General features: G+C 41.3%; 1 protein-coding gene across 1 annotated transcript; it reads left to right on the plus strand.

Annotated features, from left to right (window-relative positions):
- Positions 1-24,671: 24,671 nt before the first annotated feature.
- Positions 24,672-86,042, plus strand: ROR2 (receptor tyrosine kinase like orphan receptor 2). Its single transcript, XM_077816368.1, has 8 exons — positions 24,672-24,744; positions 42,911-43,198; positions 44,391-44,421; positions 67,667-67,794; positions 79,538-79,852; positions 81,108-81,353; positions 83,231-83,433; positions 84,600-86,042. The coding sequence occupies exons 1-8, from the start codon at positions 24,672-24,674 to the stop codon at positions 86,040-86,042; spliced, it is 2,727 nt and encodes a 908-aa protein (XP_077672494.1).
- The last annotated feature ends 58,137 nt before the right edge of the window (positions 86,043-144,179 follow it).

Here is a 144,179-nt window from a genome sequence, read left to right on the forward strand (position 1 = left end):
ATTTATCGAACCCATGCTATGAAGCTAAGAGACACTAATGGACAAACACATAATTGAGCAGAGCACTTCTTAATTTATTAGAAATACAATGCTTATTCTGTCAAGCAAATCAGGTTAGCTATTTCAAATTAATCTACACTAAAGGGGCACAGAAACAGAACAGAGAAGAACAGAGCCAGCAAAAGAATAAAACAAGGTCAGAGGAGAATATATCCATCTTTTGAGTTTCTGGGTCATAGTTTAAATATTTGAGAACCCATTTTAGGAGTAGTACAGAGTTCTTGGTGTTAGATCTTTGACCGGATCTTATCTACATCCATACAGCAGTATTGTAAATCACAAAGTCTCTTTCATGTCAGCTGCTTTGTAGAAAAACTGAGAACCATCATGTAATGGAAAGTCTAGAGGAGCTTTTCTAGTGCATCGTAACTTCTTATCTCATGGCGGAAAGTGCAGTGCAGACAAATGGTCATTCTGATCTTTTCAGACACGCATTTCTTCAGTCCCATAACACTGATTAACATGGTATGTTTTTGTTTAATGCTTTGAACAGAATTTTTAAAATATTTCCCCAAAGTACACAAATTACATGGCAGCAATGCCTTCATATTTTATTACAATGCCAGCAAATACCCAGTGCAACAAATTATAGTCCCTCCCACCAAAAAGATCTTCACAATTTGGCTGTGGTTTATTATTTAGATCAGAATGTAAACATTTGCCTCTGTCTATCTCCCAATTAGGGACAATGAAATAGTTTGTAAGTTCACAAAATGAATGAAAGTAACATCATTTAAAAAAAAACCCTTGGTGCTGAGAAATTCAAGTATGACAGCCTTGGAGACAACTTTTGTGTTAATAAAAGTTACTTTTTGGGTGCCAGGTATTGTAAACCTCCCTCACCCCTTCTGCCTTGACAGTATAATTGAACCCTGCATGTCTCTGAGGGATCATTTCTGACTGCTAAATGTTGGCACCTCTACGAGACTGCTAACGAGTGCCAGTTATTGCTAGTTTTGATGGTAGTCTTTTGTGATGCAAATGCTCATTTACCAGGAAGCAGCCATAGCAGCCATCAGCTGCCTACTTTTTATTCCCAACTTCAGCTAGTGAACAGGTTTTTAAGATGAGAAACCTATTACTGGAGTGTTGATGGTGATGGGTGATGTGAGTTGCAAAGTTTTCTGACATTGGAGGAAGAGTCCATTGCTTTTCAGCCTCCCTTGTCAGCCAGCTACCCCCCCACTCTCTTATGACCCACCCTTTCCTCTACCTTTATGGAGCCTGGGTGCTGCTGCTATGATCTCCTCCTTCATGTTCCTTATCTGAGCCTCAGCTGTATGCTAACCCCAACGTGTCACCTTTCTGCCTTCTGGCAAACTCCTCACTGATTATGCTGCACTGTCACACTATGGATTATGGAACTCACTTGGGAAAGCACCATAATTCACAATCCGATAGGTACAGGTACAGCTGGGCTCGAGACCACTCACGAAGCACAGAGAAGGTGACCAGGTGAGATGTACAAACCAGAACAAACCCCTAGTTTCACAGAATTGACTTGAACAGCCCTGGTGATGTCTGGCCACCCTAACTAGAAGTGATAGTCTGTTGTATTTTATTAATACCCTGAGCTATCCAGTAATCTCCTCCCATGACATCACTCTCCCAAGAAAGGCTTTGAAATGTTTAGTTAATTGAATAACCTGACTGGATTCATATTCCTAGGTGTTTTATAAGAACTGAGATAATTTGCTGTTGAAACCTTTGCTGCATCCTTACCCCCTAAGCTTTCTCACTTTCCATTGCACAAGATAACCATGCTGCTTCTACAAATATCAGATACATGGAGTGCGCCAATCCACATGAAGCCTCATTACCGCATCTCCTCTGAGGGCCTACAGTCACATAATCTGTTAACACTGTTCTGTTTAGTGCCTGGATATAAAGAAGCGCTATTGGTTCTTGTGTGCTTTCCTGTATATTAGATCTACCAACCTGTACCCTTTTCTATATCCTAAACTTTAAAAGATACCTATAACTAATGTAAAGGAACTTGATTGCTTACATGCTTGGAACAATTCCTTTGGCAGTTGCCCCTAGCTGTTATAAAGTATTCGTTTTCAAGAGAAGTGGGTTGGTGTTTTTTTTACTCTTACTTGCGTAACTTTATTGTAATGTATCACACAAATAAGTATTACTTGTGCAAATATTTGCTTAAGGATAATGAAAACCACACCTGTCCTTTTTGATTAGGTAAACATTGGTTGTAAGTAAATGGATCAAATCTAAAAGTGACAGTTAAGGTGTGTACATAAATACCTGTGGGATTGTAAAGCGCCTATAATATATATATCATCTATATTTTGAAGTGTAGACATTTTATTTAAATGCATTAAGATGAAATGCATATCTTTGCTCACTTTGTATTCTCACTGTGGATAGTATTCTGTTTCACAAATGTCTTGAAAACAAAATCCCATTCAAATGCCAAAGATAAGTGAAACTGTGTCATATTTCAGAACTGTTAGGAGTACTGTTGGGTGTATCTGACAGTTGCTTGGCCCTGGTGTCTACTTTTGTGGACTTCATAATTTAAGGGTGGAACCAATCAATTTTACATGAGTAAATACTGCTGGGGTATAATAGAGCACAGCTTGTTCCACTTCTGCGTATGAATATGTTTAGAACACTTTTTTCCATGGACGTCAGTTTTTGTTGCATGTGTTGAAATTAAGTGGCCTTAATTAAACTACAGTAATACAATGGAAATGAGTGTAAAAACATGCATGTGGTGTTCTGTGTTTGAATGTGACTGACTTCAAGATCAAATTTACTCAGTTTATTAGATGTGGGTTGTTTTTTTTTTTCTTTGATTTTCAGTTCTCACCTTGGAATCTAAAGGTCAAGATGTGTTTCTGGCTTATGTATCAACAACAATGGAAATTCTGTGATCAAAACTTCATAAATTATTTTATGAAGCTCACTATCCTAAAATTGTGTTGGCTTTACAGTGGTAATAGGAATTTAAAATAGTAAAGCATGTTTTACACAGTAAAGGAAGCAGATACAAGTATGCACAGGGAACAAACCTTTTGAGTAAGAAAGTGCCAGTTTTACAATCATTTTCTGAGTTGAACTGCATTTTCAGTAGCTGTCACTTTCTGGATAGCCATTTACTTTGCCAATTCATTAATGTGACAGTGTGGCGACTTCCTTAAATGATGCTATTAAGAGTAGATCATCATAATGTGATTACAGATGAACTGCTTGTGATTAACATGAGTTGCAGTCATGTAACTGGATAATGAGTTATAGGAGTTCCCTGCCTGACTTAGAGAAAATGTCGCAGTTCAGCTCAAACTGCCAACGCTTTTGAAAACCCACCCACAAGTGCGTGTGCCTGCATGTGCATGTGCCCACATGCTGATTTAGGAAACTGTGCCCTTTGCATTCAGGCAAGCTCAGCAGAAGACATTTTCTGTACATCAGTGTATTGTTGAGAATGAGCTTGTTGGCTAGAATCTGTGGAACTGTGACCAGATTTTAGTTTTGGTTGCATGCTGTCCACCCGCTGAAAGCTGCAAGTGTTTCCAGCTGGGTATACTCCCACCATTCAGTTACTTGCTTTAGTGTTTTATTTTGAGGAAAGAATAAAGCTCAGTAAATTTTGTCTTTTTGTAGCGTAAAAAAGTTTTTTATTATAGCTCTACCAATTAAAATAAATATATTAAGAGTAACTGGCAGCAGCTCTGTTTTAGGTTGCTGAGCTATGAATCATTCCTGTAGCTTTTAAGGGAGGCTTGAGAAGGAGGAGAAACAGGAATTTCTCATGTGGAGATTGTTTATCCTTTCTCAGTTTTAATCAGAGAGCTCAGACAGGCTCTTCAGTGGGAGAAGGAAGCACTTGTCCTGCCTAGAACAGTTAAACAGCATGTGAACCTGAGCTCAGTGCTGAAAGTAGGCTGAGCTGTGTTGAGTTTAAAAACTCATCCCCCTGTAGCTCCCCAGAAAACACAGAGGTGGTTTGGTTGCTTGAGAAAGTGGTGCAGTGTGGCAGTTTCCGAAGCAGCACTCAAAGACTGGCAAATAGGAAATGCAGCACTGACTATGCCTGAACAGGGAGTGTACCTGCAAGGTCCTTGTTCTTATTTTCTAAAGATAATACCACTAGCCCTGGTGCCCCAATATGTATGTGCAGGACTGTGGGATGTGCACTAAGAATAGTTTTGGTGTGCATTTTTGGATTGGAAAGAAAGCCCATTCAAAAGAGAATGTAATTGCCATCAAAATATAGTAATTTGGGTGCAGTGAACCCAAACATTAGAAGAAGCTGACTGAAAAACCGATATAAATAATGTTCATGATTTTTTTTTTCTGATTTTGTTAAAATTTTTATTTATGTTTTTAAAAATTGAAGAATTTTGACGAGCTCTACTCCTGAATCCTCCCTACCTGGGAATTCAGATTCCATACACTAAACACACTTTAGTTTTGTTTTTATTTTTTATTTTTTTAAAAACCATCCATGACTGCTTGTGAAAGTTCAGATTGACTGCATGCAGACTGAGAAATTCTCTGTCCACAACGCAGTTACAGCACAGAATAGTACTGCAAGCTTACCTGCTCATGCACCTCTATCCCAGCCCTGAGTCTCTGTGCTAACACAGCCTTTGGGCCGCACTGAAACGGTCAACAGTGATGCCAGTTAACATCAATTGCAATAGTACTTCAGTTTTTGTGATGAGAATACATATGCTGTAGGAACTAGAACAGTTTGTTTCACCTAGACCACACAAATCCACCAAAATGGTAATGACTTTCAGATGTTGCTTACCTGAATTCTGTTCAGACTGGTGGCATGTTTCACAGAGACTCTATCCCATTTTCCAGAGCCATCCAGTTTCATTCATCTCTGTACAGTTATCCCTAGCAAGGGAGAGAGGTGGCCACCTTTTGTATATGTAGAAACTATAAGCAATAGTTGTATTTAAAAGCTTCTCTTCGCTAGAAAATTGTCTTGTTAGAACATCACCTTGAGGAGTCATATTAACTAATGCAGTGTTATACACAACTTTGCAATCTACAAATCCAGAAACGTTATGTTTAACCATCACGTCAGCTGGTCATGAGTAAACCTATGGCTGAAGTAAGGTTGATCTGCGATCAGCTGACATGAAGTTTTAAACACAATGGTCACAATCCCATTGTGTTTGTTAACATGACTTTGCAAAGTTGTGTTCTAAAATGACCTAATTTTCTAGTGAAGACAAGCCCAAACATGGTGGTAATAATGCACATCTGCCTGTTTGTCTGCATGGAATTTGTCTAGCATTGCCATGTCAGCTGATTTCAAAGAAAATAATTCTAAGGATCCACTAAACTACTTGGGAATAAATATTGTACTACAGTGCATTAGGAAGTTTTGAGTACGCTGCACCTCTGAAAAATCACGTTTTATTTAGGTGCTTACATTACTTCAATTAATATTTAACTTTAGGCTCACAGGTTTAAAAATTTTAGTGCTAATTTGTCTCTATTTCAAATTCTGTATTGGTAAGATAGAGATGGTAAGTGCTTACCCACGAATATTTTACCATTTTTAAAAAAGCTTTTCGTTTCTTGAGTACTGTATAATACTTTGCACTTGCTATTTGTAGGAGAGTAGATTGGCTAGCACTCAAGCCACCCCTTCTTTTCAGACTGATGTAATTTTTTTTATTTTTGGAAGATAGTTACAAGATGTTGATATTAGGGCAGACAAGCGATTAAAAAAATTAATCATGATTAATCAAGCTGTTAAATAATAGTAAAATACCATTTATTTAAATATTTTTGGATGTTTTCTACATGTTCAAATATATTGATTTCAATTACAATACAGAATACAAAGTGTACAGTGCTCACTTTATATTTATTTTTTAGTACAAATATTTGCACTGTAAAAAACAAAGGAAATAGTATTTTTCAATTCACCTAATACAAGTATTGTAGTTCAATCTCTTTATCATGAAAGTGCAACTTACAAATGTAGAATCAAGTACAAAAAAAACCTACATTCAAAAATAAAACAATGTAAGATTTTAGCGCCTATAACTCCAATCAGTCCTATTTCCTGTTCAGCCAATTGCTCAGACAAACAAGTTTGTTTACATTTGCAGAAGATAATGCTGCCTGCTTCTTGTTTACAATGTCACCTTTAAGTGAGAACAGTCGATCACATGGCACTGCTGTAGCTGGCCTCGCAAGATATTTACATGTCAGATGCACTAAAGATTCAATGTCCCTTGATGCTTCAACCTCCATTCTAGAGGACATATGTCCGTGCTGATGATGGGTTCTGCTCGACAACGATCCAAAGCAGTGCATGTTCATTTCCATCATCCGAATCAGATGCCACCAGCAGACTTTTTTTTTTTTTTTTTTTTTTTTTTTGGTGGTTCAGGTTCTCTAGTATCTGTATCAGAGTGTTGCTCTTTTAAGACTTCTGAAAGCATGCTCCACTCCTCACCCTATCAGATTTTGGAAGGCATTTCAGATTCTTAAATCTTGGGTCAAGTGCTGTAGCTATCTTTAGAAATCTCACATTGGTATCTTTGCGTTTTGTCAGATTTGTGGTGAAAGTTTTCTTAAAATGAACAACATTTGCTGGGTCATCATCTGCGACTGCTGTAACATGAAATATATGGCAGAATGCAGGTAAAACAGAGTAGGAGACATACAATTCTCCCCCAAGGAGTTCAGTCACAAATATAATTAACACCTTCTTTTTTAACGAGTGTCATCATCATGGAAGCATGTCATCTGGAGCAATGGCCAAAGCATGAAGGGGACATATGAATCTCTAGCGCATCTGACATGTAAATATCTTGCGACGCTGGTTACAAAAGTGCCATGCAAATGCCTGTTCTTACTTTCCGGTGACATTCTAAACAAGAATCAGGAAGCATTATTTCCTGCAAATGTAAACAAACTTGTTTGTCTGAGCGATTGGCTGAGCAAGAAGTAGGACTGAGTGGACTTGTAGCCTTTAAAGTTTTACATTGTTTTATTTTTGAGTGCAGTTATGTAACAAAAAAACCCTACATTTGTAAATTGCACTTTCATGATAAAGAGATTGCACTATCGTACTTGTATGAGGTGAATTGAAAAATACTATTTCTTTTATCATTTTTACAGTGCAAATATTTGTAATAAAAATATAAAGTGAGTATTGTATACTTTGTATTCTGTGTTGTAAAATATATTTGAAAATGTAGAAAAACATCCAAAAATACTTAATAAATTTCTATTGTTTAACAGTGCAATTAATCACGATTATTTTTTTTTAGTTAACTGCAATTAATCGACAGCCCTAGTTGATAGCCTTCTAAAAGTTTAACGTTATTGCAGCATCATAATTTATGGTAATCAACCATCAAAATGTGAAAATGACTTTTAGGATAAAATATTTTTTCTTTGTCAGACTCAACTGTGACCTATATTCTTTTCAGCCTACTTCCTATAACAGAGGGTCTAATGTTATTACTTTGGCCCTAATACAGGAAATTACTTAAGCATGTGCTGAGAGTTAAGCCCATGCTTAAGTGTCTTCCTTGAATAGGGGTGTTTTCCTCATCTGGGGTCTTTAAAGATTTCAGCCCAAGGCTGCACACAGGACTTGTATTTTTGGATTTTAAATGATTTTTTAGAAACTGAGAAACTGAGAAACTATGAAAATTGTTTTCTCCTAATGGTGGAGTGTTATACTCGTAAATTATGATTATTTTTAGTCTTTTGGTTGAGACTGTTTTATTTTCACAGCCAGAAGCAGTAAAATAATGAATCATGTGATAACGTCATGAATAATTGTCTTGTTAACTTGAGGTTCTTTGAGCTGCAGGTGTGTTTAGTGCTGCTGTTGAGTGCTTTTAAGTTAAGATTTTACAGCTGAGGTGGAGAAGAGCTTTGGAATGTGTCCATGTTTTCCAAAAGGTTTTATTTAGTAGAACACTTAACCAATAATTACTGTCTGTTATGAAAGCTAGCTTGAGTTCCATGTCTTTCCCTTTATAAAAAAAAAAAACAAAAACAAAAAACCCCACAAAGTTTAAGGGTTTTTACATGTTCCTAAATGTATTGACTTAGCGGTGTGTGTTTTTGCTTCAGAGCTGTTTAACATAGATATGGTTTCTACGTATGACATGGTGTGTATTTGTGATAGCTAGTCAATTTAGGGGTTCATAAGTTGCAAAAATCACATATGACTTTGACGTGTCTTCATGGCTTAAATGACTCAAGTGTTTTATGTCATAAATACCACAGAGTTTTATTATTAACTATCTTGAAACACAGTTTTATTTGGCCCTGGCCATCTCTTTATTAATATTCACAAAGCCTGTTTTCCTTGCCCCTTTTTATTATGAGTACATAGACAATATAGTTTCTCCATTTAGTATAGAAAAATATGGCCTCTATTTGTAGATAAAGTTTATGGACTCTTGATGGGGTCCCCTGCTGTCCTATGCTCTAGCAAGTGTGTTTTCACCTTCATTCACGTCCTTCTCTTTGCTTTTATAGCTTCATTGTTTCTAAACGAAACTCCTTTAAATGTTTCATTGAGGAGTTTCAGAGTAGCAGCCGTGTTAGTATGTATTCGCAAAAAGAAAAGGAGTACTTGTGGCACCTTAAGGACTAACAAATTTATTTGAGCGTGAGCTTTCATGAGCTACAGCTCACTTCAATGCATCCGATGAAGTGAGCTGTAGCTCACGAAAGCTTATGCTCAAATAAATTTGTTAGTCCCTAAGGTGCCACAAGTACTCCTTTTCACTGAGGAGTAAGTCCCTGGCAAATCAGGACTTGTTTTACAGTTAGAACTCTGAAAATTATGTTAACTGCTGAACCCTCCCCTATTTTCATGCCTAGATCTTTCTAGCTGTCTTGTTTTAGGTGCTTATATGTCCCCTCCCCCCCATCATATCTGAGCACCTCACAATTTGTATCATATTGTATTATATGTAGCCTCACAATTCCCTATGAGGAAAGGAAATACTACTATTTCTATTTTACAGACGGGGAACAAAGAGGTTAAGGGACAGATTTTGAAGTCAGCGGGAGTTAGGTACCTACACACTTTTGAAAATCCCACAAGGTGCCTATCTGCATCTCTAGGTGCTTAAATACCTGTGAAAATCTGGTAATTTGATCAGGGCCAGTCAGGAAATCTGTGGCAAAGCAGAGAATTGAACTCAGGTCTTCTATTACCTTCTGCTTCTCTCTCTCAATCTAACAAAACCAGACAAGTTGGATTATACCCTATCCTTTTTTAAAGATCTTTTTGACTGACAATTTTATACCATAGATCAGCTTTTTCAGAAATAATGTGTATTTGAAAATGGGGACTTAAAAATGAAACCATAACTAGTTGCTAGCACAGTGTTGTTGTTATTTCTCAATGACGTTTTTATTCTGAAGGAGATCGGAATAAATATTTATTCCATGTGTGTCTCTAAGGTTTATATAGCATTTGATCTTTCACTTTTAAGATGCAACTATGATATGCAGAGGGAAGAATTTTAAGTCATTTTAACAGCTTAACTCACAAAATGTGAGCTGTGTAAATGGAAGGCAAAAGATTGATAGGGAGTTGGAAATGCTGTGTGGTATAGAATATGCATAAATGATATGAGGAGTCTGAATGAATCAGATGATTCGCTGAACTCTGTGTATGAATCTCTGGTATTGTTATTTTAGATGGCTGGACTGGTTCTGCATTTAACATTGACCTGATGCTACACGTAGGGACACCTGGAGAATGAGTAAAAAGTAGATATACTACAAATCTTCATTGTAAGGTTTTTCTTTTTGGAAGTGGGGGTAAGGTTTCCTGTGGAGATCAAGATCATTCCAGCTTTATGTAGATTCAGCTTTTTTTTTTAATGCTACACTGAATAAGGTGTTTTATCTCTTTTTGGGGACATGCATTTGATATTGGAGGATCAATTTTCAAACATAGGCAAATTAATATATCATAATAAGCATATGAGCACAAACATTCAGATTAGTACATGTATGCAAATTCCGTTTTTGAGTGCCTAAGTGCCAACTGAGTCTCTGATTATGCGATTTTGAAGTCCTATTAAGATGCAATCATTTGAAGATTGGGCACCCTCTATACAAAAGTCCATCCTGGAAATCTTGTTTGTAGATAATACAGGAGAGGGTTGTATGAAGGTGATATAGCATGCATTGCTTAAAAACTTATTTTAATTTTATGCAAAAATTTCTGACCAAAAAGTGAATGCATTAGCCACTGTCAAGGTTGATTGGCCCCAAATGTGAGCTAGCCCTCTAGTTCATATATATTTTGTTTCAATGTATTTTTTTCTTATTTTTCTAAAAATGAACCATTTCAGGCTAGCAGTCATGAAAAACAGAACAAATTTATGTTAAGGAAACAAGTTTCATGATTCCAAGAGAGATGCTTATAAATAATGAGAACAACGTATATATATCTCTCTGACCCCTAGTAAAATGGCTTCTTATTTAGATGTGTGTTGTGCCGACTTGAGTTTTAGTTACTTGTAAGGTTGGCATTTCTCTTAGGTTCAACATTCTTGTATCATGTGAATTTGCTGGTTAGCTCTTGTTGAAGTTAGAGCAGATGTAGAAAGGCTGACTCAAATTCTAACATTTTAACAGTGAAAGCTCCTATTGCTGTCAGTTTAGCTTGAGATCATGTTAAAGGATGCTTTCCCTGAGGAATCAAAAAAATCAACTTTTACACTGAAATAATTGTTTAGATAACTTCACAGTGTGTTGTGTATGTTCTAAGAACTGTATGTCATGCCTCTGGCACCAAACAACTGAATCAAAAAGTATAGACATTTTCCCTCTTTTGTATTTTTATGTGAAAGGACAACTGTCACAGAAAAAGTAGAACTCCTAAATCTTCTGTAACTATAAAAGCAGTGTACTGATCATGTAGTACTAACTGCATCTTTTGTGGACTGTTCACCGCCCTTTACAGGTTTGCCAAGCTCACTTTGCAATTGGTTGCCAGGGCTGAAGATGTTGGAAAAGGAATTTCAATTAAAGGCCCTGATTCAGCAACCTAAATAGCCTGCTTCCCAAATCCAAAGTAATCAGATTGGCAGCTGAATCAAAGCCGACAGTGGGCCCTTTGTTTGGGGAGTTCTAGAGGTTAGTAATTGACAGAAGGTCAACAAAGTTTTATGAAGAAAAGAACAGAATATTAGAGGGTATTAAACTGAAGTTTTTTTTCTTTTGGGAGTTTTATATTATTGAAATAAAGTTAGAACCTAAGTCAAAGGTTGACATAGTGAGTGGTAAAGGGGGTGTGTTACTATTTTAATTCTAGAAAATTAATTCAGCTCCTGGATTAATATATATTGATAAGTGAAAGGATTGGACAGAACTAAGACCTAAGGTTTGCTCCTCAGCTATAATTTACAAATAATTCTTTTAAAATATAAAAATGGTTAGTGTTTAAGCAGTGGGAGCTTACATGTAATCTGTTTTGGGGGGTTTTTTTGTATGGCTGATAAACATGCCGCGTAATATTTTAATAGCGTTACATCCATAAACATTATCAACTCTATTTATTACAACTGATTTGCATATACTGAGATGATCCCTGAACTAAAGAAATAGTTAAATTCTGAAATGAGTATTTAACTATTATTTTACCAGTTGTGTATGCCCTGTGATTAGACTTTTTGTTCAACTGAGAAATCACGAATTCTGTGTTGGTACATGTGCTAGGACAATCTTGCCTCTGCCTTACAGGATGTTTACTTCTATGCCAGTTCATGAGAAGGAGTCCCAAGAATTTTTATAAAAGGTGGCCTAAACTGTCTACCCCCCAAATCCCTATCAAGTTGACCACTTTTCCTCATGTTCTATCACAAAAGAGTACATTCTGAAAGGGATGGAATTGACAGAGGAAGGGATAATACCGTGCTTAGTGTAGAGGGTTGGTTTTTAAATCCAAATTGGGCAAGGACCTTGATTTTTACACTACTGTTTTTCTTTCTGAAATTTGCAAGCATGGCTGCATCCTTGCAAAGTATGTGCAAAAACACAGGCTGTTCTCTTATGTTTCCTTTTATTGAATAATGAATAGACTTTTTAAAAAATAAAATCTTCATAACTAGCTTATGGCATACAAGCTCTTACGAACTAAGAGATTTCTTATCTATGCAAACAACAAATATAGCACACACAATGAACTAACAAAACCGCTAGAACCTAGTGATGAGACTTACTGCTCTTTACTGATAAAATCTGATACTTTAATTGCTTAGTACCAAAAGGTTAGGAGTTCAGTTCACAGACCTGTCTCTGTAGTCTTACTCTTTATGACCAATGTATAATTCAACCAATCCAAAGAAAGAGCAGTACTATCCGATGCTGCTGTCTTTCAGATAAAGCATTAAAGATGAAATTACGTCAATCTCTTTCTTCTATTTATGGTTTCTTAAGGATCTGTTCTGTTGGCCTGAGCAATTAATAGCTCCTTTTTCTGTCGGTCAGTATTTTCAAAGGGGACTATTGACACTCTGGTTACTGAGTGCTCCACAGTAGCCATGGTGGTTTGTCTGACTTCAGTTAACTACATATTTACATACCAGCATGCTACTCAGCTAATATTTTAGCAATGTGAGTTGATACTATCGCAGCTAGGCTTCAGATCATGCGCATTTCTCTCCAAGTCAATTATTTAATAATAGCTGTTTGCATACAGTTAATGTGATGGCAGTTCATCCTCCACCTATTCTTTCATACCTGTAATCCTGGTTGCTCACTTGCGTATCCATTCTTTGCTAGTTGACGTACTTAAGTTTTGATGCGGACACAGCGGCAAAATGAGGACAGTCACATTCATGGAATAAACAGCAGGTCACAACTTTTAATACATTTTAACACAGTAGAGGGGAACTACCTGTCCATCACCCATACTGTTTTATACCAAGTATTTAATAGGTTACATTGAGGGGGTTACATGCTCCTTACCATATAACCCGTAATTCAGGATTGGTTCTCCTCAGCCTACCTACCAGGATTCAACTCGCTCTGAGTTCTGCCATCCTCCTCCCTGTGAGGGGGACAGAGAGTGCAGGAGGTGCTGGCGGGGGACCATGGCCCACAAGGGCCACAAGGTCTTACTTTATCCTATGAGCCCCAGGCCCAGCATCTGTCAGGTCCATTCCTAGGTCAGTATGGGTAGAGCAGGGCTTCTGGAATGGAGCTGAAAGAGGCTCCACATGGCCCCTGTACTAGGTTAAATCCTGGGAGCTGGGGCATGCTGGCCAATCAGCATCCTTCTCCCCCCAGTTGGCCAGTGGGAGATCAAGACTCCCGTAGGGGAGGGGAGAGCTATCTGGTATCCCACAGTGAGTATCTTCCTTCCTCGCTGGACGGGACTTTTCCCTCTTCAGTGCCAGCCCTGTCAAGTGCTCCACCCATTGAAGTGAATGGGTGGCATTTTTTGGTAAGGTTGAACAGCACCGCTGGAACTGTATACTACATGAAGTCTGGTGTTTTTGTCACATCTGAAATTAACGTAATAATATGCAATTAGGTCTTATCTACCAAAAGTTATCTACTTGTAAAGACACTGTAGCACAAACATAAAAGTCATGCATCTGAAAAGATCCAGTAGGTCTGCTCCTCTATCGCTACCAATTAAAGTATTGGGTAACATGGCAGCCAACCAGTTCTCCCCCCAGTTGTAATAGCAGGAATATCTAAACCATGGCCTTAAATGCATAATATTTTAAATTCTATATACAATATGAGGAACAGCTTGAGCCTTTAAGTTTTAAAACCTTTTATTCTCCAGACTCCCAACCAAATTAATGTTTAAGAACACAGATACGATATACCATTATTACTGTTACTTTTATTTTTATTTGTAATTATTATTCATATGCTTAGTAATAAATATACTGTTCACTCTGCAAGAAATCAGTGAAGACCGTAGCCGCCTCAAGGAATTTACAGTCTAGAATGGTCAAACAGGATGCCCTGGAAGGAAATAAACTGGAGGTTTTTTGTTCAGTCCATGTGTGCATGATGGTGTGAAAAATGCATGGGAAGAAAGGAAAAAATGGGAGAGTAGCCGCCAGGAAGGGGCAAATTGGGAAATCAGATTTGGGATCTTGACACAGCGGAGTGGAGAAGAGATGCAATGACAGACAAGGTCTCAGATGTAGGCTGGAGAAGAGATGTGTGAGGTCTCAAAGGACTAGCAGCAGTGTAGACTTCATGCAGAGATCACAAGGAACGTGGCTCCCTCTGCCATAGCAATCCAGGGAGTGAATGGGTGGGGGATACATCAAGGATCATTTTCTGTTTTAGCTCAGCACTGTGGATCCAGTTCTAGCAGAGGAGAATGTATTAAGAAGTCAGGAATGTAAAATTATGAAAAATTGAGAGAAGCAGTCAACAGGAATGGAGAAGTGGGTGCATGAACCCTTCCTCTGAGCGGCTCTTGGCACTTTTGAATCTGTGGTTCTCTCATATTGTTTAATTTAAAGGGAAAAAGCTTTCCATGTGCAAAATGACTCATTGGCAGGTCTGATTCAGAGGCAGGTACAATGTAAAATCTTTGGAATATTTCATGTTGAATACAGCTCTGTGTTGCTTTAACTGTTAGTTCAGAAATGTCAGGGTTAGAATTAGGGCAGTCAATTAACACATTCTTAATAGTAAAATACCAATTTAAATTTATTATAAATATTTTGGGATGTTTTTCTACATTTTCAAATATATTGATTTCAATTACAACAGAATACAAAGTGTACTGTGCTCACTTTATGTTATTTTTATTACAAATATTTGCACTGTAAGAAACAAAAGAAATAATATTTTTCATCTCACCTCATGTGAGTACTGTAGTGAAATCTCTTTATCATGAAAGAGCAACTTTAAAAATGTAGAATTATTTTTTTACATAACTGCACTCAAAAACAAAACAATGTAAAACTTTAGCGCCTACAAGTCCACTCAGTCCTCCTTGTTCAGCCAGTAGCTAAGGGTATGTCTATACTACCCACCGGATCAGCGGGCAGCGATTGATCCAGCGGGGGTCAATTTATCGTGTCTAGTGTAGACTCGATAAATCGACCGCCAAGTGCTCTCCCGTCGACTCCTGTACTCTACCTTAGCGAGAGGCACAGGCGGAGTTGACGGGGGAGCGTCAGCAGTCGACTCAATGCAGTGAAGACACCGCAGTGAGTAGAATTAAGTATGTCAACTTCATGTAGCTGAAGTTGCGTATCTTAGATCGATTTCTGCCCCTCCCACCCCCAGTGTAGACCAGGCCTAAGACAAACAAGTTTGTTTACATTTACAAGAGATAATGCTGCCCATTTCTTATGCTTCCGAGCTTCTCCATGTTGTCTGTCCTGGGCTCCCACCTCCGTGAAAGCCACAGAACACAATCATTTTCAGCCTTTGTTCAGCTACCATGAACCAAACAGCACAGCTTCCGCTGCCACTCTGCTCTCCTACATTTCGCGCCCTTTTTCCAGGATTACCCATGCAGGCACCATAGCCATGGAGCCCGATCAGATCTCTGCTGCAGTTTTGACCATTGTAAATACCTCGCGCATTATCCAGCAGTATGTGCAGTACCTGCAAAACCGAGCGAGGAAGCGACGACAGTGCGATTACTATAGTGATGAGGACATGGACACAGATGGCACGGCATGTGGTGATTGGGAGATCATGGTACTGTTGGGCCAGGTTCATGCTGTGGAACGCCAATTCTGGGCCCGGGAAACAAGCACAGACTGGTGGGACCGCATACTGTTGCAGGTATGGGATGATTCCCAGTGGCTGAGAAAATTTCGTATGCGTAGGGCCACTTTCATGGAACTTTGTGACTTGCTGTCCCCTGCCCTGAAGCGCAAAGACACCAAAATGAGAGCAGCCCTCACAGTTGAGAGGCGAGTGGCCATAGCCCTGTGGAAGCTTGCAACGCCCAACAGCTACCGGTCAGTCGGGAATCAATTTGGAGTTGGGAAATCTACTGTGGGGGCTGCTGTGCTGCAAGTAGCCAATGCAATCATTGACCAGCTGCTATCAAGGGTAGTGAGTTTGGGAAATGTGCAGACCATTGTGGATGGCTTTAATGGGCTGGGGTTCCCTAACTGCAGCGGGGCGATAGACGGAACACATATCCCTATCTTGGCCCCGGAACACCGGGGTGGCCAGTACATAAACCGCAAGGGGTACTTTTCCATGGTGCTGCAAGCACTGGTGGATCACAAGGGATGGCCAGGAAAGGTGCATGACACTCGCATCTTCAGGAACTCTGGTCTGTTTGAACAGCTGCAGGAAGGAACTTAGTTCCCAGACCAGAAAATTACTGCTGGGGATGTTGAAATGCCTATAGTTATCCTCGGGGACCCAGCATACCCCTTAATGCCATGGCTCATGAAGCTGTACACAGGCACCCTGGACAGTAGTAAGGAGCAGTTCAACTATAGGCTGGGCAAGTGCTGAATGGTGGTAGAATGTGCGTTTGGACGTTTGAAAGCGCGCTGGTGCAGCTTACTGACTCGGTTAGATCTCAGCACAACCAATATTCCAATTGTAATTGCTGCTTGTTGTGTGCTCCACAATATCTTTGAGAGTAAGGGGGAGACATTTATGGCGGGGTGGGAGGTTGAGGCAAATCGCCTGGTGGCCAGTTTCGCACAGCCAGACAACAGGGCAATTAGAAGAGTGCAGCAAGGCGCGCTGCACATCAGAGAAGCTTCTCTGATGACGCACATCAGAGAAGCTTCCATCCTCCCCGTGGCAGGAAAAGGCCTGGGTAGAGACCATCGAATCGTGGAAGTCAACGAATGGCTATGCAGGTGCTGTCGGAGAGAAGGCTTTGGATTCTTTGCCCATGGGATGGTGTTCCAAGAAGGAGGAGTGCTAGGTAGAGACAGGCTCCACCTTACGAAGAGAGGGAAGAGCATCTTTGTAAGCAGGCTGGCTAACCTAGTGAAGAGGGCTTTAAACTAGGTTAATCGGGGGAAGGAGAAGAAAGTCCTGAGGTAAGTGGGGAAGTGGGATACAGGGAGGAAGCACGAGCAGGAGCGCGCGAGAGAGGAGAGGGCTCCTGCCTCATACTGAGAAAGTGGGATGATCAGCGAGTTATCTCAACTGCTTATAAATAAATGCAAGAAGCCTGGGAAACAAGCAGGGAGAACTGGAAGTCCTAGTACAGTCAAGGAATTATGATGTGATTGGAATAACAGAGACTTGGTGGGATAACTCACATGACTGGAGTACTGTCATGGATGGATATAAACTGTTCAGGAAGGACAGGCAGGGCAGAAAAGGTTGGGGAGTTGCATAGTATGTAAGGGAGCAGTATGACTGCTCAGAGCTCAAGTATGAAACTTCAGGAAAAACCTGAGAATCTCTGGATTAAGTTCAGAAGCATGAGCAACAAGGGTGATGTCGTGGTGGGAGTCTGCTATAGACCACCGGACCAGGGGGATGAGGTGGACGAGGCTTTCTTCTGGCAACTCACGGAAGTTACTAGATTGCAGGCCCTGGTTCTCATGGGAGACTTCAGTCACCCTGATATCTGCTGGGAGAGCAATACAGCAGTGCACACACAATCCAGGAAGTTTTTGGAAAGTGTAGGGGACAATTTCCTGGTGCAAGTGCTGGAGGAACCAACTAGGGGCAGAGCTCTTCTTGACCTGCTGCTCACAAACCGGGAAGAATTAGTAGGGGAAGCAAAAGTGCATGGGAACCTGGGAGGCAGTGACCATGAGATGGTCGAGTTCAGGATCCTGACACAGGGAAGAAAGGAGAGCAGCAGAATACGGACCCTGGACTTCAGAAAAGCTTACTTTGTCTCCCTCAGGGAACTGATGGGCAGGATCCCCTGGGAGAATAACATGAGGGGGAAAAGAGTCCAGGAGAGCTGGCTGTATTTTAAAGAATCCTTATTGAGGTTACAGGAACAAACCATCCCAATGTGTAGAAAGAATGGTAAATGTGGCAGGCGACCAGCTTGGCTTAACAGTGAAATCATTGCTGATCTGAAAGACAAGGCATGCAGGAGTGAAATCAGGAAGGCCAAATCACACCTGGAGTTACAGCTAGCAAGAGATATTAAGAGTAACAAGAAGGGTTTCTTCAGGTATGTTAGCAACAAGAAGAAAGTCAAGGAAAGTGTGGTCCCCTTACTGAATGAGGGAGACAACCTAGTGACAGAGGATGTAGAAAAAGCTAATGTACTCAATGTTTTTTTTTGCCTCTGTCTTCACGAACGAGGTCAGCTCCCAGACTCCTGGAAGCAGGCACTGGGCGGCACAGCATAGGGAGGAGGTAACCAGCCCTCTGTGGAGAAAGAAGTGGTTCGGGACTATTTAGAAAAGCTGGACAAGCACAAGTCCATGGGGCTGGATGTGCTGCATCTGAGAGTGCTAAAGGAGTTGGCGGATGTGATTGCAGAGCCATTGGCCATTATCTTTGAAAACTCATGGCGATTGGGGGAAGTCCCGGACGACTGGAAAAAGGCTAATGTAGTGCCCATCTTTAAAAAAGGGAAGAAGGAGGATCCTGGAAACTGCAGGCCAGTCAGCCTCACCTCAGTCCCTGGAAAAATCATGGAACAGGTCCTCAGGAAATCAATTCTGAAGCACTTAGAGGAGAGGAAAGTGATCAGGAACAGTCAGCATGGATTCACCAAGGGCAAGTCATGCCTGACTAATCTAATTGCCTTCTATGACGAGATAACTGGCTCTGTGGATGAAGGGAAAGCAGTGGACATGTTGTTCCTTGACTTTAGCAAAGCTTTTGACACGGTCTCCCACAGTATTCTTGCCAGCAAGTTAAAGTAGTATGGGCTGGATGAATGGCCTGTAAGGTGGATAGAAAGTTGGCGAGATTGTCGGGTTCAACGGGTAGTGATCAATGGCTCCATGTCTAGTTGGCAGCTGGTATCAAGTGGAGTGCCCCAAGGGTCGGTCCTGGGGCCGGTTTTGTTTAATATCTTCATAAATGATCTGGAGGATGGTGTGGATTGCACCCTCAGCAAGTTTGCAGATGACACTACACTGGAAGGAGAGGTAGATATGCTGGAGGGTAGGGATAGGACACAGAGGGCCCTAGACAAATTAGAGGATTGGGCCAAAAGAAATCTGATGAGGTTCAACAAGGACAAGTGCAGAGTCCTGCACTTAGGACGGAAGAATCCCATGCACCGCTACAGACTAGGGACCGAATGGGTAGGCAGCAGTTCTGCAGAAAAGGACCTAGGGGTTACAGTGGACGAGAAGCTGGATATGAGTCAACAGTTGTTGCCAAGAAGGCCAATGGCATTTTGGGATGTATAAGTAGGGGCATTGCCAGCAGATCAAGGGACGTGATCGTTCCCCTCTGTTCAGCATTGGTGAGGCCTCATCTGGACTACTGTGTCCAGTTATGGGCCCCACTCTACAAGAAGGATGTGAAAAATTGGAAAATATCCAGCAGAGGGCAACAAAAATGATTAGGGGACTGGAACACATGACTTATGAGGCGAGGCTGAAGGAACTGGGATTGTTTAGTCTGCGGAAGAGAAGAATGAGGGGGGATTTGATAGATGCTTTCAACTACCTGAGAGGTGGTTCCAGAGAGGATGGTTCTAGACTATTCTCAGTGGTAGAAGAGGACAGGACAAGGAGTAATGGTCTCAAGTTGAAGTGGGGGAGGTTTAGGTTGGATATTAGGAAAAACTTTTTCACTAGGAAGGTGGTGAAACACTGGAATGCGTTACCTAGGGAGGTGGTGGAATCTCCTTCCTTAGAAGTTTTTAAGGTCAGGCTTGCCAAAGCCCTGGTTGGGATGATTTAGTTGGGGATTGGTCCTACTTTGAGCAGGGGATTGGACTAGATGACCTCCTGAGGTGCCTTCCAACCCTGATATTCTATGATTTGAAAGCCAGTTTCATGACTGGCCAGGGTACGGTGTGAAAGTTGTGTTTGTTTCTCTTAAAGTTACCCGCCCCCTATATATATATATAAAAGGAAATAAAGTCACAGTTGTTTAAAAAACGTTCTTTATAATTTGTTGCACAAAACATTGAGAGAAATCAGAAGCTAGACGGGGGAGGGGGGATATTGGGTTAGGGGGATGGAGGAGGAGGGAAGGACAAGTCCAGAAACCAAATCAAAATTTAGGATATGCCAGCTTTCTGCTGCTTGTGCAATCCTCTGGGGTTGACTCTGTGGGTCCCCATAGCCTGCCCCCCACCCCCGTGTTCTTGGGCGTCTGGATGAGGAGGCTATGGAACTTGGGGAGGAGGGAGGGCAGTTATTCAGGGGCTGCAGCGGCAGTCTGTGGTCTTGCTGCCTTTCCTGCATTAGATCCACCATACAGTGGAACATGTCAGTTTGCTCCCCCATGAGCTTGACCATAGCATCCTGCCTGATCTCATTGCGCATATCCCTCCTCTCTTCGTATTCATGTAACGCTTTACGCTACTCCGCAATTGTTTGCCTCCACGCATTCAACTGGGCCCTATCAGTGCAGGAGAACTGCATGAGCTCGGCAAACATGTCGTCCCGAGTTCTTTTTTTCTGCTTTCTAATCTGGACCAGCCTCTGGGATGGAGTAGATAGGGGCCACATTGAAACATTTGGACCTGCTGCAGGAGGAGAAAAAGGGAGGGTAGTATTTTAAAAGATACATTTTAGAGAACAAAGGGGACACTGTTTCTCAGTGAAACAGGCAATTCATAGTACACAGCACATGTTCTTTCTGTACAAGGTCTCATTTTGCCTCTTATACTGAAGTGCCTGCCACTTTGGTGTGAGTAAGCCATCACATGCGGCCAGGCAACAGAATTCAGCTTGCAGGCAGCCTGCAAGCTCTCTGGGATGATTGCTTCACACAACACCTTCCCCCCTATTCCCCCCCTCCCACACCCTGCAGGGCTCTGATGAGGCTCTGAGCAGGGATGAGCCCTTTAAACTAAATGCGAACAGCCCAGCACGACTAGGTTTCCCGCCATCCCCTGCGTGGCTCCGATCAAGCTTTCACTCGCCAGAAGTGCCTTCTCCAGGGTCATGGTCTGGGAGCATGCTTTGGGAGTAGGGGGAGGCTATTGGCTCCAGCGTTAAGAATAGTTCCTGGCTAGGGGGGAGAACAGATTTCCCGCTTGCCGCCTGTGCACTGTCCTCCTCCTCCTCTTTGTCCTCCAAAAACTCATCCTCCTCGCTCTGTGCTGCTCCCCCCTTGCAGGTGTCCACTGACAGTGGTGGGGTAGTGGTGTCATCACCCCCCATAATTTGCATGCAGCTCACGGTAGAAGCAGCATGTTTGGGGCTGTGACCCAGAGCGCTCGTTTGCCTCCCTGGCTTTTTGGTACGCTTGCCTGAGCTCCTTGATTTATGTACGACACAGCTTTGTGTCCCTGGAGTAGCCTCTTTCCGGCATGGCCCTGGAGACTTTAGCATACGTATTTGCGTTCCTTTTTTTGGAACATAGTTCTTCCATAACAGATTCATCTCCCCAACATGCAATGAGATCCAGTACCTCCCGTTCGGACCATGCTGGAGCTCGTCTGCGAATCCGGGACTGCGTGATTGCCTGTGATGGTGGACTCTGCATGGTCACCTGTGATGGTGTACTGTGCTGATAGTCACTTGTGCTGATAGTGACCAAACAGGAAATTCAAAAGTTCCTGGGGCTTTTACTGCCTACCTGGTTAGTGCATCAGAGTTCAGTGTGTTGTCCAGAGCGATCACAAGGGAGCATTCTGGGATAGCTCCCAGAGGCCAATATCGTCGAATTGCGTCCACAGTACCTGTAACCCGGAACTGTGATCTCGATTTTAGTGCTACTCCACTTGCCGAGGTGGAGTACAGAAATCGGAGTAAAGAGCCCTTTAAATCGAAAAAAACTGGTTTGGTCATGTGGACGGAACCAGTTTTATTTTGAGGTAACTCGGATAATTCCGAAATAACCGCGTACTGTAGACCAGGCCTAACAAATTTATTTGAGCATAAGCTTTCGTGTGCTCAAATAAATTTGTGAGTCTCTAAGGTGCCACAAGTACTCCTTTTCTTTTTGCGGATACAGACTAACATGGCTGCTACTCTGAAACCTTTGTATTCTCTGTTGTAATTGAAATCAATATATTTGAAAATGTAGAAAAACATTCAAAAATATTTATAATAAATTTAAATTGGCATTCTGTTGTTAGCACTGTGATTAAAACCATGATTAATTGCTACTATTTTTATCTTGTCATTAATTGTGATTATTTTTAATCGCTTGACAGCCCTAATTAAAATTAAGAGTTCATAATAAATATGGTTTAAAAAAGAAAACTTTCAGATTAGAATATTTAAAAGATAAAATGTTTCTTTCATTATAGTGACAGTTGAAAATGGCAGATCTGTTTCGGATTTATAATTTACAGCCCACACAGAGCATTTTTCAATTTAACATTGCTTAGTCATGGAGACTTTGCTGGTGTATACTGTCTGTGGTTTGCAGTTATTTTCTGATAAGGCACATCTGGAGACAAATGTTTTTGCCAGACGTAAACATACCAAGCACAAGGAGGAATTACATAAAACTATTATTAAAGCATTTTAAAATCAGCAGATGCTTTTGTCTCATTCCATTCTAATGTGAGAGTTAAAAAACACCAACTAGGGATGTGGGTGTGGGAAGAGAGAGACTGCTCTGTATAGGCTTCTCATGTTTGTCCCTTTTAAGAATCCCACTTAACTGATAAAGGAATGCAGAAAACACAGGAAATGAAGTTGAGCATAGATCAATAACATAAAAAAAATAGTCAAGGAACTTAAATCATTGTATGGGCATTGAACATTCCATAGAGGAGTGTGAGTGTAGGTCATCATGTATCATAACTGCGCCTGTCCAAAATTTTATTTGTAAAACTGTCCTGTTCTTTTGTAATTCCCAGTGTACTCCGATCACTTGAAGTCATCAGTTGAGAGCATAACATTGAGAACAGGCTGGGTTTATGCACATGTGACTCAAAGACCGCCTCTCCAGGATTGTCACACTCTGCGTTCCCCTCCAACTCTTGTTATGAGGCTTTGGCTTCACTGCCAAAAAAAAAAAAAAAAAAAAAGTGTTTTTACAGCAGAATAATTAACATGCATTAGCTGTCCCACTGTAACAATCCTAGTGGAGACAAGGCAGTGTAATTTTACCAGAGTAGCTAGGTGAAGTGAACCACAGGAAAGAATATAGGATTATGAAGTACTTTTGCCTGGATCCACAAAGGGACTTGGGCACATTGAAAGACACTGGAATCCTTAAAGCTTGTGTTAGGTGCTCCCGATACAATGTGTGGGGGGAGAGAGGTGCTTGAGAATGGGAGCCATAACAGCCAGCACACTAGCCAATGGGAGATGTCAGTGAGGGGTGTTCCCAAGCCCCACCTCTTCACAGAGTTCAGTGCCCAGCATCTGAGCTGCAGGGAGGCACCTATCTCTGCTTGAGCTGGGAACCCCTCTGGTGAAGTTAGTGGCTGAGCTGTTTCTTGCGAGAAGTAGGTTTAGTGAAAGCAGCTCTATAACTGTATGTCTTATAAATCTACCCCCTCCCTGTTGCTGAAAGAATGTTTTAAAACAAAAAAAGTCAAAACCCTGCAACAGTAGTCATAATTTTCCCAAAAACCATAAAAATAAAAATAAAAAACCCTCTGTATGCTGTCCCTACTGCTCTTCAGGAGCAGCCAACTAACCGTTTCCAGTGCTGTGCTGTGATATTGTATACTGGTGCGTAAACAAAAAGTTGAACAAAAAGATATTAATTTCAACACCATTTGGAATATTGGGGTGGGGAGGAAGAGAGTTCAGTGCGCTGGTTTGACCTAGAGTAAATGGTGGATTCTCTGTAAATCTTTAAATCAAGATTTGAGGACTTCAGTAACTAAGCCAGAGGTTATGGGTTTATTTCAGAAGTGGGCAGGTTTGTGGCCTGCAATGTGCGGGAGGTCAGACTAGATGATCATGATGGTCCCTTCTGGCCTTAGTCTGAGTGTGCGCTAATGGTAAAATGATAGAACTGGCTGGGGAAAATACCAGATTTTCAAGCCCCCAGTTCTAAGAGACTTTTACAAATAGCAAATAATGTGTAGTTATAAAACACTCTGATTTGAATTCTTTTGCTGTCTTTCAATGCCTTGGTGGGTGGTTAGATCATCATTCAAAAGGTGGTGTTGGGGCTGGGAAGCACAAGGCATCAGAGATGGGTCTAACCTGTGAAAATAGAATTTAAATGAATGTAATATTTTCTCGAAAGTAAATCTTATGCCATGTTTTGCTCAAGAATGTCAACAGAGTTTCACTACTGAGTAATCTGATATGACAAAGGCGGTTTGCAGAAAGTATTTGAATTTTATTTTTTATGTGTGGATAGAACTGTAACACACTTTTTAATGCTGTCACTATGTCAAGCACAATACCTTCAATTTGTTGTGCTGAATAGATCTTATAGTCAATAAGGGCTAATTCCTGATCCCCTTGAAGTCAATGGGAATTTTGCCACAGGCTTCAGTGGGACCAAGTTTTGGCCCCAAGTGAGTTTAAATACCCAATATTTTTATTCTGTTCAAGAAGAGAAAGATCAACTCAATCTCAACTGGTTTAAAATTTCAATGGTTTATTTTTCACTTAGGTGAAATGGAGATACCAGATTCCAATGATCCTGTGAGTCAAGTGGATGGACATGACAGGCAAATTCCAACACCTAAAGGTAAAAATAAGAATGATTTCAATTCTTTTCTTCTTTTGAGTAAAAGTGTACTTTAAAATGTACTATGCAAAGGAGTCATTTTTGTTATGTACTTCCTTTGTTTACCCAGGCATCAATATGTTGTGAGAAAGATAGGGCATGTCTACACAAACACTTACTGCCTGACAAGCCAGGGTTTAAATCTACAGTACTCCAGCATTCTGCACGCTAACTGTCCATGTGGACCCTACTGATGTGCACTAAAAGTTCCATAGTGTGTATTGACATACTGCTGTACCACAAGGCTTGCCCATGTTGTGTCCCAAATGTGACTTAATATTGGTATGGAAAATACTCACCCTCATCAGTGGTCTCATCTACATTCCAGGAGTCTCAGGATTAATTTTTGTTTAAACTTTCCTTCAGAAATGTGTTGGGTAATTTGATGACTGAACCCCAAAAAAACAAAAAATAGTAGTTTCTGTTACATACTCAATAAAACCATATCATTCTGTTACTCCATAGGGAGCATTAAAAGTGACATACCTATGAGATGCTACATTCCAGTTTGGATACAATCTCAGGAAATGCATGTTTGCATTACTTATCTGTATTTTGACATGACTGTTTTTGGTAATGTCTTTCTGCCAGCTCCCTTACCACACACAATACTAAAGCAAGGTCACAGTGGGGAAAGGAAAACAGTGACAAAGCCCCAGAACTGCCACTATATAAAGGATGCTATAAACAAGCAAAATACTATTAATTGACGAGAATAATGGTCATGATGTAGTATCATTAAACATCGTACTGCTGATAATATTACAGAGCAGGGATTTGAGGAGGAGATGGGAACAGAATCATATGGCCCTTTTGAAATTATTGCATCCTGGGGAGTAACAAGCATATTTTTCAGCAAACCTGCTATTTATCTTTTCTTTTTTCTCTTGTTGGTGGAGAGTCTTATTTCATATTTAGTGTTGAGTTTATGTATCTTCATTGGTTTAACAGTTTTCTTTGTGTGCAATAACTCCGTCTCTCTCTCCTTCTTGCTGTGGCAAGGTTTTCTTTCCCAATGGCTGGATTTTCTTGGTCATAGTTAATGTACATAGCTCTTAGTTAGAGTTAGTGTATATAGTAGTTGTCCCTGTCATCAAGGGACTGTTTGCTCCAAGGGCTGGACATGCCCTGTTCCCCAGGCTTCAAGCCATGTGCCTCTTGCTGCAAGCCGATGCCGTACACTAGCTGTCTAAAGTGGCTGGGGAGTCTCACGTTAGAGAGAAGGGCCAGATCTACAGGGACTTCAAACCCCATACCAGAAAGGACAGGGAAATTCAAATGAAAGCCGTTCTTATGGAGATGGCCCTCAGACCAGCCTTAGAACTAAGCCTCTCCGAATCAGCACCGAGCACTCCTCCAGTACAGTGTTCTTCCCAGCACCATTCTCCATTCCCTGTGCTGAATAGAGGCAAGCAGGAAGGAGCTGGCATAGTGAGACTTGCATCGGTCCACTTGTCCTCCCCCGAGCCACTGATGGCTCCACAGACTCCGCCTAGAGTACCTTCCACAGAATCCCATGAGCAGCCATGTAGCCAGATGGTTCCTGGCCCTCTTGACACCGGAGGCTTTTCAGGTTGCGAAGGATCTGCTGTCCCTCCTGGTCCCGCTGACTCCTAAGGACCCCTGCCGGCGAGGGCAACCAGGGTCAGAAGGGAAGAAGTCCATCAAGCTCTGTCCCAGTATGAGGCACCGTCCTGAGGCAAGCCCTCCATGGTATCAATGCATGGTCACTGTCCTGACACTGGTCCCCAGTCCCTCAGCACTGCCCAATGGTGGAAGCGAGTACTGCATCACCATGGTCTCCAAGGAAAGAATCCTCTTAGGAGTTGGAAGGAGTGAAGGATTCCCCTTCAAAGACCTGTCGATACCCAGCCTCCAGATTTCGGTACCGGCCCTCCCGCTGGCAGCTAGCCACCAGGCCACTGGCCAATGTACTGGAACCTCTGGGGGTTTCCACAGATACCAGGATCCCCTTCCCACCACTCGATTTGATGGTGTCAGAAAGGTGGGCCACTACCTCATCCACCCGGCACCGGATTCCAGCATCGATCCCAGTGCCGATGTTCAGCAGGTGGTTGCAATGGATGTATTCAAAGCAGAGGAAGAGGAGGGAGCCCCTCCTCCAGCACAGGCCGCCTCCTCCTCCTCCCCGGATGAGGCAGTTGCAGGCCCTAGTACCCTACTCCCTCAAGACGACTTCAGGGCCCACCAGGACCTCCTGAAAACGTTCATGGCGAACTTGGGTCTGGAGGTGGAAGAGCTTAAGGAGTTGGTGTACAGCCTGATGGACAATCTGGCTGCCGCTCCTCCCTCCAGCATGGCCTTACCCATAAATGAGGTAGTGTTGGGGCCCGTTAAGACACTGTGGCAGACCCCTTCTTCTCTGTCCCCCACCTCAAAGAAGGCAGAAAACAAATACTATGTCCCAGCAAGCGGGTTTGACGTCCTTTATTCGCACTTTCCCCTGGGATCCCTGGTAGTGTCGGTGGTGAATGAGCAGGAAAGACGGGGCAGTTGAGTGCTACCCCCAAAAATAAAGAAGCTAAGAGACTGGACTTCTTTGGACAGAAGGTTTATTCAATGGGCAGTTTCCAATGTAGTGGAAAATTAACCACTCGTCGTTTTAGGAGTCAGAATCGCCTGAGGCTTTTTATTTTATGCAAGCATATATGCAAGGATATATATATGCAGCATAGCCCCACGCAGGGTGGCAAGCTGCTCTATTTTCCATACACTTCAACAGACTTATATAGGGTTTTCAGTAGCATTCTCGAACAATACACTTCTGCATGGATACTTTTCCACAGACCCTTCCAATAATGCCTTATAAGGACAAGATCATACATATTGCAGCAATAAGCAACTTTTCCAGTTTAAGCAAGCTTTGAGGGTAAATCATAGGCCAAGTGCAGTTAACAGTAGGCCATAACAATATTGCGGTTAGGGGAATTTTAAGCGGAACTGGCTGGATAGTCGGGCTTTCAGAAACTCTTTTGCTGCCATATTTTCTCTTGGCCACCCACTAAGATGACCTTTACTCATCTTTCCTTAGCACATACTATTATCCTGCAATAGGGAGTTCTTAAAAAAATTGGAAAGGTCTTATTAGATTATTTTTCTTCCACACCAACTATGTATCTCCAACCAGTAGGCTCTACTGGGGAGGTACAGTTTTAATCTGTGGGACTCGCTGTCCAAATGTAAAGACTCCCTCCCACAGGAATCAAGGCAGGAATTTATGGCCATCTTGGAGGAGGACAAGACTGTGGCCAGAACTTCCCTTTAGGCAGTTCTGTATGTGGCCAACTCAGCAGACAGGACTATGGCTTCAGCTGTCACCATGAGGCACTGTTCGTGGCTTCAATTGTCTGGCCTTCCTCATGGGGTTTAGAAGACTGTCCAAGACCTCCCCTTTGAAGGCTCCTCCCTGTTTTCTGAGCAGACAGACTTGAAGCTCCACAACTGCAAGGACTCAAGAATTACACTTTGTTAATTAGGCTTTTATAAGCCACCAGCCTCCAGGAAGCTCTTTAGGCACCAGCAACCTTCCAGGTTCACGCACCTTCCAAGCAGGAGCCCTACAGAAGTAAGGAGAAGGATTATAAACGACAACAACCCCTCCCTTCTACCTCTGCCTCCCAGTCAGGCTCTCACAGATACTTTGGTGGGGCCAGCAGGCCTTTTGAAGGTATGCCCAAGGGCATTATACCAGTCTCAGCTCCAGATGCACCTCCTCTTTTGTTTTTGGACACCTGTCACCCTTCAGCCCAGCATGGTCCTATATAACATCAGACAGTTGGATATTGAGTACGGTAACAGCTGGTTATATCCTTCAGTTTTCATCCACCCCTCACAAGCAGCTTCTCATCTAGGAGGTGCAAGCCCTCCAATGCATGGAGCTGGTGGAGGAGGTTCCTCAAGCCCTGATCCCAAAGACCATGGGGGGACTACTGCCTATCCTGGACCTGCGTGGCCTCAACAAATATCTCGAGAAACTGAGGTTCTCCATGGACTCTCTGGCCTCCATCATTGCCTCCCTGGATCCAGGAGACTGATACTCCACCCTTGACTTAAAGGATGCCTATTTCCACATCTCTATATTCTGCAGCCACAGAAGATTCTTCAGGTTCATAGTGGGGTAACACCACTACCAATACACTACTCTTCCCTTCTGTCTGTCAGCAGCCCCATGGGTTTTGACTAAGTGTATGGTGGTGATGGCAGCCTTCCTCAGGCTTCGAAGCATGCAAGTCTATCCATACCTTGATGACAGGTTGATCATAGGTCGGTCATTGGCTCAGCTGCGGCACAGTATCAGCACAGTACAGGTCACCTTCCAGGCACTGGGTCTATTGATAAACGAGCAGAAGTCAACCCTGGTCCCGGTTCAGAGAATAGAGTTCATCGAGGCATTGCTCGATTCAGCCCAGGCCATGGCCTCCCTACCGGCTGCCCGTTTCCAAGTTATGTTGGACCAGATTTCCAAAGTCATGATCCACCCACTAACGACAGCTGGGGTCTGCCTCAAGCTGTTGGGTGACATGGCGGGTGACATGGCATGCACCTACATGGTGTAGCACACAAGGCTGTACCTCAGACACCTTTGGATATGGCTGGTGTCGGTCTACTCTCCTAGCAGACACCTTCTGGACTCGATACTCATGATTTCACCTCTGGTCCTTGCTTCACTGACCTGGTGGAGAGACCCAGGATCTGTAATGAAAGGGTGCATTTTGCTGCCCCTCATCCATCAGTAACCTTGGTCTCAGATGTGTCAGATCTGGGGTGTCAGACCTTGGCAGTGTCAGGAACCAGGGCCTCTAGTCCCAGGAAGAACTCTCCCTGCATCTAAATGTCTACGGTACGCTTGGCTTGCCAGGTACTCCTTCCCCAGATCTCAGGCAAAGTGGTGCAGGTCTTAACAGACAATACGGCATCAATGTTTTACACATTAGTGGTCACCAACCTGTAGATTGCGATAGATTGGTCGATCCTGGAGCCTCTGCCAGTTGATGGCAATCTCTGGCTGCTAAAAGTCCAGTGGTGCAATGGGGCTGCCGCTCAGGCAGGCTCCCTGCCTGCCCTGGCCTCAGGCCTCTCCTGGAAGCGGCCAGCATGCCTCAGCGGCCCTGGGGTGGGCGTGGGGGGCAGTGGTCTCCGCATACTGCTCCTGCCTGCAAGCACCACTGCTGCATCTCCCATTGCCTGGGAATGGGGAACTGCAGCCAATGGGAGCTGCAGGGGCTGTGCTTGCAGAGAGAGAAAATGCACAGAGCCATGTGCCTGCCCCTGGGGCCATAGGAGCACGCTGGCCCCTTCCAGGAGTGGTGTATGGGGCTGGGACAGGCAGGGAGCCTCCTGGGGGCTGTGGGAAGTGCCTGAGGGAAGTGCCGCCCAGTGGGAGCCCAGTCCTGAGCCCCCTCCCAAAGCCAGCACCCCATACCCCTCCTGCACCTCAGCACTCTGCCCCAATCTGGAGCCCCCTCCTGCACCCAAACTCCATCTCAGAGCTTGCTCCCCTCATCCCCTCCTGCATCCCAACTCCGTGCCCCAGGATCAGTCCAGAGGCGCCTCCCACACTCTGAACCCCTCGGTCCCAGCCCAGAGCCCACACCTCCAGCCCCAACCCAGTGAAAGTGGGGAGGGGGGGCTTCGGGGAAGTGGCGGGGACTCAGGAAAGGGGCAGGGTAGATCCTGGGTTGCACTTAAATTCAAAAAGTGATCTTGTGTGTAAAAAGGTTGGAGACCACTGTTTTACATCAACAAGCAGGGAGGGACTCAATCTTCAGCCCTGTGCCAAGAGGCCCACAGGCTGTGGGACTTCGGGCGTGAAATACTCTATTCATCTCGAGGCATCACATCTCCCAGGAGTCTGAAATATGATGGTGGATAGCCTCAGCAGATCCTTTTCCTCTCCCCACAAATGGTCTCTTCACCCAGTGCTAGTCAGTGTCATCTTCAAGAAGTGGGGGTCCCCCCAGGTGGACCTGTTTGCCACCAGACACAGCAGGAAATGCCATCAGTTCAGTTCACTGCACAGGCACAGCATGGGCTCCCTCTCCGATGCCTTCCTGCTCTTGTGGGCAGATTGCCTACTGTATGTCTTCCCACCTGTTCCCTTGGTTCACAAGGTCTTCCTAAAAATCAAACGGGACAAGGCGAAGGTTATCCTGATAACTCCTGCGCGGTCACGCCAGCATTGGTTCGTGTAACAGGGCGTAGCAGGGGTGCCCTCCCCCGCTTTGCTCCTGCTTCTACTCTGTTCCAAAAACCACTCAGAGACATTCTGGCTCAGCGATCACTTGTGCAGTTTATTTACAGCATGTAATCTCGCCACCTTCTCACCATCTACAGCTTCGGGGTTTCAGCCTTAAGGAATTCTCAATCTCTGCAGTCAGGAAGGAAGAGCTACCCCTCTTCTTCCACTCTCTGGCTTCCCCCTTTCTGTCTGCTGGCTCAGGGATTCCTGCCCAGCACCTTGTCACAGTTCGGTATTTTTCTGAACCTCTCAGTGGCAGTTCCACTCATGCTCCCACCCTGCCTCAACTTGATTTCACAAGACCATGGACGGTTGCTTGGCCTGAACCTCACCTCCCTGCACCTGATGGCATGGTTGCTGAACCCTGAAGAGTAGGCCTGCTTGGAACAGGTTCAACAGGTCTTGCTGGGTAGTAGAAAGCCTTCCACCAAGACTACTTACTTGGCCAAGTGGAGACATTTTATTTGTTGAATAGAATAGAATCTCTGAATAGAATCTCTCTCCATTCCAGTCCTCTCTGCAATCTATCTTGGATGATCTGCTCCACCCAAAGCATCAATGTCTGGCTCTCTCATCTATTAAAGTTCACTTGGCAGCCATTTCAGCCTTCCACCCTCCAGTTCATGGCAGATGAGTATTCTCCCATGAGATGACAGGTTTCTCAAGGGGCTGGAAAGACTCTACCCTCAGGTTCGTGAGCTGATCCCCTCATGGGACTTAAACCTGGTCCTGTTGAGGCTCACTGGGTCTCCCTTCAAGCCATTAGCGTCATGCCCCATACTGCTTCTCTCTTGGAAGGTCACCTTCCTGATGGCCATCACTTTGGCCAAAGGGTCTCTGAGATCAAAGTGCTGATGTCAGAATTCCCTTATATGGTGTTCTTCAAGGAACCCATCTGGCCTTCCTACCAAGGGTGGTGTCACAGTTCCACAACAACTAGGACCTTTTTCTTCCTGTCTTCCCAAATCCTCACAAGACGGCAGAGGAACATCATATTTTGTACACTGGATGTTAGGTGGGCCCTCACCTTCTATATTGAGAGTACCAAGCTCTTCCACAAGTCCACACAACTCGCTGTAGCAGTAACAGAAAGGATGAACGGGCTACCTGTGTCATCCCAAAGAATCTCATCCCGGATAACCTCCTGTATCCGAGCTTGCTATGGGCAGGCAAAGGTTCCACTTCTGGCCATCATGACTGCACTTTCCATGAGAGCCCAGGCTTCATCAGCAGCGTTCTTCACACAGGTACTAATCCACGATATCTGTAGAGCCGCCACATGGTCGTTGGTTCATACCTTTGCATCCTGCTACGCCATCACCCAACAGGCCCGTGACGATGCCAGTTTCAGGAGACCAGTGTTGCAGTCAGCATATCCATGAGCTGACGTCTGGAGTTATTGCTTGTGAGTCACTGAGCATGAAATGGACATGAGCAAGCACTTGAAAAAGGAAAAAATGGTTCCTAACCTTTCATAACTGTTGTTTTTTCGAGATGTGTTGCTCATATCCATTCCACGACCCACCCTCCTACCTCTCTGTTGGAGTTACTGGCAAAAAGTAACTGAGTGTGTATGGGGCCGGTGGCACCCCTTATACCGGCGCATACGCGTGTGACTCCAGAGCGTGCTAGAGCTGCCTTACTGATACCACTGAAGGAAAAATTTCCAGCAACTGTGCATGCGGCACGCACACATCTATCATGGAATGGACATGAGCAACGCATCTGGAAGAACAAACGTTATGAAAGGTTATTAACTGTTTTATGTTTTAGTTTGTTGGCAACTCTGAAAAATTGGAAAATAGAATTAATTTCAGGTCAAACTGAAAACAAATTTTGGGGAAATATTTAGCAAACAGAAAGGTTGGAAAAAAAATAGAAGAATGACCACCAAGATTTAAAAAAACAGAAGCCTAAAGTTTGGCTCCAAATTAATACTTAGACACGGGTTCTTCTGAAAATTCCACCATAAGGGAGTCATTTGTCCAAGACCCAGTGAAATTCTTTGGAATTTGAAGCATGTAACTCTTTTAGATGCCTTTGAAATTTCTGGCCAACTTTCAAAACCTTATAGCACCCAGGAGTTTCTGGGAGTTCAGCACTTTTGAAAATTGAGCCATCTATGTGTGTGCCTGAACATCTAAATTCACAAATGCTCCCACAATTGTGTGCCTACATTTACATGAAGCAACTACCCTATGTGTGTATACAAATATGCTTTCATGGTGATCACACACACAAATGTAAGCTATGGCATTGCACATGCATTTTTTATCATTGACCTGGGTAGGGCCTCTTTCCAGAATGTTGTTTTGAGATCTTTACCTAAAAGGTCTTCCTTTGTGAGTGAGGTTTTGCATGTAGCAGTGATTTCACTTCTTGCTGCAGTCAGCTATGTGTTCCAAGATGGATATTATTTAAACCATATATATTTTCTTCATTGGGAAGCCCAAAAGTATGATCAGTCTAGTGGTAGTTGTAGCCTTTGTTTTTTAACCTGTTTAATAACTGTTCTTGAGAATTTGGTAACAGTTTGATAATATTCCCATAATCTGTGAAAGAAGTTTCCTTATTTCTACCGTCTTTCCAACAGTCACAAGAATCACTGCTCCATCTTAATCTGTTTACTGTGAGATTCTGTTTGCTGTAATTTATATTATTTTCATTCCATTTTAAAAGATGAGGAACAGGCAATCTAACAGAGGCAATTCAATATATAAAAGAGTTCTGACTATATTGCAGTGTCAGTTGTTTCTGTAACTTAGTGTATATGTGGGATGCCAGGGCTATCATAATTTGATATGTAGACTAAAATTTGCTAACCTCTAAACTCTTGACAGAACAGTTTTTTGAATTTGTCCAGGCAAGATGGAATAGTAGAATTGATTGTAAGACATTTTATAAACCATAACAAGTGAGAAGTTTAATTTAAAACTACTGTGCCTATGGCAAATGCAGAAATATCCAGCAGATAGATTTTTCTGTCTGAATCTTTGGCATTCAGACAGCAGATCCAAAGCCTATTGAAGGCAATGGGAATTTTTCCTTTGATTTCAATGGGCTTTGGATCAAAGTCAGAGTAAAGCAAAGTTTCCATAACAATAACTTATATATAATGGAGCAAATTAGTGTGCAATATAATAGGACTTTTAAAAATAATAGTTTTCTACTTGAATATCTGTATCCCAAAGCAAATGTAGTTGTTGGAACATAACACATATTTATAACTGCAGTAATACTATTTGAACATAGTGAACCTTTGCCATTTTTGTAGGGGCTTTTCTTTCCTTGTTTCTTGACATATGCCACTGCTATAGCAGATTACGAAATCGGTTTAAGTTTACAAAGTCTCCAGTTGGCTGGCACGGTATTTGAAGTATTGCTCACAAGACACAATTTAAATACGTAAACATAAATTCAAGTTCTGTTACATTGCATTTCACTTTTTCATACATTTATGGGAAACAGAATATTTTTAAGGAGAGAGCACCAAATTTTTTAGGAATCATGAGATGCACAATTAATGAAAGAAATCAGTTTCTTACCCCAAATCATTGCATCTAAGTGGAATCCACACAATATTTGTGGCATACCATGCACCATAAAAAGTAACTGTTCATTATCACCACAGAAATTAAATAAAGAAAACATTCTTAACAATATAGTTGGTTAAATTTTCCACTTTGTTTGGAAGATTTGCAATTATAGGTTATCTGAAAAGAACTTCAAATAACAGGGCAGCGTAACAAATGGCTGGCTGCAATGTCATACAGTTACTTCAGATTTAGTAAATTCTGTAAACAGCAGGCTTCTGTATCATTTCTCAGAAGAAATGAAACTACCAAATAAAGAATGTGTGCTTCAGGGTACTGATACAGAAATGGGGTGGGTGTAGTACATTGTGCTTATGTTTTTAACTTTTTCTGTAGGATATTGGTAGGAAACATTGGTGACAGCGTAGTTCAGTAGGTCAAAATATTTATTACTTGATTTGTCATAACAAAGTAACTTAAAATATTATTGAACATGTTTGTAAAAATGGCAGGAGAAAAAAATGAATTTGAGTCAAAGACAGAGTTAGTGAAAGTGGATTTCATTTCATTGACTTCAGGGAAATAGCATCTGGTCACAGCAGATCTGAATTTGGCCATAGAATACTGGTGTTTCTTTCTCTGATAGCAGTTTTGTTCCTGTCACTTTTTGTATCTGGTTCTTAAGTTCAGATCACACATTCTGGATCACTTAAAAGATGTGGTGCAAATTCATTCTTAGAGTAACTGGTTTCACTGAAATTGCACAGAAATGAATTTGAGCCAATTTGTCTAGTAATCCTTTGTGGTTGAGGTTTTGATCTGTAATAATTACCTCTCGTGCATCCTATCTCGCTGAATTAAATACCATTCTATAGTTGAATAAATTTTAATTTACAAGGGAATGTCTGTGACTAGGCTGGTTTAGCCAAATTCACTCCAAGTCAAGATTTTTAAATAGCTGACAGTAAAAAGTATTGAAGCAGGTGGTGCCCAGCCTATGAGCTGGAGGCCAATTTGTGGCTCTCAAGGGTGATCATATTAAGAAGAAAAAGTTTTTAGTTATGAATTGAAAGAGTGCTTCCTGACTACACCCTTTGGTTTTCAAACAAAAGTGCTTAAAGCAGCCCCTTCACTAAAGAGAGGTGGTATGCAGCACGGTGACCCCAACTGCCTTCTGCCACTTGCCTAGTAGAACCAGAAGCAGCTCTGATATGACCTGGGAATGCTCTGAGTAGCAGCTGTTGTTTCCCGGCTACAACCGCAGAGCAGCTTCTGATCTGTCCATCTGCTATATCACAGGGAAGAGAGAAGAGAGTAACTGGGTAGTTCAAGGATGGGAATTCAACTGGTTCTGCCTGAGCCGAAGGAAGTACCTAGTAAAGGATAGCTCCTCTCCTCCATACAGCCATGCAGAACGCCCACGAGAGGAAGAAAAGGAGAAAAGCACCAGCAACCAGTTACAGCTCCCTGACTCCCTGACATGGTTCAGGTTATAACAGCCTGGGAACAGCCAGGGGTAGCAGAAAGAGAATATAGTAGCCAAATATGCTAGCCCCTCGAAAATCCCCCATGCCTGGGGAATCCAGACAAGTGACTTGTGGGTGGCTTTTTCTCCCTGATTGCTGTTTGGGTGGCACAAGTGTAGTGGAGGAAATGAGAAGAAATGACCCAAAGTATCAATTGTTGCCCCTTAACCCTTTTGGAATAAAGTTGGGCCCTGGGACTGAAAAGAGTAGGTACTACTATATTAGATCCTGCCCTATGTATGTGATAGAACTATGTGCTGTAATGATCGTGCCCAGGCTTTCACTGTCCTCAGGTAAAGACGCTGCTATGAAACCAACAAATTCAAAGAACATTCTCACTGATGACGTTAAGGATGGATAAATGATGTGAGCAGTCTCTGAAACTGAGCTCCAAACTTTTAATAATTTTGTATCGGGTGCCCTTTAATGGAGACTCAGATATTCCCTTACTGCCTCACCCCGTTTGCAAGTGCCTCTGCGTCTGAGGATCCCATTGTGGGATAAGACTGGCAAACTGCACGGGGTGCTGATGCATCCCAGTGTCTCTTACTCTTGTGTGCAAAACGTTCTCTGGCAGCCAAAACTCCCCCCCCCACCCCACCCCCCAAACAAACACACACGACGACACAGACCTCAGTCTCATCCACATCTTTTCTGCCGAACCTTCCTGCCCCATCACCTGTGATTAACGTATTACTCCTGGCCCACTCAGCTGCTAAACTTCCTGTTTAAACTTGTGCCCCCACCCGTAGTCACAAGAATTATGGTTCCACTCCTCTTCCATTTAGATAGCTACCACACTAGAGCTGTCAACTGTATGTCTTTACATACAAATGTCCCAAACTTAGGGCTTGATGATTTTGTCAGAATTGGAGAGCAGAACTTTATTTTTGTTTCTTTTCGTTAAATATTTTTTCTGACATAAGTGGTATCATTGGAAACCCATACTTTGACAAGTATATTGAATTATTGCAACCTGGCCATCTTCCTCCTCCCATCTCTGCCTTGACAACCCAAAGCGAAAGTAAACTATGTTGTTGTTACTGGCTTTGTAAAAGTGGCAATATCAGTTTTGGAATTTTTAAATACTATGTTAAGGATGAGATAGTCTTGGAAATTGCTATTCTAATTTGTGGTGGGATGGAAGTGCATTCTCTGTTGCGAATTGAAATACTGATGTGTGGGTGTGGGTGTTCTTCATAAATGTTAAATTCAAATAATAGTTAGAAATTAGTTACTTGTACCCCTCCCAATAAAGAAGGTATAAAAAGATACAGAAAGGTCAATTGGTGATTTTCTAAGAACATAAGATTATCACAGTGGGCATACTGTGTCAGACCAATGGTCCATCTAGCCCAGTATCTTGCCTTCCAAAACTGTCCAGTGCCAGATGATTCAGAGGCCATGAACAGAACAGGGCAATTCATCTGTTGTCCTGTCCCAGCTTCTGACAGAAGTTTAGGGACACCCAGAGAATGGGGTTGCATCCCTGACCATCTTGGCTAATAGCCATTGATGGACCTATTCCCCAAGAACTTATCTAATTCTTTTTTGAACCAATTATACTTTGGGCCTTCACATAGGTATGATTTCCCTTTACAAAAGTTTTTTGTTGACTCTTCCACCACATATCATGTTCATCTGTGTTTCTGATAATTCTGTTCTTTACTATAGTTGCAACCAATTTGCCTGGTAGTGAAGTTAGGTTTACCAGCCAGTAATTGCTAAGATCACCTCTGGAACCTTTTTAAAAAATTGGCATCACATTCCAGTAATCTGTCACAGAATGTGATTTAAGTGATAGATTACGTACTGCAGTTAGAAATTCTTTAATTTCATATCTGAGTTCCTTCAGAACTCTTGAATGAGTACCATCTGGTGACTTATTACTGTTTAATGTATCAGTTTGTTCCAAAACCTTCTCTATTGACACCTCAATCTGGGACAGTCCCTCAGATTTGTCACCTAAAAAGAATGGCTCAGGTGTGGGAATCTCCCTCAAATCCTCTGCAGTGAAGACTAATGCAATGAATTAATTTAGCTTCTCCACAATGGCCTTGTTTTCCTTGAGTGCTCCTTTAGCACCACAATTGTCCAGGGCTTCTGATGTACATTTTTTTTGCTGCTGTTAGTTTTTTGTCTTCTGCTAGTTGCTCTTCAAATTCTTTTTTGGCCTGATTAATCATACTTTTACACTTGACTTGCCAGTATTCATGCTCCTTTCTATTTTCCTAAGCAGGATTTGATTTCCAATTTTTAAATGATGTCTTTTTGTCTCTAACCACCTCTTTTCCTCTATTTAGCCATGGTGGTATTTTTTTCATCCTCTTAATTGTTTTTTGTTTTTTTTTTTTAATTTGGGTCATATATTTAATTTGAGCTTATATTTTGGTGTTTTTTAAAAGATTCCATGCAACTTGCTGGCATTTCACTCTTGTGATTTAATTTCTGGTTAAAGAGCCTCCTCATTTTTGTGTAGTTCTCCTTTTTGAAGTTAAATGCTACTGTGGTGGGTTTCTTTAGTATCCCCTTGCGCGCACGCACACACACACACACGTTAAATTTAATTACATTGTGGTGGTTGTTACCGAGTGGTTCAGTTATATTAATCTCTTGGACCAGATCCTGTACGCAATTTAGAACTAAATCAAGAATTGCCTCTCCCCTTGTGGGTTTCAGAACTAGCTGCTTCAAGAAGCAGTCATTAATGGTGTCTAGAAATTTCACCTCTGTATCCTGTTCTGAGGTGACATTTTCCCAGTCAATACAGGGATCGTTGAAATCCCCCATTATTATTGGGTGTTCTATTTTTGTAGCCTCTCTAATCTCAATCTGAGTATTGTACAACCCCTGTCATCATACTGGTGAAGGGAGTCAGTAGTGTGTTCCTACTGGTATATTGTTGTTGTTCAAGCATGAAATTCTATCCATAGCTATTCTGTGGTACAGTTTGATTCATTTAAGATTTTTACTATATTTCACTGTATGGTTTCTTTCACATATAGTGCCGCTTCTCCACCACTGTGACCTACTCTGCCATTCCTGTGTATTTTGTTCTCTTATTACCAGGCCCCATCAATTATCATCATTCCACCAAGTTTCTATGATGCTTATTATATCAGTATCCTCATTTAATACCAGGTACTCAAGTTAACCCATTTTAGCATTTAGACGTAGAATTTGTATAGAAGGACTTATGAAAATTGTCAATATTTGTCTGTCTTCATGTAATGTAACTGAATGGGCCTCTTTTTCATTTGATAGTTTTTCTTTAGTTCCTACCTGTACTTTTCAACTTCTGTCCTCTCCTCTTTATTAGGATATGGGGTATCCCTTTTAATAAATCCTTCCCTAAAGAATGTCTGTGTCTGAACCATGTGCTCCCCTGCACTTGTCAGCTTTCCCTTGGTTTAAAAACTCGCCTTCAACCTTTTTAATTTTACATTCCCACAGCCTGGTTCCATTTTGGTTTAGGTGCAGCCCATCCTTCCTGTATAGCTTCTTCCTTTCCCACAAGGTTCCCCAGTTCCTAATAAACCAAAATCCCTCCTTCAAACATGATCGGCTCATCTATGCCTTGAGGCCTTGCAGTTCTGCCTGTCTAACTGGCCCTGCACATGGAACTGGAAGCATTTCAGAGAATGTTATCATGGAGGTCCTGGATTTAATCTTTGACCTAGCAGCCTAGATTTGGCCTCCAGGACTCTCTCCTATCTTTCCCTATGTCATTGGTACCTACACGTACCACAACTACCAATGGCTCTGCAGTACTGCACGTAATTCTGTCTAGGTGACTCGAGAGGTCTGCAACCTTTGCATCCGACAAGCAATTCATCATGAGTTGTGACATGACATTGTCACCCAATTGCTATTGTCAAGGTTCCTTCCCTACTCTGAACGCTAGGGTACAGATGTGGGGACCTGCATGAAAAACCTCCTAAGCTTATCTTTACCAGCTTAGGTCAAAACTTCCCCAAGGTACAAAATATTCCACCCTTTGTCCTTGGATTGGCCGCTACCATCACCAAACAAATACTGGTTACTGGGGAAGAGCTGTTTGGAAACTTCTTTCCCCCCAAAATACTTCCCAAAACCTTGCACCCCACTTCCTGGACAAGGTTTGGTAAAAAGCCTCACCAATTTGCCTAGGTGAGTACAGACCCAGACCCTTGGATCTTAAGAGCAATGAACAATCCTCCCAACACTTGCACCCCCCTTTCCTGGGAAATGTTGGATAAAAGGCCTCACCAATTTGCATAGGTGACCACAGACCCAAACCCTTGGATCTGAGAACAATGAAAAAGCATTCAGTTTTCTTACAAGAAGACTTTTAATAGAAATAGAAGTAAAGAAATCACCTCTGTAAAATCAGGATGGTAGATACCTTACAGGGTAATTAGATTCAAAACATAGAGAATCCCTCTAGGCAAAAACTTAAGTTACAAAAAAGATACACAGACAGAAATAGTTATTCTATTCAGCACAATTCTTTTCTCAGCCATTTAAAGAAATCATAATCTAACACGTACCTAGCTAGATTACTTACTAAAAGTTCTAAGACTCCATTCCTGGTCTATCCCGGTCAGAAATAGCATATAGACAGTCAGAGACCCTTTATCTTGTCTCCTCATTGGTCATTTTGGTCAGGTGCCAGCGAGGTTACCTTTAGCTTCTTAACCCTTCACAGGTGAGAGGAGCTTTCCCCTGGCCAGGAGGGATTTCAAAGGGGTTTACCCTTCCCTTTATATTTATGACATCTATATTTCTAATAATTAAATCTTCCATTACTATTACTCGTCTCTTCCTAATAATGGGGTCCCCTCCCCTGGATACATATCCTCAGTGTGAGGATGTTCTGTCTACATGCAGGCATGTCATCCTTTTAGTTCAAACACTACAAAAATAAAATCTAACTAGAATTATATTACAACAAATGTAGCTTCATTTGTGCGTGATTGTGTAATCTCCTTCATACAGACAATTAAATAGAATTGCAAAGTATTGGGGAGAATTTTATTTTTGCAACTACCAATCCAATTTTATAATTTTACTTTCTGCCGCCTTGTATTTTTTGTTATTCTCTGATGCTCCATTTAATCATTGTCTCCCTCATTTCTATGTTCTTTCCCTTTTGAATTGCTCTTTGCTTCCCTCCTTCCCCTTCCCCTCTTATTTTTTTAAAAGAATCAAATTTTTGAAGAGGTTTTTCAGGATGTCTTATTTACCATCTTTAACTGCTTCCTTCAAAAAGGCCCTACATCAAGGTGACACTTCCACTTCTTTTGAAGAGGCTGGACATGTTTCCTTCTTAATGCTCCTCCTTCCAGGAGAGTGCCTTATTGATTTCTGGTAACCTGTTCTCTCTGTCTTCCCTATCTCTGCCCACCTGGCCAAAACCATGGGTCAGTATCCTATTTGTGCAGTGCTTCTACCCTTTGTGGCTTAGTGACTAAATTGCCAGTGAGCCAACAGCATAGCTTCTCCCACATCCACGTTTTTTGTCAGTCTTCTCTCCTTTGTCTTAGTTTGTCTTTCACAATCCTCTTTTATTTCCTCCCTTCATCTTTCCCTTATGTTTTTCTCTTGTTTCATTTTCTTCTCCTTCTGTCCCCACCTGTATTTCTCCTCCTCTTCTTTCCACTTCCCTCTTTTCATTCCCCTAAGGATCTCCTAGATTTCTGACCTTACCTCAGGTCATCCCGGTGCTGCTGCTTCTACATATACAACAGCCGTTCTTGAGCTCAAAACTGCTGATACTGATATGAATGTTAAACAGCCTGTGTTTATTTATTAAATACTGTTCAGTGATGATATCAACACATCTAAGTTATACCTTACATCATTGGTGAGATGTTTTTCCACAACACATTGAATACATATTCACTCCATTTTGCAAACCATTTGAAGAGGCTTGTGCCATCCAAGTGTGGAGACTTCTAAATAATATAGTAGTTCCTCACTAATTAGACGTTAGTATTAAAATAAATAAATTGGTCCATCTTTCTACAAATACAGTACATTTTATAGTACATTTTCTAGGATATGGTAGAGGTCTATGAAATCGTGAATGGCGTGGAGAAAGTGAATAAGGAAGTGTTACCTATTCCTTCACATAACACAAGAACTAGGGGTCACCCAATGAAATTAATAGGCAGCAGGCTTAAAACAAACATAAGGAAGCTTTTCACACAATGCACAGTCAAGGTGTGGAACTCATTGCCAGAGGATGTTGTGAAGGCCAAAAATATACTGTGTTCACAAAAGAATTAGATACATTCAAAGAGGATAGGTCCATTAGTGGCTATTATCCAAGATGGTCAGGGATGCAATCCCATGCTCTGGGTGTCCTTAAACCTCTGACTGTCAAAAATTGGGGATGGATCACTTGAAATTGCCCTGTTCTGTTCATTCCCTCTGAAGTATCTGGCACTGGCCATCACTGGAAGACAGGATACTGGACTAAATGGACCATTGGTCTGACCCAGTATGGCTATTCTTATGACACAAGCTAAATAGACGAGAAAAAATCTTATTCCAGAATTCCACACAGGCAGTTATAGTAGTATAAATTTATATTTTACCTTATCTCCGTGTAACTTGCCGTGTAGGTAAGCCCTCATTCATGAGACAGAAATTGGAGAATGATACTGTTCCAAATCCAGGGTGATGAGAATTGTGTTTCTGCCTAGCATATATTTAAAAGAAAACTGAAACCATTTTAAAGAGCTGTTCATAAAAATGAGCCCTTGGGCAGTCTCTTATGCAAATTTCACTGAAGTTTGATCTTTTCTGAACTTTCACTTTTACAGGTTACTTTCTGACCTTTCTGGAACCAGTCAACAATATCACCATAGTCCAGGGCCAGACAGCAATTCTCCATTGCAAGGTAGCAGGAAATCCTTCCCCCAATGTCAGATGGTTAAAAAATGATGCACCAGTGGTTCAGGAGCCAAGAAGGATCATCATAAGAAAAACAGATTATGGTTCACGGTTAAGAATCCAAGATCTCGACACTACTGACACTGGGTACTATCAGTGTGTAGCTACTAATGGAATGAAGACAATAACTGCAACAGGAGTTCTTTTTGTAAGGCTTGGTGAGTCATTTTGCATTAAAATGTGGCTTTTATGACTACTTTAATTAGTTTATAGCCTAGTGCTTAGTTTTCACAATAGCAAAATGAGAAATTAATTTGCTGTTTAAAAAACTCCCCTCAGCATTAAAAGAAATAAATAAAAGTTATTGCCTAAGACCTCTCTTGTTATGCACAAGAGCTCTTAGCTAAACCTGATACCCATTTACTTGCAATAAAAGAAAGGAAATACAGATGGAATGGTCTGTAAATATACATCTCAAAGAAAATCACAAATGTTAAAGAAGACCCAGTACAAGGTACAAAAACGGTATGTTTCATTGCTTTCAAATTATCACAATATTCATAGAATCATAGAATATCAGGGTTGGAAAGGACCTCAGGAGGTCATCTAGTCCAACCCCCTGCTCAAAGCAGGACCACTCCCTGAACTCACTCTGTAAAAAAGAGCTTTTGAAAGGAAAAGGGGAATGAATAACAGTTCAAAGTGTTCACTGGTGTTTGTAGTTTGGAGCCCAATCATTGTGAGAGACTGAATGCCCTCCAATGGGTGAAATTAATGGAAGTTGAGGGCACACAGTACCTGGTAGGAGGAGCTCATCCCTTTTGAGGGATTGGTCACTTAATCTGCAGCCAGGACTTCTTTTTATGTGTTTTTTAAAAGTCCCTGAGGTGGTGGCACAAAACTCTAGGGACGCTCCATTTCCTAGATACTGTTTAATATTGTTAAGGTAATGACTAACTCCGCTATTTGTTTAGACAGATGTATTAAATACTAGGGCATCATATCATGTTCCTTTTGTGACACAGGTTACAGGCATGCCCCTGACACATCCTAACAGCTCTTATATTAAGCCTAAAATGATTTTAATTGGGCTTAGTAAGAGAGAAGTGATATGCCAAGATAATGCTTTGTATTTTTGAGGGTGTATGTTTCTATACCATGAGATGCATTCTAACAAAAATGAAGTCCACTCAGGTTTCTGCCTGAGTAGACAGAAGATTCATGTGATTTTTATTTGTGGTTTTGAAAATAACCGTATTATGGGCAGGAACTCACAGCCTTTTATTTGATGCTTTGCAAACCTTCCTTAAAGAAATCTATGGAGTTCTATTTAGCCTGCTACTAGCTTTTCTTAATGCTACAGTCATGAGCTGAATTTGTCAATAATTTGTATTTGTTTTATGTTCATAGGTCCAACAAACAGCCCGAATCACAATTTTCAGTAAGTATTTTTTGGAAATCATTTACTGCATCCTTAATGATTTTGCTGTGAAAGAATTTGGGTCATAAATCCTGTAAACACTGCTGGCAGTCACCACATGTCTTTGCTAAAAATATTTAGCTTGATTGAAAACCCTCAGAATGGCTGAAGTCTTTTCAAACAAGGATAGCATTGTATTACAGTTAGTTTTGGTTTGACAGAATTTTCTTAAGCAACTTCTGCTTGCATATTTCGTATTTTAGAGATGCAAAATACTGCAAAACTGTGATTCTAGACAGTAACCATTTACAGGACAAGCATGAGCAACACTGGTGGTCAGAAATGAAGAGGTCAAATTTTAGGTCACTGTGGTTGTAACTTTACCCATGTTATGTTACTGTAACTTGAAAAATCAAGTAAAATTAGTTCAGGTATTTGTCTCTGAATAATTAGGAAACCCCTGTTCTGTAATGTAATGTAATTTATACATGAATGTTTCATGATGGCTTCCTTATTTCTGTCAGCTGCCTGGAGTTGGTGGGCTAACCAAATTACCAAAAAAAAAAAAAAAGAAAGAAGGAAGATTGGCTTTGTTTTGCCATTACTGTTGCATTTGTTTGAATAAATTTAAGTAAGCTTTATTGTATCATTTCTTCATGTAAATTCTGTGAAGCTAGTGTTCAGTAGTAGATTGTTCAGAGGCTTATAACTGGGTCAGTTTAGGCACATTTTCACAGGTATGGCAAAAGTCCTGACACCAGGCTGACTCACCCCAGCTTCCCACCTCCCCCTCCCCCCCAGTCCCTTGTCAAATTTTAAGTCTTTTCTCCAAAGCATGGAGGCACTAGAGCTTTTCAGAGAAATAGTTGTAAGATTTTTTTTTTAACATGGGCAAAACAACATATTTCCCCCTAACTTTATTTCTGGAAATGACTGAACCATTTTACCTGAAACTTTCCACAAAAAAAAGTGGCCATTGGCAGACACCTACCATAGACAATTTCAGCATGAAATGGTTTAAATTTAACAGTTGGCAACAGGATCTTATCATGGAAATTGTTGGGCAACTTGAAATACAGATTTCTTTGCACAAACCACCTACAATTGATGTTTAAAATCTGAATGTGGTAGGGAAATAGGGGGATCTGGAATGTGGGTAGGGAATAATGGATGTGGGTATGGAGAGAGATGTTGCGGAGTGGGGTTTTGGGGAGACATAGGGAAGAGAATACATGTCACCACTGATAGCTAACAATGTTGATAACTATTAGACTTCACTCCACTGATACAGACTTCATTAGAAACTCAGAAATTCCTTCTACATAGGTGCTCATTCAAGTGCATATACCACGAAAACAAGCATAAAAAAGCAAGAAAATCACTAGTTAGTCCTCACCCCACAGTTGCAACTTACAACTATGATTTTGCTTTCTCAGCATTACTGTAACTTGACTATATCCACCACCCAGAGCCACACGCCTCCTCTCTTCATCTTCACACACAAGGAGGAACTTTAACTTCAATACCAAATATCAGCTATTGAAAAACAGTGCACAGCATTGTACATCCTCATTACATCACCTAAATAACATTCCTGGGGAATGTTACCAACAATAACTTCACAAAGTGTTAAACGCCCCATAAACAATAATCTAGCACACCAGTCTTAAATGTCACCATCAACTAAATCCTCATCTGACTATACACACTAGCCTTCTCCTTCAACACAATAAGAGATCATCATCCCAAACAATTAGAAAGCATCCATCCCTGATGACTCTAGTGTCTGAACTGAAGACTGCACATTTTGTGTGGAAATGGGAAGACGTGTGTTCTTTGGCTGGTGGATATGGAAGAAGAAGTTGCAAGGGTTGGGTGAGCACTTTAATGTTTTCTTGCCTTTTATGTTTGGTGGTGGAATTATCACTTTAGCAACCTTTAAATGCCTTGGGATTAATTTTTTGTTTTCAGGAATTAATATGTGTATTTAAGAAGTATTTGAGACAGATTCAGGCTCCCGTTCCAGAAGCTTTGCATAGGGGACATGGCTGGGAAAAACAGGATGTGACTGGGGTGATCCAACTATTTATTCCTAGCAGTCAGAACAGTCCATCAAGAACATAAGCTGCTAGGCATAGGTTAAAGTAGCCTTGCTAGCCAGAGAATCCAGTTTTATTTAACATCTTTTGCCCCTCTCTGAGGTATGCTGAATGTAATTCTGACATGCACCAAGATTCTGGGCTTTCTTATTTGCTCGTCTTCTAGTTGAAAATATCTGGGGTTCTTTTTCAGGTATATCCGATCAATACTTCTGTCTTTTTCATTGTATTTTGGGGTCTTGTATTTTGTCAAGTATTAATTTTTGTTTTGGCTGCAAGTGATTATTTTTTTTAAATTATGCAACCAGTCATGTATGCATGGGTGGGTGGGAGGGAGCAGGGAGTGAGGGAAGAGGAGGAGAGAGATGGCCTTCTGAATTGCCAGCAGAACTAGACTACAGAAGGAATTGATGCGGAACAAAGGGCTCATTTTATTCATTAGCCATCCAATCCAGTTTCCATCTGAAGCACAAAGTTCCATGCCTCTTGATATTAATGTTTTTTAAAAAGATACACTTCAGTGAGAACACTGAAGTCAGTTGTACCTCAGTTTAAAACAATCCCTAAGTCTTAAAGAATATCAACCTTTATCTGTTTGATATAATCTATCATATAAATTTTCATTTAATCCATATGCTTATGTTGCGGCCATATGCTAAACCGGGCTTCTAGAAGACTGTGTAACAATCAAGGATTGCCAAACACATTAAGAGTCAGATTTGCCCATATAAAAAAGGACTGTAGACTTCAATAAGGATGAAGTCAATAGGGTTTCATAAAAGCCTAAGTAAGGTTGTATAACAATTACACTAAAGACATACAGATTTTAATTTTCTTTTAAAGACTTTCTAGAAGAGGTTGGTTTAAAATTTTTCCATAAAGGTTTATAATTATCTGTAAAGTTCTGGAGTATGTTTCCAGAAAGATGTAAAAATACAGATTTATCAAAATTACCACATTTGGTTTGTAAATCAATTCTAGTTTGGTGATTTGTATTATCCAACCATTAACTTTTAATTCCCTGGCTGATGGCCGCGGTAAAAGCACACTTTCAAATCTATAATGGAAAGTTGGTTTTTTTGTTTGTTTTTATTTTTTTTAAAGTGTCTGACCGTCCTTTGCTGTGGTATGAAGGTTGTCACATTTTCCGTTTCATAATACAGCAGTAGAGGAATGGTTAGACACAACAAAAACTCATTCCTTTTTGTTTTACTGTGTAATCCTGTTATCGTCTACGATCAACGTTACTCACTTCTGAAAAGGAATTGCAATTTGCCCTTCTATCAGAAAAGAAGGAGCCCTGGGGCCTTTAAATCACTCCGCTGCAGAGGCTGCTGGGAGCCCCAGGGCTCAGGGGGTGAATTAAAGGGCCCAGGGCTCCCGGCCACCGCAGAGCTCCGGGCATTTTAAATCCCTGCTAGAGCCCGGCTGCCAGAGCCCCGGGGCTCTGGCAGCTGGGCTCAGGCGGGGATTTAAAGGGCCCGGTGCTCCGGCCAATGCTGGGAGCCTCCACCCGAGTCCCACTGCCAGAGCTCTGGCAGCCGGGCTCCAGCGGTGCTTTAAAGGGCCCAGGGGTACTGCCACTGCGGGGAGCCCGTGGCCCTTTAAAGCACCGCCCAAGTCCAGCTGCCGAAATTCCGGAGGTGATTTAAAGGGCCTGGGGCTCCCTGCAGTGGCAGGAGCACTGGGCCGTTTAAATCACCGCCGGGGAAGCTGGTCCGGTCCGGCATGGTATACTGGCTCTTGCCGGTAAGCCGGACTGGACCGGCTTACTTTCACCTCTGGATAGAGGGAAGGGGAGTTTGAGGGGGTGGTCAGGGGCTGGGGTGTGGATAGGGATTGGGGCGGTCAGAGGGTGGGAAATGGAGGGGGTCCCTGAGGGGCAGTCAGGAATGAGAGGAGGGGTTGGACGGGGCAGTCAGGGAACAGAGAGCAGGGGGAGGTGGATGTGGCAGGAGTCCCGGGGAGTGGGGGCGGGGGGAGCGTCAGGGGCGAGAAGCAGGGGGTCAGATAGGGGTCGGAGCCAGGCCCCCCCTGGCTGTTTGAGGAGGCACAGCCTCCCCAAACCGGCCCTCCACACAATTTTGGAAACCCGAAGTGGCCCTCAGGCCAAAAAGTTTGCCTGTCCCTGCCCTAGAGCTATGTCTCCACCGTCAACTGGACGTGGGTCCAAGCAGGTGGTTGTATGAGAATCCCTCTGCGATCCACATCTAAACCTCAGAAATATGGGTTTGAAGGCATGTGTAGGGCAAGAACGCTAGCATACCTGAGCAGTGTGGGTATGAACATGCCTTGGGCAATGGCATAGCCCTCTACTTGTGCCAGTTTGTAGTGTGGACAGGGGCAAGGAGCATGTCCTGAGTCCCACGATCAAAAGTCTTCCAGCCCTGTTCTCACAATGCGCCGAACTCTTTGCTGCTTGACCCTTACCCAAATCTATAAAGGTCTCTGTCCCATCATTCTCACCCATAATAGCAAGCTGCACTGACCACTTAACAGTTTTCACTGCACTGGCACACGTGAACATGGAACATGCTCCGAGAGTAGCCATCTGGTCAGCCGAGCACACCTGGGTGCTCATCAATGTGTGGTCTGAGTTCACTGTACTCCAGGACTTCTCCCGCAGCATGAGGAACTTACACTTGTACTGGGAAGTTGGGGAGGGGCTGGCACCAGTCTCATTCACTGTACTCCAGCCCAGTGCCAGGGACAGATAAAGCATCCCAGGTTCCAGTACCACAGGGCAAAAGACTCCAGCAGTTGCGCTGGGAGGGGCCTCTAACATGACCATTCTCAAAGAGCTGGACTGGGTGCTCTCCAGCACTCCCAGTACTGAGCCTGAGGGACACATGACCCCTTTCCTCAAACCCACCAGCCTCATTGTCTGACAGGGTGCTGAAGAAGGCCAGGGTGTGGAAGCAGTGGGGACAGGGGAGGAGGAGGCCCCAGAGGAAGAAGAGGATGTTATCCTGCACCTCTGCGTGAAGGAGCTGGTTCTGCAAGTCCCTTCTGAAAAGGAGGGAGGCCCTGAGACTCAGCAGAAACCAGAACCCAAGACAAGTAAGCTAAAACTCCACCCTCCCCACCAACATCCCCTCCCTCGTTCTCTGGGTCTGCATGGAGGACTGGAAGGCCACCCACCCCTTCTGTCAACACATACAATGGTCCCCAACCAAAACGCAACTTAAATTCAACATTTTATTGAATTACCATGAACCACTATGCAGCTTTTGGCAGAAGCTATAGAACAGATTATCAGCTAACTATCATGTTACTCATGGGTCTGTGCGTTTGTTGGCCAACAGTCTGACAGCAAGGGTGGGGGTGGGGAGAAAGTTCAGGTTTGGGGACAGGACATTTGTATGTGATTAATGGTTCTCCAAAGTTACAGCTGTTTTCTGCTCCTTTCAAGATCACAGACTTTCAGTACAGTAATCCCCCACAGCTCTACAAATGGGAGCTATGCGAAAGGGAGGGTCGGTTTAGTATCAGGGCCGGGACGGAAAAGGAGAACCTTTGCTTCTGAGAGGAATGTGACAGTGGTCCTCTGTCACAGTATGAATGTTCTCAAGCATTGCCGGTCCCTAGTGTCCAGCGTCTTCCTGCTTGAAGCCAGGCTGCACAAGTCAGGAGAAAGGGGGATGGGTGAGGGATCCGCTCCCACAGCTGCACAGACACCCTGCAGTGTCCCTTTGCAATGGGGAGGTGAGTGGCTTGCAGTCTTGACTGGAAAGTTCACGGAACGTGACTCTTTATTCCTCCCTGTTCCTTTCTCCAGTCTTTGCTGGATAAAGGGACCAGGTTTCCTGACAGTGCAGGGGGAGGCTTGGGCGTGGGTGGGCATTTGCATTGGTTTGCGACTCCCTCTCCATGCAGGCTCCATCTGCTAGCTTGCAATATAGTCTATTTCCATGCAAATTGCTTACCAGTCCTGTAAGCATATGTCAGCAAATTTCTGGTACAGCAGAAACTCAAGCTGGTTCTTAAGGTTCAATGGCAGTGCCAATTTGCTTGGTCCACCTTCATAGCTCTCCAGACCCCTCCATTCAGCAATAAGTACAGGGGTGACAAGTAGCACAAATATCTCTCCTTTTCCAGTCTGGTACTTTCAAAATTGTATGTTCTCCAACTGATGACCAGCCTTCAAAGAAGAAATACATACACGTCAATGCATTAAAATTTTAAAACCATTAGTTCATGCACCCTTCCATTTTCAGCAGATGCTCCTTTCTGGGGGGCTGCAGAAGTTGTCTGTGATACTGAAGGATGCTGAACAACTGCATTCCTGAAATGCTGAAAAGTATCAATACTGAGACATAGGACCCAACCACCTACCCCATGACGATGACGTAGCCACAGGACTCCTTGCACAACATCCTGGACTGGCACCCAAAATCCCTCCTGGGGAGCCTTGTGACTATGCAGGAGGGGAACAATGAGCCTGAGACTGTGCCTGAAGACCAGCATTTATCTGGCCCCCAAACCCTGCTCAGGAGATGACCCATTTGTCCCCCAGAACATTCTGCCACCATGTCCCTCACCCCTTGTTTGGGGGATGGGGAGGTCAAGGTCAAGGAGACAGGGTCATAGGCAGCAAAGTTTTTAGGTTCTTTGGGGTGTCTGTTCCTTTATGGTTTCATTCACGGTTCCTTTTAAAAAAGTGTTCAGAGTTAATGCTACATGTACTAGTTTCAATAAATGTTAGTTTCTACACATGCAATTTGATCATTTGAGTAGCATTGGTAGCAGGACTGTAACAGATTGGATTTTTCCCTTCCTATAAAAAATGGTCTTGGATTTCATAAAGAAAGGGTTGACTGAGAAAAGTTGAAAAATAGACTAATAGAGGTTGTTGCTATTAATACATGTGGTTTGGATTCTCAAAACAAATACTAACCCAAATATAAAAATGAAGTCATACAATGGAACTTTACCTTCTTCCATGCCATTGTCTAAACATGATATTTTTATTGCACCACTAGCAGATCCTGGCCCTCAAAACAGCTATAGGAGGGTCATTTATTGTGAGATCTTACAGTAACATTGGGGATCCTATGCTCCCGCACCCTGTTGTTGACACAGAAAGAAGGGGCTCTGGTCAGAGCTTCCTTATGCTCTGCAGAGCTCCAGCTGTCAGATTGGCCCCTACTGGACATGGGTAGCTGGCATAATTTAAAGCATACTTCAGGCTGCGCTAAATTAATGTTACGGTGGACATACCTGACACATAGCTAATACAGGGTTGGGGGAAATGCAAAGGGTGCCTCTCCTCCCCTTCCTTAATTGTGCTGTGTTCTCATTGGCCACAGTTGAAGATCTGGGCCATTGTTCTTCCCTGTAACATGACTCTTCTAAATCTGTTTGTTGACTTTGGTCAGAAGATAGAACATCTGTCTCTGGCTTATTTATCCTTAAAAGTTGAATCTCTTCTGTCACATCTTGTGAAGTATGTATCTGTTTTTATTGCTATAAGCATAGCTAAATGGGAAAACTGCCATCTGTTTATAATACTTCAGAATTTTTAAGATTGTCTGAAGGGTTTGGACATATTACTTGCAACCTTGCTTCACATAGGCTACAACATACAGTCCTGTAATGTATTCAATGAAAGATAAAAGTATAAAAATGTGGTAAATGTTTGTTTTCCTGTAAATCCCATACTTTGAGTTTAAAATGTAAACTTGCCGACAGATATAAATGCACTGTCTAATGTCACCATGTGGGAGGTTTGACACACAACTTGTATGAGTGTTCCCCAGGTGCCTCCTTCATATGCAGTAGAGGTCAAATGTATCTTTTTGGCTAGAGAGCTGCAGTTTGTTTTTAGTAGTCAGCATGCTATCACATTGGTCAAGTGGGAAGCAGTAACTCAGGTGCACAGCGTATAGCTAAAGGCCAAATGCATCTCTGACCTCATAAAATTTGACTCCCAGATGCCCTCTCCCAGTGAACACAAGGGAGAGATGCCCTCTCCCAGGGAAGGGAGCTGATCGGTAACAGGTACTTATTTTTGGTGAGATCAAAGAAACAATTTGAATTATTCTGTCAAAGAAGTTACAAGTAGGGCTTGTTTGTGCATTTGTTATTTTTAAACAATGTGTATATGTAAATCGATATGCGAATTAGCGATAGCCCTAAGGCTTATTCCGCTACTGCAGCTGTTGGACATCCCTGATGATCTTTAGTTTGTTTTGAATTTACTTTTAACCCCAACTGTTCAGTAACTTAAATGGCTTTCAAAGTATTTATTGTGTCCCTACAAAAGGGCAGTTGTTTGTTCCTGTGACTTCCTGTGCAGCATTTTATGCCACATTGAGTTTAATTAGAGTGCCTTAGGATGCATACTGGCCTTAAAGTGGGTGAAAGGTATGCATGGGTGAGGGGAGGCAAGAAGATAGAGGGAACACTATTATCATAAAATCTAGTCAATTTCAAAAAATGAGTTAAAAGTAATTTCAGGTATTACACCTGCCCATAAGGCATCCTGCCTATTTTTATGGTTTCATAATCACGCTTTCCTATTTTTAAATGCTTTATTTTCCCCTTTTGTTCTTTGATAGAACCACACAGACAATATGTGAAATTTACCTAATTGTTTGAGAAAAAGTGAAACAGACAGTACAAAATAAACAAACTGAAAAAAGACAGCTTTTTACTTTTTAATTAAACTAAAATTATCTGAGATGGTGTCTGTAATAAAAATAGGTTAAAAATTCCAATAGAAGTGACTTTTTTTTAAAAAAAAAAGCTTCTAATTCCCCATTAAGTCTAAAATATGAGGTGACATAGGAAATATTTCTCTAAAAATTAAGTAATGTAAAACATTTACACCCTCCCCCCCCAAAATTACTAACCACAATGTCTTTTTTGACATTTTATTAAGTCTGATAGTAATATGAAAAAAAGGGGTAGTTACTTCAGAGCCACATTTTTGTCAGTTTTGGTTTATATAGCTGCAAGCATGAAAGAAGTAGTTTCAAACTTAGTTTTGTTTGGTTTACAAGTGAAATTTTTTTTTTGGTTTACAAGTGAAATTCACAAGCCTAAGCTATATCTCCCCCGCTTTAGAGTTGGAAAATCAGTATTTTCCAAATTCAGAATGGGAGGTAAACTTTCTCTTGTTGCATTTACAGCCCTTCTGTGTATTTGTGAAACTGTTCTCTCGATATGTTGAACTACAGAAATTTTGACATTTTCATCTACTTTATTCTACAAAATCAGTTTTGAAAAGTACCTCTTTTGACACTCTAAGTGTCAATAGAATGGCTCATTGTTTTGCAATACTCAAAGGGCTAAAAGAAGTGCATGAAATGTGTGTAATGTTACTACAGCAGGTTTCCCAGAAAGTGGGGAAAAACCTGCCTGAGCTGTCAATGGTATTAGGAAATTGTTTAATATGAAGGTAACTCCCTCTTTCTTTCTTTCTTTCTTTCTTTCTTTCTTTTTAAGATCAGAGTCTATCTTTCCATTCTCTCCTCTGTTGCAATGGACTGCAGTTTATTAAATGTTACACTAAATCATAATTATAACTGCCAAATCTGTTAAACCGGAATCTGAAATTAGAGAAAACATTCTTTGGAGGTTGTATTCTGTGTTTGCAGGGTTGAAATACTGTAGCTGCTTCTTAAATTTGATCCGAGATGGTCTGAAGTGGTTGTGGTGTGCTTAGTCGACTGTTTACAGCCCAGTGCTCCAGTGGCTCTCATACTCTCTCACAGTCTCTCTGATTGCTGTCAGCAGCATGTTTGAGATTAGTGTGTAAAAGCTTTAGGAGGTTACCAGGTGCTGCTATTAAAATGTGTTTTTCTGCCATTATTAGTTGGGTTGGGGTTTTTTTGGCGGGGGCGGGGGGGGGGAGATGAAAACAATGGTCATCGTACATTCATATCTCCATTACCCAAGCTGACAGAAATCTCAATACATGCAGGACATTAGTGTGAGGCATGAAAAGCTAAGTGCTTCCGTACTAAGTTTAGGAACAATATTTGTTTTCTTAATTGAATTTCTAAGTATTTTTATTGATTATTAACTTTATATATGATTAGGTGAATTTATGCAGCTGCCATGTACCATTGCTTATAACCAATAAATTGGCATAACTTGACGTGCATGGAGTCCCAAAGTAAATGACAATTGTGACTTTTGAACATAGGCCAGTTTGCTTTACCAGAGCTTTGTACGATAGTGTTCACTAATTTTTATAATATAGTAGCAGAGTTCAGACGAATAGATGTTGCACTGAAGTATGAATTCGAAGGAGGATGGAGAAAAAAAGAGAATGCTTTAGAAATAAATGATGATTGACACCCAGTAATTGGTTTTGAATTGAAAGGAACAAAAACTAAAAGAAAATGATCATTTAGGATTATGCATATTGCACCCTTTCAGGAAATGTATAGTAGTTGGGAGCTGTTTGATGTAAACTTCCCTTGAATTCCAGAGGCATTGGTTGAGATCGGTGTGTCATTCCAAGCGCTTTAAAATAGCAAACTGAAAAAATATCAGTCATGTGGAATTATATTGACATCTGCATGGCTCATCAGGGTTGGAAACTTTAGCTCCGCTACACTGATCTCTGCCTCTTAAGTGAGTAACTGATAGCCATAGCAGGTTTTCATCCTCTGTGTGGGCCAGCACTAGAGGGGATGAGAGATACAATTGGCCAGTGGGTTTCACAGATATTTGCTGACAGCGGAGGAATGGTGAGATTTAGGAATTTTGGGTTCCATTCCAGGTTCTGGAGGGGTGTGTTCTCTAGTAATTAGACACTTCTAACTCTGTCCAAGTACCATCTCGCTTCCCCATCCCCCAGCTTCTTGTCCCAGTCTGCCCCTTTCCATTCCCACCAAACTCCTTGTTGCAGTCCCAGTCTTCCCCCTCACTCCCAGGCTCCCTGTCCGAGGTTCCGCATCTATTCTCAGTCCTAGTCTCTCCTACCCCTCCCGCAGCCAGGTTCCTTGTCTCAGTCTGCTCCTTCCACCACGAGCAAGTCTGGTTCTTGTCCCTTCTGAATTTCAGTCAAGTGGCTTTCTCCATACTGCCTGGGTGCCAACAGGGGCAGTCATTGAGAGCACAGGAGAGACAGTCTCCCTGCTCTGAGTTCTAGGTCCCAGCACCCCAGCAGCTTGCAGTAGCCAGAAGTAGTAGCTGCAGGAAGAATCTTTGGAGAACTGACTGGCAAATTCTGTCAAGTCTCTACTCTGTGTGTGTGAACTGAGATTTTAGAAAGGCTTATAATTTGGCCAAATTTGGGCAGTTTTTCATGGGAACTGCAAAAGGCACATTCCTTACACCAAGCTTGTTCCCCCACCTAATTTCATGAAGCATGAGGATGCCAAAGCTTCTCAATGAAATGGTTGTAATTTTTTTTATCATGAGCAAAACATGTATTTTTCCCTAACCTCATTCTTAGAAATGACTGAGCCACTGTTGCTGAAACTTTCAAAAAAACCCCATCATCTGAAGGCAGAGTTGTCATAGAAAATTTAAGGGAATTTAAGCACAGATGCATGCTAGCTCTCGTCAAGCTAGCACCTAAAGGTAGCAGCGTGGCTGCAACAGCAGAGGTGGTGGCTAGGACTGAGCGCCCAAGTATAATCCCCAGCTGTCCAAGCCACCACAGCCACACTGCTATTTTTAGGCACCAGGTCCAGCAGAGCTAGCCTGTAAATGTCTTCCCAAGGAGGGAATCACATCTCCCAGCTGTTGTGTACCTGAAGAGCTCTGGGTAAGCTTGAAAGCTTGTCTCTCTCACTAACCAAAGTTGGTCCAATAAAAGATATTACCTCACCCACCTTCCATAGAACATTCCCTGAAATTTCAGAATTGATTGGATGCCGCACATTATCACGTTACAGATGTACAAACAGAGAAATGCGGTCAAATTGAGCGTAAGGCCTTCGCGAGCTCAGCCAATAAAATTTCAGTATAACCATTTCAACAAATAGGAATGCCATGAGCATGTTTGGGTGCATACTGAATACTTGGTTTAATACATTACATCACATGATCTAATTAACAGTAACAAATTAAACATGCCTGATGCTGTTTTGGAGGACAGTCTTTATTTTTTAGATATTTTTAGATATTAATTTTGGAGCTTCGACTAATAAAATGCCCCTTGCTTGAAGTCCCATTTTTTTCAGGGAATTCTTTCTAGATAACTTTTTCTTAACAAAATTAAATAAATGTTAATCGCCAACCAATAAAATGCCAGTGAAAGTCTGATAACATCCCATTTCACTTTATTTAGATTAAATAAAAACATTAAATATTGTAACAACTATATTCTGGGGTGCTCCAAAACTGAATGAGTGTGTGGTGCCAACATTCATGGGCCATATCCTCAGCTTATATAAATTGTCAAAGCACCATGGACTTTGCTTGAGCTGTGACTGTTTATACAAGTTGAAGATCTGGTCCCGTCTGTTTAGGTTTAGGCACTCTACTGAGCCTGGTGCACTAGCCAACTCTAGTCTTCCCAATATCTTTGCAACTCCACTCCTACTTGTCGTTAGGGATGGCTTAAATCTCCTCTTCCCACATTAAATAATTTTTAATTAAATAATATTTCTTATCTTGGAGTAGGTGAGGTCAGTAACATAGGGAGAGAGTCAGAAGCTGAGGTTTACATGCTTATTGTGGACATATGGATGGAAATTTTTAAAGGCACTTACCAGTTCCTTTCATGATATCCTTTCTACAGAATTTTTAAACTAACTATAGATATCTATTATATTCTATAGGTTGCTTTAAATCAAAGGTGGGCAAACTATGGCCCACGGACCAGATCTGGTCCATCAGGGCTTTGGATCTGGCCTGCAGGATTGCCACCACCATGGCGCCGCAGGCCCTGCGCCGCTCTCCGAAGTGGCCAGCACCACATCCCTGGGAGAGTGGGGGGTAGAGGGCTTGGTGCGCTGCCCTCGCGTGCGGGCATCGCCCCTCGCTGCTCCATTGGTCAGGAATGGGAACCGCAGCCAATGGGAGCTTCGGAGGAGATACCCGCAGGCGAGGGCAGCTCATGGAGCCCTGCACATCACATCTCAGGGGCCGCAGGGACGTGGTGCCGGCCGCTTCCGGGAGCAGCGCAGGGCCAGGGCAGGCAGGGAGCCTGTCTTAGCCTCGCTGTGCACTGCTGCCACCTCAGAGCCACTCCAGGTAAGTGGTGCCAGGCCAGAGCCTGCACCCCTCCTGTTCCCCAACCCCCTGCCCTGAGCCTCCTGCCGGACCCCTCCTGCTCCCCAACCCCTGCCCTGAGCCCTCTCACACATTCCGCATCCCCTCCTGCACCCTGAGCCCCCTCATACACTCCACACCCCTCCTCTGCCCCAACCCCTTGCCCTGAGCCCCTTCCTGCACACCACACCCCCCCCACACCCCACACTCTCTCCCACACCCCAACCCCCTGCCCCAACCCTACATTCATGGTCCTGCATGCAATTTCCCCACCCAGATGTGGCCCTCGGGCCAAAAAGTTCACCCACCTCTGCTCTTACATGGTTGTTAGAATATAATATGAGGGTTCCTCCTACTAATTTGATAACAATCATATGGGGCCATGAATCTATTTATCCATTTATTACATTAAAAGAGAAATCCCCCTCAAATTATTTTAAGTAATCCTTTTGTGTTACTTGCATATGGTACAATAGATTAATGGGATAGTTATTTTTAAAACTTAATTTTCTGAAATATATCTGTCCAGATCATCTTGATGTTTGGGTGCACGTAGTGGACAGTGACAATAGTAGATATTGCACAATAACCAGCCCAGATCTAACAATCCTGTAGACCAAATATTTGTACAATTACATTTTTATTTTGTGTATCGATCAGGGGAAATGCAAACTCCATCGGGCTCTTTACTATTTAATCTTTTAGGCTCTGATTCAGGAAAACACATGCGCTTTTGCCTCTGTGTTTTCCTGAATCGGCACAGATTTAAGCACATTCTTAAATGCTTTTTTGCATTAAGGTTTAATATCCTTCAAGTTGCTGAGTTCCATCAACTCCAGTTCACTCATCTGGCAGGATTGGGCTCCTAGTTACTTAATGTTCAGTCTGTTAATTGTTATAGGAGCAGAGAAATGAATCAACATTATTACTAAGAACACTTAAGAATCTCTCTATCTCATATTGTCACAGACATCTTTGATTTAAAGTAAAACACTAAATTATTCATGAACAATGCATAAATGCCATGATTTACTGATAGCAGTTGAACAGGATATAAACGAGTTCTGGATACCTACTTAATGGATAACAATTCATATCCTTAGTTTGCCTTAGCTAACAATTTGTTAGTCAATAGTAAAATGTTCAAGGTAGGAGAATTCCTGTTTATTGTTGACACACAGCTTTGCAGGAAAGAGTATGGTATCTTTAACTTCTTAAACAAAGTAATTTTAATGTATAAGTTTTCCTTATGTTCTAGCTTGAGTTTATGGGACCAAGACAGAAAGAAGAAAAGCTCTCATTAGCAAATATTAGGTCCCTCTTAGCAGTACCTGCTTTCAAAATGCGTTCAATGAACCCTTCTGTTTGATAGTTAAAAATCTCTAAATCATCGTGTTTCTGTGCACCATCTATGTAAAACCTGTGTGCCATCATATGTGTTCCTGTTGCCTGAAGTTCTGTCTGGGATTTTGTAACATGTATTAACATATGAAATATCATCTTTAACATCCAAATTTAAACTAGGAATATTCTACATTTTTCAACATAAGCCACTGGGTCTGATCCTCTTTATTGTCAAGGACACCAAGTGCATGCCCACTTTAGGCTCTTATTGGTTTATCTATTCCTATTTACCTCCAGGAAAGGAATTTAATATAGAATGACGTTTCCATGAGTCACTCTTCAGTTGTTTGGACATTTTCCTCTAATATGCCCTCCAGCCTGTTCAGCTGTGACAGTTGTGTACAATAGATTGTGTTACAGTTATCATGTGTTGCATTCTGTTCATATTTATTCTTTTCACTATTTCAGCTTTTCCATTAAGAAAGGCCCCTTTGTTTTGTAGGTCTTTTCTTTGATGTCTTTGTCTAGGTGGTGGAGTATCATCTATAAAGTTAAAGTAATATTTAGAGACTCTAGACGGTAAGAAGAGTTAGATAAGCAGTCAAAGCAGGGACTGCTGCACTGGGGGAAAAGGGTAAAAAGGGGGCCAGGTGGAGCTACCCCACCCCTTAGCACCTCTGGCTCCAGAACAGTGCAACAGAGACTCTCTCTTACCCCCACTTTGGGGGTACTAGAACCCAGATGATGCCTCCCCTCTCCTAAAAAACTGAAGAGGAGCCAGCCAGACACGCCAGCCCAGAAGAGCAGCTGCAGCCAAAGCAGGGATCTTTGGACATTCGGAGAACTTGCTGCAGTTTTAACTGGATTGTCTCTGCTCTATGCTCAGTGGCAGCATTAGGCACCTGCAACCCATGCAATTGCAGGGGGGTCTGAAGCAGTGAGTTGGGCTTCCGATAGGGTGACTCAGTTACTTGTCCCTGGTGACAAAGTGAAAGCCAAAGTGAATCACAAACACTGCCCAGCATGATGATGCAGGGACACAGACCCCTACTAACATGACTGGCAGCAATGCCGGTAGGGGCCCCCGAATTGCGCTTTGCAGGGGGCCGTGATGAGGAAAATGACGCCACTGCACTGTGCTGATTGGCTGTTTGCTGCAACCTTCTCCTTCCCCCTTACGCAGTCTCTTCACTCCACACCTGTCGCTCAGGCTCCCCTCTCCCCTGCCCTGTTCCCTCACCCGCCTTCCCTTCAGTGTCACCTCTCCCTTCCCTTTTCTGCCCATGTAGCTGATCCCCTCCTTACTAAACCCCCTTCTCCCCCCAAAAAAAGAAATTGTGGCACTAACCTGCTGTTTGCTGACATCACAGTGCGGTGTTTCCCTTCCTCCACCCTGCCTGTCTTGCTTAGTTAGATTGTGAGCTCATCAGGGCTCTGCTGCTCTGTGTTTGTACTGTCCCTAGCGCAATGGGCCCTATTCTTGATTTGGTTCTTAGGCACTACATAATAAACATGATTAATAATAGTAGTGTAAATAGTATGTATTAGTGGGTTCAGTATATTTATGCAATGCCTGTCGTACACAGCATTTTATATATTGTAAATATTTCAAATGAGATGTATGTTTGCATGAAGCTATATTGTTCTATAACCTTTAAGTACAGTTGACGTTACATGATTGCAAAGTGATTATTTATATGGAAATAATAAATGTTTAACAAAACACCAGTAATTGAAGATATTTTCAGTTCTGCATAACAAATTATTTCGAAAGATCTCTTATAACATTCCTGTTTCCAAAGCACACAAAAGGTTTATGGGGGCCTGAAATGCCACCTGAATGGGAAGATGGCACTCTAGTGTGTTTTGCGTTACAGAGAAAAGGAATCTAGGGCTTTGTTTGTTGTTTTGCTTTCCCCATATTGCATATATATTTCCTTCCTTTCACAGATTCAAAGTTGTAGGATAGCAGTTGGAGAGACTGTGTTTAACTAGGTTGTAATGTATGTGTGATAAGGAGCTAACTCCACCCCCCACACACACTCCCTTATCAATGCTGAGCCCTCTTTACTCTCTGACATGGGTCCTGTGAGCCTGGCATGAGTTGAACATCAGCTGCAAAAGTTAAAAAGACCATTTTCTTTTCTTATGAAGCATAAAGACAAACCTCGGTGTTTCTTGGCTTTTATTTCCCCTCCTCCCCCATCTTTTCCCCACAAAAGGTTGTTCTCCCTCTTTGATTTTACATTAGAAATATCAGTTCTTGACTTCTCTCTTTTGCTGGGGTACTCCTTGCAGTGCAGGAAGACCAGTGGGATTATCATCACAAGAGACTGAAATTGGGTGTTAAGAGAAATGGGAATGTTCAGTCAGATTGTTTGTTTAAAACTACTGACAAACACTTGGGAGAATAATTCTTTTTGAAGAAAAATTGCATTGCATCTCCCCTTTAATGAAACACTAAGGCCAAGTCTACGCTACAAAAATGTGTTGACCAAACTTACGTTGGTATACAGCCACTGCAGTTATTACATTGCTTGTGTGTGTGCACACTTGGCTCCTTGTGTCGGCAGTGTGTGTCCTCACCAGGAGTGCTTATGTCAATTGTATTGTCAGTGTCAGGCATAATAGGATGACTGTTGCTGGCGTTCAGGAGTCAACATAAGCAACTCAGCATCAACACTGACAGTGCGTTGACCTAATTACGTTGACCATGAGTCTACGTACCTCATGGAGGTGGCATTACTAAATTGTTGTAGAGAGGCACTTAATGTCGATGGGAACCAAATACAAATGAAAACACTTACACGGCTTAGGTTGATGCAAGGTAGCTTATGTTAACCTAACAATGTAGTGTAGAACAGCCCTAAGAAATTGCTGCTCTAGGTCTCCAGACTTTGAGAGTGTTCTTTAGCAAAAAAGCAAACAAACAAAGCAGGAAGTAAAGACTTTTAGTCTTCTTGATACCTCTCTGTTAAAAACAAGTAGAAAGCAAAAAAACAGCAACAATGACAAAATCCCAACAATAACAACCTGGGAAAAGTGAGGTAATCTTTAAACATACATAAATAATTAGTAAAAGACAAAAGCAAAGAAGTTTTTTTCCTTTGCAGTTCATCTTTAGGATCTCAGTAGCCTGGGACAGACTGAGCTGTCATGAGCTGCTGAGTTAAGTTTAAGATTTGTTCTTGTACCGTTGATCAGAGCAACCTTTTCAGCTCAAGCAGCAGAAAATTGAAGAGGCTGTGTTTCTGCCTATTTTCAGCCACTCTAACTTCTGCTCCATCTAGAAATTGAGTTACTGGCATCTAGTTTGGGACAAATATCAAAAGCTTCATGTGACTCCAAAGAACTCTGCTTGAATGGAGAATGAAGCCCCTCTCGTTTTCTTTCAACAATTCCCCCTGTACTTTTGCTCCATGTGTTATGCCCCATGCTGACTATATGCGCAGCTGAGTGAAATTAATTGAACATTAGTCATGGAGTGGGCTATCTGTGCCACCATTTCTGTAGCTTTGTTGAACATGACTACCTTTGTCAAAAGGATTAAATGTAGCATAGTACTCAAAGTCACTACTACTCATAGAGTCCAAGGCCAGAAAGGCCCTTTGTGATCATCAACACTGACTTCCTGTATAACACAGGTCAGAGAACTTCCCCAAAATAATTCCTAGAGCAGATCTTTTAGAAAAACATCCAGTTTTGATTTAAAAATTGTCAGTGATGAAAAATCCCTTGATTTAACCCTTGATAAATTGTTCCAATGGTTAATTACTCTCACTATTAAAAATATATGTCTTCTATCCAGTCTGAATTTGTCTAGCTTCAACTTCCAGCCATTGGATCATGTTACAGCTTTCTCTGCTAGACTGAAAAGCTCATTATGAATGTAGATTTTCCCTGTGTAGGTACTTATAGACTGATCAAATCACCCTTAACCTTCTCTTTGTTAAGCTAAATAGATTTTTGCTTGAGTCTATAAGGCATGTTTTCTAATCCTTTAATCATTCTTGTGGCTCTTTTCTAAATTCTCTCCGATGTATCAACATCCTTCTTGAATTGTGGACACCTGAACTGACACAGTACTCCAGCAACAGTCAAACCAGTGTCAAAATCAGAGGTAAAATATCTTCTGTACTCCTGCTCAAGATTCCCCTGTTTATGCATCCCAGGATTGCATTAGCTCTCTTGGCTGCAGCATCACAGTGAAAGCTCATGTTCAGCTGATTATCCCGCATGCGCGCCAGATCTTTTTTTCAGAATCACTACTTCCCAGAATTCCCATCCTGTAAGTGTGGCATACATTCTTTGTTCCTAGATGTATACGTTTATGTTTAAATGTATTAAAACACGTATTATTTGCTTGTGCCCAGTTTACTAAGCAATCCAGATCACTCTGTCTTCATTATTTACCACTCCCCCAAATTTTTATGTCATCTGCAAACTTTATCAGTGAAGATTTTATATTTTCTTTCAAGCCATTGATAAAAATGTTAAATACCATAGTGCCAAGAACCAGTCCCTGTCAGAACTGCACTAGAAACACACCCACTCAATGTCAGCCAGCTTTTAGTCCATTTAATGTGCCATGTTAACTTCTATATCATTGTAGTTTTTTAGTCAAAAAGTTGTGCAGTATCAAGTCTTACAGAAATCTAAGTATATTATATTAACATTATTACCTTTTTGAGCTAAACTGGTAATCTCATCAACCAAAGATAAACTAGTTTAACAGGATCTATTTTCCATAAACCCACCTTGATTGGTATTAATTATATTACACCTCCTTTAATTCTTTATTAATCAAGCCCCATAGTCTTGCTCTGGATCAGTGCTAGACTGACAGGCCTATAATTAGCCAGGTCATCCTGTTTTTATTCTTTTTAAATATGGGCACATATTAGCTTGCTTCCAGTCTTCTGGAACTTCCCATTGTTCCAAGGCTTATTGAAAGTCAGTATTAGCAGTCAAGTAAGCGCCTCAGCCAGCAATTTTAAAACTGTTGGATGCAAGTTATCTGGACCTGATGATTTTAAAATGTCTAACTTTAGTAGCTGCTGTTTAACATCCTCCTGAGATACTAGTGAAATGCAAAGTGTTATCCTCATATGATAAGACTATATCATCTGTTTTCCCCAAGTATAGAACAGAAATATTTATTGAACAATTCTGCCTTTTCTGCATTATTATTGATAATTCTATCTTTTCCATCTAGCAATGGACCAATACCCTCATTAGGATTCTTTTTGTTCCCAACATACTTTAAAAAATCCTTTTTTATTGACCTTAACTCTGCTGGCCATAGAGTTCTTCTTGTGTTCCTTTGCTTCCCTTATCAATGTTCTATAATTCCTAGCTTCTGATTTATATTCATTACATTCAACTTCCCCATTCTTCTATTTATTTTATGTATACGTACGTGTGTGTGTGCGTGTGTGTGTGTGCCGAGGGCCACATCTGGGTGGGGAAATTGTATGCAGGGCTAGGGCAGGGGGTTGGAGTGCGGAAGGGAGTGCGGGGTATGGGAGGGGGTGCGGTGTGCAGGAATGGGCTCAGGGCAAGGGATTGGGGCAGAGGAGGGGTGTCGGGTGTGGGAGGGGGCTCAGGGAAGGAGGTTGGGTTCAGGAGGGGTGCAGAATGCAGGAGGGAGCTCAGGGGATTGGGGTGCAGGGTGCGACGGGGGTCTCAGGGTAGAGAGTTGGGGTACACACACACAGAGCTATTGATTGATTTTCACCAGTATGGCCTTCTTCCTCGATTATGGGATTGTGGCTTCTTGGGTAAGTAGTAAAACGTTCTTAAACTATTCCCAATTATCTTCCACATTTTTCTGATTAAATTGTTCCTTGCAGCTGATATGGCTCAGAATTGTTTTCAGCTTTGTGAAATTGGCCCCTCTAAAGCACCAAATATATATTACTGGTTTGGATTTTATTCTGTTTGCACATTATAAATGTCATCAAGTCATGATCACTTGTACCTAAGCTACCATTAATTTTTAGTTCTGTGATCAGTACCTCTTTATCTGTCAAGATTAGGTCTATTATAGAATTCCTCTGTGTTGATTGTAACATGTTTTGAATTAGGAAAATGTCATGTATAATATATAGAAATTCCAATAATATTTTAGCACTGGAAACATGAGACTTCCAACATGTGTCACTCAAACTGAAGTCCCCTGTGATCATGCAGCTTTTTTTCCTTATACATTATAGGTAGGTGCATAAGGAGCCAATCATCCTGTTTCCCTAGTGTGATTTGGTGGTCTGTAGCAGACACCAGCTAATACTACACCTTACACTTTATCTCTTAGTATATTGACCCATAAGCATTTGAGACCGTTTTCTTTGAAGTTGTCAGCCAGACTTGCCAGACTCATTTTAGTGCTTTGCCTGGGCTATATTAGAGAGATATAAAGGATTCATTTGGAACATGGCATTTTAATAACAAGAGTCTTGCTTCTGTCAGAACCTCTGACATCTGATTGCTGTTAATTTTTGTGCCCATCCAAGATAATGGCCTTATTTCAGTTTAATCAGTAGTTGACTATAACATTCCACAGAGAAACTCTGTATTAACATGTGTATATACAACATATCTGAACGATATTTGCAAGTTCTGACAGAAATAAACAAACTGAACCTGAGTGATCATACTGCTCTTGTCACCAAAACCTTGTTAATTAGATTACTTATTCCTTCAAATTCTTTATGCTGGCAGAGAGGTGGAGCAGGAGGGTGAGATATGGTTACACATAGTTCTCTTAACTGACTTTGTTCCTCATGATCAGTGTTTGAACTTTGCCTTCATGAAAGAGGTCAAATGGGTTTCATATTCATGCGGTTCATTATGGAGATCGTTGACTTTCCTATTGGTGTGGTCTGGGCTGACTAAACTGTGCAGCTTGTGCAACACTTCAATTTTTTTGGACTCTGAGTATTTAGGAATTGTTAGAAAATGAGGTTTTAATACGATAATGAGTGTGCAGCTGAAAACTGTTCACTGTGGCAATTAACTTGTCCTGAAAGCTTCTGATTCCACCTGTCCTTTGTTCCCATTGGAGAAAAGTGAAATGTCTCTGTGGTGGTTAATCTTCATTCAGCATTTGTGGATGAATTCTTATTTTATTAATGTTTAATATGTATATTGTGGTAGAGTTTAGCACAGGGGTGGGCAAACTTTCTGGGCCGAGGGCCACATCTGGGTGGAGAAATTGTATGCAGGGCCAGAGGAGGGGGTTGGGGTGTGGGAGGGAGTGCGGGGGAAGGGGGTGCGGTGTGCAGGAACGGGCTCAGCGCAAGGGATTGGGGAAGAGGAGGGGTGTGAGGTGTATGAAGGGGCTCAGGGAAGGGGGTTGGGATTCAGGAGGGGTGCAGAGTGCAGGAGGGAACTCAGGGCAGGGGATTGGGGTGCGACAGGGGCTCAGGACAGAGAGTTGGGGTGCAGGAGGGGTGTGGAAGTGGCAGGGGGCTCAGGGCCGGGGGTTGGGGGCAGGGGGCAGGAGGGGTGCGAGCTCCGGCCTGGCACTGCTTACCTAAAGCAGCTCTCAGGTGGCAGCAGTGCGCACCGGGGCCAGGGCAGGCTCCGCTGCTCTGGGAAGCGGCCAGCACCACGTCCCTGCGCAGCTCTGGGGGAGGGGGAGGCACAGGGCTCCGCGGGCTGCCCTTGCCACCCCTCCAGGTACCTCCCCCAAAGCTCCCATTGGCTGTAGTTCCCGGTTCCTGGCCAATGGGAGCTGTGGCAGGTGGTGCCTGGAGGCAAGGGCAACGCACGGAGCCCTCTGCCTTCCCCTCCAGGGCCACACAGACATGGTGCCAGCCGCTTCTGAGAGTGGCGCAGGGCCTGCGGCACCACGGGGGGGGAAATCTCGCAGGCCGGATCCAAGGCCCTGAGGTGCCGGGGCTAGATCCGGCCCGTGGGCCATAGTTTGCCCACCCCTGGCTTAGCGGCTTCAACCAGGTCAGAGCTCCATTATGTTAGGCACTTGGCAAATATGTAATAAATGGCAGTCTATAATAAGGTGGCCCCTCCTATGGGAGACCACAGCGTGACAGGTTTGCTTCCCTCCGTTTCCCCTTTATTCACCCATGCAAAGGAGTGTCTGTCTCAAGAATCTAAACAAAGGGAGTAGAAAAGAAATTAATACCTAATTACTTTTCATTCTGTTTATCCAACTCTTGGTTCAGAATTATGCCGTATTTTAAATGAATCTTGGGCAAGTTCTATTTTGCTATTTGCTTAAGGAAATAAAGAATTGTAGGAGGTGGGAAACGAGAGCCAACTGCTTGCCTAATTGTATTCAATGCAGTCAGATGCCAGAAATACATGAGGATGTGTAACATGATCTATATTACTGTTTCAGTTTAACAGCTTTTTAATAGGTTCATATGTCAAATCCCATTACCATTAGCCTATGATTTAGAGATTATTCTTGGTTTTACCTTCTTTCTTGAATTAGATGTTTGCAGTGGTGCCCCCATAAATACTTCCAAAGTGGTGTGAAGGTAGGCATAGGGGAGGCAGTAGCACCTGGAGTATTGAGGAGTTTCAGATTTAAGTCATTTTAAGAATATATTTCTTAAAAATTCATTGGGGACAGCTGGACATCTGCAGATGCACTTATAGAATCCCCTTGTCTTTTGCAGAGAAGATTACCATGAAGACGGGTTCTGTCAGCCTTACAGGGGAATTGCATGTGCACGAATCATTGGAAACAGGACCATTTACGTGGACTCCCTCCAGATGCAAGGAGAAATTGAAAACCGAATTACTGGTAGGATTATATGCCTCTAGTGGGACAATAATCATTTATTCCAGTATTCAGTTCAAGCGCCAACATTACTAGTTTTATTACCACATAGACTTATCAATAAGTTACCCTTATAGTTAGGTTTGAACGAGCAATCCCCTTTCTCTCTCTTATATTTGAAAAACATTGTTTTACAGGCCAAAAATCTGCTATCATGTTAAAAACATTTTTCATCTTAAGTGAAGTGTCAAAGGCTTGACTCTTTAACAGCTTGTAATTTATATTGGTGTGTTTTACATGATAGATTCAAATGGAAGTACATTTTTAAAAGTCCAAGTGCATTGTAGAGTAATGAAAAACTGTTGTGGTGACTTTGTCCTTAGGCTTCCTCCCTTTTTCTGCAAAATCCCAGGAGAGTTCTGATTTAACACTGATCTATATAAACGAAGTAATGACCTTTCCATGCTCTACTCCTGATAATTCTTTCTGTGAACACCGTTTTGATACATGCTCAGAAACATTTGGTGTTCAAAAGTTTAATTATTTTTCCGGCACAGTAGATGAACATTCAGTTTCTTCACAGAACCACGCCAGAGTGATCAGTGATATTAGCAGCAGTTGATTGTAATGCCCCTCTGCTAGAGCAGTCAGATAAATCCATACACCTCTAAGGAGCAAAGCAAACCAAACATGATCCTATTTATTACCATTTAGCTCACCATCATCACTGTATATTTAAACTCTTAAGAAAAGGATTAACATGTTTGCTGCAGTGAGGTTTTCCAGAAAATGTAGCTACTTTTTGATCAAGTTAAATTTGTTCCCATATACATGTGGCCTTCTGCATGCTGATTGAGTAATATTGGTGTTTGTGGGGGTTGTGTGTTTGGTATGCAGGCCTGGGGTTCGAATTATGTTTTTTGTGGAGTTGATGTCAGTTTTCTTTATTAATAAAGTTTGATACAGCACTTACACCCAGATCCTGCAAATAGATCTGTGCAGGCATTAGCCCTGTGCCTGCCCAGAGTGCCACTGATTTCCATGTGGCCATGTGCAGGAACAGGGATCCACCATGCAGAGGCAACTGCAGGATTGGGGCCTTAGTGCATATATAGGTGGTAATGAGAAGGCATGACCAAATAGTATTTTAAAAGTATCTGAATTTTGAGAGATGTTTACCAAATGCCTTGTGGACTAATTGCTATAGATTTTGCAATATGCTCAGTTGTTGTGGAGATTCTTAAATGTAACCCTTCCGTGTATATTGAAAGCCTTTAAGCAAATATCTTCGTATTTGGGGGATTGAGCTTGTTAGCTGTTTCTCAACTAATAAGCAATCTCTTTTTTTAAAAAAAATCAAACCCAAACCTCTCCATTTGTACTTGCATAGAGGTATATACTGTATAGTGAAGACTGTGGCTCTTTGTGAATGGGTAGTAGGGACACCTACTGTCCAAAGCTAAAACTGACAGTTAAAATGTCATGTAGGTATGGGTTTTGTTCTGGGCCTGAAGAGTAAAATTTACCTATGGTGGTCTGACATTTTGTGGTGGTGTGAAGTATTCATTTCAGTGTTGCCAACTCTTGTAATTTAAACAAAAGCCAGCTGATATTTGGTATTTTTAATTAAAATCTTATCTCCTAAAGTCATGTGATATCTGAGAATCTCAGCTTTCATTTAAAAAAAACTTTCCAGCCTTTATGGCTCTGGAGAAAAGCTTGTAAACACGACCTCTAGAGACTCAAAAAGTCAGAAGGCAAATAAACAGAGACCCAAATTTATTATTTTTATGATTTTAAGCCAATCTCATGATTATTGGAGATCTGACTCATGATTTTTGGATGCTCAGGATTAGCAATATTGTTGTATCATTTAACACTGAAAAATCAGTTTTGTTTTTTCAGTGAAGTAAGCAATATGGTCTTTGCAGTCATTTTTACTTCACTGAAGAATAAAATACTCTTGTTCAGGAACTGAAGAGCAAATTTTACCTGTGGTAGCCTGACATTTTGTGGTGGTGTGAAGTATTCAGTTATTCACAGTGTTGCCAACTCTTGGAATTTAAAGAAAAGCCAGCTGACGTCTTGTGGTTTTTGTTTGTTTGTTTAATTTACCCTTCTTGACAGTTGCCATTTTCTTCACCTTTCTTTGGGTTTCTCTAGCTAAACAACCTCAGCCCTCAAGAACTCCAAACTTCCTTTGTGCATGTTGATTCACACGCATTCTGGCTCATTCTTTTTAGGTGACAAATCTGAGGAACTGTCCCAGATTGAGGTGTCAACAGGGGATCTTTGGGAACAAATTAATACATTAAACAGTAATAAGTCCTCAGGACCAGATGATATTTGCCCAAGAGTTCTGAAGGAACTCAAATACCAAACTGCAGAACTACTAACTATGGTATGTAAGTGTGATGATGGAATGGTGTGCTGTACCCACGTCCCTTCCATGAACACAGTGTTCTGAGACGTTCTTGCTTGTAAACTCCATCATGTATTTTATTTACAGTGTTTTAATCCTTCCACCAAAACACATCAGTGTTTCCACACTTTTACACTGTAGCTCAACTTTCTAACCCCTTCTCCAAAAGGAGGGGGTGGAGCATAAGGCGTCTCTACTCAGAGGATTCCATTTGTCAGGTTATCCTAGCTTTCTGTTTCTCTCCTTCTCTTCCCCTTGAGCCTTTGAGCCTTCTTCCTGTGCCCTTTTATACAGCTTCCCTGTTAATCAGCTCACTAGTGCCAATCTAGCCTGGTAACCAGGTACACACCACGGTCCAATTAAGTCTTCCCCAGGGAAACCTAATTAGTCCTAATAGTGACTAGAGTGATTGCTCAAGTGCTAGCCCTCAGTACTCTGTCACATACCTCCTCCCCTTTCCCAACAGAAGGGAGTTTACCTAATCTATTCATTCCCTGTGAAGCAGCTCACACTGGCCACTATCAGAAGACAGGATACTGGACTAGATGGACCTTTGGTCTGACCCAGTATGGCTGTTCTTATGTTCTTAGGAGTTTCTTCCCTCATACTCTTCCTCCTTTACAGGAGGATCTATCAGGCTTCTGCCCCTTCTAGTCCTCATGTTGTTCATTTTGGGTCCTATTATAGGGTCCATCCATTCTCCACCCACAAAAATTGCATTGGGTGGATGAGGGTTATCCTCATAATTATGTCTCTGCCCACATGTCATCATACCGAGGGCAGCCTGTTGAGCTGTTCTCCCTGCCTGTGTCCTCTTTGTTGTTGATGGGGTCCTAAGTTCCATGTAAACTGCGCGGCCATGTAGCAGCCTATTAAGCAACGCACAGGTGCTCAGGGAACCTCCCCAGGCCCCAGCCCAGCCCCTAACCTGCCATGGCTGGGGGAGGAGCAGCCCAGCTCCGGCAGCACCCTTCTCCCGGCCTCAACTCAGCCCCCAGACCTGCCGCAGCCAGGAGATGGGCAGCCCAAACCCAGGCCCGGCCCTGCCAGGGGAGGGGCGCCTATTCCGCAGCCCCAGCCCCGGAGCTATCGTGGCAAGGAGAGGCGCCTCTCCCTCCAAGCCCAGGTGCTGCTGCGGGGAGTCCTCTCTCCCCACTGTAGTCCTGAAGCAGCCTGCACCCCCAGCCACAGCCCTCTCACCTTGCACCCCAACCCTCTACCCCAGCCCAGAGCCCCTCATCCCCACCCCAGATCCACACCCCAACCCTCTGCCCCAACCCTGAGCTCCCTCCCACACTCCGAACCCTTTGGCCCCACCCCCACATCAGTGGGGGGACTTCTCTGTCCGTGGCTTATAATTTCATTTATTTCCTCTACGTTTTTTTTCCTTGCTCTGCAGGTTGTATTTCCTCCCTCCTGGGCCTCTGTGCCCACTACAAGGGAGTGGGGCAATCCATCCACTACCTCTATATGTTTCCACCTTCATGTCCCCTTGACTTCCAGGGACACCTGTGCCATGGGGCAGAATTTCATGTCCCCATGTACACATTCAGTTTTGACCCTACCTCCAGTATCCTCTGTGGTTTCATTAACTCCCACCTTATTAGCGAAAGGAATGAAGCCATGTCCACTGGATCCATTTGGCGCCTCCTCCGTATCTCGGTACCTCCTTCTTACCATTACTAAGATGGTAGGTACTGTACTTTCTTTTTTCTTCCCTGCCTGGGGGTCTCGGCCTACCCACAAAACAATGAAAGCCCACAGTCCATGTATATGTCTGTCACGTCCACATTGGAAATACACTGTGGCCCAAGCCCCTGCCAGAGCTTCATCGGGCTCCTCCTTCATCTTCTTGGTGTCCCAGTCCTCCTCCTCCTTCCCAGATCTAGTTCCATAACCCACCGACTTACTCTAGGAATGTCCACCTCTGCAAACTCCTCTGTAAAATTAACTGGTTGATGCACCTAACCCATACTCTGGTATTGTCAGGGCGACTCTGAAGAAACTGTTCCAGAATCAGAGCCCATAATCTCTCCTGCCTCCCGCTCCAGTTTGGGTATCAGGCCTTAACCAATGAGTGGCCCAGTCTGTTAATTTCTGTGCAAATGCACAGGGCTGTAACCCCCTAATCCATCTTGTGCGTCTCAATTTCTGGCAGTATTTTTCTGTGGACACACCCACCTGGTTCAGGGTGGCTCCCTTAACCACAGCAAAGACTCTACTGAGAGCCATATACGCAAACTGTGCTTCCCTGGTTAAACAGGGTGGCTGCTGAAGGGCCCACATTGTTCTGTCCCAACTGGCTCCTATGTCCACTTTTTCTAAAGTAAGCAAAACCACATCAGGGTCACCTGCAGGTCCCATCTTCCAGAGTCCTGTGCTCGGTTTCCCATCGCAGGACTCACCAAACTTTACAAGAGTTGCTGCTGAACCTGAGCTTGCTCCCTTATAAATTCCTGAAGGCTCTTTCACTGCTCAGCCTACCAGGCAAGCCAGGACAGTTTCCTTTCTTGTGGGATTGGAAAGTCAGGACAGTCTTCTGCATATCTCTTTGTGGCTCCACCACCATTGCAGTGTTCCCTCCGTCACCCAGACTGCCAGATCTCTACACCAGCTTCTCTGTTAAGTTCCCCATTCTCATGGATACAATCCTGGACAAGCCCTGAGTTGTGACAGGGCAGCGTGCAATACCTTTTGCCTCTTTTGCAAACTCAGACTGCCCTGAGACCTTAGTGCTTGTAAGCACCAACTTGTAGTTTATTTATGGTGCTTTAATCCCTCCACCAATACATGTCAGTTTGTCCACACTTTTACACTGTATCTCAGCTTCAACCTCTTCTCCAAAAGGGGTAGGTGGTGAGGGGCAAGGTGTCTCTAATCAGAGGACTCCATTTGTCAGGCTCTCCTAGCTTTCAGTTTGTCTCCTTCTCTTCCCCCTGAGTACTTTCTCTAGGGGAATCTTGTTAGGAGGCTTATTCCTTCACCCGCTCACTTCCCTGGTCCTTCTCGCATGAACAGAGAGCAACAATACCCGAAGTCTGTAATTAGTAGGGCTATCAAGCGATTAAAATTAATCTTGATTAATCGCACTATTAAACAATAATAGAGTACCATTTATTTAAATATTTTTGGATGTTTTCTACATTTTTAAATATATGGCTTTCAATTACAACACAGAATACAAAGTGTACAGTGCTCACTTTATATTTATATATGTGCATTGTAAAAAACAAAATAGTATTATTCAATTCACCAATTCAAGTACTTAGTGCAATCTCTTTATCATGAAAGTTGAACTTACAAATGTAGAATTATGTATAAAAAAACCTGCATTCAAAAATAAAATGTAGTATTTTAGGGCCTACTAGTCCACTCAGTCCTACTTCTTGTTCAGCCAATCGCTCAGACAAACAAGTTTGTATACATTTACAAGAGATAATTCTGCCCACTTCTTGTTAACAATGTCCCTGAAAGTGAGAACAGGCGTTCTCATAGTACTGTCATTGCCTGCATCACAAGATATTTGTGTCAGATGTGCTAAAGACTCATATGTCCCTTCATGCTTCAGCCACCATTCCATAGGACATGCATCCATGCTAATGATGGGTTCTGCTCGATAACAATCCAAAGCAGTGCAGACCGATGCATGTTCATTTTCATTATGTAGTCAGATGCCACCAGTAGAAGGTTGGGTTTTTTTTTTTGGTGGTTCGGATTCTGTAGTTTCCGCATTGGAGCACTGCTCTTTTCAGACATCTGAAAGCATGCTCCACACCTTGTCGCTCTTAGATTTTGGAAAGCACTTCAGATTCTTAAACCTTGGGTCGAGTGCTGTAGCTCTCTTCAGAAATCTCACATTGGTACCTTCTTCGCATTTTCTCAAATCTACAGTGAAAGTGTTCTTAAAATGAACAAGATGTGCTGGGTCATCATCCAAGACTGTTGTAACATGTAACATGCTGTAATATGGCAGAATGCAGGTAAAACAGAGCAGGGGGCATACAACTCTCCCACAAGGAGTTCAGTCACAAATTTAATTAAGACATTATTTTTTTTAACAAATGTCATCAGCATGGAAGCACGTCCTCTGGAATGGTGGCCGAAGCATGTAGGGGCATACAAATGTCTGGCATATCTCGCATGTACATATATTGCAATACTGGCTACAAAGGTGCCATGCGAATGCCTGTTCTCACTTACGGGTGACACTGTAAATAAGAAGAGGGCAGCATTATCTCCTGTAAATGTAAACAAACTTGTTTGTCTCAGCGATTGGCTGAACTAGAAGTAGGACTGTAGACTCTGAAGTGGACTTGTAGGCTCTGAAGTTTTACACTGTTTGAGTGCAGTTATATAACAAAAAGAAATCTACATTTGTAAGTTGCACTTTCATGACAAAGACATTGTACTACAGTACTTGTATGAAGTGAATTGAAAAATACTATTTCTTTTGTATATCATTTTTACAGTGCAAATATTTATAATAAAAAAAATACACTTTGATTTCAATTGCAGTACAGAATACAAAATACATGAAAATTCAGAAAAACATACCAATTGAAATTTATTAACTATTTTGGATTCTATTGTTTAACAGCACAATTAAAACTGCGATTAATCATGATCAATTTTTGAGTTAATTGCGTGAGTTAACTACGATTAATCGACAGCCCTAGTAATTAGTACTAACACTGACCAGAGTGCTGTCTCAAGGGCTAGCCCTCAGCTCTCTGCCACAGTAAATCACCCTCTGTACCAGATGACTGGAGGGTAGCTAAGGTAACACCTAGTTTTTAAAAAGCCCACAGAGGCAATCCTGGCAGTTACAGGCTGGTAAGCCTAACTTCAGTACCAGGCAAATTGGGTGCAACTATAGTAAAGAACAGAATTATCAGACATATATAGAAACACGATATGTTGGAGAAGAGCGTTTGTAAAGGAAAATTATGCCTCACCAATCTATTCGAATTCTTTGGCGTGGCAGTCTGCAAGTATGTGGACAAGGGTGTTCCAGTCGATACCGTGCACTTGAACTTTCAGAAAGCCTTTGACAAGATCCCTAATCAAAGTCTCTTAAGCAAAGTAGGCAGTCATGGGATAAGAGGGAAAGACCTCTCCTGGATCACTAAATAGTTAAAAGATAGGTAACAAAGAGTAGGAATAAACGGTCAGTTTCACAATGGAGAGGGGTGGCCCACCAGGGATCTGTACTGGGACCAGTGCTGTTCAACATATTTTCATAAATTATCTGGAAAAGAGTGTAAACAGTGAGGTGGCAAAATTTGCTGATCATACAAAATTACTCCAAATAGTTAAGTCCGAAGCTGACTGTGATGAGTCACAATGCGGTCTCACTAAACTGGGTGACTGGGCAAAAAAATGGCTGATGAAAATTCAGTGTTGATAATTGCAAAGTAATGCACATTGGAAAACATAATGCCAATTATACATACAAAATTATGGGGGTCTAAATTAGCTGTTACCACTCAAGAAAGAGGTCTTGGAGTCGTCTTAGATAATTTTCTGCAAACAGCCGCTCAATATGCAGCAACAGCCAAAAAAGTTAACAATGTTAGGAACCATTAGGAAAAGGATAGATAATCAGATAGAAAATATCATAACGTCACAATGGTATGCCCGCACCTTGAATACTGCATGCAGTTCTGGTTGCCCATCATTTCAAAAAGATATATTAGAATTGGAGAAAGTACGGAGAAGGGCAACAGAAATGTTTTGGGGTTTGGGCCAGCTTCTTTTTGAGGTGAGATTGAAAAGACTGGGGCTGCTCATCGTAGAAAAGAGAGACGACTAACGGGGGGATATACCGTATATCCTCATTCATAAGCAGAATTTTTTTAGTAAAAAAGGGAAGCACCAGAGAAGGGAGTTGGCTTATGAATGGGTATAAAGAGGAAGAGATGGGACACAGCCCCTCCCCACAACAGAGGGTGCAAGGAGAGCCAGCAGAGCCAGAAGGGAAGAGGCGGGGCCTGAGTCTCTCCGCTTCTGGCCATGCTGCTCTCCCCCCCAGCCTCTGAAGCAGCTGCAGCTCTGGGGCTGGTGGGCTGCAGCCAGGCCGCTCGGCCCCTCCCACCAGAGCAGGCTGTGGCCGCGCCGCCCGGCCCAGCCCGCTGGAACGCGCTGCGGCCACGCCGCCCGGTCTGGCCCGCTGGAGCAGCTCCGGTCAGGCCAGAGACATCCTCCCCAGATAAGGTGGGAAGGGATGAGATGGGGAGAGTGTGGGGGTCCCAGGCTAGGGGTGGGGTCATGTGGGGGCCACGTGGCCACAGGGATTACTCCCCCCGCAAAAAATTTCCCCACCAGTCTCTGTCCTGGCTCGTCAGGGTAAGCAGCTGGCGCGCTGGGACACTTTGTTTAATTAAGCTTACCTCCGTGCCTGCGGATGCTTGAGGTAAACAAACTATCTCGACCCACCAGCAGCTTATCCTGATGGCCCAGGAGCCAAAGTTTGCTGACCACTGAATTATAGGGTCATTTTATGAATGGGTCATAAAAATTTTCCATTTTTACTTATCCATCTTGGGGGGGGAGTCGGCTTATGATCGAGTATGTATGGTAATAGTCTATAAAGTTATGAATGGTGTGCAGAAAGTGAATAGGGAAGTGTTATTTACCTCTTCACATAACACAAGAACTGGGGATGGCCCGATGACATTAATAGGCAGCTGGTTGAAAATAAACGTAAGGAAGTACTTCACACAATGCATAAGTCAAGCTGTGGAACTCGTTTCCAGCGGATGTTGTGAAGGCCAAAAGTATAACTGAGTTCAAAGAAGAATTAGATAAGTATACCTGGTGAATAAGGGAAGCAAGCTAGAGGCTAGGGGATATGAGGATGGCTTCTAGGGAGACTTTGGGGGAGTAGGCAGATTGAGAAACATGAAGGGTTGAGTGGGTCTTTGGGGAGGTGAGGGATTATCAGGGATGTGCAGGGAGGGGATAGATCAGTGGTTTTCAAACTTTTTTTTTCTGGCGACCCAGTTGAAGAAAGTTGTTGATGCCCGTGACCCAATGGAGCTGGGGATGAGGGGTTTGGGGTGTGGGAGGGGGCTCCGGCAGGGGGATGGAATGCGGGAGGGGGCCAGGGCTCTGGAGTGGGGCCAGGAATGAGGGGTTTGGGGTACAGGAGGGGGCTCTGGGTTTGGGGGGGCCTCAGGGCTGGGGCAGGGGACTGCGGTGTGAGCTTACCTTAGGTGGCTCCCGGTTAGCGGCACAGCAGGAATGCTAAGGGAGGCTTCCTGGCACTGCGGGCCCTGCTGCGCCCCGGAAGCGGCCAGCAGCAGGTTCAGCTCCTAGGCGGAGGCATGCGGCTCTCGCCCACAGGCACTGTTCCCTCCTCCCCCCAGCTCCCATTGGCTGGTTCCTGGCCAATGGGAGTGCGGAGCCAGTGCTCGGGGAGGGGACAGCACTTGGAGCCCTGAGGCCCCCAACCTAGGAACTGTACCTGCTGCTGGCCGCTTCCAGGGCACAGCACGGAGCCAGGACAGGTAGGGACTAGCCTGCCTTAGCCGGGCAGCACCACTGATGGGACTTTTAACGGCCCAGTCAGCAGTGCTGACCAGAGCTGCCGTGACCCACTGCCTTACATTCTGCGACCCACAGTTTGCAAACCACTAAGATAGAGGGAAGAGCCTTTTTGTGCAGTAGTCCAGGAGTGGAGGGGCACCAGTGTCTCTGTGCCAAGGCATTAGGCCTTGAAGGTTGCCCCAGTGCACCAAGGCAGCAGTGCTGATAAGAAAGCCCTTCAAGAGCCAAGGCCCCTGTGCAGATACTCTGCTCCACAGCACTGCTGCCTTGGCTCTCTGGTGCACCAGTAAGAACATGCCTCCCTCACGTTTCTGATGTTCCTGCACATCTGTGAGGCATACTTCAGCCCCTGCTGTCTCCACCCTCGACCCTGTTCTCTTCAAGCACCCAACAATACCAAGTCCTCATCAGAATACACCTATCACTCATGTATGCAGATCTGAAGTCTGTAATACCTACATAAAAATTACTACCAAATGTAGTTGTTTGCAGTATTTTAGCTGTGTTCATCCCAGGATATTAAAGAGACAAGGTGACTGAGGTAATACCTGTTGTTGAAGTTGGTGCAGTAAAAGATATTACTTCTCCCACCTTGTCTGTACCAAATTTCGAACAGTCACTAACAATTAGATCACCCGTTCACATCGACATTTTCTCCTAAACTTTACAGAGAAGCATATCTTACAGCTGTTTTGCCGTTTGAAAACAATACCTCACTTACTTGCACTTACTCCAGTACAAAGACGCTTACAGAACTACTTACAATAGAACTGATGAAAGCCTATGTTAATAATCAAAGCACCTGAATTTATAACCAGTAAACAGGGCTCAAGTTGGAGCAGCACGTTGTCTGTTCAGGAAGAGATATGTTGGCATAATTGGTGGAAGGATGGTAGTGAAGCTGAGGAGAGGACCTAATGAGTGGATCATAGACGGGGCATTGAATGATTTAACAGCTTATTTCCTTGCTTTTTATGGTTTGCGTTGGTGGAATAAGTGGTCTAACAATCCTAACTCAAAGTTAATTTTTTTTTGTGTGGGAATATTACTATATTTAGGGCTTGATTCATCCCTCGGATACATGATGCACATCATTATTTATCTCTTCTTTAAAACGTTAAAGAAAACTCCCAGATAAATGGCAGTGTGTAGGCGTTCAGTGCCTATGGGGAGGATCAAGTCCTTAGTGAGTTGTGACACTTGTTTTAATAGGACTGGGGCTTTGGGATTATCAATATGCATTTTATCTCAGCACCTGCTATCGGGCTTCTCATTGTAAAATATCATCAAAATGTTAATAGAGTCCTTCCTTTTGTCTGGCAAGGTTTGAAAATAAAGATTGCGTGGCTTATTAATGAAAATGTCTGGAGAAAGCATGAGGCTTAGTGATCTAAACTCAGGTTTGACCTAACTAGAAACTTTGACACTACAGATTGAAGTCCTGACAGGGTTGGCTCAGTCCTTCTAAGACAAATAAATTAAGCACCATACAGTTTACTCTATAAGGGTTTCTTGAATCACACCATCGAAACTGAGGTCCTGTGCACTCTGCATGGACGTTAAAGATACAACAGCATTTGGGTTTGCCCCATTAAGTCTAGCCAATATTTCCTTTCCAGTATTCTGTGCATTATTTGTCGGCCTAGCTTCCACACTCCACCTTATTGATACTGCACAAAGATAGGCTTTGAGATCCTTCAAGACACAGGGTGCTGTGTTAACGTAAAAACTATTTTATTTGTTTTGTTTAGTTTATTATGTACTAGTGCTCATCCAGTAATTTTTGCTTATTTCCAGCCGCATTTACCATGATTGGCACTTCTACCCATTTATCTGATCAGTGCTCGCAGTTTGCCATTCCATCATTCTGCCACTTTGTGTTTCCACTGTGTGATGAGCGCTCTCGGACCCCCAAGCCAAGGGAGCTGTGTCGGGATGAATGTGAAGTTCTGGAGAATGACCTCTGTAGGCAGGAATATAACATTGCTAGGTCCAATCCCCTCATCCTGATGCAACTACAACTGCCCAAGTGTGAGGACCTGCCACTGCCTGACACTCTGGAGGCTGCCAACTGCATAAGAATTGGGATCCCTGTAGAACGGCTCAACAGATGTAAGGTTTAATGTTTCAAGCTTTGAGCTTTTTTATTTCTCTCGTCACTGACAAGATTATAAAATGAGATGGTCTACAGTGACTCTAGCTACATAAACTTATTGTCATACTGAATGTTTTCATAAGGAGATCTGATTGCCTTTCATAATGCATAATACTGATCATAATCTGCACTGTTGCGAAATATAGAGCTAGATGGGACGCTTAGAGGAATTGAGTGATCATGAAAGCTGCTGAATTGACAACTCTGGAAGATAAAGGCCTGTATCCACACAAGAAGTACACCAGAAACAAGTGAAAGCTTCCCCACGCCACTGTCAGTGTATCACAGCTCTGTTCTGTAGGATCCCTGTGTAGTAAGAGTGCAGTTCACTCACCTGTCCTGTTCAGTCCTTGGCCTCTTGGCTGAGACTCCGTATCCATCTATGTGTAGGTTTTGTTTGGATTTCAATAATCTTTAAGTAGGTCACAAAAGCTTCACTTGAAATGGCTGTTAAGAAACTATACATTTTAGGATAATTAACTTTTGTTCTTTTAATATGGACTATTAATCCTGCAAATCAAGCTGGGACTGTAATTCTCCTTGCTATACTGGATGCATGCATCTGTGGGTGTTTTATTAGCATCCAAGGGTTAGATTCATTGTTATTATATGCTGCTATTTTTCTCTACCTACTCCATTCCCCTATAACTGATCACCATACCCACATGCTCAGCTACATTAGACTAACATGACTATACGTAGATAGCTGGCAAGATTCATAGTCTGCTAAGCTTACTCTGAATTCCCATCCTTTCAGTACCTCCTCCTCTTCTAGCAATCAGCAGAGTTGAGCAGCAGGGGCAGTTTTGTAGAGCTGGTCGGGGTCAATTAGGATGAAATGTAACCATTTGAGTTGCAATGCAGAGGTACTTAGGAGCTGATTAGTTCCAGGTAGCTGAGAAGCAGAATCAGCCAAAGAGGTGTGTTTGTGGGGGAAGAGGGATTAAAAATCAGCCAGGGAGTTGGAAAAGATACCAGCCGGAGGGAATGGAGAAAACAAAAGCAACTGGGATCAGGGGAAAGAGAATAACCAAGCAAGGGAAGGAGTCAGCCAATCAAATCTGGCTCCAGGGGCTAATAGCAAGCATAATTTCCCATGCTTCTTAGGGTTCATGGCACTCCCTCTAATGGGTGAAGTTCTACATGTGAGAACAGCAGTAATAAAGTGTTCTCTTCGTTTATTTTAATTTTATGTGAAATCCCTTGTTACAGATCACCAGTGTTACAATGGCTCTGGAGCTGATTATAGAGGGACCATTAGTGTCACCAAATCAGGCCACAATTGTCAGCATTGGAATTCCCAGCATCCTCATAACCATGATCTGACAAGCACACAGTTTCCAGAGCTAGGAGGTGGACATGCATATTGCCGAAATCCTGGAAGTCAGATGGATGGTCCCTGGTGTTTTACACAGAATAAAAACGTACGCATGGAACTGTGTGAAGTACCATCTTGTAGTATGTATTCTCTTTTATTTCCCCTTTACTACTGTCCTAAAGCTTTTATGGTTTTAAATATTGCTAATTGTTAGAGTATCACTCATTGAGAAATTTACAATTCTAATGTTTTCATTGGTTGTAGTGTGGCACCATTGTTTCTTGTTACACGTTTGTAATGTTGTTTTCAGACCAAAGTTTGTTGCCTGGAACTCTGTACTGCCTATTTATTGTATTTCTGGAGCAAAAAACAGAGACAACAATTAACGATATTACATACATTTAATATATCATATTTCCGTATACAGTTTAGTTTCTGATTTGGTTAATATAGTTGGTGTTGCTCTGAATATAGGTTAAGAAATAATTTGGTTTGATGTAACGCTATTCAGCATTATCTTACTGTTTCTATCTAAGGCATCTTAGCTTGGAGAACATAGATTCTCAGTCTGGCCTTGAGGTGGATGGCAATCTATGTACTAAGCCAAGAAACCAACAAAAGTCGCCTTTACCCAGCTTTGGCATTGGAAAAAAGGAGATGATAATTCACACATCCTGTAGAGGGAGATAAAGCATTATACTTGGTTATAGGAAACAAAATCAAAAGCATAGAATCAAAGGCACCATGCAGATCATGATTTTAAAATAAATCTTCTAGACTAAATACCTAGTAGTGAAAATGCTCATGAATCAGTTTTACATTAGTATTAGCAAGAAGCCATCCTAGTTAACCCAACGGAGTCCTGCCCTATAGTGACACTTTATTACAGTCCCTTTAGCTTCAATGCATTAGCATAGAATTCATTCTAGAGACATTACTGGTAGTTTGAGTGTCAAAGGTGAACTCAGTACTGTGCAGAACAAGGAAAAAGGCACAATCCCTGCTGCGATAAGTGTGAAGTATAAGCCTCACAAACGTTGCTTAATTACAGACAGGCAGTACTTAAAATTAAAACTGTAAAATGTAAAATTTCTGGTTTACCTCACTTCATTACTTGATTTGACTAAAAAGAAAAAATCTATATTACATGATGAAATGTTATGAAGATTTTATTCATATGAGTTTGGGAGGGAAGCACTCACAAATGGCATAGTCACAAATTTCATAAGGCATCCCACATGAGTGCCAATAAAACCTTTTGTACCATACCATGCTGTCCTGTACTCTGTATATGCCACACATTTTACAGAAAAATATTTTAGAAATGCTTTAGAGATCCTTTATTAAATATATTGACACTATTTTTTATCCGTGTCTGCCTGAGAAATAAGACTACCTTGATACCAAAAAGTTCAATGGTATCTAAATAATTTGGAGGTGGGGAGAGATTTCACATTTTGTGGGCCAACACAGTAGTGTTGGCAGAGTTAAAGTAATGGGCAAAGTGCTGATGAAAGGGTTAAAGTTGGATGATAAGGACTGTTTGTCATATGCTCTGCAGTTTATCACATTGAGATCGCCCATGCGTGCATACCTACATGTATAATGATGAAGACTAATCACTGTACTTCATCCAGTAAGCAAGTTAATGCAATTCCACAACAGTCTGTATTCTGCAGTTTCTGTACTGGGAAAGTTCAATAATAGTTTATTTTACATCTGAAACACTATAAATTAAATGGATCCAATGCTTTCGTTGCGTATCCTTGAACCCACTAGTTGCCATGTCCATTCAACATTTATTCTCAGGAATATTTGACGGAAAATTAGTTTGTGGCTGATGGAATTAAAAGCCTGTACTTAGAATGTAACTTCTGTTTTAAAATCATGTGATTTGCTTCTTTTGTTTAAAGATTAGTCTCAATATTCACACGAGTTTTTTTTAAATTTACTTTGCTTTTGAATACTTTAAAAAAACAACATCACCTGAAAACAATAAATATTTAAATCCCAACAGGTCCACGTGACAACAGCAAAATGGGGATCCTCTACATTCTGGTTCCTAGCATAGCCATCCCTTTGGTTATTGCCTGCCTTTTCTTCTTGGTCTGCGTGTGTAGGAACAAACAAAAGGCATCTGCTGCTACACCCCAACGTCGCCAGTTGATGGCATCTCCTAGCCAGGACATGGAAATGCCACTTATTAATCAGCACAAACAGGTATTTTTTGCAGACTTTTTAAAGGACAAGATTGTGAAAAATGTCGTGGTTTTGAATGCCTTACATTTTGGCCAAATTGAGGCATCTGTAAAAGGCCTGATTTTCAGAGTGTTTACAAAGCACCCAACTTATGAAAATCAGGCCCTTTGTGGTATCTCCCAAAATTGAGCACCCAAATCTACAGTCAATACAGCTTTCAATACAAAAATATTTCTGTGTAGTTTGTATCTGTGTGTGTAACTGGCACTCCTAGTCATTCTTTGCTTTGTCTTCTTACTTAAGTGACTAGAAATCTTGATATCTATGATTCATTCTTAATTTTGCCCCAGTAATGGCCTGTAGTTTTGCTTGTTTTCAGCAGTACATGCAACAATTTTACTTCCAAATTACTCTACTTTGGTTTCCAATATGCTGAAGTCCTCATTGGACCGGGGGAAGAGGATATGGAAGAGTCTATGTACAATATTCTTCTAAGCCTGGGTACCTCAGAAGACAGTACAATCAAAATGACTTTTTAAATTTTTGATAAACGTCTATTTTTTAACTTCCAGAATATGAATGATTTTCTGGCTAATTAAAAGGTCTCCATGTTAGAATTCAGTTCAGATCTAAAGTAGATTTTTTTTATCCTAGTATTTACTAAATGTTAGTTCAAAAAGACAATACACAATTTGGTACAGTTGGCAACACCTGTTCAGGAAACTGTCAGCTGAAAAAATGGACATTGCCAGTTGAACCAAACTGTGTATTAATTTTGTGAATCCATTAAGGAATGAGGTTTAATGGCAGAGCTGTATGGGCAGTATACACCAGGTCTGATTGCCCTATGGTTAAACAAGTACTCCCTTGTTTCTAAAGCTGCCAATTTTACCCAGAATTGATAATCTTTTCAACTTGCAGAAATATGGTGCTCTTTTGTATTTATCAATTGAAATAATCATGCTCACCTTCCAACACAATTAAATTTGGACTTCTGATAATAGTATCATCCATTTCAGGGTTATGAGTAAAATGAAGATCTAGTTGAACATACAACAATGATATAAATGGAAAATAAACTTTGACAAAACCGTCATCCTGTGGTAGCATGTAACCATTAGTTTTGTCTTTAATAGAGAATTGTAGTGTTATAAAATACTATGAATTACCTTGATTTTTTTTTCCAGACTAAACTTAAAGAGATCAATCTGTCTACTGTGAGGTTTATGGAAGAGCTAGGGGAAGAGAGGTTTGGAAAAGTCTACAAGGGGCATCTGTTTGGTACAACGCCCGGTGAACAGACTCAAGCTATTGCCATCAAAACACTCAAAGACAAAGCAGAATTGGCTCTTCGGGAAGAATTCAAACATGAAGCAATGATGAGATCACGTTTACAGCACCCAAATATTGTCTGCTTGCTGGGAATAGTGACAAAAGAACAGCCCATCAGCATGATTTTTAGTTATTGTTCCCACAGTGATCTCCATGAGTTTTTAGTTATGAGATCTCCCCATTCTGATGTTGGCAGCACTGATGATGACAAGACAGTAAAATCAGCTCTGGAACCAGCAGATTTTTTTCACATTGTGACTCAGGTAGCTGCGGGAATGGAATACCTCTCAAGTCATCATATCGTTCACAAGGACTTAGCCACCAGAAATATATTGGTATTTGATAAGCTTAATGTGAAAATATCTGATTTAGGCCTTTTCAGGGAAGTTTACTCTGCTGATTACTTTAAACTCATGGGAAATTCCCTTCTTCCTATCCGATGGATGTCCCCTGAGGCTATCATGTACGGCAAATTTTCTGTTGATTCAGATATTTGGTCCTATGGAGTTGTGCTGTGGGAAGTTTTCAGCTATGGCCTACAGCCTTACTGTGGTTATTCTAACCAGGATGTCATTGAAATGATAAGGAATCGACAGGTTTTGCCATGTCCAGACGACTGCCCCACATGGATATACACTTTGATGTTGGAATGTTGGAATGAATTCCCCAACAGAAGACCAAGATTTAAAGATATTCACAATAGACTAAGAACGTGGGGAAACATTTCTAATTACAACAGCTCAGCACAAACCTCTGGGGCAAGCAACACCACACAAACAAGTTCTCTCAGCACAAGCCCTGTTAGTAATATCAGCAATGCCAGGTACGTTGGACCAAAGCAGAAAACTCAAGCTTTCCCTCAACCGCAGTTCATACAAATGAAAGGGCAGATCAGACCAATGGTCCCACCTCCTCAGCTCTACATTCCTGTCAATGGTTATCAACCGATGCCAGCGTATGGCGCCTACTTGCCAAATTTTTACCCTGTCCAAATCCCAATGCAAATGGCTCCACAGCAAATCCCTCCACAGATGATTCCAAAACCAGGCTCCCATCACAGTGGGAGTGGTTCTACCAGCACAGGCTATGTAACAACAGCACCCTCCAATGCATCTGTGGCTGACAGGGCTGCTCTGCTCTCAGAGGGTACAGATGATACACATAATGGAGCAGAAGATGTAGCCCAAAAACCTGTCCAGGAAGAGGAGGAGGAGGAGGGTTCTGTACCAGAAACAGAATTACTAGGGGATAATGACACTCTTCAGATGGATGAAGCGGAGATTCAATCCGAAGCCTAATAAAATTGGACTCACTTCTAAGAGAAAGTTTCACATCACTTCAGTGCAGCTGGAGACTGTAGTCCCTTTGACTTAAGATCAGTCATTTTGATCTGACTTTTTAGCCACAACTGACCAAACTTAAAAATAAAATCAAATAAAATTCAGCAGTAATGATATACCAAGTTTATTGATCATTGCAAAAATCTGATGGCAACAAACATGATGGTATAGAATTGCTGTTTCTAATTTTTTTGACTACCATTCTTGAGAGAGGCTGCTTTACTATAATGTACTGTTGCTGTGCAACATATTGCGGAGTAGCATTGCACATCATGTATATCATGATCTGTGATTGTAATTTTAGTGAATTATTCTTAAGTCAATAACAGAAAAAGGAATCAAACTACAGTAGCACGCAGGATTGCTCTGAGTGTGAAGAAGTGCCCTGGATGTGATGGACAGCTTAGCATATAGTATTTATCTCTTTGATATAATGGACAAGAGATTGTATGTTTATTTTTTAAATCTGAAAAAAACAAGTTAAGAATATCGTTCCATGTTTGTATTACAATAGGCAGAAAATTAGGGAAACGGGACATAACGTGAGAAAAGAGAGAATGTCTTTCTTACATTACTCCCAGGGACTATGGCAGAAACTTCCAATGAGATCAGTTGATTTCCTCTGTGAATGAGTTCCTTCACTGCTGCATATTTTTAGCAGCAAGTAGCCTTAATACATTGTTAACCAAAAGCAGACACATTGGAGGCTGTGCACTAACTTAACAATCCAACTTCTGTTGCATGTTGGTTGTCAAGTACAGAAAAGGGCTTAAGATACATATTTCTACATTTTAAAAGTTTTTTGCAGGGTTATGAACTCACCTGATTTTAGTGAGGATAGTGCTAGATTGCATGTAAAACCTTGTTAGTTTCTTGCCTTTTTAGTGAAAATGGATTTTTGAATTTTAGAAGACCAAAATAAGCAGTATTGTACAGAATGCTGTTTTTGTGCTTCTTGCAAGATGAATCATGTACAGATCTTTAAATGTAATTTATGTTTTATTACATTTTATATACCTTTTTCATTTAAGTATTTTGAACTTTGAAGAAAAGGCTTTATAATTTAATCGTTTACATTATCCACTTGGGATGCAGTTTTATTGTATTTTTTTGGTTCATTTTGTAAAATATATAAGCAGGTCTATACATTTCATGACTGTTTCTGTAATACACACACGTACTGTAGTATTGTAATAGCCTACACGCAGTATAGTCATAAATTGTAAATCCAACACAGCATATCCAATAAAGTGATGCAAAACGTTGGATTAAGTTATCTTTACAGCTCCTACAGAAGTTATTTTTGTTACAACACTTTGTGAAATGAAGTACACTGTAGAAGTGGAAATGGCCAAAGTTCCTCATGGTTACAGCTTTTTTTGAACTACTACTATACTCAATTTGGATCTACTTACAAGGTGTGCATCATTGTAACCTACAGCCTAGGTCACTGCTTTACTGGTTTCTAGCTTTTCACCTGGACTTGGAAATGCACTGGTAGGAAAACAATGAAAAAGCTCTACTGCTTTTTGTTCATGTAAGGCGGCTTTGGATGCTATTAATAAAACATTATAAATATTTTGGAATTACTACTTTTGTCTTTTTTTTAATTATTTTGGCTTTGATATGTAACAGCATATTCCGCTTGTCATCTTCTCTTTTGCTTACTTTTTTATTTACTGACAAAGAATTAGAGGCAAGGCTGGTCAAGTGATGTCCAAAATTCTCCAGTAAGAGAAATCAAATATTAATTACTGATGCACAATGGAACCAGTTCTGAACAATACATCCTAAAGTTTACTACAGTTAATACAATCCAACATCTTCACAATTTTTTTGGTTTTATAAACTCTCCTAATCTGCATCCTCACTGCTCATAAATTTAGCGTATCAGTGCAATCAGAAAAAAAATCAAGCATTTTATGATTTGTTTTCTCCTTATGTGAAGCCTAAATCATCTCTCAACCCAACTGATGGTGGAAGAGGGGAAGTGTAAGGGAACTCTTTAGGCATTTGTTTCCCCATTTATCCCATTTGTGCTCTGCTAATTGCCAGGCCTTTGAGTATTCTAAACATTGTAAAATCAGGTGAGACATGGAAAAATATAAATACTTCAATTATCTGAATTGCAAAATGCTGCTCTGAACTAAAGGATGCATATAAAATCAAAGTTCACGTTACATAGTGGTGGGATGTTGCTTCTAGTTTTTCCAGCTATTTTAGTTGCTTTTACTACAGAGCAGAAGAAAGGCGGCAGTACAAAATATACCCGTGGGCTTTTGAGAAACCATGATAATCATAAACAAACCAGGGAAATGTGGTCTAGATGAAGATACTATAAAGTGGGGGTCCTCCACTTGTTGAAAAACTGTTTCTAAGGTCAGTTTTGGATCCCGTAATATTCAATATTTTTATTATTAACTTGGGTAGTGGAATGGAGAGCATGCTTATAAAATTTGCAGATAACACCAAGCAGGAAAGGGTTCCATGCACTTTGGAGAATACGATTAGAGTTCAAAATTACCTTGACAAATTGGAGCATTGGTCTGAAATCACCATGATAAAATTCAATAAAGACAAGTGCAAAGTACTGCACTTAGGAAGGAAAATCAAAAGCACAACTACAAAATGGAAGTAACTGGCTAAGTGGTAGTACTGCTGAAAAAGATCTGGGGGCTATAGTGGGTCACAAATTGAATACAACAACAATGTGATGCAGTTGCAAAAAGCTAATATCACTCTAGTGTAGTACGAGGAGTGTAGTATGTAAGACATGGGAGGTCATTGTCTGGCTTTACTTGGCACTGGTGAGGCCTCAGCTGTAGTACTGTGTCCAGTTACAGATGCCAGTCTTGAGGAAAGATGTGGACAAATTGGGGAGAGTGCAGAGGAGACCAACAAAATGATAAAAGGTCTAGAAAACCTGAGTTATGAAGAAAGGTTAAAAAAACTGGGCATGTTTAGTCTTGAAAAAAGAAGATGGAAGGGAAACTGACAAGTCTTCAACTATGTTAAGAGCTGTTATAAAGAGGACTGTGATCAGTTGTTCTCCATGTCCCGTCTCCAGTGGACAAGAAGTAATGTGTAATCTGCAGCAAGGTAGATTTAGGTTAGATATTAGGAAAAGCTTTCTAACTATAAGGGTAGTTAAACTCTGGAATAGGCTTCCAAGGGAGGTTGTGGAATCCCTGTCATTGGAAGTTTTTAAGAACAGGTTAGACAAACACCTGTCAGGGATGGTTGAGGTTTACTTGGGTCCTGCCTCAGCATAGGGGGCTGGACATGATAATCTCTCAAGGTCCCTTCCAGCCCTTCTATGACTTTGATACATCTGTAAGAGGTAAGACTTTCCCAGCCAATGAATTCAGTGCCTCAGTTCATGTGGATTTAAAACAGTCCCTCAAAAGTCACTCTGCCATACCACTCCAAGAGCATTGTAGGCTCTTACTTATGTGGGGAAAAACTAATTTGAAAGCAGAGATACAATTTCATAAATAACACAAATTTATAAATACAGATGTATCCTATTTTTCTGAGCTTTGAGAGGAAGTTTCATTCTTTAGGCATCACTTAAATCACACTGTTTAATATTTGACACTAATAATTGGCATAAAGCCTGACCCACAAGTCTAAGTGATCACATGCACACCCCTCCATAAGAACATTTGTACTGAGCTTCCTGGATCTGCCAGGGTTGGGCGTCAGGGGAGGCCCGTCCATGTAGGTGAACTAGGCGGTCACCTAGGGTGCCAAGTTAAATGGGGCACCAATTTTGAGGGGGAAAAATAAAAAAAAACAAAAAGATGGAGAAAAATACAAATAAAATAACTAAGATGTTATTTCAGTTCCTGTGCATGTACGGAGAGAATATGAATTGTAATTCATTTCTCTATATTTCTGAGAATTTATTAATATGTCATCTTTTATTTACTGCAAATATAAATAGTATTTTAGTGATTTTTTTTTCAATTTGCGACGTAGGGTCAAGATGACCCACTTCACAGTTTTGATAAGCAATAACTCAGCCACAATGAGAAACATCCACCAGCGGCAAGAGCTGCAATGCTAGTGACACCTAACTCGAATATACATCAAGGTCGCATAGCTGGAAATTCATGTAGAGCGGAGATATCACGAGTTGATAGATGTCAAACGGTCATTTTAACACACGTCGCAGGTAGATGGTTAAAAAATGAAGAAGTACTGTGGAAAATTGTTTCTTGGTGCCAAAGAATAACGTCTCTCAGCATTATAAATCCAAAATGTGAGTATCTTTAAGCGTTATTAAACCTTAGCGTTATTATCAGACTATATAATTATGAACTTTCTTTGTTATAACTGGTTCAAATGTAATAAATAAGGTCCATAAAAGAAAACTTACAGCATTAACGCTTAATAGACTACAAAAGTGATGACATCACACTCCAAGCGGGTAACCGTGAGGAAGGGGATTACTTTCCAAACAACCAGTGTCAGGTTATAACATCAAAAAAGGTCATTTTGTTTCCGTGTAAAAGCTGTAAGTAACTGTTTTAATAAGTACGTTAGTGTATGTTACTAATCATTGAACCTTTAAGAAGTGAAAAGACATGTTGGGATGGCTGCAATGTGGTTTAAATCGCCAACTATCCTTAACACTATAATGCTTGCAGTCGGGAGCACAGTACATAAAAATATTCAAATGCCCCATGGCACAAAGAGGAAAAAGAAAACCCTCAGGAGCTGAGTATCGTCAATGAAAGGCTGAGAAGGAAAAGGACCAAGCAAAACAGCAGGGATCCTTCCTGTAATATCTTTGCTTTAATCCAAATAAAGATGGGAGCAGTTCACAGCATCCAGATGAAGGAATTTTACTTGGAGAGGAGGTTAGCTCACACTCGCATGGAAGCAGTTTGGAACATCAAGATGAAGGTATATTACTTCGAGATGAGGGTAGCTCACATCCACAAAAAAGCAACTTGGAAACTCAAGATGATGGAAAGTTACTTCTAGATGAAGGCAGCTCACAGCATCAGACTGATATGGAAGTGGAGAAAATGTATTCACCTTCAGAGACCCATGCAGAAATTGAAGTAGAAGGAAGAAAGGATGAGGAAGTTACAGTATGGGGACCCAGATCCATGGCTCAGATGTGATGCAGTGTGTGGCAAATTCTCGTGGAACATGGACCCGAACAAGTTCATGAATTTCCCTTCCCTAAGGATGGAAATAAAAGAAAATTCTCTGCTCAGCATTACAAGAGGAAACTCATTAATGGGGGAGAAATTCATTGAAACTGATTACAAATTCAGTGTCGAAGGACTCTGTGTTTTGCTTTTGCTGCAAGTTGTTTAGAAAATCAAGCAATTGGTACATCACTTACTGAAAATGGTTCGAAGGACTGGAAAAGCATATCTTCAATTCTCTCTTCACATGAAAGAAGTACAGAACATTTGGACTGTTGTCAAAATTGGAAAACTTGAATTAGAATTGAAAAAAGGAAAAGCTATCGATGAAGAAAATGTACTTGTGATCAAGGAAAAAGAATATTGGCAATAAATATTAGAGCATCTGATTGCTTTAGTGAGAGTTCTCGATGGGCAAAATTTAGCATTCTGCAGCTATGGTAGAAATGAAAAATTATACACTCCAGCTAATGGAAACTTTTAAAAATTTGTTGAATACCTAGCTTTGTTTGATCTAGTCATGAAGGAGCATCTACTTAAAATAACTGATCATGAAACACAGGTTTATTACTTAGGAAAAAATATGCAAAATGAACTGATTCAAATCCTAGCAAATACCATTAAAAAGAGAATTGTAGAATCTGCCCATTCTGCAAAATACTTTTCAATAATACTGGACTGTACACCAGATGTGAGTCAAGTTGAACAAATGATGATCATTCGTTTTGTGGATATGGAAAAGTCTGCAGATGAAGATAATGTTGAAGTGCTTATAGAGGGACATTTTTGGGGGTTTCATACCACTGAAGGACACGACTGGAGCATTTATGACTGAAACTATTCTACAAGAGCTTGAAACAATGTCATTATCTATTGAAAGCTCATGTGGCCACGGCTATGATAATGGGAGTAATATGAAGGGTAAAGACAATAGTGTGCAAAGGAGAATGATGGAAATCCATCCTAGGGCCTTTTCGTTCCTTGCAGTGCATATTCTCTGAATTTGATTGTCTGTGATGCTGCCGGATGTTTGGAGGCAAGCAGTTTCTTTGACCTGGTGCAATGTGTTTATATGTTTTTCTCAAGCTCAACATGCTGTTGGGAGATTCTGACTCGCCATGTGAATTCTCTAACTGTGAAGCCACTTAGTCAGACAAGATGGGAGAGTCACATTGATGCTTTGAAGCCTCTTCGCTATGAACTTGGAAACATTTATGATGCCCTAATTGAAATTTCTGATGATACTACCTTTACTGGATCATCTGGCAATACGGGACGTTCAGATGCAGAAGCTCTTGCAAATGGCCTTTCCAAGTTCAAATTTGTGACTTCACTCATTTTGTGGTATAATATCCTTTTCAAGATTAACCTCACTAGTAAGCAGCTTCAGGAAAAGAACTTGAATGTACATTCTGCTATTCAAAAACTGCAGCAAACTAAAAATATTCTGGAGGAATTCAGAAGTGATGAAGGGTTCGAAAGAACTCTGGTAGATTATTTCAAGCTTGCTGAAGAAATAGACTTTTCGACAGAATTTGAACCAGAGCCAGTTTGCATTTGGCAAAAGAAACAGCAGTTTTCTTATGAAGGATGAGACACACCCATTCAGAACCCAAAACAAAGGTTCAAAGTTAATTTCTACTTTGCAGTCCTTGACACTGCTATTCACTCGGTTGATGAAAGATTTCAATAGATGCAGCAACTAGAGTCAGTATTTGGCTTTCTATATGAGATCTACAGCTTGCAAAAGAAAACAGCAAAACAGATGAGCGAATTTTGTATAATACTGGTGTCGGCATTGACTCATGAAAATTCAAAAGGCATTGATGCTACAGATTTGTGTAGTGAGCTTCAGGCTTTTTCAAGACAACGTAAGAAACATTCCACTCCTGAAGAAGTGTTGAAGTTTGTTTGTGAAAATAAACTCACAGACAGTTTTCCAAACATTTTTATAGCTCTACGCATTCTTTTCACTTTGCCAGTTTCTATAGCTAGTGGGGAACGTAGCTTCTCAAAGTTAAAATTGATAAAAATATATTTGCATTCAACAGTGATGCAAGAGACTTGTTGGACTTGCCGCTATGTCAATAGAGCATGAAATAGTTGGAAAACTGGATCTAAAAGAACTAGTGACTGAATTTTTTAAACTTAAAGCAAGAAAAGTCATGTTTTAAGAGCACAGAGTATTTTTTATTCAGAGTGTTTTGTAAATACAGGTTAAAGTTCATTTAAGAGTTTTCTTATTTCTTTCTATATTGGATGTGGTGGTAATGGCAGCTGAAGCAGGATAGTGTAATGGATGTTTTTGGATTTGTAATAATAAAAATTATAATTAACATTTTTAATGCATTTTTATTTGAAATTAGCCTGAAATATCATCTAGCTGTCGTGTACAAATCTATTCTGAAAATTTCATGTCTCTATTTTATCTGATCTCAGAAACATTGATTGGACAGACGGATGGACAAACTGAAAAATTAAGCCTCTGTTTAAAAGAAAACACGCTTAAAAAACATTAAAAGTAAAAAAAGGGGCAAAATATTTCCCAGTTTACCAAAAACCTCAGCCTAGATCTGCCCCTGGGGTTTGGGGGTGGGGGGGCGCTGATTGCATGGTTCACCTAGGGCGCCATTTGCTGACAGCTGGTCTAGGGCCGCCCCTGTTGGGCACATTGTAGTTCTAATACGCTAAGGAAAATTTGCTTCAGTGTAGCCGTCACTCCCAATCTCACTAGTGATCTGATTTTGAGCTCTGCTTCTCAGTACAGAAAGGAACAATTGAATTTAATTCCATATGGGAAGGATTCTTCCACTGAAGCCCTCTTTGGCAGGGTGGGATGTGAGGCGAGTGAGCTGAGGTTTGTTGTGAGAAGACTTCTCACAGGGATCACTTAGTCTCAGAAGATTTGGGTTCAGACTTTCAGATACTCACCCAAGAGTAACATTATATAGTTCATTAGCAATGCCCCTGAGACAGCTCAATAGCACTAACATTATACCTGGAAGTAAAGTTTATCTAATCAAGTTCTGACTTTTTTCAAGTTTACACGGGCAGAATTTTTTATTTTCTGGCCACACAGGCAAAGTCATCGGTGGTTGAAGTGTTTGTATTTTCTATGAACAAAGTAAACCTCTTGGTTCTTGAATTTTAGGTTTTTTCCTCTTATTTCCTCCTTTTCATTTTGAAATTTAGTTTTGAGTCTGATTTTCCACTCCATCAGATGTTCAGATCCCACCCTGTACCAGGTGCCCTATGCCAAGGTCCCCAGGTTTCAAACCTTATGCGGACTACAAAACATCTATGCCTGTTAGTGACCCTCATTCCTGCTGTTTAAGTGCTGGGGTGAGGGTGATGTTAGACACAGGTGCTCCGTTTGTCACAGCTTCAAGAGCAGAATGAAGAACCTGAGGGATGAGCGCTTCCAATATGACTTAGACTGGCACCAGAGCACCCTGAGTCGTCCAAGGGAAACTCTTTCAGGACTCCTTCCTGAAGTGCTCTTCCAGTTCTGCCTGCAGAAAGAGGCTGCAGGAGATCCCCATCTCCATGACTGTCTTCTATGAGGCCCCAGACTTAGCCGCAAAAGCATAACCAGATGTTGGAATCTGTCTGTTTGAAGTCCAGAGTGCGGGACTGTTCCACAGAAGGGCATTCCAGTACCAATGGTAGCATGTGCGCTTCAGCTCACTGCTCCCCTATACTGGCTTATTTACAGTGACCAGAGCTGTCAACGCTGCTGCCATCTCAGAGACTGTTGAGACCAGCTACTTTGGTGGCAACTAAGCAGTCATCTATGTGATCCCTGTAGGTCAGCAACCTGTTCCATACCAACTAAGCCAGAAGCTTACGCTGCGACCAGGGACTTGTTATGCCTGTCAGTACTGCTATTGCTTCAGGCCGAAGATCTGTGCAGCTACAGAGATCTTTGGCACCAGGATGTTTCTCTCTGGGGTCACCGGCTTTGGGCTCAGTACCACCTCCTCCCACCTCCTCTGGTTCAGTTCCAAATCTTCCATGCCACACATCACCAGCTACTAGAAAGCCATCTGTGCTCTCTCCAGCTCTGTTCCTGCCCCTATAGATATCAGTCACAGAGGACGCCTCCAGTATCACATCACCTTTTTCAGGTTACTCTGAAGTAGGCTCTCAAGTGTCACAGTACAGAGAGTCGAGAGCTCCCACTCTCATCACCGTGGCTTGGTAAAGAGTTCTGCCATGGATTGGGATGCTTGGACCAGACATGACTGGAGCCCAGTATCATTCCAGCATCCTCAGTGAGCAGTTCAAATAACTCATTGCTGAGGGCCACCTTATTTCTCAATCAGCCCAACAGGCTTCCCTAGATAGGGCAGACTCTGTAGCCAGGGTCATGGTGATGACAATAATGATGTGCCATTCCACCTGGTCACAGTCCTCTGGAATTCCTGTGGAGTGCAACACACAATTTGAGGACCTCCCCTTAGAAGGATGTGCCTTGTTTTCATCCAAAATGGATGAAGCTTTGCATACCCTAAAGAAGTCTAGCTGTTCTGAAGTGCTTGGGTCTCTATGCTCCTGCCATGAAGAGGACAAAATATTGTCCTCAATACCAGACTAGACGATAGCCTACCCCTTTCATCCAGCTGACCAAAATCTAAGAAAAGGCAAAGGTTCCAGAGCAGAAAGACAATGCTTTCTATTTCCTCTGTCTCTTCTTCAAGGCATCTCCAAGCAGCAATTTTAACTCTTATGATGATGACAGCATACTACCTGATCTGGATCTCACTGGGCCCTCCCCACCTTTCCAGGACAAGCTATCCCATTTCCTAAATTCATGACCATCCTCCATTTCAGACAAATGGGTGCTAAGCAGGTCGGATATACTCTGCACTTCCTTTTCTTCTCCCCACCCCCACTTCAACTCCCCTCCACAGCCCTCATTATGTGCCCCTTTCATAAGTCTGTGCTAAGACAAGAAGTTTAGGCTCTACATTCTTTAGGAGCCACAAAAGAGGTGTCCTCTCTTCATTGGGAAAGGGGATTTTATTTCCTGGATTTTCTAATACCCAAGGCCAGAGGAGGTCTCCAACCCATCCTAGACATTCAGAACCGCATCAAGAAGATAAAGTTCCATATAGTGTCTCTGGCTATGATGATCCCTTCCTTAGATGCAGGAGACTGGTGTGCTGCCCCAACCTTAAAGGATGTATACTTCCATGTGGCAATTCATTCTGCCCACAGGAAATTCCTGAGATTTGTTGTAGGAGAAGATCATTACCAATGCACCATCCTGATATTTGGCCTGTCATTGGCACCGAGGGTTTTTATCAAGTGCATGACACTAGTGGCTACATACCTCTGCAAAAAAGATCTCCACGTGTGTCCTTATCTGAACAACTAGTTAGTCTGGGGTCCTTCCGCACCAGGTACAGGCCACAGTCCATCAAACAACATGACTGTTCAACATCCTGGGCCTGAAAATAAGCAAAGAGAAGTTGAGATCACTCTGCAAAGAATAGAATTCATTGATGTCATTTTGGATTCAATATGTGCCGGAGCATTCCTGCTTCTTTCCGGGTTTCAAATTCAGTGGGATCTCCTTGCATCCCCCTGAAGGCCATCCTCAAACCACTGTCAGCATTTGCCTCATGTTTTAAGTCACATGGCTGCATATACATATTTGATCTGTTATGTCAGGCTGCACCTCAGGGCACTGGGGGCATGGTTCAAGGCAGTCTGTCATCCTCAGTTTCCCCATCTAGATAGGCTGGTATGCATCCCAGACAGGATATTGTCCTTGCTGAACTGATGGAAGAGCCAAGACATTTAGGGAGTTCTCTTCTCTCCCCAAGCCCCCACCCATGATTCTGATAAGGGCTGTCTCAGCCATGGGGTAGGACTGGCAGGGTACATCTGGGCACCCTTCAGGCTCAGGGTTTGTGGACTGCCAACGAGGCTGGAGCTTCACATAAACATACTCAAGTTGCACGCAATATCTCAGTAGTTTCTGCCTCACATTCAGGGCAGGATTGTCCAGCTACTCACTGACAACTCCAGAGTGATGTCTTATGTGAACAAGCAAGGGGGCACCTGGTCTGATTCTAGGCATGAATGTGAGGTGAGACATTTTGCAAGTCTGAAACCAAAGAGTTTCTGCTAGCAGTAGTAAGCAAACTTTTATTTACTTTAATGATTTAGGTGCCCTTTGGGAACAGCTACACCACTTCACAATAAGCTCCAGCGGGGATTCTGGCACAAGGAGACATCATTTCTTCTAGATCACCCTTCATGCAGTCATGGGGTAAAGCATATTGCCCCTATGTGGGCTAGTGCTGAGTGGGAGGGGGTGGACTATGGCCCCAACCAACTTTGGGGTACACTGAGGAAGCAATTCCTGTGCAACTTATAGTGCAGACACTGCAATTCTGAAGGCCCTTTCATGTGAGACACAAGGAGATTCATAGATTCCAAGGCCAGAAGTGACCATTGTGATCATCTCATCTGATCTCCTGTATAACACAGATCAAAGAGCTTCCCCCCAAAAAACATCCAATCTTTTAACATCCAAAGCATCCAATTATTATTTGTATATAATATTTCTATTACAGTAGCACCAAAACGCTCTAATAAGGCTCCCATTGTGCTAGGTGCTGCAAAAGCATAAAAAGATATGGTCTCTGCCCTAAAGAGTTTACAATCTAATAACTCCCGTTGAAAGCCCTTTCTTGTGCCTATCTTCATAAGCACGTGTCAAACTCTAGGCCTAAGTAATTGTGACTCTCATTCACCTAGTATGTGCTGCAACTGGTGTAGACTATTTTATATTCTTTGTTTTATTAGGGAGTAAATCCTTGTAGATGATTCTATGAATGTTAGTACCTCCCTCATGCTTCCTTTCCCGCCCCCATGTCATTTCTTCAATACACAAGCAACTTAACTTTAACTTTTTGTCCTAATACAAGATATGCTTGTGAGGTAGAACAGGGGAAATGCAAAACATTAAGTAGAGAAGAAGAAGTACGAAGTCACTTTCTTTAAATGGAACACACTGAAAACATAGCTTTAAATCTTAGCAGAGCAGTGGCACATTGCACAAGCAGAGGGAAGTAATATAACTGAGGTTATGGCAGGAAGTGGAACTTGTATGGGGTTCACAGGTTATAAATCTCCAGGAGAGTCAGATTTTAAAATAATACAATATTAAAGGAACTCGTGGTCAGATATAGTTACTTCTCATTTCCATTGATCTGAAAGAGGAACTTTACTTTATCTCAAATACAGCGGACCTGATGGTTTAACTGTCCTCCTTAACACCTGAGACTAAAATGGGAAATAATACATCTGCTCACTGGGTTTTTTGTTAACTCTAAATACAGAATAATTTGGAAAGACTTAAGGACTGAATTTACCACCTCCTTTTAATTAAATCAAATGTTTGTATCTGTGCACCAAATAAGCATTAATCACCAGAGGATTTGATTCTATAAATGTGCTTTGGTTGCTGCATACTGTGTTTTTGTGGCTGAAAGATATATTTGCTCAGTTAGACATTCTGCCTCAAAGTCTAATTTCAAATTAAATTTGAAAATAATTACTTCTAAAATAGTCCAGGGAAGTAGATTTGAAGTACTTTATAAGACTGGAACTATTGACTGTCCTGAATCAAAATTAATTTTCAAGAAATAACAGCTGCCAAAATCTCTCCTGGCAGTTTGTTGGGAGTTTATTGGAATGAAACTGGATTTGTAAAATTGTAGGAATTTTAAACCCTGTTACTTACCACTTTGTGTGAACTCAACATGAACCATCATTAACAAATTAAATGAATTCCTTTCAGAATCACAAACTGTTTTACTAGTTTATGGAGTGTATCTAAGAAACTTGATTGCAGACTAGAGCAGCAGCTGACTAAGCTGAGGTAGTCTCTGGGGCCTTAAAAATGGTAAGACTTTCAGTGTCATATGTGAATTTAATTTAGATTTAATGTGACTTACATTAAATAGGGGCTGGTTATTCTCAAACATATTTTGAGATTTTACAATTATGGTAAAGATAAATATCTTACAAAACTTTTAATCCTATGAAAGACATAGTTATGAATCTGATATTGTCTGTTTACTACTCCATTATTGTCATATCAAATTTTAATTAAATATGTATTTGAGATGCTACCTGAAAAGGATAGAGAAAAGGCTTATAAAATAGATTTGACTATAGGCTTCTCACATTGTGGCTGTTCCCACAATATACCTCATTTCCCCAGCCAGGGTATGCCTCTCCTTCATGTATCTCTGCTTGCCTTGCTTAAGTCCCACCATAGTGAATGATTATTTCTGTATAAAGTAATGGTGGAATAATTTAGACTCCTAACGGTTAACTGTGTAATACCTGGGACTACAAGTTCATTTCTTCTTGTGGAGCAGGTAACTTGCATTCTATCTTTCCTCCATTTCCCCATCCTAGAACCTATTCCTGACCTTTACTCCCTGACACATTTTTCAAAGGAGAACAACAGCATTCATTAATGTATTTTCTACACTGTAGCTCACGAAAGCTCATGCTCAAATAAATTGGTTAGTCTCTAAGGTGCCACAAGTACTCCTTTTCTTTTTGCGAATACAGACTAACACGGCTGTAACTCTGAAACTTGGAATAGTGTTCACTAGAGACAACCTACAAGACTCTTTCTATTTCAAATATATACTTAGAATACTGAAAAACACTCACCAACATAAAAGAAAGCACAAAAGAAATGTCTTTCATTTTGTGGTTTATTGATGGATCCTACCCACATCCAAACAACCTTAAGGTGTCTATCTGAAACCCAGATCCTTATTTTGCAGTTCGAGCTCATCTCTAATCTTGTTATGGCCTCTACATGTAAACCTTGTAAAACATGAATGCTTCCTTTTCTTCAACTCTTAGCAATGTTTTCGTTTTATAACTCCAAGATCAAATGTGTAATGTGAACCATGAATTGTCACATGTCGAATCCAATACTATGCTGGAATCTGTAACAATGCTAATATGAATAGCAACATTTTTGTGGATGCATTTTTGTAGAAGCATCGCAGGCCTCTCAGGCACACTCTTTCCTGGGTGACGGCATGACAGCTGGGTCATGTGTCCTAATGAAAACAATATCTACAGTTCCTGTATTGATAGCTCCATGTCAGCCAGAGAGGCTGCTCTGTACAAGAGATGTAATGGGATCCCCCTGCACCTACTCTGATAATTGCATGTGAAGGCAATAGTTCTCCTCCCAAGTGATGATTTGGTCTGGGTAAATTCTCTCAGTTGCACGCATAAGTGAATGTTCAAACTGTCCATTTAAGTGTCTGCATGGACAAAACTATGCACAAAATTGAGATTGTCTTTTTAACTTCTTATTCCCCCATGGTAGTCTTGGGGATGTCTAGACTTTTCCTAATATGCACATAATTCCCATCAAAAAATAAAATACATTATACAAGGGACTGGATTGGGACTTGGGTGCTGCTTTCAACTCACAACATAGCCACAGTCATCTTGTGTGGCTCTGGGCAGTCACTTATGTTTGTTCCCCATCTATAAAATGGAGGTAATATTTCCCTAACTTACACGGGTATCATGGGGTAAATTCATTGATCATTTTTATATATAGCACCTACTAATCCCAGTTATAGACCCCATCATGCTAAGCACTGTATAAGCACATAACGAAGTCAATCCCTGCCTCCGGATGCTTACAGTTTAAGTTGGCTGTGAGGTACTTTAGTTACTACTATGATGTGTAAGCACCCAGATACATAGACACCATTGAATTGACAAAGGGCACTTTACTTCTGAAAAATGGTCTGAAGTAAAAAGATGCATCTTATAATGACAAATGTTCTTATAGGGCATGAACCAAAGCCCTCTGAAGTCAATGAAAAGATTCCCATAGACTTCAAGGGGCTTTGGATCAAGGCCATCATGAACAACCATTTTTGTTCTGTTAGATAAGTTCTCACTATGTTGTAATCATTGTACTATTAAAATATGGTGTAGAATTCTGGTTTCTTAAAATAGTTTCCAGCATATGTGCCATTAATATAAACCAAATGTTACATTTCCTTTCTCCAGAAAGCACTTCCAAACGTTTATTTTACATGGTAATGTGCCATACTAACACCTTAATTTGTTCTGTGGATACCATATATATTCATAGAACATACTGTGTTTTCTGTCATGGCTTTCATTAACTTGATTATGCCCATGAGCATGATCTTTGCCAAAATAACCTAGCAGGAAAATCTAATCTCTTGGTTTGTGCATGGAAACTAGCATGCATATATTAGCAAGGGTCTGCTTTTAATAAACAGCAGTTAATACATTTATTTTGAAAATACAGTTATAAATTTAATTGTGAGTGAAACATTATATTTTTCAAAGATTTATAACTTCCTGGTTCTGGAAATTGTTGAATATATATATAGTCTAAAACTGATCACATATTTGATGAGATTGGCTATGTTTTTGTTAAAAGAATTGTGGTTACACCAAAGTGCCCTGAAAAAAGTCTCACTACTCCTTTCAGATGATGTACCAGTGTTTGATCCTGAGCCACGTGGACAGAGCAACAATAACAGGTGGGAGTAAAACTTTGTTTTTTCAGTGGGGTATTTTGAAAGCAACCAACCATAGAGTTAGTGTTATTTGATCTAGTGTCACAGGTACTTACACAAAACAAGGAGCCTGAGGCACTCAGCGCTTGTATACAGGTTCCAGAGTTGCTAAAGGTTTGGGATAAACAAGAAGCAATGATTTACAAATATGGTCCAAAGGATCTTACTGGTATCCTACATTGGAACTGGCTGTCTCAGTCCTCTAGTGAAGTCAGTCAGGGTTAGATCCACAGAAGGGACTTAAACTCAGTATTGCATAAGCTATCTTTAGGTGCCCGGCCAGCCATTGGAATCATTGGCCCTGACTTAGGCATACGGGCTCCTTATACATTGCACAGGGAGAGCTAGTCGGCTAGGAATGGGATTTATGAGAGCCAGCACTCTGAGCAAGGAGCCACCTAAACTAGCCAGTAGGAAACGTTGAGAAGAGTGGGGTGGCTTAAGCCCTGTCTTTTAAAGGAAGTCAGGCACCAAACTCTGGGCTGGAAGGAGGTGTTTCCCTCTACTTAGCATTCACAGCTGCTGTGGAGTTACCTGATTAAGCCAGGTCAGCCCTTTCTCACAAAAAACAAGAGGGTGGTGGTGCCCCCCTTTACCCCATAGCCTAGTGTTTAGAGCACTTACCTGCCTGACTCAGAGCAGGGACTTGAACACAGGTGTCCCATCTTCCAGATGAGTGCCTGGACCACTGTGCAAGGGGCTCTGAGGAACTGCTGTCTTTCCTATTGAAGCTGTTTCACTTATTTTTCAAAAATATTTAAATAGTTGTTGGGCCAGTGTGAGAGAATGTTCTGGTCACTTGGGAGGGCCAATGAAGTCTGCTCACAACAGCAGAAACAGTACAAGTGAAACTCTGTCCAGTAGCAGAGATTAAAATCCTAATAATGAACTGCATTGGGAAGGGCAGAAGGAGGACTTGGAAGTAGTCCTGGCAAGGTGAATGTAATAGGGTATGCTGAGGCAGGAGTTGACTCAGCACCCTGTCACTCAAATTCCCACCAATATAGTTTAACTGGGACTAATTGGAAGATCAATTAACAAGTGGTGCTAGAGCTGAGGGGGTAAATAGAGGGGGAAGCCCTGGAAGGCGGGAGAAGTGGGAGCCTGAAGGAAGGCAGAGGTAGACAGCCTGAAGCATGTGGGGGAGCTTGCTGGTATTTTTAAACATATGCAAATAGCACTACAGACAGAGGCCTATTGAAAGAATATACTACAACATGGTAGTGATGAAGGAGACTGAAGTGTAGGGTGACCAGACAGCAAGTGTGAAAAATCGAGACGGGGATGGAGGGTAATAGGCGCCTATGTAAGACAAAGCTCCAGATATCGGGACTGTCCCTATAAAATTGGGACATCTGGTCACCCTACCGAAGTGGTCTGGTCTGTACTTAAGTATTCACAGGGGGCCCCGTGGCTGTGATGTTATAATCTAACCCTGATCTAAGATGGTTGGTTAACACTGGTTATTTGGCAATCAATTAACTCATTAATGGACACCAAACTCTAGTCTATGCATCCCTTAGGGCTTCCCTGCTATAATAGCCCATCACAGATGCAATGAGCTGGGCTTTCTGGGGCTCTTTGTCCCCAGTCCCTCCCTTGGGCGGAGGGTTCATCTCATCCTGTTCTCTCTTGTCACTGAGCGTATTGGACCTGGCTTTAGGAGCCAGCCTGGGCCACACACATCAACCCAGGGATGGAGAGGAGTACAGGACCACTGGGACTCAGCCCATCCCCAGGTCAGAGCCCTTCCTTTCCTCTGGGAAGCTGCTGGATGCAGTGGCCCCACCCAGCAGCAGCTCCTATACCCCTTTCCTGTGGGGCAGTTGCAGTCATGAATGGACCCTGGCTACTGGCTGAGGTGCAACAGGGACAATGCATTTGTGCCACTGGTTGGAGCTGCTGTGGGAGAACCAGAGGATATACGCCGTGCACACCGCTCCTCCGCTTCTGCCCTCGCCCAGACCAGGAGCAGTGCCCCATGCACTTGCTGGGTGGCTCCCCCACCAATGAGACTGGAGGGCCAAGGGGAAGGGACTGTGGAGGGGTCAAAGTGCTACAGCAGGAGAACCCACACAACCTCCCCAACCCCGGCTCCCTCTGTGGGTGTGGTGCCATAGGAAGGAGAACCAGAAAGGGGATATGGCTTTGTCTGCCCGGATGACCCAGCTGAAGGCACTGCTCTGGGCCCAGCCCGGACTGAGTGACCCCCCAGGCAGAGAGAACCCACCGACACTTGCACCCATCCTCCTGCAGATCCCCCACCACCAAGGGGCCAGCCCCTGGGGCAGGGTCCACACATGAGCACACCCCAAATCCTACTTGTACAGGATGGAGCTATTGCAGCCTTCTGGCCTTTCTGGCTGAAAAGAGTCTCCATAGGTCCCTTGTGCTTGGCTCTTCCAGCCACTATTGCACCAGACTCCCCTTGCAGCTGCCAGGTCTGCCATCACCATGCCATGAGGCATAGTGCTGGGGCATAGTACTAAAGACAGGGGTCGAAGGCACGGTCTTAAAGTTGTGGCCAATTAAGATTGTATCTCAGGCATTGCCTACACTGGTGGTGGCATGTAGGATATAGGTAGCTACACACCACAGTGAAAGTTGATCTGCATCCACACAGCAGTGAGTAGCTACATGCAGCAATGAAAGGCTCTGGCAGCAGGGACACTACATTGCTACAAATGGCAGTGTAGCTATGGGAGGCACTGCTTGGGTGTGTAGAGAGATGTGTAGGGTTCTGGCATATCCGTACTCTTCTAGCCTAAACAGTGTCACACTGTCTAGACTATAGCCATGCTGGGGGGCATGCTGTGTAGGTTCTCTACATGCCGCCTTAGGGTAGAATCCGCAGAATACTTTTGTGCTCATCCCGATGGAATTTCTGATTCTATAACTGTCCATTTGCATTGTCACTTTATTTTTTTCTCCATGAGCTTAATCTTTGGGGCAGGAGTTGTCTGTTGTTCATCTGTACAGCTCTGAGCACAGGAAGGCCCCAATCCTTATTGTGGCTTCTGAGGACTACTGTCATACAAATAATAATAATAAGCATTAAGCAAACCAGAGTTGCATAGTGTTAGGTTCAGAGTTTGTTTTAAACTTCCAACTAATATTAGTGGAAAGGAGAAGTTAAAATACTGGATGGTGCAGATCAGAATAAGCACCTAGAATTAGATATTTATCTCAACCTTGTCAGAGCTTCCTGTGTCAGTAAAAGTGGACTGGAAAACAGACTTTGAAACAAGATTTCCAGTACTACTTACTTCTACTTAAGGTAGAAATACAGCATCCTGTCCTGTGCTATTTCAGCACTTCCAGTTTTGTCTGGACCCCCAAAAATGTGGTGATGCATGAAAATATAAATAAGTAAGGAGAAACTGTTCAGAATCTCAGAAAAATTTGCATTCAGGTCTAGTTCATGTTTTAGATTAAGCTCTTTTTTTAAAGAGAAATTTTGCCCATCCTTCATAGAGATTTACTACTTAGGTTTTATTATAATACCAAATAGATGCATTAAGTGTTAAGTGTATATATCACATTTTTACATATTTGCTTTGCATGAATTTGGCATTCTTCAAGTCTTTGTAATCAGTATTTTCCTACATTCTTGTATTTCATTTTTTGTTTCCTGTATTTCTCCTTGAATAATTTTCCAGTGAATGTAGGGCTGCACATGTTAAATTTACTTTTACTTTCTTTCAATGCCAAGCTTGAAAACTTTTTTTAATGAAAAATTGTACTGCAAATCAAAGTAATTATGGTCTGACATTGTCATACGAAAATCTTTAGTGAGCATTCCTCTGAGGAAATGATGGGACTGATTCTTCCAGTTTTTCTCTCCCAGAATTCCCACTGAAGCTAGTAGCAGTTCTTCTTGCAGAATGCTTTCGGCTTTGGGCTCTAACTGGATTCCACACAGTAACAGAATCTTATTTATTAGGTTCAGGTCCTTCAAACATGAATGTGCTTAACTTTATCCATGGGAGAAGTCACACTGATGGGGCTGGGCTATTATTTCTGTATGTATAAAAATCTTAGTTTAAGCCATCTGTCTAAAGCAAGTGGAGGTAGTTTTGTGTTGGTAAAATTGGAGAAAAGGAACAATGGTGAGTGAGATTGCTTTTTAAAAAATGTACAGAAGTCTGGGGAAGGTCATTTAAAGTCCATAGGAATTTAAAATGGAGAAAAAAAATCTAAGGCTCTTAGGAATAAACTTAAAGTACTCAATATTGAAACCAGTCCAAGAAAAGTGAGTGATAACTTATCACTGCTTCAAAGGGTGGAATGCAGTAAGGCAATGAAAAGGAATTTCATATATCTTGGGAATTAGTGTGAGTATTAACCTTGCATTCTCTAGGAGCAGAGTATACAAGTTATAAAGGGAGAGCTTGGTCTCTTGTTTCTGTGTGCTGTACCCCTCAACCCTTTGCAGAATAGTGGCCATCCTTTAGAATTAGCTCCACATGGCTGAATCCCTATTAATTTCAGTGGGGCTTAATGTGGGCATAGGCATCTGCTCCTACAGAGCTCGTTGCAGGATCAGCCCTTACGAAGTTACCCCACACTATATTACAGTATTTGCCTGTTGTAGACATAATTTAAGTTTTCCTCTACTCACAACTGTCCTTCCCTTAGACTAGAACATAAGAACGGCCATACTGGGTCAGACTAATGGTCCATCTAGCCCAGTATCCTGTCTTCCAATAGTGGCCAATGCCAGGTGCTTCAAGAGAATGAACAGAACAGGTAATCATCAAGTGATCCATACCCGTCATCCACTCCCAGCTTCTGGCAAACAGAGGCTAGGGACACTCAGAACATGGTGTTGCATCCCTGCCCATCCTGACTAATAGCCATTGATGGACCTGTCCTCCATGAACTTATCTAGTTCACAACATCCCCTGTCAAAGAATTCCACAGATTGACTGTGTGTTTGAAGAAGTGCTTGCTTTTGTTAATTTTAAACTTGCTGCCTATTAGTTTCATTGGGTGAGCCCTAGTTCTTGTGTTATGAGAAGGAGTAAATAACACTTCCTTCCTATTTACTTTCTCCACACCAGTCATGATTTTATAGACCTCTGTCATATCCCCTCTTAGTCATCTCTTTTCCAAGATGAAGAGTCCCAATCTTTTTAATCTCTCCTCATAGATAAGCTGTTCCATGCCCCTGATCATTTTTGTTGCTCTTCTCTGCACCTTTTCCAATTCCAATATATCTTTTTTGAGATGGTGCGACCAAATCTGCACACAGTATTCAAGATGTGGACGTACCATGGATTTATACAGAGGCAATATCATATTTGCTGTCTTATCTACCTCTTTCCTAAAGGTTCCTAACATTCAGTTAGCTTTTTTGACTGCCGCTGCACCAGAACAAAGTGAAGACAAGCATGCTTAACTAACTTCAGTTTACTGTAATTTATGTTCCAATAAACTATCTATTCTTCCTCCAGCTGAAAATCAAAATCCCCATAACTGGTGCACTGTCAATTTCTGAATTTGGTGTCCCCTCATTGCTCATTTTCAATAATCATAGTTAACAGAAAAATCTTTAATAAAAAATAAGCATCAGATCTTTAAATATGATCATAAGCTTTTAAGTAAGTCTTAAGACATTTTGCATTTGGTGCCCGCAGATTCAAGTGCTATTTGGATTAGGAAGCCAGTGACTTTCAATTGACATTAAACAGGAAATAATTTGATAGCAGTTGGTATTATATGAGCACATAAGGGCTAAACTAGAACTAAAAGGTTTGATGTATGGAAAGATGTTTCCAGTGAGTGGGGTTTTCCTTTAAATGAAGAGATATTAAGTGGATCTGACTGTATAGTGTATTTTTTATTTTGCATGAGTGTGGAGGAAAGAGATGCCTTTTAGGAGTTGGACTTTGCTGTTCAGTCTCTGTATAAGACCTGATCTAGTAAAACATCTAAGTATATGCTTGACATTAAGTACAAAAATAATCCCATTGACTTCTATGGGACTTCTCATGTGCTTAAAATTAAGCATGTATTTAAATGTTTTTCTGAATCAAGGCCTAAATAATCTAATGGGTTGTCATATGACAGAAGGATGACATCGGATTCATGTTTAAATGATTCATTTTCTTTCTTAACCTATTACTTTGAACCCACATTCTTTACTGCTTATTATTACTGTCAGTGGCAGAAAATATGGGTCATTAAAGCTAATGGCCAAATTCCCTTTGGCTTCCATCAGACCCTATCTTGGGCATCAGTCACATAAGCAGACTAGTTACAGAAATGGTGTTTAATCAGAACTTTCCATGTCGCCAACATTTCACCTTGAATACATGGGTTTGGAAAATTGCATTTTCGCAATCAAATCATTGTGTGTCTATTTAAATAGCCCTTCCTGGAACATGAGGTTGTAGGTAGAAATAATTGTCACTTCACAGAAAATGCATTTCCACAGAAATATAGATGAGATATTTTGAGAACTGCCACATATCTGCATCCACAGAACTGAGAACTACAAAGGTCTGTCAGAATATGTTCCATCATATTAGATGGTCACTGTTAGGAAACCATGCACCCCAGACAGTATATCCAGATTTTGTGTAGAATGTGGCATATGTGAAATTTTACATTGTTCTTACAACACTGACTCTGTTCTCAGTGATATTAAACTTGGGGAAAGACATGCAAGTATTGATTTATAAGTTTCTGCAAACTTTGTTAAACCTAGAGGCACAAAGTGGAGTGTGTTTTTTTAAAGTCATGGCTACTGAATCAGTCAGGTGCTTTTTGGAATAACCCAGGGTGGCGTGACATGCAGGCAGTTTTAGTCCTATGATAGTATTATGAATGTTTGTTCACGCTTTCTGAAAGCTTTTTATTGATTTGGTTAAAGTGTTGTATGAATGCAGCATTTCAGCAGCAAAATATGATCAAGATGTGTTGTCCATGATACTGCTATAGCCATTAATTTAATGCTTTGTTATGTAGCAAAATATCTTGGCATTGACAATCTTATGGGAAACTGGATAACTGTGCTGGTAGTTAGCTGTCTAGTAAGTCTACCTTAAAACAGAACTCTTTGCTTGGGTAATACATTGTCCTGGCAGTCACTTCATTACTGGAATGTCGGTCTCCTGAGTTTTCTCCTTTGCATCCTCTCTCATATATTAGCGTAGTGCTGCTTCTACCTTAGGATCATAGGTTTCTCTGCCTCTGTGTTATTCCCCCCTGGGTTTATCTTACAATTATAACATGTTTTCTTCTGAATTCTGTTACTTTTTTGTGCATTTGACATTTGCAGATTTTCTTGTACCCCCTGCAGGTATATTTTGTAAGGTGTAGCTTCTGATACCTCCACCATTACCTCCTGCTGCTTTTGATTTATTGAGGAAGAGAGGTTGTGTGTGTGTGTGCGCGATACAAAGGACTGATATCAGCTGATACAAAGGACTATTTGTATAAATACAAAAAAAGTTTTTTGGTTTTTTTTTAGATTTAACAGAATGACAAATATAATTGAGGAGAGCAAATCAAATCCAAAGGAGAAACAGAAAAAGGGCTACCTATATACACACACGACACATAGTTCTAATGTCCAGTAACTACAAATTACAACACACATTTGTAATTATAGGGTCTGTCTCACCAGTACACAGAACATGTGGAGTGTGCCAGTGAATTTGGTCCATCACATACGTATTCACACCCATTTCAGTTTAAGAAAAAAGTCACTAACAATTCTATATTATTCTTGAATGTTTCAAACGTACCATTTTATTTAAATGTGAATGGTATCTATGGAATGTATCTAAAGACCAATACTGAACTGAGAAGAATTTTCCCAGTGCTGCAGAATGACTTTTGTATCTTTTAGTTTTCAGTGCAGTTTCACTCCTACTTAGGGGCTCAGAGTTCCAGGAGCCAACTGCAGGTGGGAAAGCATGGAGGTAGGAGATGTTAACTTCCACAGATTCAGATTTGGGAGAAGACCTGCATTTCTCATAATATACTCAGTTTTCAAATCTTTGGAGGTTTGCTCATCACTAGTTACTGTAGTTTTTAATAATGACAGGTTTCAGAGTAGCAGCCGTGTTCGTCTGTATCCGCAGAAAGAAAAGGAGTACTTGTGGCACCTTAGAGACTAACCAATTTATTTGAGCATAAGCTTTCGTGACAGCTCACGAAAGCTTATGCTCAAATAAATTGGTTAGTCTCTAAGGTGCCACAAGTACTCCTTTTCTTTTTGTAGCTTTTAAAAGATACTATTTTTCATGCATACATTCACAAAGCTTTCAATTTTTCCATTCTCCATGGCTGACCTCTGATTTAAACCAAGAAAAATCTCCAAGGAAGAACATATTTAAGCACTTAAAACAAAACTAAAGCAGTGGGTTAGGCAACCTTAACCTAATTTCTCTTTCCCTTGCCCATTGGCATCAGATACTTAAAAACAAGTAAAATAGATCTCTTGTGGTGCTCTCACTCACGCCCACACACACAAGCATCCCTTCCTCCCTGTGCCACACTTTTTAGGGGGTTTTGTCCTATGATTATAAAGACTTCGATTTGTAGATCTTTGCCTAGTCAGATAAATATAAAATGGGTAAGAAAAATAGGCCATTTAAAAGTGTTCTGTTTGGATTCTGTCTGGATTCCCTCTGGCTCTCAGTTTTTGATATTCAAGTGTCTGCTCAGACATAGACTAAAAAAATGGAACCCTGGTTAGAGTGAGGTTATGACTCCGTGATTCCATTTGGACTAGTCATTAGTTTATGATTGCAGCAACTCTGCTTGAAATTTTTCTGGAATTTGTTGGACCAGTTACATGTTTTTAAACTCTTCACACATACTCCATCCAAGTTTAAGAGCTAGTATGCAATTTTGAAAAGGCCTCTATATCAAGTTTGAATCTCTGATAAACTTCCTACTGTGGCTCCAATTTTCTAATTCTTATTTCCTCTTTTCTCTTCTTTCAATATTTTATGTATCTATTTTAGATAGCAATGGAGAGGCGCAGAGATAACCTGTGCCTGCCAGGGGAGGGGGCAAGGCTGGGGGAAGAGTGAAGGCATCATGCTCAGTACGAGCCAAGCAGCAAATCGGGGGAGAGGGGGCATGTGACCCTGCATGCCCCCCCATATGTCGCCACTGGAGAGGAGAATGTAATGTATATTAATATATCAAGCACTCAAAAATCAAGGAATTCAATATTATGGCTACAAACTCAACTTTCACTGTGCACATTCAGGTGTTTGCCTTAAAAAAAAAAAATCCTTACAGTTACAGGTGGATTGGGTAGCAACACCTAAATTTAAGGTCACCTACGCTTCCCATTCTCAGCATTGCTCATGATTTTGCCAAACTTCAACCATTCAGTCTGAATTTTTCCACATGCTTGGTCTGTGTCTTAGGACAAAAAATGATAAGCGATAAAGAAATGGGAGGGAGATGAAAGGTCAAAGCTGATGTGTATTCATAAATTAACCATAACAGTTGTCTTGGTAGCCAGCTGGTGGTGGTTAACTGTGTAGTGTGCCATTGAAAGATTAAATACAATGCATCGAACTGGCATGTCATTAGGCAGTGCACAAACAAACACAATTAACCTCCTATAAGAATTCAAATCCCTCTTATGTAATTGATTTAAAAAACTTTTAAAATCCATTTGAAATATTCAACTTCATCAGAGAAGTGTTTTGTTTCATTGTAAATATCTTTAATGGCTAGTTCAGACTAATTGTTTGAGTATCTGATCTGGTTTCCTATGTGCATGCACTATAGGCCTTCAAACACCCACATGAGTAGAATTACATGGTAATTTTCAAACTGGTTCAGCCTACCTCTGTGTTTTCCTTTCTTGTTCCAAACAAGTACGTGTCACCAAGGGACCAATGTTGAGACAATGGAACAAACTGTGCTCTTACAAAAATGCAGGTTCCAGCATTTGGATCATTAGTCATCCAGGACTATATCTCTCAGGAACTCTCTCATTGAATTTCTTTGTAAATAGTTGAGCTTATTAATAGTTTGAAGCCTTTATTTGAATTTTGATATAAGGATATCTTCGATTTATTTTGAAAATATAGTACAAGGATTTTATATTGTTCTCGTTGTAATAGATTTTATTGTTCTTTAAATATACAAGGCCAAACTCATCCCTAGTGTAATTCCATTGGCCATTGTTTCTTCTTTGGACCCTAAATAGTAGTTTTGAATCTTTTGCTTTCTGAATGACCTGAAACAGTTGAAAATTCTGTTGGTTAGTGAGTGTAAAAGGTAGCAGAAAATTTTTTCCTTAGTAATATTCACCAAAAGTTTACAGATTTATCAATAATTACTAGATGCAAGCTTCGTTTCTCAACTCTGGAATAGCAACTTCCCACAAACAACTTAAATACTCACCTAGTGCTGTTCATTTTAATTAATTCGGAAATAAATTTTCTGTTTAAGTGAAACATTGGGAATCGTGCTTTGATGCATTAATTTATACCCTCCACTTTTCTCCTAACACACATTTGAATATTATATAAAGAAGATGATTTATAATGAAGTTCATTTAATGTGACTCATTTTTTAGTAGTCTCAGAACACTTTATAGTTGGTGAATTATACTTCAAATTAACTTAAAATTAAGCAGTAAAGACAGACAATCACCAACTATTCATCAACTGTAAAAAAGCTCTTTTCTAAGAAATCATTTACAACAGTATGTCAAGGAATCACCAAAACATTTTGTAAATATGCATTAGGATTCTTGGGTATACAAACTGATATTAACAAGAATCTCTAACATGGGAGGTTAGTAAGTATGCCCTCTACTGCGACAGACCTTATGCTCAGGAAGGTGAAATGAAGCAGAACAAGGCTTATAAAACAGCAACTAAAGGGAATATTGAAGAGGGAGTGTCTCACAAGTGGAAGGGAAGAAAAGGAAAAAGTGAAGTTCTTCTCTGAAATGTCATTATGGAAAAATGGCAGCTTTTTCTACTCCTCGTATCTACTCCCTACATCACAGTTGCTCACTGTAGTGACAAAATATATTTTTCTCCAATTAATCCTGCAGAGTCAACACAGCTGAGAAGGAGGGAAATGGATTTTATTCCTTTTGTGCCTCATCAACATAATTGTTTGCCAGGTTCCAGTCAGTTACATATGTGCAACCCTGCTGAAGGCAATGGATAATCAGAAGACTCTGAGTTCACACAGGTGTTACCAAATGCCTAATTTGAGCTGTAGAATCTTTATTACTAGTGATAATCTGTCTCAGATCTAGAGGCCTGGCTATGAAGGACCTCCTCTGACCATGGCAAACATCAGAACCCATTGTGCAGTACTTTGCTTCAAACTGCATTTTATGCTTTTCAGGGAATCTTCATTAGGCTAAAAGAGGATGCAGTGTTACCAACTCTCATGATTTTATCACAATAGTCTTGTGATATTTGGTGTTTTTTCTTAATGCTCCAGCTCTTGGAGTCATGTGATGACATAACTATTTTAGCTTTCAATTTAAAAAAAATTCTGGCCCTTATGGCTGCAGAGAGAACCTGGAAAATATGACCTGAGTGAACCCTAGAGGCTCAAAAGCCAGAAGGCAAATATAATTGTATTGGTTTTCTTTTAATAATGATTTTTTAGCCAATCTGATGATTTTTGGGGGGCTGACTCATGCTTCTTTGAATGCTTGAGGGTGGCAATACTGGAGCTCTTCTACACACTCAACCTGGTCCTATCCAGTCTGTGATCTGTCCTCCTCCACCAAAAGCAGGGGGATGGAGGTGGGAAATGGTGCCACAGAGGTCCTCACCACATGGAGATCTGAGGAGGAATATCTGGGTCAAAGAGGGAAGAATGGGAAGTGTTCCAGAGTGAGACAAAGATCAAATTCTGCTCTCAGTTACGTTAGCATAAATTGAGAGTAACACAATGGAAAGTTTTGACTGCAGAATTGGTAACCAATGCACAAGTCCACTTGTAATATTTTAGCATTTACAAAATGGAGAAATAACTTAGATTCATGGTGCAGACTACTTTGTTGTAGGTGAATAGCAGCAGCAAAACTGAAGTGGTGGGAACAGCTATGCTTGAATTGTTCATCCTGGTACAAACCAAATAAATTCTAATGCAGACAAGATTTGTACCCTGTCAGCACTAGATTTTTACAACCCTGTTAACTGACACTTGTTGAAACATGACTAAATATGTAAGTGTAGATGTACGCCTCTTTTTTAAAACTATAGCTCAGCTCTGTAAATACTTTTTGTTTTGAACATAGCAGATGTGAAGGATAACATTGGAGTGAAACTGTCAAAGTGTTAAATTGTTAAGTACAGAGTGGATAAATTTGGCTTCAGTATAAGGAGTTCCAGTGTATATGGCAGTACAATGTCTGGATATGGGAACGTTAGAAGCAATTTTGAATGAATTGCACCAATAACCAGAATTCTTATTCCACCTTAGGGATATTGCACAGCAAGGTTGGTATTCAGATTCTAAAAACCGATGGAAATATGGATGTGTAGCAGAGGTGGTGGGCAGAGAAGGGATCACAAAGAACATCAACACTTGTATGATGTCCTACTATATAGGGATTTTACAACTGCAGGCTTAAATCTGGAAACGAGGCTTGAATTATGGAAGGATAAGCTAGGGTGTAAATTTAAGGTGCAAAAGCCATTCTGCACTAACTCCCTGTATGGAGACTTATTGCATAATAAGAGCATAGGTTCTGGATCTAAGAGTGCTGGGGGAGCTGACGCACCCCCCTGGCTTGAAGTGGCTTCCGTCATATACAGGGTATACAGTTTGGTTCAATGGCTCTCAGCACCCCCACTATACAAATTGTTGCAGCATCCCTGAATAAGAGTGTCCACATGGAGAGCTAGTGCAGAATAGCTTTTATGCAGTAGCTACTCTGGACTTTTTCCCTGTGTGGACAAGCCCTTATAAAAGTGATGGATCTACAGTTCTAGATCAGGAAATTGGGGTAATTTCCGTTTTCTTGTTTTGTGAGTCTTCTGGGAGGTTTAGTAATGAACAGAGGGCAAGAAAGACGGTGAGAGAGGGACTTCTTTTTAATTGATTCAGCACTCAGAGTACTAATGCAATGATGGAACTGTAGCAAGGAACCTGTCAGAGCTATAGTTTTACCACAAGCCACAGAGGCCTTGATGTTTTACATATCTTGATTGACCCTCATATGGGTAGACCGTGGCACAATCAAAGAATATCCTCTATTCTCCACAAGCATTCATATCCCTACAAGCAGGTTCAGTAAGCTTAACTGAAAAAAGCTCCTGCTGCAGTAGAGAACTAAGAAAGGTATTTGCAAGATCAGAGGAATTAATTTACAATAGTACAGTTTGGAGCAGCTATGTGCTGCCGTGTGTTATTGCATTTGCTTGTTATGTCAAGACACTTTATTTAAATCATCCATAAGTCATAAAAGAAAATGAGTTTGTTGATCTCACACTAGTTCTTAGAGGATTTTATTTGACAAACCACCACATATTTTTTATAATTTATATGATTGGAGGATCTACTCTAGAGAGCCCCAAAATGGGATATTAAGGGAGTTTCACATCTGAATTAAGGTGCAAGGATGTCAAAACTGTAGGGAAAAGTTTATGTAGTTTTTGCCTGGTTACATTGTGCTTGTGAAACTTGGTCTTATTTGCCTTGCGGCAAGTAGATATTTCAGAGAGCTTCCAATCATTTTGTCATTTGATGTTGTTCACACGTTGTGATATATTATATAGGGATAACCATAAAAAAGAGAAAATCATTCCAACTCTCACAGATATATTTTCAAAGAGGAACATGAAGATTAAGTTTTGTACTCACATTCATGCTAAAAAGAGCTGCACAATTAAATCCCCCAAGCATTGCTTTGAAAACTTACCTCTTGCTGTTTTTCTACAACACTCTCTTTGTGGTTTCTGAGCGCTTATCATTTGTATCCTTACATGAATGTAGCTTAGTGAGTGCCTATAGATTAGAGATATGGGATTTAGTTTAGTTTGCTTACAGCTGGGATATTATATGGCTAAAGGGGACAGAACAGAAAAGAATTCTGTTATGAATTCTGAGTGACTGAAAATGGATTTAGAATGGAAAGATGACCATAACCTCTTGCAAAATGCTAATGTCCTGCATGAGCCCTGTGTGAGTCCAATACAGTCCTATTTAAGTACTCATGGCAAAATCCGTTTTCCAGAAGGTATGTTTATTCATTTCCCTACTAGAACTATTTGATTTTACACTGAATAAAGGAAAAAGTTAAATTTCATCAAATAACAAGTTCTCTTGTCTGAAAGTTACGGTAGCTGGTTTTGGTAAATTTGTTTCATTTCATAAGTTTAATTAAGCAATTACTGAACCTGTATTGTAAGAATTTACCATTTCTGTTCCTCTGAAAAGTGTCACTTGATTCTGAGTAGGAGCTCAAATAAATAAATCACTGTTGCATAGTGGGAAAAATTTAAAATATGCACAATATGTTTTCCAGTAAGTTAACACAGAGGAAGGTCCAAAAATAGTTTGTAACAAGGACAATGGTTCAAATTAGAGCTAAACAACTAATTCTCTGAACCATTCAGAGAGTGTACAAAGGGGTATGACTCAGGTAAAATGGGAATAATCAAGAAAAAATATTTTTAAATGTATTATAATGAAAAGTATCTCGTTTGTTGAATAGACAAACACAGATTTTTCATTGTGTGGTTCAGTGAGACATAATTCAGATATCTGCAGTTTCTGCTTACACAGAACTCTGAAGTAATGCAATGAGACTGTATTGCAGTTAATATTGTTTCCACAAGATGGCACAAGAAAACAATCAATGTACAACAGCAACATTATCTTTTGCATTCTGATAGACAGGTATGCCCTAATAGCCTACTAAGCAATAACAACACAATTACAATATAATGTTCCCAGAAGAGAGTATGACATTTGTTATTGTATATTAATAACAGATAAACATTTGGCAAGGATGGGTATTTCTTCCTATTTGTAGAGTAGCGGACATAGAACAGTGTGACAACTACTGAATAATTTTCAACTAATACACATAAGTATTCATGGAACAAGCATGAATTAAATTATAAAGGCATCTGTTACACCAGGAGGGACTTACTGCTACAATGGGCACGCGCTACTCAACTGGAAAACAAGAACGTCCGAAAAGAACTCTTCATCTGGATGAGATACTAAACTTCATGGTAAATCCCCATTGGCATTGACTGAAGTATTAAGCATTATGAGTTTTTAAGTAAAAATGGATAGGCATTGAAACACTCAATATGAGAGAGCCAACCTATCTAGGTGCCTGCAAGTGCCACTGAAATACCCCTTGATAATTGGATCCTGCGGCTCTTGTGAAACTAAAATATGCAGCATGTTAATTTGGTGTTTGAAGAAGTAGTGGAAACATGACTGCCTGGGGTAGCATAGCGTAGCGCCTCAGTGGCAGTCAGCACCACAGTCTTAGACACTTTAAGAGAGAATACAAAGAGAAGTGTAGGAAAGGCCTAAAAGGGGATCGGTGAGACGGAACTAAGTCTAACTATGATATGGGCTTTCTCAAGCCCTGTGCCTAAAGTGAAACAACTAGTCTGTGATCTTATTTCTGAAGATGGTTCAGCAATGGTACCTCTGCAGCCATGGATGTCTGACATGTTGGTGTTTGCATCTGAATTTTCCACTAGCCAAGTTGTAGGTAGGTTTGTGTCTGAGGTTACCTCATTATTTCACAGAAAGAGAGAAAGGACTACGATGCTGTTGAAAAATAAATGCATCGTTCTTGTTGTCATGGCTGGCCTTTCAGTTGAAGCACCTGGCTGGAAATGGGGAAAATCAGGTTTGCCTTTCTTGTCCTTTTGCAGGAGGGATTCTATGGCAAGTTACTTTGTTCCCTGCCAGGTTCGGTGCTGGAGTAGGGGGCTAGTACCAGCATGTGAGTTGCGGAGGTTGAATGGGTGCAGGCCTGTAAGAAGCTGCTTGTTTTGCTTGTCATTAAGGCTGACTTCACACATGGACAGGAATTGCAGCAGGATGGACTACGTTTGCACAAGCGGCAAAGAGTCCTGTGGCACCTTATAGACGAACAGACGTATTGGAGCATAAGCTTTCGTGGATAAATACCCACTTCGTCAGATGCATCGCTTTGTTTGCACAGTCTCTTAACTGAGCTTCAGTGCAACAAATAGTTTGGCCAGCTGTACTGGTTTAGTGTAATGGCTAAAATGTAGACTAGGGTACCATTTCCAAAACATTTTAGGTATTTAGGAGTTGAAGACCCATTGACTGTAGCTCATATAGGTGTCTTTATGCTATTAGTTAGATGATTTGTCTAAAGTGCCCAGGTTTGTCTAGGAATTATGCCATGCCCATCATCTGGTACCTGAATACCATGATAACAAATTCTGTCTTGATGAGTGTGATGCAAATGCTAAGACTCCTGAACAATACTATAATTTAGTTGTTATTGCTCTTTTAAAACAAAAAATAAAATTGGATATGTACAAATCTTCAAGTTAGGCATATTACCATATGCATTTTTATTACTATAATTAGCTATATTACTGTAGAGTTCATTGTTCCAAGGGACTGTCTAAAGAGGATTAGATGAGGAAGGTGAGTACAGTACATGTCTGAACCAAGAGTGAATGTCATGAATTGTTTAAGAAGTTTCTTGAAATATCCTGACCAGTTGGATTCCTGAGTTATAGCACTTTGACACAGTCACAACAATTTGCTTTATTGCTTAGAATTCTTTGAACATGGCATTACAGGTAAATATTCAGTAAGGGTAAATGTCATCCCTGGGCAGAATGCCAGGACAAGGCCTATGAACCATGTAAATCCTATTTTGAGGACTTAAGTGGGACCTAAATTGCTCATAGGCTACTGTCCACGGGTGAATTTATTCCCTGATACAGTCTTAAAATATCCATTTGTATTTAGGATCACTTGCACCTTGCCTCCTAGGATTTTGAAGAGCTTTACAAATAATCCTTACAATCAAGAAGTGAAGTAAATATGGGTTTAGTTCCAGGCTGCACTGTTAAGGTAAGGTGGGTTTATTCAGCTTTATACACTTCACAAGTTCTCCACGTGCATTTTCACAATCTCTGAAGAGGAAAATGCCAAGCCTAAAGTGGTCTTGGAGACTGAATAGCCTCTCCTCACTTCTAAATAGGGGAAATCGTTTAAGACACAAGGACAGTAATTGCTAGCCTACAATATGGTTTCTTTCTTCACGCTTATAGTATGAACACAAGACTTTCATTGCTAATATCTGAGTTTAATCAAGTTTTTCACCCCGTTGATAGACAAAAATAAGAGACTGTCTCAAGTTTTACAGTTTGCACTTTAGAGCTAGCTAGCTGTAGATATAAAACTAAGTGAGCTCTAATCCTTCACTACACAATATATTAGTGTGTTAAAATTAGGGACCAGTTAATGAGTGGTCCAATACAGCTTGACTCTCATCCTAAATCTGTATCTTTTTGCAGATTAGTTTGGTTAAGGAGGCCTCTGACTCTCTGTGGTGGGTGGTCTTCTATAGACATCTCTGCTTCCTGATTCCCACTATGGCACCTCTCTCTGCCTGTCAGCCCCTCCCAACTACATTTTTCTTGCCATGAGTCTTCCCCCAGCTCTGAGCCCGTCCTTTTTAAAGATATGTTGCAGGAGCTAGATGCTACCTCTGAGCTCCAGTGCCTCAATACTGAATTATTGCACAATTATCAGTTGTATCCAATTGCACAATTATCAGTTGTATCCAGGAGAAATACTGTTGCTATATTTACTGAGTGGCATAATTGGGAGTAGAGCTATGCTATGCTTTCATGAAACTTGGCCCACATTTGCTGAAACTGGTGGTGCGAACCTGGTCAAATATGAACAAACCTCATTTTTCTCCATGAGATACAGAGAAGGATTTTTGGATTTTGTGTTAGGTTTTACAGGGTATAGAGCTGAAACCTGATGATTGTTTCTTGCTTATGAGTTTTCAGGTTTGTTCAATAAAGAGTGTGAAACCCCTTGAAAAAGGGGAGAGTGGGAGGCATATAAACTGAAAATGGCAAGGCTTGCATGGCTGTAACTTAGAGCCATAAAGCAGGATGCAGGAGAGGAGAACTAGGAGGTGAAAGGAAAGTGAGGCTGCAAGAGTTGTGAGCTATGTGTTCAGAGAATAACAAGTGTAGTCTAAGGGACCCACGTAAGCAGTTCAAGTAAAATGGGTGGTTTTGTTATGAGAACTTGTGTATGTCTTTCCCCACCGTATTTGGCACACATGATAAATCAAGTTCTTCAGCACATTTAAGGGATTGGGGCTTTCCAGACTGCATGGCTCTTGAAACTCAAAACAGGGATGGGAAATGTTTAGGAGGAACTGTGTTGTGGGCGTTGCTTTGTGTGGGCCTCATTTGGGGTGAGATACTCCATAGGGTCAGATATGTCTCTGAGCACCTGAAGGCTTTAGCTAAACTGAACCTCCAGACCTTTTGTGATTTGTCCCTCATCAGTTAGTTGTAATGAAAGAGATTTGATAAGGTAGAGATGAGCATATATACTCTCCTCCTTTACTCTCAAATATCTTTCTGTACACTTTCAAATAAAAATGCTCCTTGGTTTTCCTTTGTGAAGGAGTGCTTGGCCAGAATTCTTAGAGGAAAACTGGGAAACCAAACCACATGCTAGTTTACTGAGATACTACTAGGTGAATAAATAAATAATGGGTAGATAAATAATTGAATCACATTTTTTTGATGATGTAAAAAAAGATTGAAAGTAGACATTGGGGAAATCTTATTCTCCCTATCTAGTGTTCCAGGTTCATTCCATTAAAGTTTATTTTATTCAGAAGTGACGGCATGAGTAAGCATATGTTAACTGTATTAATTCTGTCTCTTTTTCACAGTCCTACATCACGAAGAGCTGTGTGTTGCTTTGGCAAGCACAATATATCCTGTGCTCAGGAAGGTTCTAATCATTAACAGCTGCCACCCAATCTCTCTCTCTCTCCTTATTAATAGTGTTTCTACAAAATAAAAAGAATGCAGCCTTATTTTAAGGCTTTTATGCTATGTTACAGAGAAGATGATTTTTGTTTAAATTGAGATAAAATTATCTAAGGGTCTGAGCACAGAACAGGGATCCAGGAACTACTGAGTTCCAATTCTGGCATTGACAATGATTTCCTTTATAGCCTTAGGCAAGTAACTTAACCCCATTTCAGTTTCCCCACCTGGAAAATCAGGTAATCTTTGTGTACTGTTCTCACTCCTATGTTGAACCCCTTCGCCTGGAAAATGGGGGAACTCTGCAAGCTCTTAGAGTTTTAGGATGCTAACTGTGGCGGTAGCAGGTTGAAAAGCGATCCAGGCCTCCTCCTGTATGTAGCACCGGCTGGACTGAAAGATTCACTACTCAGCAGATGAGTCTAATAAATCTTTATTAAGGCAAAACATTAGCAAATAATGATCAGTTAATCATAAGTGGGAAGCTCATCAGGACAGTCATCTCACCACACAGTCACCTCCAGCACCACACAATACACAGCTTCAGCTTCCTGTTGTTAAGCTGACTTATTTATAACTTTTGTAATCTTTCCTTATACATATGTATTAGTCTTTCATTTCCATGTTAACTCTCCTCCCCATCAAGTATAAGTTTTGCGTTAGCTAAAACAGATCTTCTCTAGCTTTGTAGTTACTTTATCTTTTATTTTTCCTCCCGAACATGATTACTTGGCAATTTCTTACACATGTGCAGTTCTATTATACTTAAACTCTTAACTTTTATCAGAACAGACTCTTAAAAATCATGGCAGTCTCCTTATCAGGCTTAAATATACCTTTACTCCCAACAGCACCCTGTGATCTTAATCAATCTCTTCTTTTTAATCTCTTCCAGGCAACTCTTTGCCACTCACTGAAAAAAGATGAGATTCCAGTCTTCTGCTCTTTCCACAAGAAAAAAACAGTCTATCCAGGGACATCATCTCCATTTATTGGTTAAGGAGGCTTTTTGTATGCCTTTTTATCAGTTTCTCTAGTAGCAAAACTCCTGGCAAACTTCAGGAGAGACAAAGAGTTCAATTATCTTAATAGCCCCATAGCGGCACAAACAAATATGGTTCTCAGCTCTGTTGCACATGGTCAAAAATAGGACTGGTTGGAAAATTGCATAAAAATTACAATTTTTTGTGTGCAAAAAGTTCTGCCTTTCTCAGAAAATTTGGATATTTTGCTTAAAAAACAAACCAAAACAAGACATCAAAATATTTTGATTTAAAATGGCACCATGGTGCCGCATGGGAGATGAACTTCAGCTGCCCAGTGCTTCCAATCTCTTCTATAGGCCAAGGTCTCTGGCCAGACTACATCTCCCATGACACGCCACATTCAGGGCCTCCTAACATGTACCTGTCTCCAAGAAGGGAGCAAGTGGTGTATCGTGGCAAATGTAGTCTGGCTAGGAAGGCTGGCCCATAGAGGAGACGGGGGTGATAAGGCACCTGAACTACAACTCCCATGAGACACCATAGTGCCATTTTAAATAAAAATATTGTGGCTTATAGCTGAAATATTTTGAATTTTGATATTTTGCTGAAAAGTTGAAATTTTCTATGAGGAAAAAACCCCTATTTTCCAACCATTTCTAGTAAAAAAAAAAAAAAAAAAAAAAAATGATCACATCAGGCTGAGAGTCTGGCCTAGGATCATCATTCAGAGCCAGGGCATTTTTCTATATCGCAGTCCATGAAGACTCCTTGGCAGTTTGTATTCTGCAAGTAACTGATGCGCCCTGGCATCTTGGAAGCTGTCAGCAAGAAGGACTTGAAATTCTGTGTGCTAAAGGTTTGCAATGGGGTGTGTAATCAGGCCAGGCTTCTTCAATTATCTAAGTTCTTTCAGGTGCCTTTGGCAGCTCTTTCAGCCTGTCATGAATGAGGCAAAAGGAAACCATAAGAACAGCCATACTGGGTCAGACCAAAAGTCTATATTGCTTAGTATCCTGTCTTCCGATAGTGGCCAATGCCAGATGCCCCAGAGGGAATGAATAGGTAATCATCAAGTGATCCACCCCCTGTCATCCATTCCCAGCTTCTGGCAAACAGAAGCTAGGGACGCCATTGATGGACCCTATCCTCCATGAATTTGTCTAGTTCTTTTTTGAACCCTGTTATAGTCTTGGCCTTCACAACATCCTCTGGCAAAGAGTTCCACAGACTGTTCATTGTGTGAAGAAATACTTCCTTTTGTTTGTTTTAAACCTTCTGCCTATTAATTTCATTTGGTGACCCCTAGTTCTTGTGTTATGAGAAGGAGTAAATATTTCCTTGTTTACTTTCTCCATACCAGTCATGATTTTATAGACCTTAATCATATTCCCCCCTTAGTCATTTCTTTTCCAAGCTGAAAAATCCCTGTCTTATTAATCTCTCCTCATATGGCAGCCATTCCATACCCCTCATAATTTTTGTTGCCCTTTTCTGAACCTTTTCCAATTCCAATATCTTTTTTGAGATAGGGTGGCCACATCTGCATGCAGTATTCAAGATGTGCACGTATCATAGATTTTATATAGAGGCAATATGATATTTTCTGCCTTATTATCTGTCCGTTTCTTAATGATTCCCAACATTGTGTTCGCTTTTTTGACTGCCACTGCACATTGAGTGGATGTTTTCAGAAAACTATCCACAATGACTCCAAGATCTCTTTCTTGAGTGGTAACAGCTAATTTAGACCCCATTATTTTATATGTACAGTCAGGATTATGTTTTCCAATGTGCATTACTTCGCATTTATCAATATTGAATTCAATCTGCCATTTTGTTGCCCAGTCACACAGTTCTGAGAGAAACCAGTATCTCTGCACCATTTGTCATTAGGTTCAGGAGGGGCTCAACTCTTTTGAAACTCCTCATTAAAAAGTCTTCTGTGTCATGGGATGTTAGTGTAGTCTTGCCAAAGATGATGAAAACTCTTTTTGAACCAATTAGTGTCTGAGATCTGAAGTTTCATACATAGAGGGCCATTTTCTTAGTGGCAGTGAACAAGGTACCTTTGTGACTGGTCCACTTTATCCAAATTTTACAGCACTGTGGTGTTGGGATGGGCTTGTTCAAGATTCCTCTCTTAGGTAGTGATGGAGTTCCACCTTAGTGAATCTATTATCCTGTAAACATTTTTGCCATGCCCATCCCTTGACCCTTCTCCGGAAACCTGATGTGAAGTATTTCTACTTGGAGTGATTTTAAGTCCTTAGAAAATCCACCCAACTTTTTGTTTTCATTTGACACCAGTTCACCAGACGGTATTGTTTCCAAGAGCACCACATCTAAACTGAAATTTCAGTGCATGTCACATTGCAATGATATGGCTGTCCTGAGCCATGGATGACCAACATCAAGGCACCCTAGGTTCTTGGCAACGCAGCCTCCACTACCCGCTTTACGAATGTTGTGTCACTGACATGCAAAGTATTTACCTTATCCTTACTCTGGACATTTACGTACACTTTTATCTAAATATGTCTTTTAGGATGGAATCTTGTTTCAGTCTCTTGCTCCTGCAGAACTGCTTTCTCGAAAAGGAGAGCCCAACTTTCTTGCTTCTTAAAATTTTGTTTCTTTGGGGATGTCTGTTATATGAGTTTGTCAAAAGATTTAACATCTTCTTTTTGGATTTCAGGCTCTCAAAGGGTTAAACCTAATTTTTGAGGAGTTATCTTACTTTAGCTTACTTTGTATTACATGGTTAAAATGTTAAAAATACATATTTTCTCTCTGTTGGAATTGTCTTTACTGTGTTGCCTGTTTGCACTTTGTGAATGTAAAACATTTTCTTTTGGAAATCCCTCAAATGTCCTACTCTCCAGGATTGATATTCCTGCCAGATGATATATTCAGAAAAGCAGAATGAAAAGTAAATAATGTTTCATTGTCTGAAGACATCATTCAGGATCCTCCCTTCTGAACCTGGAGGGGAATTGTTTGAGGTAGTTTTAGGCTTTACACCTCTGTTGTATTATTTATATTTTGAGACATCTTTCATTTTTTCCCCAATAATTTTTCATCACATTTCCTTTGCTTCCTGTTCAATAAGGAACTGAACAGAAGGCTCCAAGGCCAGCAGTTAAGCTCAGAAGGTGACATGCAATGACTAGCTGGGATGGTAAAGGGCTGCTCGCAGTCTGATCTGCTGCCACTGCCTTAGGAATCAAAAGATCATAAGAGTTTGGGGTGTTCTGCCTGTCTCATGCTATGGAGCTGAGATTCAGGAGTGAGAATCCTGCACAGGTGGTATCTCTGGTGAAGCAGAATTAAGTAATTTTCTCTTAGCTACCTCATATGGGTGTCATGAGGATTAATTAATTAATATTTGCAAGGAGCTATAAAGATAAGTGATAAACATTAGCTTGTATACTTTTAACTGGCAAATGTACCTAATGTAAGATACCAGGACAGGAGTACGTCCTGCTTGATCAAAGTTTTCATCAAAGACAACAGATTAGATGTCTTAACAACTGGGCAAATGCCATGTGGAATTAGTCACCATCTAGGACAATTTCAGACTGAGATACCATTATACTCACTTCTTCAATGTTCTGTTCTATCATACCATTTCCATCTAAGGAATTTCATACCTTACTTTGATGCTTTACTACTTTCTACTGACAATTTTCTCAGTTGATAACCTGCTTTGGAAGATGGGTTGAAACGGTTATTCTGTGGAAAGGTGGAAGAACCCTGTCTGAGCAGTGGGCAAATACAGCTTCCCCCAGCTCTACCTGGCTCACTTCATCCTGTCAGTTTAAAATAGAACAGAATCCTAGATCCAGCTCCCTATGGCCATCCTTTAGAATGTCCCAGGTGTGTAGATATTCGTTACAAAGGGGTGAATTCTTTGACTGACACCCTGTGCAACCATAATGAAATAAATAAAGTTGCATCGGTTCAAATTAGGCCAGAATTTGGCCCAACAGCTGACAGAAGAAAATATATGGACATCTTTCAGAACATATAGCTAGCCAGTATGCAAGGAGAATCTTTTGGACTATCACTGAATCTAATATGAACAATATCTTTTTTTGTTCAATTACCCTTATGGTTTACGGAAAATACTGTTTTGTGGAAACTGTATAGATCATCATGGGAATGTTTACTAGGAATTACACTGTATTGTAAAGATGTGGATCATGACAATCATTTTAAACTAAGCTATTTCCCCCTTGTTTTTTCTCAAGGGGTAAAAACTAAAGTAGTTGAATGTTCCTAACTATCTTCACAATGGAAAGCCAATACATATTTGCGCTACACAATGAAAGAATGGGTATTGAAAACAATAATGGGAAATAGACTAGTTTCTTAGGAAAAATAGAACCACTGGATGTCATTCTTATTCACTATCACCTTAATTAATAGTGTCTGTTCGAAGAAGAAAATAGGCACAGATTGCTTGAGTTTTGAGAACTGTACTCTGGGGTCCATCCTTCACTCATTTCCCAATGACAATGAATGTAGAAGAAAATGAGTGCAGGCATTTTCTTTAAATACGTGTATACATGACCTGTGTTCAAAGGGAAAATGCCGTATGTAAAATATTGAAACAACAGAGTGGGCATTTCATGTAGAGACTGATACGCTCAATTAAAAATCTTGTTAATTCTTTGTGGGCTCCTATTCGATGCAGTGGCATCTTTATTTCTCCATATTATAAATAAATAATTAAATCAGCTTTTGAATGAATATGAACTCCCAGTTATTCTTTTCCTCTACTCCTTTCCCATGTTGTTTTCTTTTCTGTATGGCAGTCACTATTCCCAGTTCTGTAAAGCATCCTCTCACCATAAAGCATTTTGGGATAATTTGGGTGAAAACCTCCGTGGAAAATAAATTGTGTGTTAAGAGAAAATTCAGTCAAAAAAGTTGTAGGCAGTTGCCTCTTCATAGAACAAAAAGCTAGTTAGGGTGTGACTGGAAAAATATATTGAGACCCTGACACTTACTTCCAGGAAAGAAAGACAATTTATTTTGTACTAACCACATTTATCTGCAAAGGTTCTTCTGAGTTTTCACATGAGGACTTTTCTTTCGAGGGTGTAGATTATGCAAGATGATTTTGTATAATCTTAGTGGTAAACTATGAGTGCTGTAAGTGTTAAGCACCTCTGAAAATCAGGCCACATTTATTTAGGTGCCTGAATAAAGATTTAGGTGCTTCGTTGCAGGTACCCACATTTGAAAATTGTGGTTTTGCTCTCTCAAATCTCTTTGTGAGGGATGCTACAAATAGGACTCTGTTGAGGGACATTTTTTCTATACTTTTTCCAGACTCAAATCTCAGAATAACTGGTTGCTATTTTATTGTTCCAGGGGAACTTCAGCAGCTATAGCAAGTAATGCATGAATTGTAGGATGCTGCTGCTTTTACATCTATCTTCTAAGCAACTCAGACTGTGCACACAACTGATATAATGAGATGAGGTGAGTTTCAGGAACTGCAAAAGCTTTCTTTCCTATCCCCTTTCCTTAGAATGCAGGTCATGTACAATGCACAGTGCAGAATTATTGATGTAATTGCCAAGTTTCCAGCATCATGTTATGATTCATCTACAAACAGTCACATATTAGAAAACCTAGAAAATAGCAGCCTGTTTTAGACTAGTCAAAGATACAGGAGATGGCTCAGAGATGCCCTTTCTCTGCACCTAGAGAACAACAGATGTGTGTTCTTGGGGGCTCTAAAAATTAGTATTTTCCATGCCAGAGAATGGTAAATCTCCTTGAGATGCTTTACATTGTTATTACTATTTATTTGTATTATCATACAGTTATAGGCTAGGACCCCACTGTGCTAGGTACTGTCCAAAAAGAAAACAGAAAAGAATCCTTGCCCCAAGGACCTTACAGTCTAAGGCAAGATGAATACTGACAGAGGAGTACAAAGAAACAATGAGCCAATATTGGTCAGCGTGATAGGCTGTGTTCTCAGCCTACTGTCAGGGGTTTTTTTTGTTGACATTACAGCAAGGAAGAGTTGGCATCATGACAAAGGAGAGTTTTGAGGAGGGCTTTGAAGGAGGATAATAAGGTCGCTTTGCGAATGTTCCTGGGGAGCACCTCCCAAGCACAAGGAGAAAGCATTAAGGTGTTTGTTTGAAAATGTAACAAGTGGGCGTTGGAGGCTGGCCTCATGGGTTGATCAGTGGTGGGAATCAAGCTTTTGATACAAATGAGAGATGATAGGTAGGGTGGGGATAGGCCGTGAAGGGCCTTGAGGGTGAAGACAAATAGCTTATGTTTGATATAGTAGAGAAGAGAGAGCCGGCTGAGGTCAAAAAGAGGAGGGGTGAATGATCAAAGCAAAAGGCTCGGAAAATGATCTTTGTAGCACATCTACAGTGTGTCAGGCTTTTCAGGATCACATTGGGCTCAGAGGTTTTCATCCATTGCAACAGTACTACCGTGAAGTATTTTGTGAACAGACGGGGTGGGGCTGCACATTCAATGTGCATTGTCAGGTGGCAATCAGGCTCTGGCAGTTTTGACTTAGGGAAAACATTATCTTGTGGCTGATCATTTGCCTGGGATCCACAATCACTGGGTGGACCACCTCAGCAGGAATTTCTCCCTGACTCATGTGTGGTCTCTGAAGCCCAGCTCCCTGCAATTCAGCTTTGCAGTTTGGGGCATCCTGGTGGTGAATTGTTCACCATGAGAGAAAACGAGAAATGCCAGATGTTCTGCTCCTGAGGGGATCTAAGTCAGGCTCCTTGACCGATGCTTTTCACCTGAGCTGGGAATCAGCACTCCTGTATGCTTTTCCTCCAATTCTGATTGTCCCACAGGTCATTCTCAAGCTGAAATTGGATCATGCCAAGCTCATTCTTATTGCTCCAGCATAGTCAAGACAATGTTGGTTCTCCAACCTCTTCACATTAGTGGTTTACCCCTCCATATCCCTTCCTCTTCATCCCAACCTCCTGATTCAGCATTGGAGAGAGGTTTTGCATCCAGCACTCAGCTCCCTGCATCTCAGAGGGTGGATGCTGCATGGCTAGATGAGGAGGAGGATTAACAATAGGAAGCCCTCCAACAGGGCAGCCTATTCAGCTAAGTGGAAACAATTCTTAATAGTCTCGTTAGCCTGAGGCGTTCAGCTGATGCTAGCTTGTATCCTGGACATCTTGGAGTACCTGTTGCAACTTCCCATCCATGGGCAGTTGGGATTTTCAAATTCCATGGCAGTGGGGTTCTTAGAAGGAGTCACTCATCTTCACCCGCTGATTAAAAAGCTGATTCCTTTGTGGGACCTTAATATTGTCTTAGTGGCCCTTATGGGACCTCTGTTTGTGCCTCTGGTGACATCTTCTTTCCCCCTTCTGTATCATAAAATTGCTGCTTTTGTGGTGATAACATCTGCAAGGAGAGTGTGCAACTTCCAGGCTTTCTTACATGCATACTAAGTTTTTATCAAAGGTCGTTTCCCAGTTTCTCTTGAATCAAGTTACATATCTGCCAGTGTTCTTCTCTAAGTCACATTCAACCCCAGACAAACAGCATCTTAACACGTCGGATGTCAGGTGAAGTCTAGTTATTTATCTGGATGGAACTAAACCTTTCCTTTCATCACCTCATCTGTTTGTTTCATATGTGGACCCAATGAAGGGTCAAGTGGTCTCTTCAGAGACAATTTCCAAGTGTATAACTTCTTGCGTGATGATAGCATATGCAGTAGCCTAGGCTATGCCTCCTGAAGGGGTCTGAGCTCATTCTAGGACAGTGCAGGCAACATCAACAACATTTCTAAATGACATTTCTATATTGGAGCGACAATGTGGATGAGGTCATATATTTTATTGGACCAACTTCTGTTGGTAAGAGAGACAAGCTTTCAAGCTTCTTCAGGCCTGAAGAAGAGTTCTGTGTAAACTCGAAAGCTTATCTCTCTCACCAACAGAAGTTGGTCCAATAAAAGATATTATCTCACCCACTTTGTCTCTCTAATATCCTGGGACCAACACGGATACACCAACACAGCATACATTACTATATTGGACTTTTGCAGGGCAGCTACTTGGTGCTCTGTGTGTACTTTCACAAACCACTGTGCCATTATGGCTGCGTCTAGATCAGATGCAAACATTGGGTGGCAGTCCTTCTTTAAGCAGGCTCCAAGACCTGCTGTGAGTACTGCTTACAAGTTAACATACAAGTTAACAACATGGCTGCATCTACTCAAAGAAGAAAAAAAATCATTACCTACCTGTAACAGTTCTTTGAGATGTGATGCAGATGACCATGACCCCCGCCTCCATCCTCTCCGCATCGTAGTCTGTACTTCTGATGTTTGGTGTGAAGGAACTGAGGGAGTTGTGATGACACCAGCCTTATATGGCCAGCGGAGGAGCTATGGCCTCAGGGAATGAGCACCACTCTTATGGGTTCTGTTAGGCAAAGCTGTCCAGCTCTAGTACACGGGTCACATGCAATACACAACTCGAAGAACATTCTTTTTTTTCCTTTCCCTCAGAAAACCTTTTTTTAAAAGATTGGGAGAGGAGTCAAACAATAACCAAATTAGAAGACAAGAGTAAAGATCACCTCTGTAATAAGCTAAAATTCTCATCCCCAATGGGTTGCCCATTAACTGATCACTCAATGTGATCTTTATCAGCTAAATAAATATATCTGACTAATAACACATAAGACAGCACATAGCAGTCATGCAATACAAATTTTCCTCTACAAGGCATTTATAACAGAGAGTTGTTTCATTGCAGTCATTTAGGTATTCCTGAAAACTATTATTATTTTCCATGCTATATTGAATATGACATTTACTACCATAGCCGCTGTCTTTCTTTTTGTGTGCAATTTCTCCATGAGTTTGGTTTATTTTTAAAATATTTATAGTGAGTGCGCCTAGGAATAGCTCTGATGCTTCGTTGGCCATTTAGTTCGTTAGCCTGCTGCTTCACTAGAGGAGAGGAGGTTTGGCTGGATTATCCCTCAATGAAATGCATATGGGCACATTTTCAGAGCTGCTTCTCCCCCCTCCCCTCCCCCAACCCCCTGTATCTTCCTTAAAACTTCTGTATGTTGTCTATTACTTTGGTATACTTACTATTTGAATTAAAACCTTTCTGAAAAAAAATTATAGGTACCTCAAGTGACAGCTTCCCCCATATTTTAGATGATTTATTGAGTGTAGTTTTTGTAACTTGGAATTGAGTTCACTGAGAAAGTGGTTCCCAACGTTTTTCATACCGTTGAACCTAAGTTAACGTAAGAACGGCCATACTGGGTCAGACCAAAGGTCCATCTAGCCCAGTGTCCTGTCTGCCGACAATGGCCAGTGACAGGTGCCCCAGAGGGAATGAACAGAACAGATAAGCACCAAGTGACCCATCCCCTGTTGCCCATTCCCAGCTTCTGACAAACAGAGGCGAGAGACGCCATCCCTGTCCATCCTGGCTAATAGCCATTGATGGACCTATCCTCCATGAACTTATCTATTTTTTTCAAACCCTGTTATAGGCACAACAAAAAGTCACAATAAAAAGTTTGGGTATCCTTCTCCATTAGTTTTGGGATCTAACTCCCATCTAGTCATAAAAAGGCAGAGCGGGTCACAATCCTCAGGTAGAAAATCCATGCACCAGGAGTGCTCAGCCACATTTAAACTCAGTTTCAGACCTTCACGTGTAAAGAAGAGATACCAGTACCACACTTGGCTGCTGTAATCAACACTGAGGCACCCAAATATGTCACCTCAGTGTTGATTTGAGCACCTCAATATAGTACTGCTCCCACTTATTTAGGTATTCAAGTTTGCAAATTGGGCCTTCAGAATAAGTCATTAACTTTAAAGATTCTTAATTGTCTGAGATCTGCAGGACATAAAACTTTTACACATGAATAGGAAAAATGCTTTATATGATCTGGATTCCATAAGAGGTTGTTTGTATTTCATAAATTCATGGAAATTTATGTTGTGTGTATTGACTCTGTAATTTAATTATTGAATGTAATGGCTCAGGAAACCATTTCTGAAATTTTAAGGAAACTCCTCGTGTCTGTATTTGGTGGTCTGAAGGTAACAAAGGAGATCTGGAAATGAGGAGATCCAATGCATCAATAGTAAGTTTTTGTTTTGTTTTAAAAGTAAAAATGTTGATTCAATCTTTGAGTCTACTGAAAAACAAAACTTAAGAGCTAGGATATTACCCCAAAGTGGACTTGGCATCTTTTGGATATGAAAATGTTCACGGAAGTTTAACTGCTATATGGATGGACTGCTCTTTTTCCACCTGCAATGTTTTGGAGCAGATTACATAGTTGCTAACTTAAAAAAAAAAAAAAAAGTCAGGACCACCTCTATATGTAAGGTGGGGAGGCTCTGAAAGCTACAGGAGCATTGTGTGTGCATTCTGGTGAAGTTTAGGTTATTTTGTATATGAATTAATTGTATGGGACTCTGATTGTTTTCAGGAAGTTATTACTTATGGAAGCTCCACCAGAACTCAAACTTTCCTACATAGTCCTTTCTTACCCAACAGATCCCACATTCCCCTATTTGTTGTCTTCTTGAGGAAGACATTGGATGGCCTGCTCAACCCATCTGGTATGATTGTCTGGCATGCAGGCCTACTCCCATTCCAGCATCTTCAGGGGGATGATGGCAGTGCTACTCCATGAGTACCTCTTGTAGGGCATTAACCTCTAATATTTGCCACTCCTTAGGGTTTCCCCTTTTTCTTGTCTGCTGGCCTCTGGGTTCTCCCCCATGGCTTCTCTCATGAACTGATTAAAATCAAAATGTTTTTGATAGAAATTTTCTTTGTTTTTGAAAATCTTAATTTTCTTAAATGAAATGTTTCAGTTCTGAAAAATTCCACCAACTGTCTAAACTAATCAATCAAAACTGATAGGGGTAGGGTGAGGTTGGGAGCAGGGGAAGAGATCCAAGCATAATAACTGGAGGAGTTTTAATAAATTTGAAAAACGGAACTTTTTGAGGAAATGGCTATATTTGCACTAAAATTCTAATGTTTTGGAAAAATGGACAAATTTTGCATAAGTTAATAAATAAATAAAATTGAACATAAAATGTCAATCAGCTGTACTGCTTCCTCCTCTTGTGCTGTGGTGGGGAGGGGAGGGATTGAATCTTCTTCTTTTCCCCACGGGGTTCCCTTTTGTGCCATCTCTTTTTACTCTGGCTTCCGCAGCACTCTTAGCAACAGAGAGGTAGTGACTTCCTCCCAGTCCAGTAACCACCTGCTGGGCCACAAGAATCCTGCAGACTGAGTTGCTTGTGGAGGTGCAAGCTTGCTATCTAAACCACAGTTAGGTTAACCCCTGTCAGTTTTTACAGTGCCTCTTTATGTAAAGAGTAAGGATAAAGATTCTTAAGTCTTTTCCCCCTAAGACACTCTCAAAACTGTTGAAAAACTTATCAATAGCAAGTAAAAGTATACTAGCATTGTACCTGGACTATAATGCTATGAATAAGTCTTAGAACTATTTATATGAAATTTTAGTTGTGGAAACAATTTTTTCCAGTCACCTCCACCTCAGGATCCAAATGAGAAAATATTTATGCATTCTGTATTCTTGCTAAATAAAAATGTCACTTTCAGTGTAAAACCAGATTAAAGCACAGCTTTGATTTATTTTATATACTCATCTCTTTTTACAATGTGTTTAACTTTTTTCCAAACCCCACTGTGTACCTTGTAAATAGCAAGAAAACAAAGGCAAAAACCTATCCTATATTTGCTCACAGAATGAACATTTCTGTATACACACACCTTCCTGTGGAAATGCATCAGCTGTTCAGGTGTGCTCAGCACTTCAGCAGCAAGTTACGTACAATTCACTGCAGCTGAACATAGTTGCAGATACCTTCTTACAATTCTATAGTTAATGTGTCACCCTTTGTATAGTAAACTCATATTTTGGGATATTTATTTCTTGGTCATAAAAATTGCTCTGGACACGAACTTGGAGTATAAAGTCTCAGCTGAAGATTAAATTTCTTTATATATATACATATATATTTATATATAGAGAGAGATTTTCTTTTTATATAAATAAAATTTCAAGACTATCACTTTGGTCATTTTTCAGTGTGAATTGTGTAAGGCACACTGTGACGTACAAGACAAAACCAGGAGTGTTTGATAACAGATTTTACTACCCTTTATTCCTCAAAATAGACTGGGGAGGAAAAAATAAATTAAGATGTGGTTTCATGTTTAAAAACTTAGTACGTATCATGCTTAATGCTTTTTGAAATGCTCAGATAGATTGTTCCTAACATTTTAACCACCAGACAGCTCCATATTTGTGAACACCAGCTGTACGGTAGTCCATCCAACTGCATTTTATATTGTGAATTAGATTTTTCTCTGTCTCATTTTCATCCATGCGATAAATTGTAGTCTGCAGACCAAAACTAATCCATAAACATTAAAATGAATTTCACACAACCAAATGTAAAAAAACTTGCACCACAAAATATTAAATGTTCAGGATATTTGTGCTTATTTTGAAACATGTACCTATAACATTTACTCACGCTCTAATAGAATGGCCCTTTAGTTTCATAATGGCAGTATTCCACATTGTACGTAAGAGTTGGAGGATTTACATGTTTCACCTGTGATAGCTTATGGGTAGGGTGACCATATTTCCCAAAGGACCCTGTGTGGAGCTGGCCTGAGCCCTCTCCTGCCCCCATGGGGCTGGCCCTGCTCTCCCCTGACCCCCGCAAGGGCTGGCTTGAGCCGCCTCGCCCGAGGCCGCCTCCCCCTCCCTCAGATCCCCTGTGCGAGGCTGAGATTGCTGGAACTCTGCCTGTCCCCCGCAAGAGGCTGTCACTGGAACCCTGCTTGGCTCCCCTCCCTCGCACAAGCCCTAGGTCCCCCGCTGTAAGGGGATGGCATTGCCCCTTGCCCCCCCCGCACGTTCTTCTACACTGCACCCCATCTGACTTTTTTTTGACAAAAGCGAGCATTTGTCCCATTTGCTCTTGCCACCTGATCAAGTTGGCAAAAGCAAATGGGACAAATGCCCACATTTGCCAAAAAGTCGAGACGGCTGAGACAGGGCTTAGAAAGGGGACTGTCCCGGCCAAAACAGAATGTATGGTAACCCGACTTATGGGCTTTATTTTGTGTTTGTTTTTGTTTGTTTGCTTGCTTCTTGTCTCAGTTGTAGTGCCATTCCTTTAATAAAGCTTTTGGTTATGTGAATTTTGTGTAAACTTCAGAGTCTTGCATGAATATCTCATCATCCATTAAAGTTTAGAAGAATTATCCAAATAACACATTTTTTAAAAAAGTTTTAGATTTTTTTTTTAGTTTTGAAATTTTGTTTTCATGAGTTATATTTGCCATAGTTCTTTCATGTCATTATTTTTCAAACCCTGTTGTACAGCTGATGCTTAGAATAAGATCCCAATTTAAATCATTAATCCAAATTTCACCGCTCCCTGCTAGCCCTGTAATGGATTGATTCAAATGCCAGATTGGACTATCCGATCCAAACTGTTTGCTGTTCAATCCTGTCTGTAATATAATGTAAATGGTTTCCTGAGTCCAAAGATGGCTAAGTAGGCAAAGTTACTGCTGTGAAATGAAATGATTAACAGAAAAGGATAGCTTTGTGGTGGATTTCTCTCTCTGATTCCCATTACACAATGGAAATTGTGTAGTGGAAAATCTTACACAGCGTTCTGAAAACTTTCTCAGAAGTGCCTGTTGTCTACAAGTTTAATATTCACCTCAACACTCTTATTTCCTTTTCATATTGGATACAAGAGCCCTGAATTTATAATTACAGCAATAACTTGGTTATTTCTTTACCACTTAAAAGTCTTTGTCTGAATTTGAATACCAGTGAGTTTTTTAAAGGTATTAATTTGTTACAGAGCTTTAATATCGACTTGTACTGTACAGCTCTTGTCAAGGTTTTCCAGAAATGTACTAAAATGGCTCAGTGTTTGTTGTATGACTGTTTTTTTATTTTTAAAATTTGAGCTGTTATTTCCCGCCCACACCTTAAAGCTTGTGTGTGAATGTAATTCAGACTCACACTGACCGGGTAGTAAAAACATGTTCAATTGCCACTGATTACAAAGAAGAAAATTTCTTCGTGCAATTATGTTTTCTTAGCATTGATGTAAAGTACAAGAAGAGCCCATACTAATTCCCCAGTGCTTGGAGATTCCACTAAATATAACAGTGTCCAAAATGTTGTTGTAGTACCAGATTTGTATCCTAATATTAGACAGGAAGAAGTAGACTACTGGAGAAGAGAATGTTTGAGATGAGAAAAGTTTAATTATTCATCTGCAATGGGGAATAAAAACTCAATCTGACACATGATTTCAGCTTTTAAGGGAAAAAAGAGTGATGATTTTAGGCTGGAATCATAAGATTGGAGAAATGCCACCCTCCTGCATCAATGGATGGGGGAACTTGATGGGGCTGGCAGTGAAATGGGGACTTTGCCAGTAACAAGGGAGGGAGATACCCACCAAGCGACAACAGGTAACTCCCCCCGGGAGTCTCTGGCACCCGTTGACCAGCTGGGGGAGAGGGGTACTGATTGGCCAACATTCCCCAGCTCCTGGGATTTAGCTCAGTGCAGGTGCCTGAATCCTCTTTCAGATCCTTTCCAGCAGCCCACCCTATCCACCTGGAATAGGAATGGGATTTCAGCCTAACAGATGCTGCGGGTCTAGCTGATTGCCTATTTAGGGGATCAAGAAGGAATTTTTTCTCCCATGGGCCAATTGGCAGAGGACCAGGGAGGTTTTTGCCATCCTCACAGCACTTTCAAGCCACAGTAGGTTAAGTAAGAACACACTTTGTACCTAACTGAGGGGCTGGGGTAGTGTTTATTTGTTGCAACTTGCAGCTGGTTTCCAGTGTGATTAAAATAATACATTAGAAGCAAGAGGAAGACCAAGGACAGGGTAGGCCCATTACTTAGTGAGGGGGTGCGATGCTATATGATTGAAATATGACCATGTATAACACTGATATTGCCACTGTTAGATAATTGCAACAGATCTGTACAAAGAATGTCATGTAAGGTGTCAATGGAAAAGTTATGTTTTGCTGAGAATGATTCTCCTGTTTTGCATCTGAAGAAGTAGGTTTTTTACCCAGAGAAACTTATGCCCAAATAAATCTGTTAGTCTTTAAGGTGCAACCAGACTCCTCATTGTTCTCCTGTTTTTATGCACATGTCATTTTTGTATCTGAAGTTATAAATATTGACTATGTACTGGCATCCTACATATGTGCTCTATTCCTGGGTAACACCCACCATGTAAAATCTACATTGAAGACAGATAGCTTTCTGTTGATGGCCTATCAAAGGCAATTGACTCTCACATTGGACCATAGACAAAACTCATTCCACCCAGGTGGCTCTTCCTGCAGATGCCTTAGCCTCCAAGTGGCCAATGGCTTGCCCTTGTGAGTCAGCAAGCCATGTAAGGGGGTGTGACTTGCTCATGTGACCTTGGACTCCATCTTGTGCCTGTACTTTCCCACAAACTGTGCCAGGGAGCTCTGTTTAGGATTGTAAAATTCCCTCCACGTAGGAGAGGGTATAAAAGACCATGGAAACATCTCCATTTTGTCTTCATTTCCTGCTTCATTTCTCTGGACTGGATTTCTAACAAGGAAGCTCAAAACAAGAACTTAAGAACTCCCAGCTGTTTGGGTAATTTCCAGATAGACTTTTGCAAACTAGCAGTTTATTCTGTCACGGCTACAAACTTGATATAAGAACTTTGTAATGATTGTACTATATGATCTATTAACCATTTTAACTCTTTATTTCTTTTCTCTTAAAAATAAACCTTTAGATTTTAGCGATTAAAGGATTGGCAACAGCATTATTATTGGGTAAGATCTGAGTTATATATTGACCTGACTGTGTGGCTGACCTCTTGAGATCAGAAGAACCCTTTGTTTGATTAAATTCATTTTCAATAACCACTCCTCATAAAGTCTAGTGTCTGGGTAGTGAAATAAGTGCTGGAATGCCTAAGGAGACTGCATCTTTGACTTTTTGTTAACCAGTGTGGTGAGATAAAAGTTTATTTTTGTTACTGTCTTGGTAGATCTAATGGTAAAATAACCACCAGTTTGGGGTGAGTCTGCCCTTTTTCTCAGCAGTTTGTTCTGAATCTGGCATCCTCATCTGTGAACCACTGAGGCACAGGGAAAGGGGGGGAAGACAATAACAGAAAATGTGGAAATGGCAGCAGTGCTAAATGCCTTTTTTTGTTCCTGTTTTCACCAGAATGGTTAGTAACAATTAAACGTCTAACATAGTAAATGCCAGTGAAAATAAGGTAGGATCTGAGTCTAAAATAGGGAAAGAAAAAGTTAAAAATTGCTTAGACAAGTTAGATGTCTTCAGGTCAGTAGGGCCTAATAAAATACATTTTAGAATACTCAAGGAGCTGACTGAGGAGATATCTGAACCATGAGCAATTATATTCAAAAACTCATGAAAGATGGGAGGGATTCCAGAGGACTGGAAGAGGGCAAACATAGTGCCAATCTATAAAAAGGAGAATAAAGACAACCCAGGGAATTACAGACCAGTCAGCTTAACTTCTGTACCTGGAAAGATAATGTAGCAAATAATCAAGCAATCAATTTGCTAACACCTAGAAGATAATAAGGTTATAAGAAACAGTCCACATGGATTTGTCAAGAACAAATCATGTCAAAACAACCTGATAGCTTTCTTCGACTGTGTAACAAGCCTTGTGGATGGGGGGTAGCAGTAGATGTGGTATATTTTGACTTTAATAAGGTTTTTGATACCGTCTCACATGACCTTCCTGTAAACAAACTAGCAAAACACACCCCAGGTGGAACTACTATGAAGTGGTTGCATTACTGGTTGGAAAACCATTCCCAGAGGGTCGTTATCAGTGGTTCACAGTCAAACTGAAAGGGTATATCAAGTGGGGTCCCGCAGGGTTCGGTTCTGAGTCCTGTTCTGTTTAATATCTTCATAAATAATTTAGATAATGGCATAGAGTACATTTATAACGTTTGCAGATGATACCAAGTTGCAAGTGCTTTGGGGGATGTGGTGGAGCGTCTGTCCCACACTAGCCCATGAAAGGTTAATAGAACACTAGAGAGGTGGTGCAACAGGCAGCCAATTGTAGAAGACTGTAGGGAGGCTGTGCAGGAGACAGCCAATTGGAGAGGGCTATGAGGAGCAGCCAATCAGGGCCGGGCAGGCCCATATAAGAAGAGCTGCAAGGCCGTCACTCCCTGGTCCTCAGGGAGGGAGGAATACTGGCAGCCTTGCAGGCAGAGGGCAGCTAGCACCTTGCATAGAGCAGTGCTGGGCAGGATCAGGGGAGCAAGAGTGAGCTCCCGGCTGACATGCTGGGGCCCTGAGACAAGGGTGGAGAAGGTGCTGGGGCTACGGGGAAGTAGCCCAGTGAAGTAGACTCTGGGGTCGGAGGGGACGCAGCACGTGGCTGGAATCTACATGGTTCCTGGGTCAGGACCTGGAGTAGTGGGCAGGCCTGGTCCCTGCCTTATCCCTACTTACTACTGAGGAAGTGACTGGACAGTGGACGATGGTTCCCCTGGAAGGGGGGAGAACAGAGTGTGACACAGCTGGAGGGCTGTGTCCTGAAGAGGACGCTGTATTCTTTGGGGACAACACGCTTCCTGGAGCAGACATGACGGTGGCAAGACATCACCAGACAAGGGTGCACTGGTGAACTAAGCTAATTCCCAGGACTGCCAGCAGGAGGCGCCACAACTAGGATTGAAATTCAAAATGATCTGGACAAATTAGAGAAATGATCTGATATAAATAGGATGAAATTCAATAAGGACAAATGCTAAGTACTCCACTTAAGTAGGAACAATTAATTGTACACATACAAATTGGGAAATGACTGCCTAGTAAGGAGTAATGTCACAGTGGAAAGGGATATAATGGTTATAGTGGCTCACAAGCTAAATATGAGTCAACACTGTTGCAAAAAAAGTGATCATCATCCTGTAAGCAAGAGTTGAGAAGTAATTCTTCCTCTCTACTCTAAGCAGATAAGGCCTCAGCTGCAGTATTGTGTCCAGTTCTGGGCGCCACAATTCAGGAAAGATGTGGACAATTTGGAAAAAGTCCAGAGGAGAGCAACAAAAATGATTAAAGGTCTAGAAAATATGACCTATGAGGAAAGATTGAAACAGTTGGGTTTGTTTAGTCTGGAGAAGAGAAGACTGACGGGGGACATAACAGTTTTCAAGTACATAAAAGGTTGTTACAAGGTGGAGTGAAAAATTGTTCTCATTAACCTCTGAGGATAGAACAAGAAGCAATGGTGTTAAATTGTAGCAAGGGCGGTTTTGGTTGGACATTAGGAAAACCTTCTTAACTGTCAGGGTAGGTAAGCACTAGAACAAATTGCGTAGGGAGGTTGTGGAATTTCTGTCATTGGAGATTTTTAAGAATAGGTTAGATGACACCTGTCAGGAACGGTCTAGATAATATAGTCCTGCCTTGAGTGCAGGGGACTGGACTAGATGACTTTTTGAGGTCCCTTCTAGTCATACACTTTTATGATTCTATGAATAAAATGAATGGTTCTCAGAGGTAAAAGACCTGGGATTTTGGTCATTGCCCTTGGGTGCAAGTGACAGGGTGAGATCTTGTGGCCTTAGCGGCTGAGGTCCCTACCCTGCTGCACCCTCTGTCCCCCTCACAGGGGGAAGGGTGCTAGGACTCAGAGCTGAGTCCTGGGGGAAAGGGGTATAGACTGTGGAGAGCCTAGCCCATTTATGAGCTCAATGGTAGGGAGCCCTGTAACCCCCACACTGGAACCAATTAATTGCCTGGTAAAGGAGAGTAAGGGTGATGGGTGGTTAACGCCCATCCCCTGTGTTTAAGTTGAATAAAAGTAGTGGCCTGCCACTTATACCATGCACATATGTCTCTTCCTTTTGCCTCTGTGCTCACACTAAATGTGGGAGGCCAAAAAAGCCTTTGGAAGCTTGAAAAATCATTTTGACTCAGCAGAGATCATCATCCTTGTGTGAATGAATCCTTTTATCTCTAGACACTTTTTCAAATATCAAAGAAAGCAGCCAGTGAAGGATTTCCCAGATTCCATTATGTATACCCCTGACAACTTTATCACTTCCTAACATTTAAAACTGGACTGTACATGACACTGGTGAATATACTGGGGGAGTAATCCTGCATTGCCATCTTTGGGCTATCCAAGAAGAACTAGTAGGGTCTTTTCCATCTCTAACGTCTGTGATTCTTTTTTAACAGATGTATTGGGTATTGGATATGGACAAGGTGGATCAGTACATTTTTTTTCTAGTTGGACCTTTTCCATTTGGGACTCAGCAAAATGTAGAAATGTTGATGAAATATTTGCTAGAAAAATTCTGCTTTTCAGAATCCAAAATACAAATCCTGTGAAAAGGAAAACTTATTTTTCCAGTTTCCCTGAGCTGGTGTGTGGGTATCCCTAAAATAGCTTGGAACCTAAACAGAAAGGCCAGCATTGCAATTTGAATAACTGATCCAGAGACGGGTGAAGTGCATTGTTTTGCTGATTTTTATGTTTTCTATTGTCACAGGCCCAGGGCAGTTGATGGCAAAACTCAGTGGGAGCAGAATGAGACTTTACAAGTACAGTATTGCAGCCAAAGGATAGAAGTTCTTGAGCCCAGTCTTGCTCTAATTACAGCCAATGGAAGTTTTACCTTTCATTTCTCTGGGTGCAGGATCTAGTGCTTTATCTGGGAACACTTGTGTATAATTGAGGAACAGAGAATCTTTAAAATAGGGAGAAAGGAGAGCTTTGCTTTAATAAAACAAATATCATAAGCAGTAAAACACATGCACATTAGTGGTCACGAAGGGTATGTCTACACTACATTTTAAAATCTGCTATAGTGAGTCTCAGAGGCCAGATCTGCAGACTCAGGCTTGTGGGGCTCATGCTACAGTGCTAAAAACTGCTTTGTAGACATTAAAGCTCGGCCCTTCAGAGCCTGAGCTCCAGGCTGAGCTGCAATGTTTACGTTACTGTTTTTAGCGCCATAAAGCAAGCAGGAGTATATAGGCATGGGCTCTGAGACTCTCTGTGAAACACAATGTAGATGTACACTAAAAAAAGCTAATGTAGCTAAATTCATTGTCTAATGCTTTTCTGTTCCCACTTTTTACATGTCTCTAGCAGCTGGGCCATTTTGATCTACTAAGTAAGAAAGATCAATCTTTCCAGCTTCTCTTAAAATAGAAAATTAGGACCACATCATCAAGTGGTATAATTTGCATAGCTCCATTGAACTCAAACTATGTTTATTTACAGCATCTGAAAATCGGGACCATAGTGTTCAGCGTGGCCCTGTTCCCAGTGGAAAGTCTTGAAAGTATCACATGAACCAAAACTGGTTGGGACTCTAGATTAAGAGCCAATTAACAACCAGAAAGGGCTAACATTTCTAATGCAAGGTTCCTCTCTGTCCTAGAGCATAGGTGTAATTTACAGCAAGTTCAACAAATAAAACTTGAGAATAAGACTAAATATGTTCTCAGTTTCCCTTTCTGAAAAATGAGATGTCAGGAATACTGCCATCCAGTATTGTAAGGGATGTTGTCAAGATTAATTATTTGTACAATGACTAGAAAATATTGATCACTAGTATTCTCTGTAATTAATGTATAGACCTAGCAGAGGTGAGGGATTACTTGCGTAAGCAGGCCTGGCCAATACATTATACTAATACTAAGGTATTAAGGCATACCCAGTCCATAAATTCACAACCTCAACAACAATAAAAAAGTTGTTATATTGTTCTTATTGAAGCTGCTGTGCTTCTACAAATTTCTGGTGCCAACTGGTTAAAAAAATGTAACGTACAGACATAAGAGCTAGAATGGCAACTTGATAAGTTATGACCTGCACTTGGCTGTTATTTGAAATCCTGTATGACAGAGAAGCTCCAGAAGCAGGTTCAATATGCAGGGGCAGGGTTTCTCACTCCCATTAAATGTTTCAAACATATGTCTCCAGTGTTGAAAGCTCCGTGTTGGCATCTGTTTAACAGCATATCGATTGCAGGATTGTACGTCATTGGTTTAGCTCATCCCATTTTTGATGATCTCTTTATTCCCTGTCTACTTGCAATGTTCTAGGATGTGCTGATGCAGGTGTTTTTTTGTTTTTTTTGTTGTTTTTTTTTGTACATCGATCTCAAGAAACAGAATATGGCTTTAAGGCTTCTACTGCTTTATACTTTCCTGTCTTGCAAGTCATTCCCACCTGATGGTGTTAAAGCCTGCTAGTGTTTTTGATTTTCAAACTTTTTATTGCTAAAGTTTTTTTGGTCTGTTTAGTGTGTGCTGAGAAGCATGGTCTAGTGGTCTGATTTAGGAGCCAGTAAATCCTGCGTCAGACTCTCTCTTACCCTCTCTCTTTCTTCCCCCTCCCCCTAGCTTGAGTGTCACTTAACTTCTCTGCGTCAGTTTCTCCATTGGTAACATATGCATAATACCCCCATTAAAATTTAATTAATTAATGTCTGCCAAGCATTTTGAATATGATATATATTCTTTTAATACTGGGTAATAAATGTAATTGTTTGGTTAACATAGCATCAATCAGCTAAGTGAGTATTCGAATGCTGAATTCACATACTTACTAAATGTTTTGATTGTTCTCACTGAGCTGAGTGCCCTCAGAAATATGACATGGTCTTTAGTAAAGACCCATTAATTTTATAACCCTTGCTAAAGTCCCGGTACATTCTTATCTGGTTTTAGAATCTTTACTGCATGCTCAAGTAGTCCTTTTCCCTCAAAGGATTGGTAATTCTGAGCAAAAGTGTCTCTTAAAAAGAAATTCTTCTAATTGTCCTCTTTATGAATTTGCAGCCTTTCCAGATGGCCTTAGGTGGGCCATTTTCAATACAGGTTTCAATACAAGGTGGGTTTTTCTTCTCACCACTTAATGTTTATCGTTTTTTTGCTTTTGGTAATCAAATAGGTTGATTTGGCCACATATAATATGTATTCCCAGAAAATAGACGACATTAAGCTAAGGTTAAGAGTGAGGTACATGTGCTTATACTTTGACTGTAAGCTCCTTGGGGCAGGAACTGTTCTTGTACAGTGCCAAGCACAATGGGGTCCTGCTCCATGACTCTCCTAGGTACTACTGCAACCAAATAAGTAGAAATAGGGATAATAATATGATAGGGTGTTGCAGTTA

Source organism: Eretmochelys imbricata, chromosome 5 (assembly GCF_965152235.1).
Source record: "Eretmochelys imbricata isolate rEreImb1 chromosome 5, rEreImb1.hap1, whole genome shotgun sequence".
Taxonomy (NCBI): domain Eukaryota; kingdom Metazoa; phylum Chordata; order Testudines; family Cheloniidae; genus Eretmochelys; species Eretmochelys imbricata.

Excerpts from the sequence above, each read along its gene's own strand:
- ROR2 (XM_077816368.1), top strand. The coding sequence starts at position 24,672 with ATGGAGATACCAGATTCCAATGATCCTGTGAGTCAAGTGGATGGACAT. Across the intron at positions 44,422-67,666 it reads AGCCCGAATCACAATTTTCA|AGAAGATTACCATGAAGACG; the intron begins GTAAGTATTTTT and ends TGTCTTTTGCAG. Across the intron at positions 83,434-84,599 it reads TTATTAATCAGCACAAACAG|ACTAAACTTAAAGAGATCAA; the intron begins GTATTTTTTGCA and ends TTTTTTTTCCAG.